This window comes from Podarcis raffonei, chromosome 3 (genome assembly GCF_027172205.1).
Source record: "Podarcis raffonei isolate rPodRaf1 chromosome 3, rPodRaf1.pri, whole genome shotgun sequence".
Lineage (NCBI taxonomy): Eukaryota > Metazoa > Chordata > Lepidosauria > Squamata > Lacertidae > Podarcis > Podarcis raffonei.
The window spans coordinates 76126805-76247929 of record NC_070604.1 but is presented as its reverse complement, the minus strand read 5'-3'; the positions used below and the strand labels follow the sequence as shown (position 1 = coordinate 76247929).

At 42.2% G+C, this 121125-nt stretch overlaps 5 protein-coding genes across 12 annotated transcripts; 3 read left to right on the top strand and 2 right to left on the bottom strand.

The window, feature by feature from the left end:
* Positions 1-13072: 13072 nt before the first annotated feature.
* On the bottom strand, positions 13073-23916 carry C3H1orf131 (chromosome 3 C1orf131 homolog). Of its 3 annotated transcripts, none has more exons than XM_053382469.1 (7): positions 23696-23916; positions 21963-22321; positions 16918-16974; positions 16034-16129; positions 15088-15174; positions 14759-14811; positions 13073-13418 (listed from the first exon to the last, which is right to left on the bottom strand). In XM_053382469.1, the coding sequence occupies exons 1-7, from the start codon at positions 23814-23816 to the stop codon at positions 13289-13291; spliced, it is 903 nt and encodes a 300-aa protein (XP_053238444.1). In that variant the 5' UTR covers positions 23817-23916; the 3' UTR covers positions 13073-13288. The 3 variants fall into 3 exon arrangements, with proteins under 3 accessions (XP_053238444.1, XP_053238445.1, XP_053238446.1); XM_053382470.1 differs by having other exon boundaries at positions 13073-13415; XM_053382471.1 differs by lacking the exon at positions 16034-16129.
* Positions 23917-23998: 82 nt separating this feature from the next.
* Positions 23999-46718, top strand: GNPAT (glyceronephosphate O-acyltransferase). Of its 4 annotated transcripts, none has more exons than XM_053382463.1 (17): positions 24061-24171; positions 26890-27034; positions 27849-28037; positions 29674-29850; positions 31147-31276; positions 32695-32822; positions 33056-33131; positions 33320-33471; positions 34263-34393; positions 39093-39316; positions 41124-41369; positions 41910-41989; positions 43916-44056; positions 44882-44981; positions 45074-45167; positions 45368-45429; positions 46150-46718. In XM_053382463.1, exons 2-17 carry the CDS (start codon positions 26972-26974, stop codon positions 46191-46193), a joined length of 2037 nt encoding a protein of 678 aa, XP_053238438.1. In that variant the 5' UTR covers positions 24061-24171; positions 26890-26971; the 3' UTR covers positions 46194-46718. The 4 variants fall into 4 exon arrangements, with proteins under 4 accessions (XP_053238440.1, XP_053238439.1, XP_053238438.1 ...); XM_053382462.1 differs by having other exon boundaries at positions 27846-28037; XM_053382465.1 differs by lacking the exon at positions 26890-27034 and having other exon boundaries at positions 23999-24171.
* Positions 46719-48667: 1949 nt separating this feature from the next.
* PDCD2 (programmed cell death 2) lies at positions 48668-57558 on the top strand. Of its 2 annotated transcripts, XM_053382467.1 has the most exons (6): positions 48671-49033; positions 51209-51451; positions 53493-53642; positions 54116-54231; positions 56594-56710; positions 57333-57558. In XM_053382467.1, the coding sequence occupies exons 1-6, from the start codon at positions 48739-48741 to the stop codon at positions 57489-57491; spliced, it is 1080 nt and encodes a 359-aa protein (XP_053238442.1). In that variant the 5' UTR covers positions 48671-48738; the 3' UTR covers positions 57492-57558. The 2 variants fall into 2 exon arrangements, with proteins under 2 accessions (XP_053238443.1, XP_053238442.1); XM_053382468.1 differs by lacking the exon at positions 56594-56710 and having other exon boundaries at positions 48668-49033.
* Positions 57559-61252: 3694 nt separating this feature from the next.
* Positions 61253-76612, bottom strand: TBP (TATA-box binding protein). Of its 2 annotated transcripts, none has more exons than XM_053382459.1 (8): positions 76450-76612; positions 70599-70831; positions 66280-66605; positions 65178-65265; positions 63811-63902; positions 63450-63617; positions 62383-62477; positions 61253-62019 (listed from the first exon to the last, which is right to left on the bottom strand). In XM_053382459.1, exons 2-8 carry the CDS (start codon positions 70650-70652, stop codon positions 61940-61942), a joined length of 903 nt encoding a protein of 300 aa, XP_053238434.1. In that variant the 5' UTR covers positions 70653-70831; positions 76450-76612; the 3' UTR covers positions 61253-61939. The 2 variants fall into 2 exon arrangements, with proteins under 2 accessions (XP_053238434.1, XP_053238435.1); XM_053382460.1 differs by lacking the exon at positions 76450-76612 and adding an exon at positions 76012-76180.
* Positions 76613-77280: 668 nt separating this feature from the next.
* PSMB1 (proteasome 20S subunit beta 1) lies at positions 77281-84104 on the top strand. The gene is made up of 6 exons (XM_053382461.1): positions 77281-77472; positions 78834-78941; positions 80749-80830; positions 81262-81391; positions 82556-82662; positions 83816-84104. Exons 1-6 carry the CDS (start codon positions 77366-77368, stop codon positions 83999-84001), a joined length of 720 nt encoding a protein of 239 aa, XP_053238436.1. The 5' UTR covers positions 77281-77365; the 3' UTR covers positions 84002-84104.
* The last annotated feature ends 37021 nt before the right edge of the window (positions 84105-121125 follow it).

Here is a 121125-nt window from a genome sequence, read left to right as displayed (position 1 = left end):
AAGCCTTTTTGAAGTTGTTTCATGGCTTTCTGAGATGCCAACTGAGTCAATCTCTCAGCACGTAGCAACAACTTCGTTTTTAGGGCCAAACTAGATGTGACATTAACTGTCTCTGTGCATTTAGCACACTTAAAAAATAATAAAATTAGCTGATGTGGTGCTATTCACTGGTAGCCAGGGTGGATGGGTTGCTCCCAGCTCAAAGAGCAGCTTCAAAGGAATGATTTTAGTAAGGATGAATCTCTCCAGGCTGCTTCTGTGATCCCAATAGTTACCTATCCCTGATGTACTTTAAATGCAAATATGTATTTAGTATGAGGTCTAGTGGCCAGGTTCAGACAAATTTTCTTGGCTTCATAAACGATGGTCAAAGTGGACTACTCCTTCTTTCTTTACCCCTCCTCTCCTTATGCCAGCTTCAGCACTTAATTATTGGTTTGACATTAAGCCAGAGTTCCCAATTACGTCTGAACCAGGGAGATCTGGGTTAATCGGAATTAATTAACTAGGATACTAAACCTGGTTAGTTTATGAGATTAAGGCTAGATCTAGACACATCAAAAAAACCGTTTCTGGAAAATGTGTTGTAAAGCTCATAATGGGAAATCACATTGCCAAAGAATCAAACTCTACAGCACCATCTGGTGTCTCAGTGTTATAACACATTTATAATGCTTTTTTTTTACTTATGTAGCTGAGTCCTAAGTCACAGTGCCTCTGATCAGACATAATAGAGGACTCTGGTTTAATACCAAGCCAGGAACTAAGTACTGAAGCCAGATTTCAAGAGGTGGAGGAAGGAGCACTCAGTCCTTGTTCCATGTTTCATGAACCATGATCTATGATGCAAGGAAATATTGTTCAAATCCTGCCATAGGGTAGCAAATGTTCCAGTCTGTAATGAGATGGTTAGTATTATCAACATCATGCAGCCATTACTTTAGTTTGGATGAAGATGAGGCCTTGATCAATCAAGTTCTTACGTAACTTCACCATATGTTCTTTCAGAGTATTGTTTTGCGAATTATTTACCTTTCTAATGATGCTATCACTCTTTGTACATTTAGATGTGCATCTAGGCTAATACGCATGCTCTCCTCCTGTTAAAAAGCAACACATGCCAACAGAAGTCCCAGGTGATGCAGGTGGTGTTGCAGGAGTTGGGGAGGAATGCTGAAATGGTCTTCCACAGAAAGAGCCAGGTAAAACTCTAGCCTAGAACAGGCTGTAACCTTCTAAATGCTGTTGGACTCCCATTAGCCTTATCTACTATGGCCAATGGTCAGGGGTGATGGGAGATGTAGTTGAGCAATATATGATGAACTACCCCTTCCTCACCTCTTACCTAAAACCATCTCCCTGATATGCTAGTTTTATATGCATAGGGAATATGTTTTGCCGGGAAGCAGGAAAGACACCCAGTCCCTGACCGGCAGTCTGAAATTAAGGACATCAGAAATGGATATATCACAAGAATATTCTGTTCATCTGCTATAACACTGATATAATTATGTGCCCTTAGTTGTACCTTGGAAATCGAACAGCTCAGTTCCCGAACGTTTTGGCTCCCGAACATTGCAAACCTGTTCTGGTTTGTGAACTAATTTTGGAAGCTGAATGTCCGACGGGGCTTCCACAGCTTCCGAGCAGCCAATCAGAAGCCGCGCTTTGGTTTTCAAATGTTTTGGAAGTCGAAAGGACTTCTGGAATGGATTCCGTTCGACTTCCAAGGTACGACTGTATAAGAATTTTATACATTCCAAATCCAGCTTTCTGCCTTGAATGACACCTCAGATATGGGACATACTGATATGTAGCATGTGGTTTATTTGTTTATTTTTTATTTTTTAAGAAAACCTTGGCTAGTTCAGATGTTAAATTGGGCCAGGAGTCATCCCAGCATCTGCATCTGCAGTATGTGAGTCCATGGGTATAATAATTAGCAAAACACATTATCTCCAGCATACATTTCTGAACATCAGAGATAATGGGAGTTGCCTATGGCATTCTAGCTCATACATTGCATTGTAAAAATACATTGCTGTGACACTTCTGCTGAAATCAAATGTGGCCCTGAAAAGCAGCACCTCAGAACCATGGAGACTAGGCATGCCATCGCATGCAGACATTTACTGTTCAGAACCTCATGGTAGGCATCCTCCACTCATCGTACATGTGGAGTTCTAGTCATTATTTATTATTCATACAGGTATATTACATGGAAATCTGTGGTGCACAGGGGTGTGCATTTGACATGGAAACTGAATTTAATGCATCAACTGAATTTGTGATTATCATGCTTATACTGCTGCAAGGATTCAGTGATTGGGCTTCACACAATTCCTAGAACTACTACACAAAAGCATTTCATGTGCATTGATCCAAATGCATCCCTATCATAGTTTCTGTGATTCAATGTGGAACTTCATATGCAACTCAAATGAGCTTTCCATGCAGATATGCAGAGAGTACTATAACAGTGGAGAGTTATTGGGGAAGGATTAAGAAGTGGGAGAATTAGGAATCTCATGGTGAAGAAATGGAGGGAACCGCCAGTTAAACATTTCCATGCAATTCCAACTTTTTCTTTCAATCCCTGTTTCCTCCAGTCTTGCAAGTAGCAAACAGACACTGAGACTGGCAAGGAAGAATACCAGTGGGTTGGACAGAAAGGTTCCCTTTCTCTGACAGAATGGTCTGGAAAGATTCCTTCCACTGATGGGGGGAAAACTCATGCCATTACAGGAAGTTCTTTCCATTGGAGGAAGGAAGCATTTGGATCCAACCAACCCCGTGAAAATGTGTAATTTCCCCTCTTAAGCCTGCAAGCAAAGGTGGTTTCTGTTAAGATGTAGCTCTTTTTATTATACTACTTTAATTTTCAGATACTTCTATATGACTGTGATATACTGAAAGTAGCGACAAATGCTGTTCTATTTATTGAATTTCTTGTTTAAAAGTTATCAAATTTTGTCCAGGGTTGTGTTGTTGTTTTTAATTTAGCAGGGTCAGCATCAAGCCTACCTCACCTAACATCTTATGGACCCAGCTCACTGTGACCTAAGCCTTGTCTGAATTTAGAACTTGTACAGATAATAATGCTTATTATTCAGTACTTCTTTGGAAATACATCATATGGCCATGATTCCCAAATGGCTGGGTAGCCATTTTGCTCCTGTGAATCACAACAGCTTTATGGGCCACAGGTGAGCGTTGGGTGGGAATAAGGTGATGCAAAAGTCTAAGAGGGTTCTGTTTCTGATCCAGCCTAAAGCCAACAGATAGGCCCAAGAAACCCAGTAATCCCATTGGTGTTAGTCACATTTAGTAAAATATTTTGGAATCACAGTTGAATGTTAGTGCCACATTTCAGTTATATATTCCTTGTTATACAACCTTGATACCGAAAACATTGGGCTTTTCTTATTAGCAGTAAAGCAGCACTGCTTGTTAGTGTTAGAATGAGCTTCTATCTTCACTTTCAATCATCCCTTGCAATTTAAATTCTTGCAATCCAATTTTTTAAGGGATTTGAAATCATTTTTATACACCTGTTGCAGAGTTCTTTTTTATAATTTCTCTCTGTGTATATATAGATATGGCACCATATATTGGTGTGGTGCACTTGCACTAGACTTTTCTTGTAGATTGTGGCTTTAAAAAAAAAGGTGTAACACAAGCTTAGAAGACTGAAGGCAATGCATGCAATTGGAGGGGGGATTCTTCCTTGCTGTGGAGAAGTGAATAGTCCTCTCCATTTCTGTTCTTTCTCAGACTCTTAGGGAAGAATAAACTAGACAGAATCTCCACCTCCCTTTTATCAAAACTAACGGCCATTTCATAGGAATGATTTTGCAGCTTTTGCATTTTTAGGTGTACACTTCAAATATCTCTGGTGCATACAAAAAGCATGTAACATAGGAAGTACTAAAAAGAGCTGTTAAAAATATGTTAGGCTGGATTCACCTAAGAAGCACTGTCAGCGGAAGCCATGTGCAAGGACTTCTGCTTGCACAATTGGGCTTCCCTCAATTCCCAGCTAGGCAGCTGTGGGAGCAAGAACAACAGGAGGACAAAAAAAGCCAATAATAATCATATAAGCTAGAATGAATTGCAACAGAGGGTCCCTGCAGGAAAACATACACTAATAACAGAGCCCAGCTATCTGATTATTAATCATAGAGTCATAGAATCATAGAGTTGGAAGAGACCACAAGGGCCATCGAGTCCAACCCCCTGCCAAGCAGGAAACACCATCAGAGCACTCCTGACATATGGTTGTCAAGCCTCTGCTTAAAGACCTCCAAAGAAGGAGACTCCACCACACTCCTTGGCAGCAAATTCCACTTGGCAGCAAACTCTTACTGTCAGGAAGTTCTTCCTAATGTTTAGGTGGAATCTTCTTTCCTGCAGTTTGGATCCCTTGCTCCGTGTCCGCTTCTCTGGAGCAGCAGAAAACAACCTTTCTCCCTCCTCTATGTGACATCCTTTTATATATTTGAACATGGCTATCATATCACCCCTTAACCTCCTTTTCTCCAGGCTAAACATGCCCAGCTCCCTTAGCCGTTCCTCATAAGGCATCGTTTCCAGGCCTTTGACCATTTTGGTTGCCCTCCTCTGGACACGTTCCAGTTTGTCAGTGTCCTTCTTGAACTGTGGCGCCCAGAACTGGACACAGTACTCCAGGTGAGGTCTGACCAGAGCAGAATACAGTGGCACTATTACTTCCCTTGATCTAGATGCTATACTCCTATTGATGCAGCCCAGAATTGCATTGGCTTTTTTAGCTGCCGCGTCACACTGTTGGCTCATGTCAAGTTTGTGGTCAACCAAGACTCCTAGGTCCTTTTCACATGTACTGCTCTCAAGCCAGGTGTCACCCATCTTGTATTTGTGCCTCTCATTTTTTTTGCCCAAGTGCAATACTTTACATTTTTCCCTGTTAAAATTCATCTTGTTTGTTTTGGCCCAGTTCTTCAATCTGTCAAGGTCGTTAGTATGCAAGCATGGACTACACAATTCGTGCATTTACACTAAAGGAAAATGCTGTTGCTGACTTTTATTCATATAATTATTTCAGACAACTGCTACAAAGCTTTTGCTACTGGCTACAATATTTTCCCCCAAAAATTAGCAACCCTGCTTTATGACATTGCGGACCCACCATTAGCTTCCCGCTTCTCTAGCTGTTTCTTTTTATTTAATAACTTTGAATCTTTGAAGGAGTGGCCCCCCAAATTTTCCTCCATCCCCTTTGAAGACCTCAACTGATGAATCCACATTACTCAGTTGTCTTTATCAATTGTGGGGGTGAGGAGGAAGAGAGAGAGATGTTTTAGGAATGATGAAAAGCCTTTTACTTACTGTGCAGTGTAGAGAACTATCCATTGTCATTCTTCCGCCTTCATAACTTTCCCTGACAAAATGGCCCCATTTTATACTGCTGCAATTAATTAGAAGAAAAAATGATATGCAGTTGCTCAATGGTTTCCTTCCTACTGACAGATTTTTAAAATAGAAAACCCTACTTTTGCTGATTTCATTCTATACGTCATTCATTCCATCTCCCCGCCTTGCGGGAAACTGTTTTCTCTTTAGGAAAAAGAAATCTTTGTCTGAAGGGCCTTAGCTCAGTGGTAGAGCATCTGCTTTGCATGCAGAAGGTCCCAGGTTCAAATGCTGGCATCTCCAGGTAGGGCTGGGAATAATTCCCCATCTCCTCTGGAAAGTCACTGTCACTTGGTGTAGACAATACTAAGCTGGAGAATGGACTCAGTTTAAGGCAGCTTCCCATGTACTGCAGAAAGGACAGTGGTGTTTACTCAGAAGTAAGTTCAGTGGGGCTTCTTCCAGGTAAGAGGGTAGAGTTACTGCCTGAGTTGACCTATCCAGGTCTGACTTGCAAACTGGATTTTTTTCAGATTTAGAAGGCAGGCCAGAGAGCATGTTCCTCCTGAGTCCTGACTGTATTAATGAAAAAACGAAGTATAAAGAGAAAGGCCACAGTTCAACAGTATACCTAAAGCCACCATGGGCTTAAAAGTGTCTAATTTACGTTGGATTATAGCCAAAATATATTGGACTGAGGGGAGGGGGGAAGGTGAAATAAGCTATATCAGAGTTTTAAGAGGAGATATTAATATGTAATGTAATGTATTATGTATACATACCAATCCATCTTAGTGTATATAATGCATTGTAATGTACTGGCGTAGTCAGTTATTGATTCGTGGTCACATTCCATTGTAGTGCTGTAGATTTTTTTAAAGACTTGTTCCGCAAAACGAAAAGGGGGGGGGGGACGCACTTGGTTTCCAAGTTTTTTAGGTGTTTTAGAGAAAGACAAAGTGTGTTGTTTTGACTTTTATCCTCCTCTTTTAATATGGACAATAAGTTTTAAGAGATTATGGCTCCGCCACCCACCACAATGCAAGGCACTGCAGTTTGCTATCCGGTGCAATCCATATTCTAGATGTACACAACCCCAGCTCTGCTTTGCCTGCAGCTCGAGCCTGATCCATACATCTACCAGATCGGCAATCCTCTCTGTGCGGTGGAGGAGGAACTGAAATATGTCTCGCTCCTCCACCACACTCAGAGCATAATATATGAGGTAGGTGTTCCAGACTGAGTCACATGTGCATGGAAGCCTGTTTCACACCCACTCACCCACACCTCTTTTTTAGGTGGCTGAAATCACAAAACTTGAGCCTTCAAAAGGCTTGTGGGATTCTTAGGTTATGGGTGTGTTTCAGGGGAGAGGTGTACATTGAAACTGGGGGCCACACTATATATTGCATGAATGTAATCAGTGTGTGCGTTGTTTGTTGTGCAACTAGCAGCCCAGGGAGGGCTGGGAAGCCTGTGTGGCCTTGGGTTCATGTGAGCTCGGGAGAATGTATATGGTATGTATATGGTCTTTCCACATACATACAGACAGACATAGAAACTGCTATTTGCATCTTAGTTGAACCCTTTATTGGTGTACATGGAAGCTTCCCTTGAAACGCAAACAGCAGCTTTGGAAAGACAATGTTTGATGAACTCTCCCTTCCCAACTCCTGCAATACTGAAGCTGCTCAGGCTTCCCTGCAGCTGCTATTTACATAGCAGACACAAATGTTAATTGCATTCACACAATGAATGTCAGCTCTAGCCTGGCCCTTAGACTTCAAGAGGCACTGGGCAGAAATGCACAAGAAATCTCAGTTGGATTCTTCTGTATTTTTTCCCCTACCCACAGCTTGCATGCAAGGATGATAAGGCAGAGTTATGGTACAGTTCTGTAAAGTCTAACCCTGGGTTTTGACCTACCTTTACAGCATCCTTGAATAGAAAAATTGAAACATTAATTGTAGGAAGTGCAGTAGAGTGTAGTCATAAAGTCACGTCATAACCTCGGTGAGTCCTTCCACAGTTTAAATTACCAAACCAAATCAATGCAAGAATATAGTGGAGGTGGCTTGTTATTGCTAATGTTTAACCTCTTTCTTTCTTTCTTTTTTAATGAGCAGTTACCTATTTTTATTGACAATATTTATTTCAGAATCAAACAGGGCAGCAAAACCAAGCACAAATTGATTTAAAATGAAATACGCATAGCCAGGCTTCTCTAGAATTCCACATACACCATGATATCTACATCCTCACACAGTCTAATTTAATTATTTCAGTGGGTTTGTAACCTAAAGTAAAGGTAAAGGTACCCCTGCCCGTTTGGGCCAGTCTTACCAGACTCTAGGGTTGTGCGCTCATCTCACTCTATAGGCCGGGAGCCAGCGCTGTCCGCAGACACTTCCAGGTCACGTGGCCAGCATGACAAGCTGCATCTGGCGAGCCAGCGCAGCACACGGGTTTGTAACCTAGGGCTGGATAAATCTACCGTATTCAGGAGATTTTTCGAAAAGCCACAACCCCACCCACCCCCAGTAGTTCCTTTCACACACCCTTGCCAGGAAAGAGTGGCAATTTGATGAGAAAAAACCCAACATGATCAGACCCATCAATCTACATGTATGGCTCAAATTGTTCATTCCAGCACGCTAAGTACTCTGGCACAGAGGCTTTCTGCACAAGGCAAGCCATCCATGTGGCAACTGCTGCATAGAGATCCAAAGAAGGTACTTTTGTTGGTCTCCATCTGCATGGGTAACACTTGAATGAACACTCTCAGCCAGACTGTGGTGTAGTAATCTAAGGACTATGGGGCAGCTTCCATTCCATATACAGTACTGGACTCCTTTTGGGGGAAAAACCCCATAGACCATGACACCTATGCTCGCAGCACATATTCCCTGTTGTGGTAAATTGTGAGTACCATATTTTTCGCTCTATAAGATGCACCAGACCACAAGACGCACCTAGTTTTTGGAGGAGGAAAACGGGGGGAAAAAAGATTCTGAATCTCAGAAGCAAGACAGCAAGACGGATCGCTGCGCAGTGAAAGCAGCAATCCCTCTTGCTGTTCTGGCTTCTGTGATAGCTGTGCAGCCTGCATTCACTCCATAAGATGCACACACATTTCCCCTTACTTTTTAGGAGGGGAAAAGTGAGTCTTATAAAGCAAAAAATACGGTACTTGAAAATCTGCCCTGCCCTGCGGGGTTGGGGAGAGAATCTTATTTTGCATATAGCAAGTGGCAACAGATTTTAAATGTGGCACTAGCTTTATTTATTTAATTTAGATCTTGCCCTGGCTCCCAAAAGAGCCCAGAATAACAAACACAGCCATACTTTTCCTTAAAGAAAGGATTATAGAACAGTTACAATCAGAGCTTTATTTGGGCCGGAATTCACCGAAACTCAGTTCCAGCACCTCTCAGGTGGGCACCATTGCCATTGTAAGAGAACAAGGGAAGTATTCATGGTGAGATCCAGCACCTCTTTTTCTAGAAAAATAGCACCAGTTAAAACATTATAAAAACGGTTACAATTGAAAACATTGTTTTGTCCAGTGATACAAGGAGTGCCAGGAACAGCGTTCTTCAGCCTCCGAATGCCCGGGTATGCAGGCATGTTTTCAAATTCCTCCAGAAATAATGCTGGGGATAGACCTACCACACTAGGAAGTGCATTCCACATATGGGGGACCACTACTGAAAAGGCCCTGTCACATGTCAACACCAATGAGGAAGCCCCCGCTGATGGCATGATCAAGGCTTTGCCTTGTTATCACTCTCTTAGATGTTGTCATGCAAATGGCTATGTTCTACCTCCAGTGCTATGTCTCTGAATATCACTTGCTGGGAATCACGCGTGGGGACAGTGCTGCTGCACTCAAATCCTGCTTATGAACTTCCCACAGGCATCTGGCCACTTTGAGAACAGGCTGGAGGGATAGATGAGCTTTTGGCCTGATGTAGCAGGGCTCTTCCACTGTCCTTAAACTCTAATGTATGCACTTCCATGCTCTTCTGTGAGTGCAGGCAAAGAGACTGTAATAAACATGTCAGAAGTGTGACTTCACTGGATGCAACATTTAATTTCAAATTGGGAGGTGTTGTAATAGCTATTATAAACAGATCAGTGACCTTGAAACCAATCACATGATCACTTCCAGAAAGTCTTTGCACAGGAACTTCATGTACCTGTGTTATTGTCATGCGGAAGGGCTTTTAAGCACCATTGTTGTGAAAAGTCTATTGACGTGACACAGAGCATTCTATTAGAAATGGCCAAGAGCATGCAAAGATTAAAAATTCTTCCCACATGGAAGATTTCACATTTCAATAATCTTTTAAAATTGCACAACCGTATTCATCACCATACATTTACATTGTCCTTTGAGAGTACTTATCTTCTTAAAACAATAAGCTTGTTTACTTGTGAATTTCCAAAGTGAAACCTCAAACTGGTGCAAGCTTTTCTGTCCCCACCCTGTGACACCCACTCTGTTACAGGAACAAATGAGAGGAGATGATTGGGTGCCCAGAAACACACCATGTTCCCAAAAGACAAAGTGCAGCCTGGCGTTCTCCTTTCTTTCCTTTCACAATGAACAGGAGAAGGCAAGGAACATCCATGCTCCTCAGACTTCATACCAGCTTGATCTTTCTCCTTGGAAAGTAATAGTAAACAGTCCGAAGGCTTGCCAAGAGTTGGCATTCAAAGCTGATTCTTTGCCATTGATACCTGCATGACAGAAAAAAGTCAATAGGTACAGATACTTTTCACTGCATCCCTCTCACAAGGAAGGGCCAATCAGCAGAATTCCTTTTTTGCTATGCAATATTAAAGGACCCAGAAGCCCTTCTCAGTTTCATGGGAGTTGACAACCCTGTGTTAGGTAAATGCTGTCAATAAAAATACCAAGCTGTTAAAAAATAGTGAATGGAAGCACAGCCTGAAGACACGGTATGATGAAAATGTTATAGAATTAATGCATGAGGTAGAACTGCTGTTTTTTCTCAAGTTGTTATAAAAAAGCATGGAAGACGTTAATTTAAATGTTGGCAAAAACAATTGGAAAGAAAGTCACATGTTATGTTCATGTTTGCTTAAGTAAAGAATACATTTATTTACTCTTGTTTTCTTCCCTAATCATGACCTTTTTGTTTCTGTCGTGTAGCCTAGTTAATATCCTTAGATCTGGTGGAATGTACATATGTCACCAGATCATGTAAGGGGAAAAAATTAACTTTTTCTAATTTTTCTACCTGTAGCAAAGTTTGTATTTTTTCAATTGGAAACAAAACAATTTTTGTCTTATTGTCTCCAAGTCAAAACTTTTGTGTATTTGCCCCTTTTGGAAAACATAAAGTATGAGTTTATGCTGTTTTACAAATTTTAAATAAATTCTTATTACACTGCCAACAAATCCATTGACACCGTCTCCTTTATTTTCTGCTAAAATACAATTGCATCCATGTGATCTCCCAGCAAGGTTTAGTTAGCAACAAAGCACTGTCATGGGTGAAGGGGTGTAGCTCAGTGGTGGAGCAGAAGGTCCCCTGTTCTATTCCCAGGTAGGGTTGGGAGAGACCTGTCTGAAACCCTGGTGAGCAGCTGCCTGTAGCCAATAAAATTGTCGCATTTCCCTCACTTGCTGAAACTCTTTTTAAAAAAACCTAATAAAAACAACAACTCTGATATTGGAAACTTGACCTCATTTGTATCCCAGCTTTTCTTAGAGAAGCTGAAAGCAGCATATACAGCAAGGGTGGGGAACCTCTTCCAAGACTGAGTGCCACATTCCCTCATGGACAACCTTCCAGATGCCAGAAGTGGATGGGACCAGGGGGGGAAATTGGACTAAGCGACTCTTACCTCTGTTGACCGACATAGAAAGCCAGACGTTTCTACATCACTCCATCCAGGTAAACAAGGATTTTTCTTAGCACAGAATTTGTATTGGCTGGGCGTTAAGTTTCAATAACTTCCTCAGTTTCCTTCCTTTGCAGATAGCAAGTGTGAGCCCCTCCTCAGGCCATACTCCCAGTCTGTCTCAGCCTCTGCACTATTTTTTCACAGGCATTCGGTTGGCCATTGTGAGAAGAGGATGCTGCACTCGATGGGCCATTGGCCTGTCTAAACCACTGAGCCTCTTGGGCATGCTGATTGGAAGGTCGGCAGTTCGAATCCCCACAACCGAGTGAGCTCCTGTTGCTCTGTCCCAGCTCCTGCCAACCTAGCAGTTTGTAAGCATGCCAGTGCAAGTAGATAGTTAGCATTGTGGCAGGAAGGTAAACAGTGTTTCCGTGCGCTCTGGTTTCCGTCACTGTATTCCGTTGCGCCATAAGCTGTTTAGTCATGCTGCCCACATGAGCCAAAAAGCTGTCTGTGGACAAACGCCGGCTCCCTTGGCCAGAAAGCGAGCATTGCAACCCCATAGTCGCCTTTGACTGGACTTAACCGTCCAGGGGCCTTTACCTTTACCTTACCTTATGTTCTTTTCGGCTATTTATTAAGCAAAGAACACGTTCAGTGGCAAACTATGCAGGTCCCTTCTAGTTTGGCCCTCAGACTGGCTTCTTTCTATACCTGTTACTGTCAGTTTCTGCTAGTGAATCCACTGGCTTTCTTGATTTGCTTTTTAATGGAGTCAGGCCCATTGTTCATAGCTCCCCACTACCACTTTTCTCCTCCATAGGAAAGAGATGAGGCATACTTGAGGGAAAAGTCTGAAACAGGACAACCGGGGAAGAGGGGAAATGTTTGAACCTGGCAGAGTTCCACTGAAAACAGAGCTGCTTTGCAGACAGCTGGGGAAAGGTTGTGGTTTTATTGTTGGTTGCTGTTGATCTTGGCTTGGAAAGTAAAGCATAATTGTAGGCTAAGTGTTTCTGATTGGCTTAGGCAGGCAAGAAATGCAAACAATTATGTAGGTTTAAGAAGCAGACGAGCTCCCTAAAAGCTCATCAAATTGCAGGTGAGTCTGAAATCATGGGCTCTTTATGACTTAAACACAGATAGCTATTCAAGCTGTGAAATTGTGTTCACTGAAGCCCAGTATGGAACTTGGTTCCATACCCAGTATGGAACTTTGGTTGCGACTTTGCCATTGTGAGAGACAATAGCAGCACTGGCTAACACTTCAGAAATACTGATCCAGAAATCCTTGAATAGATTCAGACTGGAATCTTTTCTGCAGGGAGTCAACACCCTTTACTATTCAGAAAACAGATTACACTGGTGCCCAGTCTTTGTACGCCAATACCAGGAAGTGGAGTGGTCACAGGCACAGCTTGCTAGAACCCTTAATTTCTAACCTCCTATGAAAGAGGTGCAAGAAACATTCATACAACATGTTCACACAACTCCTCTGATCCTCCAGAGGAGCATCAACATCTACTGTGGTGAGAGATTAACTCTGGACAACACAGGACATTCATTGTGAGTGCATTTCTTTCTGCTACCCAATACACAAATATAGAGGATGACATAGCTCTGAGTTATTGGCAGTTAGGCTGTAAAATTTACTCTCTTCTTAATTACAGATTTCTAAATTAGTTTGTTAAACTGTATAACAATTTCCTCAACAATCCTTACAGCAACATATCCTTTCCATTTTAATATTGCAAAACAGTAGACAATGGTGCTGTTGTTTTTTTTAAGTTCACTGGGACTCCAATCAAAATTTATCAAATTTGTTTATCAAAATTTCAGAATAAGAACATTTTTATTTATTTTTTACAAAGATTTTAAACTACCCTTCTTCAATGCGACATCAGAGTGGTAAGCAATAAGAGATCATAAAAAAATTAAAGAAAAGTTTCTTTTAAAAAAAAGTTTATTTTGCTACAAAGTTTATCCATTTCATTTTCCATTTGAACATGGTGCAGTGATGTTACTTAATGACTTTAGAAGACTTTATTTTCTTTATGTCAGAACTTCGAAGTATGAGAGTGCCGTTTTTAAAAGTTCCAACCTGCCCCGTTGGTAACATACTCTGCTTTTTCTTCTTTTTCGATTTTCTGCTTTTAAAAGAAAAGTATCATCAGATGCTAACGAAAATACTAACCATTTTTAGGTTTCAGAATAAATGTTTTAAGATAGGTATACTTTAAATCCAAATACAACAATGTAGCTAAAATTACTACCTGTTTAGGATGTGAAAAGATTGGCAAAAAACACACTATCAGAGTTTTATAGTGAAGAGATCACAGTAGTGTGTTCAAAACAAAACCAAACCTGTTTTGTATTCTTCTCTTCTTAAAGAAAAAAATTGAGTTCAGGATCCAAAGATTCCTGTAATTAGTTCTACATGTCCCATGTTACAGCTCTCTATGTAACATGGAAATTCACTTTTGAAACTAAAAGGACTAAAAGCAGATTGTGAAATGGCATAGAAGGCTGCAGTTCCAAGAAACAGTCAATGACCCATTTTGCACACAATATTAATCCATAGTTCAGGGCATGGTGCATAAGAAGCAAAGAGCACCAGGCTTACATGCTCCCCCTCTCCTAAAGTTGCCAAGCGGAGGACAGTGGAAGTATGTTGTTCCACTTGTTATCTAACTACAGTTTCCTGTTATGTCCAGACTTGTGAAACGCTGGTTAGCTTAAACTGTGGTTTATTAGCAAGGATCATAAACAATGGTTTGAGCCTGGTCTGACAGAACCAATTTTCATTTAAACCAGGGTTTGGGGGCCTCTAGCCAGGGGCTGAATGTGGCCCTTGAAGCCTCTCTGTATGGCCCTCAGGACCATCCTCAGGTCATGTTCCCTCCCCAGCCACACTCCCGCTTGTTCCTAAACACCCTCCTTGAGTATTTTTGCCTGCTTAGAACGTGTCCTTGAACTTGGGCAATGCCCATTGCCTCCCTGGATTGAGGACAGAGAGGGATGAGTTGAGTGCATATAGAAATTACTCTAGTGTACAAAGGTGAATTGACACTCTTTGTTTCATCTACTTTTACTTCTGGGCCCACTCGCCACTGATATGTGGTCCCCAGCAAGCTGCCCAGAAGGGTATGCAACCCTGAGGCATGAAAAGGCATAATGAAGAACACCGGTTAATTTAAAAGCATATCTTTCTTATGACCTTGCAGCTACAGGGGGCAGAGCAAAAGAGGGGCAGGGATATATGTGAATCCAAGATTCACCAGGGTGCATTTCCTTAGCATTTAGTTATGAATTAGCATTATGTGCAAAAGAAGTCATTCCTCCGGGGCAAGCCTAGGCCCTTGCACACGCCTTGAGCATTTTTATGGTTCCTAGCCTGACATTTGGTTACTGTGTCTTCATTAGCAAAGCTGTAAACAGATCCAGGTTTTTTTTACTACTCATTGATGTAGATCCGTAAATACCGTCTCACCTTTCTTCGGGCCCTTTTTTCTTCTGCCTCTTGAGAGAATTAGGTTTATTTTCCTGTTAATGAAAAGCAGTAAGTATACATTAGCAGCTAGCCAATAGTCTCTGGAGTCAATCAAACATGGCTCCCAAATGCAACGAGTGTTGATTAGAACAGCCACTATGCCAGGGACATGACATTGTTATTATCCAACTGTGGGCACTGGTGTGGCTTCATCAGAAACCCCCACACTAGATTTTCCAGTGTTCATCCTTGCGGAAACCTGAACTTTTATCCAGCAAGTGGCTGGTGGACTTTGCATTTTGTTTTCATAGGAAACATTTGACACAAACCGTCATGTTTTCTTCCTTCTTTGCTGCTTTCAGTTCTTTGATTTTCTGCTGCAGAATCTTGTAGTTCAAATACTGCTTTTTAGGAGGCTGCAACAATTTCAAAAACGACTCATTTCACTAACATGCAAATAAATACAAAAGGTAAAGGCAGTCTGAAGCAGAAACTTAACAGACGGTGCAACCTTCTCCAAAGGAGGATTCTTGGCTTCTTTAAATATTAAAAACATCTGAATTTGATTATTTACTTTGGGAGTGCCATTAAAACAGGCCCCCTAGACTAACACAAGTATGACTTTTTGGGATGTGCGGATTGGCTTGGGTTCCAGCCTTCTGACTCGTATCACTTAAACTTTTTAAAAAAATGAACTGGGGACTGTTTTGCCAGAAATGCAACCAAGAACCCCCACCCACTATTTTCCCAGTCAGAAGCAAATGCATTGCCGGTATTGCAAGCTCAACACAACCAGAGCTGAGTTTTAACCAGGGACTGTAAAGGACTGAACTCTAGAATAAAAACTGATTCTAGAGTTCAGCCCTTTACAACCCTGGTTCAAACTCAGCTCTGGGTGTGTTGAGCTTGCAATACCGGAATAATTTTTTATTCTAGAGTTCTTGCCTAACAGCAGTAGAGGTGATGTGAGGAGTGGTTTCCAGCAGAAAACAGAGAGCCCTACCATTTCCCCCTTGCCTGCAGGCTCAGTGACTGGAAGGAAAACTGGAGCAGGGGTGGCAGGTAATGGCTGAAGGTAGTGGCAGGCAGAGGAAAAGTTCAATACTCACTCTCCTGCTCTCGCCTCCTCTGGAAAATCCCTAATGCTACTACTTTCCAGCTGTTTGGCAGTGATCTCTTGGGTGTGCAACTGCCATGCCAAGTTCTATCCAGAGTCTTGTGGTGGGAAGAATTATGTCCTCTTTTTATAGCTCAGCAGAGAAGGAAACACAATACCTTTGCTCCCAACATGATTGCACGTTCTTGTTCCATAACTCGCTGCTCTTTTTTCTCAAATCCGGTGATTCCAAACCGGTGCACTTCCAAACGGGCCTAGCACATTACAAAATTGGTTAACAGCATCTTCAAAAGAACTAAAAGTGCATGATTAGCGTGATGGAATCGTGTTTTCAGAGGAACAGTATAGGATACCAACATGTGGCAAAACCAAAACACAGTATGAGGAGAATGAGGCATTTGATGGAATTATCCACCATCCGCTTCTATGGGCATTTCTCCCTCTGGGGTCTGCAAGAGCAATTTTTCATCACAAACATCTCTTGATCTCAAGTATAACCAAAGATGGAAGACAACTTGCTACCAGTATCAAATAAATTGCATTTGGCTGCAAATCTATGCCCACTTATTTGGGAATGGGCCTACTGAACATAGCTCAGCCTAATTCTGTATCCCCCACTCCCAGAGCACATTTTCATGGATTTTCTTTTTCAGAGTTCTGTGCATGCCCTTTCCAAATCCCACACAAATCCCCTAGAATCCTAAAAGAAAATTGCAAGATTAGTTTGGGCAACACAGGGAACCTTATTACCTGTAGAAGGAACTCCCATTTATGTGTGCCCTGTTTCATTTTGGAGGGTCAATAGATTTTCTTTTTGACATAGAGACTGTCACTATAGCATTCTGACAACCCAGGATCCCTACAGGTATACAACCACCTTTTTCTAGCAACCATCAAAATACTGTGCACGTTGAACACTGGTAGAGCAATCATTTAGGGATAAAGCATTTCATAATTCAATACCCAATACAGATTTATCTGCAGTCTCTTTGAGACATCAGCCATCTGCATGCATTGAAACAGAAAAACAATAAAGACTTACTTTTTCCAAGTTAAATTCTTGGTCAGCTGCATGGTTTTCTTGAACAGTCAATTCTGCCTATTAAAGAAAAATACAAAACAGCATTTTGAAACAAAGTGCATTTTGCCACACAACTAGATTATGGCAGCGGTTGCAGTCACATGATTCCAGGGTTATGGCATAAAAGCGGAAACTTTTATTTTGGACAGCTTTTGATTAAGAGCTATAATACAGCTCTTACTAAAAGAGAACAACTGATTCTTTATTTAAGCAAACATATTAAGTCTTTAATCCTACAGATAATTTCTTGGAACTAAACTGAGTTGAGCTCAGTGGGACTTACTTTTGAGAAGACATGTAGGATTGTGCTGCAGATCTAAAATAGCATATGCATTTCCAGCACATTGTTTTGCATGCTGCTGGCACAGCTCCAACAAAAGAAAAAGAAAATCTATAACTTTTACTTCACCCAATATATAAAGTTTAACACAAAATGTCACTTAAAATTTGCTTGAATTACGTCCTTTGTTTGATATCTGTAACCTTGACAAACAAGTGAGATTTTAAAAAGTTAACTTAGTATACTGAAACATGAAGACTCTGAAAAGTGCCTCTCTGCCCACTGTACTCTAAATATCCCTTGATCACGCCTACAAAAGCTTACATATTTTGCATATGGCATTTTTAAGATGAGGGCCAAAAAGGTTAACATGTTAACAGAAATTCAGTTTGAACAGTACAGTGAGAATAAAGGAAAACAACTAAAAGGAGAACATACATGAAAGTAAAACATGAAGTGTATATTGAGGGTGGAAGAACAACACCACTATTACCACACGATGTTTAGTCATCAAAGACATTGTACAAGGCTCAATCCAGATGCCAACCATTCCATATTAATCATGTCAGTGCCTAAAGAGAATCTAAAGTTCCCTGTAGTGCAAGAATTGTGGTCAGACCTTTTATCACCCCTTATCAAAAAGTAGAACAGTGCCATGGAGGGCATGGCTGTTAACTAAGATGTATAAGCAGGAAAGGAATACAGATATTTGCCTGGTTTGGACATAAAATAATGGGACAACTCGCTTCCTGGTTCCTCCGAGAAGATCAAAAGTTTCCACTTCCAATTTAAGTTAAATACCATTTGGCATGTTGTTCAAACTAAAGGACTGTGTAATTCAGAGCCACCATCATTATTTCCTACTCTGTGGGTCTCATTTTCCGGGCTACAAACAGCAAAATGTTTGCCCTCCCAGGATGTTCTGTTTGTATGCCTTACACTGGAAGAAATCTAGTCTCTGTTCGTTGTGGGTGGAAGTATTTAACCTTATCAACAAGATAGACCAAACACACCCACACATCCCCAAAAGGAATGAAAAGATCACATAGCACCTTTGTAATAGTCTTGGGCTCCATGATCACTGCAGATGGTGACAGCAGTCATGAAATTAAAAGACGCCTACTTCTTGGGAGAAGGGCAATGACAGGCCTAGACAGCATCTTGAGAAGTAGAGACGTCACCTTGCCAATAAAGGTCTGTATAGTTAAAGCTATGGTTTTCCCAGTGGTGATGTATGGAAGTGAGAGCTGGACCATAAAGAAGGCTGATCGCTGAAGAATTGTGCTGGAGGAGACTCTTGAGAGTCTGCAAGAAGATCAAACCTCTCCATTCTGAAGGAAATCAGCCCTGAGTGCTCACTGGAAGGACAGATCGTGAAGCTGAGGCTCCAATACTTTGGCCACCTCATGTGAAGAGAAGACTCCCTGGAAAAGACCCTGATGTTGGGAAAGATGGAGGGCACAAGGAGAAGGGGGCGACAGAGGATGAGATGGTTGGATAGTGTTCTCGCAGCTACCAGCATGAGTTTGACCAAAGTGCGGGAGGCAGTGGAAGGCAGGAGTGCCTAGCGTGCTCTGGTCCATGGGGTCACGAAGAGTCGTACACGACTAAATGACTAAACAACAACAACAATAGTCTTCCGCAATTCCATGTCTCAACCAGTGCCATGTGGTTTCAGGGAAGCCCTCTGCCCATTTTTTACTCACATTGCATTGGGAGTCAGTTCTATTCAAAAATGCTGTTGTTATGTCTACAGATATGTTCTGTCTGTTTCATGCAAGAAAGGAGAGCAGAAGGTGTTTTGCCTTTTCTCATAATAGTCACTTCACTCAATTCCCTCAATGTCTCCACAAACAGCATCAGTGGTTACAGTTTACAAACTTTAACTGTTTAAGCATTTTCCCCCAGTCAAAACCTGACCTGAGATCTTTTTTTTTACCATGGCTATTATTTTCGACAAAACATAAAAGCCTGGTTGCTGGGGTTGCTAAGATCTCAACTGCATCTGCAAATGTTTTCAAATAACCTGCACCCTCACATCAGGAGGTGGCCAGACATAATGGCAACTCTTGTTAAAAGACCTTTGGATGCTCATCAAATAGGACTTGTAACCACTGCAAAGTGTTACAGCCCTATATTTTTTAGGTCAGAGAACACCTTGCTTCATTTGCTTTGGTTAGAGTACCTTCACTGCAAGATCAGCAGGGGATGAATCAATTTTATGTAACATATTTCCAGCGGATGTCTACCTGAGCCCAGGTTTACAGCTGCTAGAAAGCAATTAAGAGGCATTCTGGTGGGATATTGGTAGACATTTCATTCACTCTGTTCGGAATTTGAGGGTAGTATTTACTGTGTAAAATCTATTTTTAATAAATTGCAAAAATAAATAGATTGCAAAAATAAGAATTCTTGCTGCAATTTCCCATCACATTTTTTGAACCTAGAATTTGTTCAGATTAAGGGAGAGATAAATTAAAAACCCCTAACCCAATAACCAGAGTCCTAATCAATTTCTTCTGTCAAATGAGCACACTTTTATGAATTCAGTCTAGTTTAGAGATTATATGTGCTTGTGGGAGGTGCATGAATGCTGTTTGCCCAGAGACAGAGAAGTGAAGTTACAACTTGAACGACAGCCATGTAATGATAACTTGAATGATAGCTTGTTTATTTATGCACCAGATCAATACAATACAGCATTTTGGCCTAGGGTCTAATTTAAATATCTGCCGTGCCTCAGACTGCTGGCAAGTCATGGTCTCATGGCCTCAGTAGGTCATCTGTAAAATGGGAATAAAGGTAATATATCTTTCAAGGCTTTTATGATATTAAATAAAACATGCTACCTTCTCATAGCCTTAGGAAGTAGACAGACAATGAATGAATATAATGAAAGCATCACTGGGCTCTCTCATCAATATGCCCTGTTAGCAATGACGTGGGTCAGGATACATGGTTCACAGATAGAGACATTACCAAATATATACTCTATTAATTTTCAAACATGTAAAGAGATTCTGCAAAACTGTGTCAAAACTGGCACAATTATTTTTCTTTTTAGAAGACAATAGTCATCATGCACACAGATGCTTTCAGGAGTTCATCTGCTGTTCTAATTTAATTACAATGCTCATTCTATCTTTTACAAAGCTCCTTGCAACATTCACATGACGTAAACCAGTACTGCAAGAGCCCTAAGCACTTGTCTATAGAATCTGTCTATACACCCAAAAACTGATGATAAAATTCTGGGAATGAAACCATGCAGCTTAGACTTAATTACTACACAATGCTTGTGTTTGGCAATCCAGCACCCATCATGACATCTTGTTGAACCACCAATCAGAAGCCAGTTTCAGTAGGAGGCTACTGTACCAGCAGCGTGAGATACAAGAAAGAAGTGGAGTGGAACTGGAATGTCGAATGCAAACATTGCTAAAAATGGGTCAGAATCTAGCATAGGACCACAGAAGTCTTGAGTGTGGGTAACACTGTAAAATAAGATAGTACTTTATTGCATGAAGAATTAGCACAGAAGTAGATAAACCAAAATCCTGACACAGCAAAAAAAAACCCCAAAACCTTTACAGCTGATATAAACCTAAAAATTCCACTGTAGCAAGGAAATAAATTATCTGACTTTTAGAAGACATCTGTTTGATGTCGTATTGTGTTTTAATTTGTTGGAAGCTGCCCAAAGTGGCTGGAGGAACCCAGTCAGATGGACAGCATATACAATTGTAAATTGTTATTATCCTCTTAAAAAAAAGAAAAGACCTGGGGAGTGTCTTATATTACCATTAAACATATAATTCCAGAACATTATATAAAGGCTACTGTTATACCAACCGAGTTTTTTAACCCAGATTTCATACTTTTAAAAGCCATCCTTCTAAAGAAATAAGATTAGGAGCAGAATATCATTTCAGAGGCCATAAAGAGATTCATAACCGATTCCACTATCTTATTTATCCACAGGATTTTACAAATATACTAATAAAACATACACGAGTTCTGCCAGTACTTATACCTGTTATTTCGCCTTTATTCTATAAAACAAGTACCCTTGAGGTTTCAAATTTTGTCACAATTCCAAAATATACACATAAAAGCAAACCATGTAGATTTACAGTCTTATCTACAGCTTATGCTAGAGTACTTTCAGTTCTGTTTGGCTGCAATCCTGAGCCCATTTATTATGAAATGTGTCCCACTAAACACAGTGGCCTTGCTCCTTTTCAGAGACTTATGCCTGCTCATACAGCTGCTTTGCCCCTCCCTTCACAGTGCAAGCAGTCAAACCAGGAGGCGTCTGATTAACCAAAGGTTCTCAGGGAACCAATAGTTACTGTATTGGCTTCGGAACAAGCCAGATGATAAAACTATGGTTTACAGTTGTCTTAATATCTTTGATTGTTCCAAAGCTGCAAAACACAGCTCCCTGGTTCAGACAAAACAGAACAATGTGGTTAATTAGAGGCTTCTTGGTTTGACTAGTTGTATGAACGAGAAACAATGGAACTGCATGCATGGGCAAAAGGTTTAAGCTGAGATATGTTTGTCCAAATGTTTCCAGTAAGTCTTATTTACTAAGTGAACATGCTTAGAGCAACTTGTTTAGAGTTCTGTAGACGGAAACAGGCTTGTAAACAGCCACTCATTTAGTAAACTGGAGTGAATAAGAACCTGTAGCTGGTCTGATCTGAAATCTGGTTAACTTTACCTTAGAACCACCATCTTCAGCAATTTCAGGTTTAGCTTTCTTCTTTCTAGGTCGACCATGAAATGTCACAACTTCAATCTCTGATGTGTTTCCCAACCGAGCAGATTTAAATGTATCAGCATCAGGGGAACTGGATTTGGGGATAGTGCTTTTCTGATGAATACAGTCATAAGCCAGTTCATCTTTCAGACTCTCAAAGAAACTGGAAGCACTGTTCTTCTTACCAAAAGGTACTGCACCAGATTCAGGAATCATGCTTTTATTTTCCACTTGAGTTTTGCTGACCGCCAATGTTAACTTCTCATTTGAATTTCTCTTTTTGCTCTTTTTCTTTCCACCCCCATCCGGTAATGATTCACCTGTGGTTTAAAAGTGAACAATGGTTAGCAGAGGCATTGGAACGATTTTGGATACCACATCATTTTTTAAATATAAAATGAATGTTTACTATTTAGAGAGATCACATCCACAAACCATGTAGGAAACACACACAAAATCTCTCCCGCTTTAATTTAAAAAAAGTTTTAGTTTTAAGTGCAGGGAATCTATAAGTGGATGGGGCCCTGGAGGAAAATATGAAAAGACCATTTATTTTGGAACCTATAAAATCAGGGAGTGACCTGTAACCATAGGACAACAATGAATATAGATTGTGGTTAAGGAAGAGAGACCTTCACCACCACCCTGTGTTCTGACATTGTGACACTGAACTAAAAAGCCTCAGAGAGGTTCCTGAGGTGGCAATTTTGATTACTTTCCTGCACCAGTTTTGATCCACTCTGGCCTGCTGGATTTGGAGTTGCAAACATCTTTGCTGAACTAGTTTCTGCTTTACTACTTTATTGTTTTAACAATTCTAGTAGCAACCAATTAGTTTAAGCCGTATCATAAGCTGCCTGCTTTCTAAAAGAAGTTCTAACGTTCCATTGAAGCAGCATGCCTTTGCAAAAGTGCTGAAGAAGACTCAGCTGTTTTCCAAAAGTAAAACCAAAGAGCATAAGAATGACTCTGCTGGATCTGGCCAATGGCCCAAATAGTCCAGCATTCTGTTCTCACAGTGGCCAACCAGATTCTCATGGGAAGCACACAAACAACTCCTATTTAGAAGCATACCGCCTTTCACAGTGGAGATTAAAAGCTAATCCTCCATGAATTTGCCTAATAGCAGGGATGGCAAAATGGAACAAACCCCAGCCAAGCACCGCACGTGATTCCCTAGACTGGGTCCACAATTACACCATACGCTTAAAGCACCATGCATGAGACCACTTTCAAGTCATTGCTTCCCCTCAACAATCCTGGGAGGTGTAGTTTGTGAAGGGTGCTGAGAAGGGTCAGGAAGCCCCAGAGGTACAATTCTCATAGTAGTTTAACACTTAGTCCCTCGTCTTCCTAGGGAGCTCGGAGAGAGGGGAGTAGGGAGCTCGGAGAGAGGTGAGTAGGGGGCTCGGAGAGAGGGGAGTCCTAACAACTCTCAGCACCCTTAAAACTACAGCTCCCAAAATCCTTGCGGGTGGGAAGCCAGGACCACTGCTCCAAAGGCATGGTGAGCATGTGGCCCGGGAACCGCTGCACGGGAATTTTGTAACGTCTGAAAGCAGCATGTGCCGAAGAAACGAGAGCAGCCAGAGTCTAAGAGAGACGCTTGCAATAAATTTCCGGGGGTGAGAAGGGCAGGTGAGCCTGGAGCAACTTGCAAAGCGCCAACTCCCCGCACGCGGCCATTCACGCACCGAAGTCGTACAAGGAGGTCAAGACGGCGTCGAGCAGGCAGCTGGCCGAGGCGGAGCCCTTCTCCTCCACGTCGTCCTCCCCCGGATTCAGCTCGCACCCAGCCGCCGGGGTCGCCGCCATGCTCGAGTCCTCCTCCTCCTCCTCGCCGGCTCACTTAATCCATCCGCAACGCGCCGTAGGAGTAGGTTTGTCCTCGCTCGGCCACCACCCCAGCAAGATGGCGGCGCCCACAGAGCACTTCCGCCCATCCCCTCTCTCCTTACTCCCTCCTCCTGAAGTCCGCGCTGGAAGAGCCGCCGGGCAGGGAGGCGAGGAGGACGGGCGCAGGGGCGGGTTCATGGGCTCTGCCGGCCCCCGGAGGAGGGAGCCAGCTGGGAAGGAGAGGGCTTAGCCAGGCAACGGCTGCCGGCAAGAGAAGCTGGCCATGGCGGCTGCAGTCGGTGGCGCCGTCCGGCGAGGGACCCCCATGTACTCGGTAAGTGCCTCCTGTCCCCTCAGCTCCTCCGTGGCTGCTGCTCCGTGGCTGGGGAGGGTGGGGCGGCATTGTGTGCTGGGAAGCCCCATGGGAAAAGGAGAGCGGCCGGGCCCTGCTTCCTCGTCAGGGCTGGGAGGGAGGCGCGGCCGCCCCTCGCTGACCTCTCCGCGTGAGTCTCTTGGTTGTGGGCAGAAGGTCCGCGCGATGACAGGCAGGTTGCAGTTCGTCAGGGTGCGTGCTCTTTCAGTGCTGGGACACGGGGAAAGGAAGACGGGGAACTGCACCTGCTGCATTGCTGCCTACCTGACAGCTGTTCGGGGGCCACCGCTCCACGCCATAAACAGCAGGCAGCTCTCACGTGGAGCCCGCCTGCTCATGTGCCAGACATGCTTACTGGGCTGTCACAACACAGAAGTGCAGGGTCTTTTGTGCATGGGCGCTGATATCCCGAAAGAAAGAATCGTTGTCCGTTTAGACAAGAGACATTAATATGTTGAAGCCTTTTTGGCATGGTCGCTTGAAGATAGGCTCTGTGTGTGGCAGGGCTGTGAGTATGGTTACTAGGGTAAATAAGGGTTTTTAACTTGGGAGGAAGCTCCACTGAACTGTCACTTTGGCTGTCGCCCCACCGCCTTCCCTCATCTACTGTAAAGCCTGTAAGCCTCTTTTCCTTCGCCAAGAGCAGGGAATAAACCTGAGCTATGTGGACACAACTGATTTGAGCAATCTCAGGCAGCAGGGATTGCACAGGAATGGGGATCTAGGCTGCTTCTTTAATCATAAGGGTTTTTTTACTGCGTCAAAAGAAGGTGGACAGTACTGTCTTGAAAGGGAAGTGTGTGCATTTTCTTCCTACAGTCCCTATCCTGCTGCAGAACATAAACCAGTGCTGCAGGTATTGCTGAATTTTGCGGTAGTATGTTTCACTCAGTTTTGTTACACTTGAACTTGTATGTACTCTTGCAACAGTCCTTCAAATAGCTGGCTTATCAAGATGCTAAAAATTCCCCTTCCCTTGAAATGTAGGAGGAGATACCTGTACAGACCAGTGCTTATAATTGGTAGAAATCCTAACATGTAATGTAGTACTGCCAACCACATCTCAGAAGCAGTGTTTGAAACTCCCATTGTTCTAGGTGCCTTTTGTGACAGGGAATTTCATTTACGTGAGCAGTTTCTGAGCTCTGGGCGCAGTACTACACCTACGATTTCAGATTAAAACTGCAGAGTGGACGGAAAGGAGGGCTTTTTTCTGCCTCCCCACTTCCAGCTACTGTATGAAGACTGGGAAAGAGACCCTCTTAAGAATATTGGGGGGGGGGAGGCAGGGGAAGGACTAGACCATGTGAAAATATTTTAGCTGCAGTTTATTCATTTTCAGCTTTGTATTTTTGTTATAAAAAAGTGCACCTAGACATTCTGTTGTTGCGCCCATAACCTAGGTTTAAGGTGCCATTTAGCTCCTAGCTTTCATATCTGAGTTTCAAACACTGCTCAGAACCAATTGAGAATAGGGAAGGATGCATTCTCATGAGAATAGTTTGTCCGTTTGGTAACAGATAAATCTGTAGTAACCAAAGAAACTTGCACTCCTTACAGCTAGTTCTGTATCTTTGGATTTTTTAATTGCAAACTCCACTTATTTATAATTCCTTGTTCTCAGTGCTCTGTCAAAGAAAATTCCCACAAAAAAGAAGCTGAGTGGGGTGGTATTTGTGACTACTGCCATCCTGGAATAGGGAGCTTAATGTCAAAGGCTTAAACTACAGCAAGCCAGGAAAGTTGTTAATGTAGTACCTCTGTACTGCCTTGCCTTAGTCCTGTCTTTATGTTAATGGCAGTATGGTGGTGCTTTAATGGATCCAGTCATCTAGGCTGGCTTTTCGCAAATCCATTTCTTTCAGATTGGATTGGGATGTGCGCACAAATTTATTTATTCCTGCATTGCAGTGGTTTGGACTAGATGACCCAACTCTACAATTCTATGATTCTATGCTGGAGCCTTTTTTCATCGAATAAGCAAATCAGTAGGGATTTTCTATAGCAGTAGCAAGTTTTGCCTCCAGTATGTCTCTTGTGCAGTGTTGTTCTTGTCTGAAACAGGAAGACTGACAGAGCAATCCTATTTAGGTCTACTCAGACTGAGTTCAGTAGGACTTGTTCCCATGGAAGCTTGTAGAAGATTGCAATCTTAGTCCTCTGCCACGCCTTCCTAACCATGTGCCCCAAGTGCTAGTGTAAGAATTCCTACAGATGCAGAACAGAGCCATACACCTATGTTGGGTATACTTCAGTTCATCAACACAGAACTGAAGATACTGGGGGCTCAACAATGTGAGCAGCACTTGTGAGTACGTATGCATCTCATGCTGGGTTGAAGAAGCCACTATTGGATAATGTATATATGGACACATTTGAAGCATCCTTATATAGTCACACCACTGATGCATCTAGCCTGGTACTATCGATTCTGCCTGGTTGTCCAAGGTTTTAGGCAAGGATCTTCTCCCAGCTCTGCTGTCTGGGACCCTCTTAACTGGGAATGCCACTGTTTGCACTTAGGGATCTTCTCTATCCAGTATGTGCACTCTCCCACTGAGCTACTGTGCCTTCCCAAGGGATGCAGGTTAATCTGTAAATCTTCTTTCATTGACACACACAACAATTTCAAATGCACAGTTCTCCTGTTTGTAGAAATTACTGCATTTGTTTTTTTAGTACACTTGTGGCAGTGAGGTCACTGGCAGTTATTGGCTGAATTGGTGTGGACATTCCAACTTGTGAATGTTCCAAACTGCCCATGGGACAATGCTGCCTCAACGCTTTCAGGGTGGAGAAAAACTCTGAAGAAACTCCACTTAAGGTCAGTAAGGGCTGTATGCTATGGTGGGGAGGGAGACGGAATACCAAATGAACATGGAACAAAACTGATGGACAGATAAAGAGGTACTCAAGGAAACAATTGACAATGGAGAGATGGAATTGAGGGAGAAAATAGGACAGAGGCAATGCATAACATTGAGGGAGCTAGAAGCCAAAAGATTTGTGTATGCTATTGACAAGAAGGAAGTGGATATGCAAAGGATGATTTGGAGAGCTTGGGGACTGTGGGTAGCACTGGGGTGCTAAGACTATAGTTAGATTCTGATGCTCTTTTAATATTTGTATAAAAGGGGAGTGTTGCCAATTGTTCCTTCTATTTTCATGGCGGCATTTGTTACCAGATGACAACCCTTATGGACAATAAAGACCATGTGAAGAACTGAATTTGCCAAACTAATTTAAACCAGCCAGCCAGCTCCTTGATTGTAAAACTCAGCTATTAAGTCTTGTGGCTCATTTGTGTAGGTTGAACTCTAATTAAATAAAAGCAAATATTACAAAATGGTTTCATGATAGCAGAGATAAGGGATTTCATGAAAGTAAAGTTACTGGATTTCATAACAGCAGAGATAAAGGATTTCATGATAGCAGAGATGTTGCTAATTGTACATTTTACTGTCATGACACCATTTTCTCTGACAAACCTCAGAAAGCTATTTAGTCCTATACACAGTTATGAGGGAATAAGTCCTATTGACTTTATAAGGACTTAACTTCAGAGTAGATATGCATGAGATTGCACTGTGCATGGATTAAGTTACTGTCTGATTCTTCATTCATTATGTTCCCAGCAGAAAAACCTCACATCAAAGAAAAAAGATGATTTTGAAGATATCTTGGAAGAGAGGCGGCAATCCAGTGACCTCAGATACGCAATGAAATGCTACACACCTGTAGTTTATAAAGAACTTTCTCCCTGTAAGCCAAGTGCCATTAAAACTATTGTTCTGCAATCTGAACAAGTTCAATATGTCATCAAACACGTGAGTAAAAAATTGTTCTTACTTCAGAAGTTAATGTACCGTATTTTTCGCACCATAGGACGCACTTTTTCCCCTCCAAAAATGAAGGGGAAATGTGTGTGCGTCCTATGGTGCGAATGCAGGCTTTCGCTGAAGCCTGGAGAGCGAGAGGCATCGGTGCGCACCGACCCCTCTCGCTCTCCAGGCTTCAGGAAGCTATCCGCAAGCCTTGCAAGCCCGGCGGGAGTTCCCGCGGGCTCACAAGGCTTGCGGGCAGCAGCCTGCAGCCCTGGCGAGTGTCCGCAAGCCTTGTGCGCCCGGCGGGAGCGCGCGAGGCTTGGCGCGGCAACCTGTCACCAGAAGCACGGGGAGCCCTCCGGAGGGCTCTCCGTGCTTCGGGCGAGTGTCTGCAAGCCTTGCGCGCCCGGCGGGAGGTCCCGACGGGCGCGCGAGGCTTGGGGCGGCAGCCTGCAGCCCGAAGCACGGGGAGCCCTCCGGAGGGCTCTCCGTGCTTCGGGCGAGTGTTCGCAAGCCTTGCGCGCCCGGCGGGAGGTCCCGCCGAGCGTGTGAGGCTTGGGGCGGCAGCCTGTCACCCGAAGCACGGGGAGCCCCCCGGAGGGCTCCCCGTGCTTCGGGCGAGTGTCTGCAAGCCTTGCGCGCCCGGCGGGAGGTCCCGCCAAGCGTGTGAGGCTTGGGGCGGCAGCCTGTCGCCCGAAGCACGGGGAACCCTCCGGAGGGCTCTCCGTGCTTCGGGCGAGTGTCTGCAAGCCTTGCGCGCCCGGCGGGAGGTCCCGACGGGCGCGCGAGGCTTGGGGCGGCAGCCTGTCACCTGAAGCACGGGGAGCCCTCCGGAAGGCTCTCCGTGCTTCGGGCGAGTGTTTGCAAGCCTTGCGCGCCCGGCGGGAGCTCCCGCCGGGCGCGCAAGGCTTGGGGCGGCAGCCTGCAGCCCGAAGCATGCGGAGCCCTCCGGAGGGTGCCCCGTGCTTCGGGCAGGTGTGCGCAAGGCTTGGGGCGGCAGCCGCGGCTGGGGGGGGAATAATTTTTTTTATTCATTTCCCCCCCCAAAAAAAGAGGTGCGTCCTATGGGCCGGTGCGCCCTATAGAACGAAAAATACGGTATTTGTAGGTCTTCTTTGAGCAGCACCCTTGTTTACTGCCAGGTTTTTTTCTACTCATGAGGCTATTGCTTTGATTTTCTCAGGGTAGAATTTTGTTTCTTTTCTTTCCCTTGTAGTAGAAATTCCTCAAATTGCATAATCATCTATACTGTTTTCTGTGTCTTGCTCAGGTGGAGGTGGTCTTTTCAGCTGAGAGAGTTTTATTGGATCGGCCTTTGCATGATTTGTGTAATTCATATGTGCTTTGAAATGGAGTGTTTCAGGGATTTATAACTTTATCAACAGGTGGGGCTTTCCCCATAACTGTATCTCCATAAAAGAAAAGGATTACCCTATTTTATTTGTGCTAGTCACACAGCTGTTAAATCCCCAAGGCATAATTTCCTTTGCACCTGCACTTGTAGTTCTTGCTGCAAGAGAGTAAACCTCTTCAACAATTCTTACTTGCCACATACAAAGCAACTATAGGCCACAAACAATCTTCAAAATGTCAGAGACATTTGGTTTTTATTGACTACTGCTCTTCATCTTTCGCATAGCTATCGAAAGAGACAGGTGAATCACCTGACATCATACAAGAAGAAGCAGCAGAAATTCTGGACGAGATGGCGCATAGCATGCATATGGGTGCTATACGGTTTTTTGCTTTCACACTGAGCAAAATATTTAAATCCCTTTTCAAGAGCATCTGTGTGAATGAAGATGGCATGCAGAAAGTAAGTATGTGTATGAAGGCATATGGAAACACCATCACAATCAGAATGAATCTGTGGCCATGTTGACTGTAGTAACCACATTATAGTGTGACAGTTTGACATACTGATTGTCCCTGAGGTGGCCTTTTCAGAACCCTTGGGTTGTACCCATAACTAAAGAATTACCATGTTCATGGCCTTGTGTAAGTGGACCAAAAAGCCTATCAAGGCCAGCTTCCTGTTCTCACAGTGGTCAACCAGATGCCTATGAAAAGCCCACACTAGGGACATGTCTGCTGCAATGCTCCCCAGCAGCTGGTGGTATTCAGAAGCTTACTGCCTCCAACCCTAGAGGTGGCACATAGCTATCCGAGCTAATAGCCACTGGGAACCTTGTTCTCCTTGGATCCAAACTCTTTACCTTAAGATGTATAAAAAATGACTAAGGAAAATTGTTCTTTATTTGTAGAAGCGCCTTTTCATTTTTTCTCTCGTATCAGCTTTTGATATGCAACTATCAACAAGCATGAGTTTGTACGAATTTTCATGCCAATGTTAATGTGGGGTTGGAATCAATGGCCCAATAACTCTACAAGTCAACAGGTTGTTTTTCGAATCTGCGCAGCGAAGTGAGCTCCCGTTGCTCTGTCCCAGCTCCTGCCAACCTAGCAGTTCGAAAGCATACCAGCGCAAGTAGATAAATAGATACTGCTGCAGCAGGAAGGTGAACGGCGTTTCCATGTGCTCTGGCACTTGTCACGGTGTTCCATGCGCCAGAAGCAGTTTAGGCATGCTGCTCACATGATCCGGAAAGCTGTCTGTGGACAAACACTGGCTCCCTTGGACTGAAAAGCGAGATGAGTGCTGCACCCCATAGTCGAATTTGACTGGGCTTAACCATCCAGGGGTCCTTTACCTTCTTTTTTTAACTTTTTAATATAAAAAGATTGTGCTACTGCAGGCATGCCATCTTTTTATGCAATCCCAAGTGATCTGTGGGAGATACTTAGGACAGCAGCCTTACATAGAAGTAATTAGGTGAACCTTGTGTGGGCCAAGCTTATTTCATTCACACAACGACTGCATGCAACCCAGAGTAATTAAAATGCTGAAGTAGAACTTCTGAGGTCTGACTTCCCTGCTTCTGTTATGTTTAAGTCATCATAAAAGTTGATGCTTTAGTTTATTATTCAATCATCTTCTCTAAGGAAAAATCTGAAAGAGTTGCAGAGAATATTGTGGCCCTGTGCTGAAATTAAAGAAAAAGACAACTCAAGATTCCTTCATAGTGATAAATGGCATTTTGTTCTTCGTTAGTTACAACAGGCAATACAAGAGCATCCCGTTGTTCTGCTGCCCAGTCATCGCAGCTACATCGATTTTCTCTTACTATCTTATGTGCTGTACACCTATGACTTGGCTTTGCCTGTCATTGCTGCAGGAATAGGCAAGTATTTCCTTTTAAGCAAAACATTCTTAAAATAGCCAGAATTTTGTAATGGCGCAATCTGGATCGCCCAACGTGAGCTTGGATCAGACTGCTATAAATGTGTGTGTTGGTCGTCTTACTGTGCTTGCAATCTCCCATGGATTTGTACAGCAAGGAGGCTGCACAAGGTCAGGCCAAAAGGGAACTGATGAATGCAGGGATTCCTTGATCCCCCGGTAGGAGGGAAAATAGCCCGTCCCGAGGGAAATCGTAGTGGATTTTGTTCTTGAAAACCTGTGAATAATAATAATAATAATAATAATAATTTATTATTTGTACCCCGCCCATCTGGCTGGGTTTCCCCAGCCACTCTGGGCGGCTTCCACAAAGACCAAAAATACACTAAGATGTCACACATTAAAAACTTCCCTGAACAGGGCTGCCTTAAGATGTCTTCTGAATGTCAGGTAGTTGTTTATCTCTTTGACATCTGATGGGAAGGCATTCCACAGGGAGGGTGCCACTACCAAGAAGGCCCTCTGCCTGGTTCCCTGTAGCTTTGCTTCTCACAATGAGGGAACCGCCAGAAGGCCCTCAGCGCTGGACCTCAGCGTCCGGGCAGAACAATGGGGGTGGAGACGCTCCTTCAGGTATACTGGGCCGAGGCCATTTACGGCTTTAAAGGTCAACACCAACACTTTGAATTGTGCTCGGAAACGTACTGGGAGCCAATGAGATCACCAGTGTGAAGATAACCCTTTTGGATCTTCAAGATAGCTCTCTATTACAAGTAGGAGTGTTAATACACTTGAAGCTTAATTATAAGCATTTAAAACATAAGATGCAATTATGCATGTCATTTATCAAAGGCTTGTGTACATTGACACAACCAGCAGAAAACCAGGGTAGAATACCAAGGCTTCCATAACACAAACCCCTTACAAAGCAAGCCCATTGAATTCATTGGGTCATAGCCAGAGGAGTGCCAGCAGACCTGCAGTGGTGCAAAGGATGTGCACTGGCAGAACTTTTCTCTCCTCTGCTCCACCCACACCCAAACCCACCAACTCCAAAGCATCTTCCAATCCTCTGCAGCTGATTTTGGGGGCCCATAGGGGGCTACAGGCGAAGAGAGACGGGAAAGTTCCATTCCACTAGTGTATGTCCTTTGTACTAGCAGGGAGCCTTGGATATAGCCTAAGGTGTTTATTCTTATTCTATGACTTATTCTTATTCTATGACTTATCACCCTATGAACGTTATGTAATTTGCTGCCAAATTATATCCTCTAAATATATTTTTGAAATTTTGTTTCTGATACACTACCCACATAAGTGGTTGACTGAATCTCTGTGTGTTTTGCATTCTGCTTTCTGAATGGAGTACCACTTTGAAACACCAAATGATTTCGCTACTCTGTTTTGTGCCTCTGCTAGATTTCTTGGGAATGAAACTGGTTGGTGAGCTGCTACGAAAATCAGGTGCCTTTTTTATGCGACGTACATTTGGTGGTAACAAACTCTACTGGGCTGTGTTTGCTGAATATGTGAAAACTATGTTAAAGGTAAATAACTGCAATTTTATGTTGAGTTTTAATACTTGCTCAGGTTTACTTTATTTCTTTATTTGTGGTTGATGCCACATTTGGTTATACTTTGTTTGACCCAAGTAGCTTCTAAAATATTCATTTTTTAAAATAAAAAAAATAAACACCACTTAGATTACTTACTTAAAAATGAGTTAATAGATTTCCTTGTGTTTGCTAATGGTTACGTTTTTGTCGTTTTTGTCCTAAAGAATGGATATGCTCCCGTTGAATTTTATCTTGAGGGGACAAGAAGCCGCACAGCAAAGACTTTGACTCCAAAGTTTGGTATGTTGGTCATAGAATTCCAGCCTTTGTCACAGAACTAGACAATTTATGTTCAGAATTGAGCCATGTGTTCAGCACAAATGACATGCTATAACTTATCATGCTCTCTGTAAACAATCTTGATTTAATTTTTACATGAATATTATGCATTTATTTTCATACTAAATAACATAATTTTCTTCTTACAGGTCTCCTCAATATTGTGATGGATCCTTTCCTTAAAAGGGAAGTGTTTGACATTTACCTTGTCCCAATCAGTATCAGCTACGAGAGGGTATTGGAAGAATCCCTTTATGCCCGTGAACTTTTAGGAGTCCCTAAACCAAAGGAATCTACATCGGTAAGAAAGCAGGTTCAAATTATTGTAGCCCAATGGATGGAATCTTGGGCATTTATTCTGGGTTCATATCTTGCTTGGCCTTAAATTCACTGTGGCCTTGTTTGGTCATAATGCTACACAATGGTTGACAATTACAAGAACTGGTCTTGGGCTCATTTGTTACTCTCTCCGCCTTCAATGTGGCTACAAGAAGAAATTTGGAAACTTTTGCTTCTGTTTTAAACTAAACTTAGCCTGCCATGACATCCAGACCTGGACAAACAATGGTTAAGTATGGTTTGTTGAAACAAGCTAACTGCAAGCCATATGGTTACATCCATCATTCGTCATAATTGAAGTAAACCCATTTAAATCAATGAGATTGGTTGACTTAAAGCCCATTAATTTTAATGGGTCAACTCTGAGTTGGCTGCAACCTATATTTTATGAAGTTGCTTTATTTTAACAAACAATAGTTAAAATCTGGTAACTGTAAAAGAAGCAGCAACTTCTGGTGCTCTTTTTGCACCTGTGCTTGTAAGAGGTGGATGCATGCAAACCATGACTTAGTGTTGCATTTAAACATTGCCTGGCTGTCAAGGGCAATTTCCTACCTCAATCACAGTTTCCTTCCTATAGAAGAGAAAAAAATAGTCATGTGCCTCAAGGTTGTGAGGATGAATAGGCTAAGAATCCTAAGGTAATCATAAAAATTGCAAACTGATGCTGTAGAAGCTATGATAAAATAATAAATGTAGTATATCTGCATGTATCTTTGCTGTTGCACATGTCTCAAGTTTTATCCTTTGTAGGGACTCTTGAAAGCCAGGAAAATCCTGAGTGAAGATTTTGGAAGCATACACATATTCTTTGGACAGCCTGTATCACTCAGATCATTGGCAGCTGGGAGAATCGATACCTGTTCATTTAACTTGGTTCCAAGGTATTACAATGTATGATATATATATTTTAATAGCTTGTGGGGAAATTAGCATGAGTCTGTTTTTCACTGCAAAATTTAAAAGTGCTCATTAGCTGGGTAGTGACGCTACCCCTTTTATCACAATATTTAGTCATAATTTTACTGTATCAGACAAGTCTATTAGATCATTCATTGGTCCTACCTTCAGCATTGGTCAGATCTCAATATTTGAGGGGCATTACAGTGCGAATGCATCATGGGGATGCTGATCCCAAAATAAAGCATTCCTGAACTCATTTATTACTTCCTGTTGATGTAAATACTGTTTATTTTATTTTATTTTATTTATAAATTTTTATTCATATTTGCACATATATACAGGAAAAACATAAACAAAAAATCCACCACATACCTTATACAAATTATATCCACTTCACAAATCATAAATAAAATGCATAACTGAGTTAGTCTCAACTGAGCCTTGGACTTCCCTCCACTCCTTTGGTAAGTATTGAATAAATTATATAGTCACGTACTTTTTAACTCTTTTACATAGGCCTTTCCCGCTGTTAGAGTTATTTCAACCCCGCCAGTGTCACCTGAGATTTAGATTCCATATACATTAAATATTTCTTCCAATTATCATGAAATTTCTGTTCGTCTTGGTCCCTTAATCTTCCTGATATTCTATCAAGCTCAGCATAATTTATCATTTTAACCTGCCAATCACTTATGTTGGGTATTACTTCTAATTTCCAATTTTGTGCTAACATAATTCTTGCAGCTGTCGTAGCATATAGAAACAAGATCTTCTTTTTTAATTTCTTTACCGACCATTCCTAACAAAAAAGCTTCTGGCTTTTTGGGAAATGTATATTTCAAGATTTTTTAAAGTTCATTATACACCAATTCCCAAAAGCCTCTCACTTTGCAACACAACCACCACATATGGTAGAGGTCACCTTCTACCTCTCTACATTTCCAGCATCTTTTATCCTTCAACTTATAAATCTTCGCTAATTTCACTGGTGTGTGATACCACCTGTAGATAATTTTCCACAGGTTTTCCTTTAGTGCCGTGCATGTCGTAAATCTCATATTCTTGTTCCATAGTTCCAACCACCTCTCAAGGTCGATGTTATATCCAATGTCTATCGCCCACTTAGTCATGGCCTCCTTCACCTTCTCATCTTTTGTATACCACTCCAGCAAAATATCATACATCATTGACAGTGTTTTGTTCTTACCTTCTATAACTTCTACATTAAATTTGGATTTTTTATCTTCAAATCCTACTTTCTTTTTGTCTTCTTTTAGCAGGTCATTTACTTGGTGGTATTGCAACCACCCTGTAAATAAATTTTTGATCTCTTCATATGGTCTAAGTTTAATCCCTTGATCTGTCTTCCAAGTTAGTTCTTCATAGGTGGCATTCTTCCCTTCCATGTTTATTTTTTTTATAGTTAACACCTCTATTGGTGAAATCCACCAAGGTGTCTTCCTTTCCAATATATTTTTATTTCTTTCCCATACTTGGAATAGTGGTCCCCTAAAAATATGATTTAGAAAGCCTCTATGAACTTTCACCTTTTCGTACCACAGGTACGAGTGCCACCCGTACCTGTTATCGAAACCTTCCAATTCCAAGATGTCCCTATTTTCCAATCTTATCCAATCCTTCAGCCACAATAAACACGCCGCTTCATAATATAAACTTAGATCCGGTAGAGAGAATCCTCCTCTTTCTCTTTGGTCCACCAATATTTTCATTTTTATTCGTGGTCTTTTGCCTTGCCAGATGTATCTCGCTAAGGCTCTTTGCCACTCTTTACACTGCTTTAGACCTTTTAGTACCGGAATGGTTTGGAACAAAAATAACATTCTGGGGAGAACGTTCATTTTGATAACCGCTATCCTCCCCAGAAAAGATAACCTCAATCTCTCCCAGATTTCAAGATCTTTCTTAATATTCTTCCAAGTGACTTCATAATTATCCTTATATAGGTTAATATTTTTCGCTGATATCCACACTCCAAGGTATTTCACTTTCTTTGCTGTCATAATTCCCGTCTTTTGTTCTAGTTCTACAATATCTTCCTTAGTTAGATTTTTAGTCAACATTTTAGTCTTATTTTTATTAATCTTGAGGCCTGACACCGCTCCAAACTCTTCAAATTTTTGCAAGGCTTCTTTCATACTATTTTTCGGGTCTTCTAGAGTTAATACAATATCATCCGCGAAAGCTTTTATCTTATGTTCTTTAGTCCCTACCTTAATCCCTTTCACTTCCGCTGCCTCTCTCAGTCTCTTAGTAAGTACTTCAAGTACTGTTATAAATAACAGAGGAGACAGGGGGCAGCCTTGTCTAGTCCCTTTAGATATGTCAAAAAATTCTGATGTCGAGTTATTTATTATTAGCTTAGCTTTTTGTTCATTATAGATAGCTTCTATACCTTTTCTAAATCTTTCACCCAGCCCCATCGTTTTTAGATTTTCTGTCAGGAAGCACCAAGAAACGTTATCGAAGGCCTTTTCGGCATCAATGAAAATCAAAGCGGCTTGTTTGTCTATTCTGGTTTCCAAATATTCAATGATATCTATCACATTTCTTACGTTGTCCTTCAATTGTCTCCCTGGAAGGAAGCCCGTTTGATCTTTATGGATTCTGTTATTTAATACTTTTTTTAATCTTTCTGCCATTACATCCGCAAACAGTTTATAGTCGTTATTTAATAACGAAATCGGCCTATAGTTTTTCACCTCTAAGGCATCCACATCTTTTTTAGGAATTAATGTAATATAGGCTTCCTTCCAGGTGTTCGGGGTCTTCCCTTCTTTTAAAGTATTGTTCATCACTTCACATAGGGTTGGGCTTATTTGATCACTTAATACTTTATAATATTTGGCTGACAGACCATCTGGCCCCGGCGCTTTACCAATTTTCATCTTTGATATTGCCTTCTCTCCTCCTCTGTAATCAACTGATTTAGTAATTCTTTTTCTTCGGTTGATATCTGTTGTAAATGATGTTCTTTCAGATAGCGTTCTATATCATAGCCTGTCTCCTTACCTCTTTTATATAAATCCTTATAGTATTTCTGAAACAACCTTTTTATTTCATTTGGGTCTTCCACTATCTTGTCTCCATCCCTTATCCTACAGATCATATTTTGCTTTTTCCTTTCTCTTAGTTGCCAGGCCAAATATTTCCCTATTTTATTAGCAGATTCAAAACTCTTCTGTTTCAACATTTTAACTTTCCACTCAATCTCCTGGTTTACTATCATAGAAAATTGGGCTTGTAATAACTTTATATTTTGTTTTATAGTCTCATCACCTGGCTTAATAGTTAATTGTCTTTCATTCTCCATTAACTGTACTAAAATCTCCTCCTTCTTTTTCTCTTTTTCTTTTCTTTGATGGCTGTTTTTCTGAATTAGAAAGCCCCTCATGACGGCTTTCCCTGCGTCCCAAACCGTTTCTAAAGCTGTCCCTTTATTTAAATTCTACTTGAAGTACTCTTCAATTGTTTCTTTTGCCTTAATCACTATCTTTTGATCATTAAATAGAGATTGTAAATACTGTTTAATGAGCATACTTCACTTTGTTGATATGAACTTTAAAATATTGTTACTTGAATTTTAGATATGAAAGTAAGCACCCCCAGGTGGTGTTGCTGCTGCTGCTGTTATTATTATTATTCACCCACCATTTGGGACCCGTAGGCACATTTGGAGTTTTGAGAGAGTGGCATATGGGCACTACCCTTTTGAGTTGTTTCTCTTCTTCCAAACCCCAGGTTACTTCCTTTCTAGAGGAAGTGTGCATTTATGTGTGTGTGGGGGGGGTGCATGTGGGTGCGTGTGGGTGCGTGTACACACACACACACGCTCTCACACACACATGCTCTCACTGTGTTTTTTTCTATGAGGTTCAGGTACAAGTTGGGTCTAGTTGAATGAATACAGGTCCTCTTGAATAAAATAAAAATAAAAATGTGTAGACTTCACTATCAAAAACACAGATCCAGTTTTTCCCAGTATCAGGAAAACAAGGCAGAGATACTCAGGAACCTTCATTACTTTTGCATTACAGTGGTACCTCAGGTTAACTACTTAATTCGTTCCGGAGGTCCGTTCTTAACCTGAAACACCACTTTAGCTAATGGGGCCTCCTGCTGCCGCCGTGCCGCCAGAGCACGATTTCTGTTCTCATCCTGAAGCAAAGTTCTTAACCCGAGGTACTATTTCTGGGTTAGCGGAGTCTGTAACCTGAAGCGTATGTAACCTGAAGCGTATGTAACCCGAGGTACCACTGTACTTTTGCATAGGATGACAACAACACTGTGGATGCAGTTGTGACCTATGATTTGATAGTGTTTTTGAGGAAATCCCTTATAAAATTACATGGAGCCATAAGGATCCATGCCTTGCATCCATGTTTTTGCACTATGACAACACTGAAAAAAAGCACTGGACTTTTAAATTGTATGGTTCAGTCAATGGCAGACAGGTGTGATCAGTAATATTGCTTGCTGGTGGGGGCGGGGATTCCATGCAAAAATAAATGCAATTTCACAGGTCCCTCACTCAGTGGCACTCAGAGGTCCTGTGGGATGGATGGAATATCCTTTGCAAAAAGAAATTTCGCAAAAGCAAACTGAATCTATATGGGAATACAAGACTTTGAATGCCTTTGCTCACTACACTTTTCCTTTTAGGCATATTCCACAAAAGCCATCTGAGGAAATCCAGGAATTTGCCTGTGATGTAGCCTACAAAATGGAACTCCTACAAATAGAAAACATGGTTCTGAGCCCATGGATATTAGTTGCTGCTGTCCTACTCCAGAATTTACCAGCTGTAGATTTTCAGCTTCTTGTTGAAAAGACACTTTGGCTAAAAGGTTTAACTCAGACATTTGGAGGATTCCTTGATTGGCCCGGTATGCAATGAACATTGTACACACATTTCCTTTTCTGAGAACAATGTAGCTTATGTTACTTTTTATGTGTTTGGGAACAGTGGGAGACTAGAATTTTCCTTTTAGGACTTTAAAACCAGTCTGATTCCCGCACCCCCCACCCCTAAATACATGAATGTTACTACAGCATATGATTACTGTCCTTCCTCATTATAAAAAAGATTTAAAAATTGCAGGAAAGGTTACTTATATTTGCGGTCACCATCTCAATTATAAAAGAGAACAAGACATGCTAGAAAGCAAGGTTTTTAAAAACAAAACAAAACCATCAACACAAAATGCACACACAACAACTATGAGGCAAGGTTAAGCAAGAGCCCTCCCACTAGGGCCCCACCCGACTGTGCTGATTTTGTGTTGTTTGAGCCTTGAGGCTGGCATGGGATGCAATCTAACTGAGTTTTGTATGGCAGACATACAATACCAGTGTCTTGCCATGACTGCTCAAGGAGCCACGTGGTTCAGGGCAGGAGAGATGATTCCACAAGGAAATGCAAATATGAAAAATACCTGAGCTTTGAAGCCAGCATAATTTTGAGCTGGAATACGAGGTTCTTGTAGTTTGCCTGCCTCCATAAGTCATTTATTAATTGGTCGCTATAAATAAGGTTCACAAAGGCTGAAAGTATACAATTGATGCTCTTACCTTGTGGTAACAGGGGTCTTCTCTTTCTCCCACTTTCACATTTCCATCTTTCACCTGATCATAAGTCTGTGGTTCTCTTAATTTTGAAGAAGCTCTGGTTGCTTTTACTACTTTGCAGTGCAGTGGAATATGAAGGGTACTTAACTTTGTGTCATCTGAAAATAGGATAATTTTCCACTTTCCTGTTCGAGGAAGGCAGATAATAATTGCATGCCTTTTTAAAGTTGCCAGTTTAGAAATCTCTTTGTCCTTACCAGCTTCCACCCTCTTCCAAATTCTGCCTCCAGTCAGAATGGTTACCTGCTGGCTCTCTCATCTGCCTGTTTTCCCAACCTTTCTCAAACTTACCAAGTTGTAGGGTGAGGTTGCGGAAGGGGAACAATAGCCAAAGACCACTTCACAGCTGTTCCATCATTACCAGTGTGAATTCTGTGGACTGCAGTTGTTTGTTCTTCCTAAGTCATTGAACAGAGTCCCCATTGGCAATGGAGGATCTAAAGATGTTCTGAAGCCTTCACCTTAGAGAACTGGAAACTTAGGAAATTTTTTGGCAAGACACTCCAGATGCTTGTTTTTTCTCCTTCTCCACCTCCCCATCCCAGCAACTTAGTAAAATTGCGAGTGCGTGGGAAGTAGGGCTAGTGATAGTGGGACCTAGGAAGGTAGGAACATAAGGAAGTGTTGTGGTTCAGTGGCAAGGCATCTGCTTTTCATGCAAAAGGTGTCAGGTTCAACCCCTGAAATCTCCAGGTAAGAGTGGGAATGTCACCTGTCTGGAAATGCTGGATAGCTGCTGCCATTCACTGTAAGTCATGCTGAGCTCAATGGACCAGTGACCTGGCTCAGCTTCCTATGTTGCTCAGTGGAGGAACTCCCCTAGACCAGCTCTTCTGAGCCTTTGGGAAGAATTGTCAGAAAATGCTTGGGCAACTGCTTCTGAGGATTCTCCAAAAAAAAAGGCTAAGATAGGCACAGCCTGCTCTGAATGAGACAGGCGCATTTTGCCCACCACTAGCTGAAACAATTCAGTTTTCCTGCCTCTTTCCTTGGTATTTTTCTTGAAAAATTCAAAGCTAAAATGGTGTCAGTTTTGGCATTTATTCCCAATTTGTCTTTTCCTAGATAATCTGTGTGCTAACAAAGCGGTGCGATCCAGTCTTGCTCTACACTCCAACATTGTGAGCCTTGTCAACGGGCAAGTGGTTCTCAATGACAAAGATATGGAAGCTGGCGCTATGGAAGAACTTGTCTTTAAGCAAGCGCTCGCCGTCCTCATGTGCGGGTCCTACAGGAATCAGCTGCTCAATGTCTTTGTGCGACCAGCCCTTGTAGCACTCGCGTTGCAAATGACACACTGTTCTAGAAAAGGTAAATTCATTGTCTAATATAGCAAATCTGTAAAGCCACAAATCTCTTCCTATAATGCAGTTATGTCATTTGCTAAACAGGCTTGTGGTGAGATTTTTGTTATAGCAGCTTCACTTCCTGTGACCTGACTAACTTGGTCATGCTTCAGATCATCCTTAATTTAACAGCTATGACGTGTGCCAGTGAACTGTCATTATCTGGTGAGCTAATTCTCCAGTAGCTGTTGATTGAAGGGGATGGTGCATGCCCTGACAACTTCCATTGCATAATTTAGTGTTAAGGTTAACCGCAATCCATCAACAATTCTGGGTTGTGAAATCCCCTGTCATTTCAGTAGACTTTGCGCAGAAGTAGCTTCTGATGATGGCACCTACCATTTCCAAGTGACTCTGCCATTCTTGTGTACATGTTCAGTTTTTATGCCATCGTTTAACATACATTATTATCTTAAAAAATGAGCACCTTGCAGACATCCTCTTTTAATAGTGAAACACTTTGAAAAAAGGGTTTATTCATGGGCAGTTGCATTTTGTTTTCCAGAGGAAGTCTATAGCAATTTTGCTTTCTGGCGTGATGTCTTCTCTGACGAGTTTATATTCTTTCCTGGAATACCCCTGAAGGTAAAGTATTGTGTGCGGTCCTGGTAGCTTAATATCTACAGGAGTTTCTCATGACTTCACTAAATAGTGAAGCCTAATGTGAATAGAGAGAGGGATCTTGAAGCTGTTATGATCTGCTGTTGGTAGTATTTCTGGCTGTAATTTTGAGTGAGTTTTCAATATGCTAGTCCCTCTTTTCCTTGAAGCAACATGGCTAAAACCCACTCCCATCAGTCCCATCTAGCATCACCAGTAGGCCAGGGATGATGCGAGTTGGAGTCTAACATCATTTGGAGGACCACAGGTTCCTCATCCCTGTTCTATTCCTTCTCATAAAATGACATCTATAATGTTTTAAGATGTTATGACTTCCTTTGCTGTAAAACCAAAGCTATGTAATGTCATCTTGTAGCCTCATTCTAGATGTCGCAACCTAATTTTTACACATACACCTGAAAGAGCTTGACAACTAACAGTCTGAAACTTTAACGGTCTGAAACTTAAAATAGCCCTAGCCAGTACAACAAGTAGGCATGGATGATGAGAGATGTAGTCCAATCTGGAGGATCACAGGTTCCCCATCCCTGCCATACAGATGTGTCTTATTCCTTACTTGGGGTGGTTTTCCCTCTCCCACCCCTTGTTTTCGGCTGCTTTTATCTTTACATTTATGTTCTGTCCCAACCATTCTGGTTATGCTAGAAGTGCATGCACAATTATTTTCTTCCTTCTTTTTAGTTTTTAACAGGGAAGTCTGTTCCGCCCAAACTTTCTCTGATCTATCTTCCATGTGCCGTTCTTAATACGGCCATAATTACATACTAGTCTGTTGTTCAGTTTGCTCTTGTGTAATCCCAATAATGAATTGTTTTCCCTGCCTCTTGAAAGGTCAGGTCTTCAACTGCACTTCATGCACTCTCACTACAAAAACTCAGGAATGCTTGGCCATCTAAGAGTACAGAGTGTTCGGTTCTAAGATGTTCAAGGAGCATCTCTTTGAATTACAAATCCCAGCCTCTTAATCTTGATGTAGTGTGCAAAGTGCTCAAACAAGCAGGAGTATTTGCAGTTGTTGCGCAATGCAAACTGAGAATTAGCTTCTGCTGCTGGCTGGGAACAGCTGTTCCGTTGGGACTAACTTGGTGCTAAAAAATCCAGGGTTATAATACAGGCAACATGGATTGCCTGATTATAATTACTGTTAAGCAGATTGAATTGTTTAAATTAAAGCAGTTTGGAGCAAAGATTTAAATGAAATTTCCCATTCTGAAATTCATACATATATATTTAACAAGCATGCACTCTAACTAATTTCTCCAACAGTTAAAGTTTGGTTTGTGATTAGTGTTATTATGTAACCTAGAGGCATAATTCAAAACTTTTGGTTGTGCATCCCATGTGCTGTTGTTTGCAGAATTTTGTCTGCTTACAGACAAGACAGTGACAAAATATGTGGCCTCAGCTTTTGTACGCCAGAGTACAGTACACAGATATTATTTTCTTCAGATAGCAGGTTGTACAATACATGCATATGCTTGCTCTACTGGAGGGCCTGCAGGAAATTTTATAGGCCCAGTTACAGAGTGTGTATGCCTTGGCTGTCTTGTCTTGAAAAACTGGTTTTGATTTGTGTAACCAGACTCCACTGTATGCAATTAACTTTATCACGCATCAGATTATTTTTATAGAATAAAACTATATTACTGTTTTGATATCGCAAAGGAGTCAGCTGCCATAAAATGTTAAAAACCATCTGTCTTTGCTGTGACCATAGTAACTGAAATACCTTTTCATTGAGATACCATTTAGGTATAATTTGAAAGTTAGAAACAGACTTGAGATACGTTAGACCTGTTTACTGGAGAAATACAGGTGTTGAATATCTGTAACTGTCTGCATGGCATTAAACCCATTGAAAAAACATAACCAATTTTGTTTAATCCCCAGGATTTTGAAGAAGGTTGTTTCTTGCTTACAAAATGTGACGCAGTTCAAGTCACGTCCCAGCAAGTTTTCATTACTGAGAAAGGAAACAATATAATCTCTTTCTTGACAGCAATGTTCAAGCCTTTTGTGGAAGGTTACCAGGTACAAAATCAACTGCAATGTTATTTTCACCAGTCTGTCTTCTATTCCTTTTGTGGGGAGTGACTTATTTATTAATATTTTGATGCTGGGGCCCACAGAGAAGGGCCTTTGGTAGGATAAAAAAGATAAATATATAAAGCAGAAAATGAGAAGGGCCTATGGTGAAAATCTTAACATGTGGGTGTTTATATAGAAGCAAGTGGCCTACACGCACCCTAAGCATTCTAAGAAAACAGGTTAAAACCTGTAGCACAGATTTTACTAGAAGTCAAACAAACACATGTCCTCTCCCACTTAGGTTTGTATCTCTTTATCAAGCTGACATTTAAAATTTAACTGGGTGGTGTCATTTATTAAAGGAAACAAAAATTGAATAAGCAAGTTGAAACTGGTATTACCTGCGGAATGAAGCCCTGCTGTACAGCGCTTACAGCTCTGCTCCCCCTGCCCTCGTGTGGGTTCCCATATATTTATTTCACAAGAACTATTGTGGTGTTCTGACAGCATCATCTCCCCCCCACCCAAATGCCATATGACAAAATTGCTTTGAAACCCAAAGTGGCTTTCAAAAACAGAGCTATGGCATGAGGAACTTAGCATTCAATGGGGGGGGGGGCGGCGGGGGGAAATCCAGTCCGGCTGCCCCTTGGAAGTAGCTCTTTAGAAAGCAGATCAACTCTTTAAAATGCTATGAAGTATTTTTCAACTCAGAATGTTACATTTTTATTACAAGTTTAGTTTTCCAATGACTATTCATGCAAGAGTGATGATCCTTTTGTTAATGTGCTTCTTAACCAAAGACGTTAATGGGTTTCTCTCCACTAGATAATCTGCAAGTACCTTTTAAAGGAATCGAATGAGACCTTTATGGAGAAGCAGTTTATATTTGGAGTCCGAAGCTTTGCTTCTGAGCTTCTCGAGGCAGGTGTGTGTTTTGTCTTTGGATGATGCAATTCTTTACTTAGCACTTGGGGTAAAAGAACTGAAGCTTTAATTGTTCCCCTTTCTCCTGTTTAGGAAGCACACAGTGTTACGATGTCCTGTCCTCAGACATGCAGAAAAATGCTTTGGCAGCTCTCGTGCGACAAGGCGTTGCATCAAAAACGAAAACGTGAGTACAAATTTTCTGAGAAGAAAGTTGGGGTATAAAGTCTCTTGCAAATTATACAGAGATTGCACAACTAAGCAGTGCCAGAAATTCAGCAAGGAGGGTTGCCAGTCTAATCTCAGTCAGGAGGGGCTTCTGTAGGCTTGGACTCACAACAGTGAATGTATTAATTATACGGCTCAGTTCTTTCCTTTTCTCCCCAGGAGTGATGGATTCTCTTACATTGTAAGGAAAGAAGCTCTAAGTAAAACTGCAGGAATGTTTGGTAAGTGTCCATTGGTAATGGAGAGTACTATGAAATCTGACGGAGATTTTTTGCCAAAGACTTTGCATGTGTCTTCTCCTCTTTTTGTTATTTCCCAAGTCAACAGTAGCTGAACAGTTTGTAAACTTCATGCAAGAGTAGGAGCTGTTTTTCAAATGTAAAATGTAGCATGCTGAAAACTGGGCCCTTGCAATATTGTCTTGACAGAGTCTCACTTTGTCAAGATCATCTCTGACCCGCAATAGTTCATCAGAAATACAGACTGAGTGAATCATGTATGGTCTCCAAAATGTTAACACTCTCCATGGCAGCTTTTACAGCCAAATAGGAGGTTTTTTATTATATTTCAGCTGATTGCCTCCTGGCTTAACCTTTTCAGGAGTATATGTCTGATATTCTTTAGTTTACCTTTACATTTTAAAAGTGATGGAAGTAATGATGGCAAAGACTTAGCATTACATTAGTGGATTTAGCATGAGGTGTAGCAGCTGACTGCAAGTAGTTTTTGCTTGAACATGCCCTGCCTGCCCAGTTCAATAATGGAGGCTCCTTTGCTTTTCCCAGTCCAAAACAGAGCTTCCTTCTAAGCTCCGATTCTGAGAGGTAGTTTTGTAACAAGTATTTTCCCTGCATAACTTTTTGTTTTCTTTAACAGCTTTTGTAAAGGAATGGTAGAGTGTTTCTCTCTCAGAACTAATGCACTCTGTATTCCTGTTACAGAATCTAGGATACCTGTAAGCAAACCGATGGCTGCAAGACTTTAATTTGAGCTGCTTGAGTGGCTTGCCTTATGCACACTAAAACTGTGAACGGCTGGAAGTAAGGCAGATTATGAACAGGATGCTAACTGAAGACTTAGGATACACTTCCCACCTTGAAATGTTACTACTGCTACATAATTGTGGGAGAAAACTCCTGACGTCCAGAATATTTCCATTGCCACTCAGAGAACTTTGTCAGCATTGATGATTAACATTCTTTTTTAATAAACGTGACTCCTTCCTTCACCCAGTTAGCATTTAACAGAATCACACTGTTAACGTCTGAAATGTTTGCCATAAGGAAATTGTTGCTTTTATATAATTATTTTGTTGTTGTGAAGAAATGTGATTGAACAACTAAGGACATAGCATTAAAAGCAATATTTAAGGAAAAGCATCATTGGCTGTTGTTGTACATAGGAAGAGATTATTTCATTCCTTTCAAGGATGTAATTCTCACAAAATGTCAATGCTGTAACTGTTTTTTCAGGTTTTGCAACTTTTAAGCATTAAAAACTAAGAACAGAATACTTTGCTGCTTTCAACTGTTGCACATTTGATGACTTCAGTGTAATGTGCATTGCGCTGTTTTTCTTCTCTTGCTGTAAGGTTTTATAAAAGCATATTGTCACTTACGCTTTTATTCATGTATGAATGGTATATACATCTATATATCTGAGTATGTGCCTGTGTGTTACCAAATATAACAGGGTTTCCTACTGCAGCCTTTGCAACCTGGTGCCTTCCAGATGTTCTGGGCTACAGTTGTGTTGGCTGAGACTACTGGGGGTTGGTGTATGGATGTAACTTCTCCACTGGAAAGCTTAAATAAGGGAAGGACCTGAACTTTGTCTGGTTGTGGGGAGAAGACATGAGTATGCAGTCCTATACATACTAGGTATATTTCATAAATTGGGCAAACTCATTGTGTGCTTATTGGAAATAATGTGAGTTGCTGATAATGGCTGATTTTTAGCCTTTGCTCTCATCAACAATACTATCTGTTTATACAGTGTATGCTTGTCAGGAGTGGGAGGGAGCAATATAAAAGAAAGCGAACATTTTGTCCCATTACCAAAATAATTTCTGATTTTAAAAATGGGGATGGGGAGAGAAGATAAAAGGGACTTGTCTTTGTGCTGGTTTGGATGGCTATATGTTGAAAAGAATTGAAAATAAAATTGGAAACAGTGCCAGTCCCACAAGAGAAGTAAGTGGAAGGTATTCATAGTTACTGAATTTCATGCTCTTGTGATAATGCAAACTGTTCCTTAATGTACAATGACCATAAGTATTAACCTAGTATCCAGTGCATCAGTACGAACTTGAAACACCATTCTGTTCTTGCAGGGAAGTGATCAGTACACCCCCCCCCCAAGGTGATCAATCCCCCTTCTCTAAGAAGCATGACCCAGCTGCAGTATAATATGTGATACTGCATGAGTTAAGACTAGCATTTGCCCCAGTATCTCTATTTATCTTTCTCTTTAATGCAGCTAATTCATATGACCAAAAACGAATCCTCACCTCCCAAATCTAATAGACACAACAGTGACTGTAACTGGCACCTTAATAATGTGGTCATCTGAACATACTTTGGGTTGGTCATATCTAGAAGAAGACATAGTTCCTGTACCTGGATAACTATGGAAAAGGAGATTCTATTAATTGCAGCTTTTCTTCATTACAAGCTCCACTTGCCCATATCCTCTCTTCACAATTATTTAAAGGTACCTGCCTCTGCTTGTTAGGCAAATTTGCTTTTGCATAAAGCTGGTGAAAAGGAAGCTGTGTAAAACCTGGTGGCCCACTTGTCCCTATCCAGTTCTAGGGTTTATCCCAGGTCTCACCCCTACCCGGCTAGGTCACACTGCCCATGCTCTGCACCCTCCTTGAAAGCTTTTATCTGGCTGAAGTGTGTCTTTGACCAACGGCAATGCTTCTTGCTTTCCCGGATGGAGTATGCTGTGTGTATCATCTGCAACACAACCCACCCGACAAACTTGCGTCCATAGCTTCATGTTGGCTCAGGCTGCCCACACGCCTTGCTTTTTGCCTTGCCCACAACTGGCATGTGGCTCTCAGAAAGTTGCCCATGAGGCCCTTGAGGTTGGGGGTTGGGAGAGTTCCCTGACATTAAAAAACACAACCCGATTCAGTATTAGGATTCGGAGTAAAAATCAGGCCAGCCCAGAGCCAGCTCGTGTTTGTTCTGGATCTGGAAGGGGGCAGGAATTCGGTTCGATTATACTCCAGCTAGGATTCTGACCCCTTTAATTCCAGCCGGTGGGGATTGAAGCCACCTCACTTCTTTGTCACCACCAGAGGGTCTTGTGAATCTGGTCCAATTGGGAAGAAAACCACCCCGCTGCCCGCCACTTTAAACAAGGACTGTCCTGCGGGGAGGGAGGCGCCGTTTTGGAAAGAACCGTCTCCAGCCCAACCCCCGCAGGTGCCTCTGCTCTCCAAAGGAGGCGCTGTTGTTTCCCCTCGCCAGGCGGACTCCATTGCCGCTGGCTTCCACCGCCTCGGCCGGGAAGGAGACATCATGGCCTCGCGGCGAGTCAAGCTGGGCTTCGCGGAGGAGGCGGCGGCCTGGCGGCTGCGCAGCGAGCAGTTCCCTTGCAAAGTGGGCGGCAGGCCGGCGTGGCTGGGCGAGGCGGGCTTGCCGGGCCCTGCCGAGCTGCAGTGCGGCGCGTGCGGGGAGCCGCGTGCCTTCCTGCTGCAGCTCTACGCGCCTCGGCCAGGCCGGCCCGACGCCTTCCACAGGAGCCTCTTCCTCTTCGGCTGCCGCCGGCCCGCCTGCTACCGCCTCGCCGGCCCCTCCCCGGGCTGCTTGAGAGGTGAGGGGCGCGGGCAGAGAAGGGCCTCGTGTCGTCTGAAGGGCCCTCGGTCGGGTCTGCTGTGGGCGTAAAGGCATGCATGAGGCAGATGCTGGAAGTCCTAAGTCCCCTCCCCTTAAACCCAGCGGTGCAAGTTAGGACTGCAGCTGAAGCCCTCAAGGCCCGACTGGGGAACCTGCGGTTGTCAGCAGCCCCGGCCAGCATGGCCAATGGTTAGGGGTGATAGGAGTTATTGGATGGACCGGCTGATTCCCTGGGCTCTTTGTTGTTTGTGCCTATTAAAATTTGGGCCCTTCCATTGAGGAAGACGGAATGTTGCCCTAGCCCAGTGGTTCCCAACCTTTTTTGGGCCATGCCTCACCTAAGCATCTCTGAAATCCTGATGCACCCGCCCCTCCGCGACATATAATTCTTATTATTCAAAACGTGAACTCCTGTTCACGTGGAGGAAGCCTAAAAGGCCATTCACTGTTAATAACTAATTCTCGAATTGCCCCCCTTAAAAATAAAATTGCCCCCCCATGGGGCGTGTGCCCCACATTGGGAACTACGGCCCTAGCCGAAGGCAAGTCACTGGCCCATCTAGCTTGTATCATATACAGGTGATGGCAGTGACTCCCCTGGGTTTCAGACAGGGGTCTTCTTCCCTACCTTTATGATGGCGATCGAACATGGGGGAAGCAGATACTGTACAGCCCATTTCAAATAAAAATGCAGCTTTCTTTGCCCAGCTCCCTGCTGCTGAGCTCCCTGTGTAGGAGTTTGCTTACATTTGCTTATTCAAGGCATCTTCAGTCCTACCACTTGTCACGATACAGATATGTGGTAACGTCTGCATTGGCTCACATCCTGTGCACCCTGATTCATATTTGTCAGGTGTATCCTTACAGGTTTGCTTCTGCCTTGCAGCACATCTGGTAAAGAGGTGGGATGTAAATATTTCCACTAAATAAACGCAAATGTATCTTAGGTACACAGCTAAAAATCTAGTTTTATTTATTTCTACTATTTATAGACTGCTATTCACCACAGATGTTCACAAGGCAGTCTACACAACAGTCAATAAAACAATCCATCGATCAAAATAAATCAGTGTTTAAAACAAAGAAAAAAGCACAGGTAAAGTTCAATAAATAGGCATAATACAACTTACTTAAATAGAATGCTGTGAAGGAGTTCTAAAACTGGAAGTCCAAAAGTAATAAACAAAGCCAGCTCATAACTTTATAATAGAATTTGAAAATGGGGGGGGGGGGAGAGACTTGTCAGTGGCTTCAATCTTGTGCTCAGGAACATGTCATGTTGGCCCCACTAAAATCCGTAGTATCTTTGTGTGAGTAACCAACTGCAAGATTACAGCATAGAAATGATGAACGGATACAGTGTATGTCATTTGGTAGAGTTTTCTTAAAAATAAAGGGAGTCAGGCAATCTTTTTTTTCACCAACAACCCATGTCAGCAGTTAAATATCATATGGGAATGTTTCTTACCTTTCCTTAAAGTGCTGCCCTTGTAGATGCATTAGAGAGCATCTCAGAGCACCATAAATCGCCATGTTTGAATTAAATGTCAAAATAAAAAAACTGGTGAAGTGGAGCTAAGGAAAGGGAGGTATTTTCTGGTACTTCTTGGCTGGCTTTGATATTGACAAGAACAGCCCTTTTAAAATGCGAGACAACCAAGCAACCTCTGAGATCCTAAACTGACAATGTTTGCCTTGCTCTTGATACTTTCATGGCATAACTGGTCTGTTGAACAGAGCAATTAAAGCATCAAAAACGGATTTAAGAAAACATTAGCAGTGTGAGTCTCACCTCAGATGGTGGCTAGAGATTTTTCAGGTACTAACTGAAATGTGTGGTACTATTCAACTAGAATTGGAGCGTGTGTAGTTTGACACTGCTGAGAAGTGAATTTTCTCTCAGATTATATACATGCCGTGCATGCTGTTATACCACACTCAAATGCTGCCAATATTACAAAATTAGTGGATCTCTCTCTCCCTTAAGGAGCTTTGGATCCTTTGGAATAAGAGGTCTCTCCTCCGGTAAAGATTAAGGAGAAGTGTAGCAACTTGTATAGTTTCTGACATAGCCAGGTCAGAGAGAGCAAACAAAAAATATATATCCATACTGTTGCTTTCAGATAGTTAATAATTTTTTTCTATTTTCAAGTTTTTAGGAATCAATTACCAAGGAAGAATGACACCTACTCTTATGATCCACCACAGGAAGAGCCACCCCATGAAGAGCCAATTTGTGCAAATCTACAGCTAAAATGTGGGACGAAGCTGTGCCGAGTCTGTGGGTGTTTAGGAAGCAAAACATGCTCCAAATGCCACAAGGCTCATTACTGTAGCAAGGACCATCAAGTTAAGGACTGGAAAGCAGGGCATAAGCTTTCATGCTTGCAGTCTGGTAAGCAATTTGAAACTCTAGAAATTTGCATTGATTTAGAGGAGGGTCTCCATTAGTTGAAGATTGGCTTTGATTACTTCAGAATTAAGCAGTCCAAGAAGAATTGTTATAATTGGGGAGAGTGGGCGGCGGGGGGGTGTGCAATCACAATGTTTCAGGGTAGGGGGAGGTGTGGTATGGGAGGTGGGGCAGGCTGGGGAAGGGGCCCACAGCCCACACAGTTAGTGTCTGTGCTGTGTGCCAGCCCGTCCTCCAACCTGAGGCTTTGCAGTCATCCTGTTAGCCAGCCCTTCGGTCCACGGCTGCTGCCCTGAATGCCAGGTTAGCTCTGAGGAAGACCTCCCTCATCTTATTCTGGATGAAGAGGCTGATCTGGTCTATATTACTGATACCTCGGTGGCTGAGCAAGGTGTGGTTGGTCTTACCCAGCTGTGTCCACCTGAGTATTTGGAGCAGCATCAGGGCAGACCTGAGGGTCAGGGAGGGGGTATTGTTGTGATCTAGCTCTTTCCAGGCTCTCTGTCCATTTGGGGGCAGGAGAACTAGAGGGCACGTTCTTGGCATTGGGCAATTGGGACAGATTTGGCATTCTGCTGGTTTACCGTCCACCTAGCTCCACAGCAGTCTGCCTGCCTAAGCTGACAGAGCTAGTCTCAGGTGGTGTTGAAGGCTTACAGACTGCTGGTTTGGGGGGATTTCAACATCCATGATGAGGTGAATGGCTCTACGGTGGCTCAGGGCTTCATAGCGGCCATGGAGCTGTTCCAGTATGTTATTGGCCCAACGCATGTGGCAGGTCACGCTCGGGACCTTGTGAAGAGGGTTAGCTGAAAGTGGAGGATATTGGCATCAGTCTCTGGTCATGGTCCAATCTTTTCCTGTTGAGATTTAGGCTTTTAGCATCTTTTTTCTCTCTGCAGAGGCAGGGTCTCTATTAGGATTGTCTGCCCTTGGCGGCTGATGAATCCAATGGATTTCTAAAACTGCTCTAGGAATTTTTATGGCTGATATAACTGGCGCTCATATCAAAGCCCTGGCCAGCCTCTGGAATATCCTAATGGCCATTGACATGATTGCCCTTCAGCACCCTCTCCCACTTTGTGGAGCCCATTTGGCTTCCTGGTACAGTGGAACCTTGGGTTTCGAATGCCCCTCGGAAGTTGAACGGCTTCCAAGGCACGTTTCTCCATTTTCTCAATGGAATTTACTGACCGCCCATTGCACCTTGGTTGTCAAACGTTTTGGAAGTCGAACGGTCTTATTACGTTTGACAACCGAGGTACCATTGTATATACTCCATAGCTTAGGATGAGGAAGCAAGCTGGGAGACAGCTCAAATGCAAGTGGAGGAAAACTCCCGTCAAATGCAATCAAACACTAGTGAGGCCTCATCATCAAGCCTACCAAATGGCAGTGAAGGCAGCAAAGAAGGTATACTTTGCTGCCTCCATTGCATCCTCATTGTGTCATCCAACACAGCTTTCCTGGGTAGTGCAAGGCCTTTTACAGTCTGGCCTGAAGGTGGTGACACAGTAGTCATTGTTGTTGTTATTCACCTACGAATTCTAAAACATCATATCCTCTATTATATTCAGAAGTTTTTGCCAAAATAGTTTTTACATATTTTCTGGCATTGCTGCAAAGTCCACTTTTGGTCTGTGACATCTCCAGCAGCACAAGTTTCTTTTTTAAGCAAAGTTGCAGTGCCTCAGTTTCTTTAAAATCCTGTTTGTCTCTGTGAGTAGAATGACATAAAAACTCTACAGTAATGCTAGAGGTGTTACTGTTGAATTTTGGGACATTTCTGCTTCTAGAGACAAGCAGGGTTTTTAAAGAAATCGAAAAATGGAGACACTGCAGCTTTGTATAAAAAAATGGTGCCTTCTGCTCTGGCTTTATTCTGCTGGCCATTTCATTCTATATTTGTCTTTGCTAGTTTTAAAGTTTGCCCCCACCCCCAAGAAATCATTTGAAAATAGACTGATATACAAAATAGAATAGGGAAGAATGATCAAAATAATTTTGGGTTATTGTTTTGAAGGTGAGCTGGATGTTGCTATTCCAGATCATAAATTTCTTTTCCCCGAGTATGAAATTGTGATAGAGCCTGAAGAAACTGACTCCTCCAATGTCAGTGAAACAGAAGAGGAAGATCAGGACAAAAAAGAATTGACACCTGTCGCCAATACAGGTAAGTAGTATGAATAAATTTCCTTGCTGCAAGACCTATTTTTAAATTATACTACAGTTGTACCTTGGAAGCCGGACGGAATCTGTTCTGGAAGTCCGTTCGACTTCCAAAGCGTTTGAAAAACAAAACGCGGCTTCTGATTGGCTGCAGGAAGCTCTAGTCATCAGGAAACGTTTGACAAACAAAGGAATGCATAGTATAAAAGTAACACAGATTAACAATAAACAAAAAGTACATAAACTTGAAAAAGATTACATGCATAATCTCCCTGGCAAGACACAGCCTTTTCTTTTAAAAACATTTCACAAAAAGGAATATTTTAAACAAGTTACACTATGAAAATCAGACTCTTCATCTTAACATACTTTGTTCTAATTTCTCATGCAAACCTTCTGAAGATTTTACTTTTGCTTATTAAAACTATAGTATTGCTGATTTTAACACTATAAAATTTTAATCTGTTTGGGTTTTAGATGAAGCACCAGATTCTCTAGATGAGACTTCATTGGAAGCAATGGCAAAACACGAAACCCAAGATGACAAGATTTTTCAGACGTTTAAAGAGAAAATTTCTTCGGAACCAGAACAGGTTTTGAAATGCATTTTTCTGTGGCTCCCTCTATTTTTTAAATATGAGTTCAATAGTAATGCCTGTTTGTCATTTGTTACTTAGCCTAGAATCCTGTCAGTATTGCTTAATTTTCTAACCACTAGGTCTTCATGCCACTAAAGTACTAAAATATGTGGTGAAGATCAGAAATCTGGCCCAAATGAAATCTTAGAAGTAATAGGGGAATTAGGTAGTGGCACCGCTTAGGGTGGCTACCTAAGAGAAATGGTAATATTGTTTTACATTAAAAAAACACACTTAAATGATAAAATTGGCAGAAGTGGAGAGCTTGCCCATGAGCTGGGCATGAGAATAGCTCTCTCCTGCTGTTATATACAGTGGAACCTTGGTTTGCATACGTTTTGGATTACAAACATGTCAAACCCAGAAGTGTGTGTCCCAGTTTACAACCTTTTTTTGGATTCCACCCATTTTTTTTGGATTATGAACAAATTTTTTTTTGGAGGCCCCATTGGCGAAAGCGCGCCTTGGGTTACAACCTGTTTTGGTTTTACAAACGGGCGTCCAGAACAGATTATGGTACCACTGTATAGCATATCCAACTAGTTCTTTTTTAGTTAAATTATGTGCTGTGTGATGAAGTACTTCTGTTTGTGTCCCACCATTCAGCTTCATTGAATGAAGTTCTAGTATCACGAGAGATGGAGAAAGATGTCTTGATCCAGTTCTTTCACACTATGCATGTTTTACACCATATCATGTTCCCTCGCCCTACTCATTTTTTTCTAATTTAAAAAGAGCCAACTCTGTAACTTTTCCTTATAGTGGAACTGCTACAGTTCTCTGACCATTTTTGGTTACTCCTACATTTATTAATAATCATCATCTTACATTTCTCCTTTTTCTTCCTGACAGAGGCATACGTGTGCCTCCCAATCTCTTTCTGAGATGCAACAAACAGAACTGTATGGTTCTCAAAATGTGGTTGCAGCCAGATTTCTATAAAGGCATTGTGATATTAGATTTGTTTTCAGAATTCTTTCCTAAGGCTCCCTACCGTGGTATTTGCCTTTTTTTAACAGCTGCCACACACATTTTTATTGAGCTACCTACCATGACGCCTTTCCTGCTCAGTCACTGTCAGCTCACAACACATCATCAGTGTAAAGTAAGGATTTTTTTGCTCTAGTGTTCATCATTGTACACCAAACCGCATTTGCCACTTTATTTCCCATTCATCTGGTTTGGAGATCCTTTTCAAGCTGTTCAATCCCTTTTTGTTTTTACCACCCGGAATAATTTGGTCAGCAAGCATAGCCACTTCACTGCCCCTGAAAAATTATGAACAGGCACAGGTTCCAACTTTGATCCTTCTGGCGGTTCCCTGACTCCAAGAAGCAAAGTTACAGGGAACCAGGCAGAGGACCTTCTTGGTAGTGGCACCCGCCCTGTGGAATGCCCTCCCATCAGATGTCAAGGAAATAAGCAACTATCTTACTTTTAAAAGACATCTGAAGGCAGCCCTGTTTTTAATGTCTGATGTTTTAATGTATTTTTAATCTTTTATTGGAAGCCGTCCAGAGTGGCTGGGGAAACCCAGCCAGTATTATTATTATTATTATTATTGGGACCTCACTTCTTACATCCCTTTATTGTGCAACCTGTTGCTTATTCCTTCTGCTACCCTTTCTTTAACTTTTTATTGATCCAGAGAAGGATCTGTCCTGTTATCCCATGGCTGCTAAGGGATGTCATTTAGAACCTTTGACTAGAAACCATTCAGACCTTGTGGTTTTTAATTTCTTGAGAAGGAAGTCTTGGAAGTTCACCTCTTGTCACTAGTTGCCTCTGTCCCAAGTCTTCCACAGTGAAGACACATTAATTAACTTTTCAGCAATCTCCTTAAAACCCTTGTTATTATTGGTTCAATTGCCTCCATAGCTGGTTGCCTGTATTTGACATATTTATACTTTAATCAGTGGTTTCAGCGGTATGCTTCCTTTTCATCTCTTACTGTTTTGTAAGGATGTTCTTATTTGAGTAAGACTTCCATTTTCTGAAGTCTCTGATTCTTAGCATCCTGAAATAAAGCAAGGATTGGTTCTAGAGGTTGTAGAGCAAACAAGCTAACATGATTGCCATGGAAGCACAAGGTTTGAGTGGGGTGACCAGCAGCACAGCATTCTTCCACAGAAGGGATGACATATATATTTCATTTTCGTTCATAACCTTTTGCCCCAGTTCAGAGAAGTTAAATTGCACTTACTGGCATTGATATTAATGGAGCTTTAATTCAGGTTTCATTAATTTTAAAGGGACTGAAGTCTTGGGGCCTTTCCATGTAATTTAAAACTCCATCTGTGATCTCTCTTAATCTCAGATTATCAGATACTGTAGAGATGGAGAAGGCCCACTCTGGATTTCCGCAGAAAACATTCCTCAGGAGACGGACATCCCCAACTGTTTATGTGGCAGTAAAAGAGTGTTTGAATTCCAGGTATGGAAATCTGGTTAAATTGTGTGTAATAAGTAAGTGTGTATTATATATATATATATATATATATATATATATATATATATATGCATATATATATATATGCATATATATATATATATGCATGCATGCATGCATGCAGCAGAGGAGAATTTTAGGAATGAATTCTTAGTTCTACTTAAATTTTCTTTCAATTCTTGCCAAGGTAACCTGAATTGTGGGAAGTCAGGAGTTTAATGATACACATTTTTGGAACTATAGTCTACTTAAATTAAAAACGGGTTGTTGACTAGAACGTAAAGGTAAAGGGACCCCTGACCATTAGGTCCAGTCGTGGCCGACTCTGGGGTTGCGGCGCTTATCTTGCTTTATTGGCAAGTGCTAAATAAACTTTTTAGGACAGGTAATTGCTGCAAATTTTCTACAGATTTTTCTGAAGTATTTGAATGGTGCTGTTTATCTCTTTCCCCCCACCCCAACTAATCCTGTTGCTTTTACGGGGGCTGGAAGCTAAGATTTGAAGACTATAAAGAATTGATCACTGTGCCTTCTAAACTATGTAGTACAGCAAAAGTACTATGTAGCTTAAAAGGTAACTTAACATTTCTGTTGTGTTTTGTTTAAGATTATGCCGCAACTTCTGAATCACCTAAAAGTTGACAGCCTTGGAGAAAGCATCGACTGGGGAACACTAGCGATTTATACGTGTGCCGACAGCTGTAATAGAGGCAACCACTATACCGAAGAATTCGTCTGGAAGCAGGATATTTCTAGCACTATTTAATATCTACAAAATTTAAATGGCAGGACATTTAACTCCGCATCATTAAAATATCTCACTTCATAACTAATCCCGTAATTGTGTTTATTACCCTTGGGACATCTACACAAAACATGGATAAAACAAAAGAAGCAAGCGCTTATCCAGTGATGAGATGATAGCAGTTGCCCTTTTGTTTTAATAAAACCATTAGCTAAGGTAGCTTTATTATATTGTAGTGAAACTTTGCCATGCCTGCAGCTAGGTAAGATTTTTCAGACAGTTGTCTTATTTTTATACCTTTAATTTTAGAGCTAGATTTCTCCAAAGCATCCCCCTATTCTCAGTAAAAGAACAAACTTCCCTCCGCCATGGAGGTAACTGGGTGCTCCATATGACCAGGTGTTTAAATGGTGCTATCCATTTGAAATTGTTCTTATCCCTATAGGGCTGCAAGCCTGCTCCACCACTACATGAATTGACCACCAGTTCCAGAAAATGTGTGAACTAAGCTATAGCTTATATGCTAAACTTTTTTTTAGCATATAAACTTTGCGTTTTGTTTTTAAGGGGCGGGATCAGGGCTGCCTGGGAGTGGGGCCCCAGCCAACACGATGGCTGGGACAAGTTCCACAGGGGGGGAAGCACTGGGACATCCGATCTCGGTGATCATGGGCAGGAGGCGGAGTTACGCTAAGACCAGATCATGTCATTACCGAGGAGGCAGGTTTAGTCGTTGTCTGAAGACTATCCCTGCCTCCGGGTCTGGCCTTGACCGGATGGATACTGGAATCAACAGGGGAAACCTACATGACCTGAAGGTGTTGCTGTGTAATGCCAGGTCAATGATGAATAAAACCACTGCCATCCACGACCTGATTGTGGATGGAGGATTTGACCTGGCATGTGTGACGGAGACCTGGTTGGAGGAAGCAGATGGGCCTGTCCTTGCCGCTGCTTGCCCACCAGGTTTCTCTTACACACAGCAACCCAGGTCATGTGGGCGGGGAGGGGGGGTTGCAGTGATTTTTAGGAAGTCACTAGCTTGCACCAGGCGTCCTACTGGGAAGATCCAGTTTTCTGAGTGCATGTTCTGGAAGTTGGGCAATAGGGGCAGTACAGGATTCCTTTTGGTGTACCGACCTCCCCGCTGCACCAAGGATTCCCTGTCTGAGCTGCTTCAGGTCGTGGCGGATTTTCTCCTGGAGACACCTAGTTTGGTTGTCCTAGGGGATTTTAACATCCATGCCGACACGACCTTACAAGGGGCCGCTCGGGACTTCGTGGAAAGCATGGCCTCCATGGGGCTGTCCCTGAATAAGTTTGGCCCAACTCATAGTCATGGACATGCCTTAGACCTGGTGTTCACCTCTAGTGACGTGGGTGATCTGACACTAAGTAAAAGTGAAACAAAAGAAGTGCCATGGTCAGATCACTTCCTGGTGCAACTGGACTTCTCCGCGACCCTTCCCCTCTGCAGGGAGGTGGGACCAATTCGGATGGTCCGCCCCCGCCACTTAATGGATCCAGATGGTTTCCAGAGAGTGGTAGGGGATGCTTTATCCCATGTTGATGGCCTTTCAGCTGATTCCCTGGTGGCCCGCTGGAATGCGGAGTTAACCAGGGCTATCGACTGTCTGGCTCCGAAGCGCCCTCTCCGATTGCATGGAGCCCGGACAGCCCCGTGGTTTTCTTCGGAGCTGAGGGCGATGAAACAATCGCTGAGACGGCTAGAGCGTCGGTGGCAAAAAACTCACTCCGAATCTGACCGGACACAGGTTAGAGCTCAACTTCGAGCCTACCAAGTGGCGATAGCGACGGCGAAGAAGACTTTCTTCACCGCCTCTATTGCATCTGCAGAAAATAGTAGCAGGAGACTCTTTCAGGTGGTTCGCAATTTAACGGAACCACCTTTACCACCGGGGCCTTGTAAAGACCCCAAGATCTCCTGCAACGATTTTGCAAAGTTTTTTGCAGATAAAATCACTCATATTCGGAAGGAGCTAGACACCACCGTGGGAGCAGGGCTGGGGCGGGAGAGTGCTAGAGCTCTGTCTGGTCAAGTTGCATGGAATCAATTTCAATCCGTTACCCCCGAGGATGTGGACAGGCTGCTTGGATGCGTGAAACCAACCACCTGTCTCCTTGATCCTTGCCCATCCTGGCTAATAAAAGCAAGCCGGGAAGGGCTGGGCGATGGGCTCTGCGGGGTGGTGAATGCTTCCCTCTGTGAGGGAACATTCCCAGATCCGCTGAAAGAAGCGGTCATTAAACCGCTTCTTAAAAAACCATCTTTAGACCCGGCCAGTATGGCCAACTATCGCCCAGTCTCAAATCTTCCATTCTTGGGCAAGGTGATTGAGCGCGTGGTTGCTGAACAACTCCAGGCACGCCTGGAGGATGCGGACCATTTGGATCCCTTCCAATCAGGATTCAGGCCTCATCATGGGACTGAAACTGCCTTGGTCGCGCTGGTTGATGATCTCCGGCGAGCTAGGGACAAAGGTGAGAGTTGTTTCCTGGTTCTGCTGGATCTCTCAGCGGCCTTTGATACAATCGACCATAACATCCTTCTGGACCGTCTAGAGGGGCTGGGAGCTGGGGGCACTGTTATGCAGTGGTTTCGCTCCTTCCTCCTGGGCCGTGTTCAGAAAGTGGTGGTGGGGGATGAGTGTTCAGACCCCTGGGCCCTCACTTGCGGGGTGCCTCAGGGTTCCGTCCTCTCCCCCATGCTTTTTAACATCTATATGAAGCCACTGGGAGAGATCATCAGGGGGTTTGGACTGGGTGTCCATCAATATGCAGATGATACCCAGCTCTACCTCTCTTTCAAATCAGAACCAGTGAAGGCGGTGAAGGTCCTGTGTGAGTGCCTGGAGGCAGTTGGAGGATGGATGGCGGCTAATGGATTGAGGTTGAATCCTGACAAGACAGAAGTACTGTTTTTGGGGGACGGGGCGGGCTGGTGTGGAGGACTCCCTGGTCCTGAATGGGGTAACTGTGCCCCTGAAGGACCAGGTGCGCAGCCTGGGAGTCATTTTGGACTCACAGCTGTCCATGGAGGCGCAGGTCAATTCTGTGTCCAGGGCAGCTGTCTACCAACTCCACCTGGTACGCAGGCTGAGACCCTACCTGCCCGCGGACTGTCTCGCCAGAGTGGTGCATGCTCTGGTTATCTCCCGCTTGGACTACTGCAATGCGCTCTACGTGGGGCTACCTTTGAAGGTGACTCGGAAACTACAACTAATCCAGAATGCGGCAGCTAGACTGGTGACTGGGGGCGGCCGCCGAGACCATATAACACCGGTCTTGAAAGACCTACATTGGCTCCCAGTACGTTTCCGAGCACAATTCAAAGTGCTGGTGTTGACCTTTAAAGCCCTAAACGGCCTCGGCCCAGTATACCTGAAGGAGCGTCTCCACCCCCATCGTTCTGCCCGGATGCTGAGGTCCAGCGCCGAGGGCCTTCTGGCGGTTCCCTCATTGCGAGAAGCAAAGCTACAGGGAACCAGGCAGAGGGCCTTCTCGGTAGTGGCGCCTGCCCTGTGGAACGCCCTCCCATCAGATGTCAAAGCGATAAATAACTACCTGACATTCAGAAGGCATCTTAAGGCAGCCCTGTTCAGGGAAGTTTTTAATCTGTGATATTTTAGTGTATTTTTGGTTTCTATGGAAGCCGCCCAGAGTGGCTGGGGAAACCCAGCCAGATGGGCGGGGTACAAATAATAAATTATTATTATTATTATTATTATTTTAAAGATACTTAAGAAACACACAGAAAGTAATTTAAAAGGCAAAACACATTGCTTTAATACTGGATTGTTAAGAAATCTTATAAAAACCAATTCAATACACTGAAAGCTACAAGCATGCATTTAGCACATTAAAACAGCAGCAGAAGCCAATCAGGTTAATCGCAGGCTTTTACTCTTCAAATTCTTTCCCCAATTTTCAAAAGCAGCATGTATTATACATTTAGAACTCAAAAAATTGCTTCCCAAATAGAGGAATATATATATACAACCATCAGTTTTCATTAGCAACTTTCTGTCCTGCTGAATACTGAAAACAGGGAATGTGAAATGTGGTCTAAAAATGTAGAATCAAAGTTTCTGATTATAAAATTCATGGTTGAAAGAATACTGTAAGAAAACTGTTAAATGTTGAGTAACACGGTTTAACCAATTTGCCAGCGTAAGGTTTCCGATTTTTTAAAAAATAGATGTTAAAACTGTTTAAAAGCTAGAAATATAAATAAGTTGAGTTGTTTTTCCAAGGAGAGCCGAGTGAAGCAACTCACGGTAACTAGACGTAACACAAACACCCTCCCCATGGAGATCTGGTAATTAGGCACTAACTGGGAAAATGTTCCAAGGCCTGATGCTGCAGTCTGTAAGTCTCCTTTTACTGCTGTGCCATAATCAGTAACTTTAAAAATGTTCCCCAACCTCTTGGATGAGCACGAGGAACTGTTACGTTGTCTTTCTGAATCCTTTTAAAATAGGATATATATTTTCAAATGCTTCGTAGATTTCAGCTCTGACTTTTGCACCTAGAAGGCAAAGCAATAGTTATACAATCACATTTTTTTTAAAAAAACTACAATGTACCCCCCCTTTTTTTTGCAGAGCATGAGGTGGGGTCTCTGGTTTATTCATTTCCTGTAATGTGGACAGGAAAAAGGAGGAAGTGCATGGCTCAAATATTTTATTTGTGCAGTTGGTCCATAGTTGTAGACTCTTAGAAGAATTCATCGACAGAAGTTGTAGCACATTTGCAATACCAAAACACCAACACTTCAAAAAATGACTAAGCCAACATTAAAATAATTTGGATTTTCATGAAATCATTACTATTAGGCACCCCTGTTGGCACTACAATTTAACTCAATGCAGAAATGTCATATGTAACTTACCTGTTAAAACTACCTTCCCAGAAACAAATATAAGCAGAACAATTCTTGGCTTGATCATTCTGTAAATTAAACCAGGAAACAATTCTGGCTCATAACTGGAAGAAAAGAATAAACAGGTAAAATCTTTAAATGAAACTTAAGCTAGTGTGGGTTGATTGAGATGTCTGTAAGTGAAAGTCATTTTGTTTCTCTTGCCACAAGTTAATTTTTGTTATTACTAAATCTTGTGGCTGATATACCAAAGCAGACATTTCCAGCAAAATATATGACATATTTTGTATAAGAATGACAAAATATGGCTTAAGCTAACTGTTGAACCATCTCCTGTTTCAAGCTCTTTATGGGGAGCTGACATTTAAAAAGGTTTTCATACAGATTTCTTTGGCTACTCAGCTAGCAATGTACACCATTAGTCCCCAAGACTTCATGAGACCAGTCTATTCCCCCCCCCTTTTTGAGAGACACTTGTCTGTAAACGACCAGCTTATTTAAAATACGGCTATATATAATAAAATCATTACATCATAAAATATTAGCAAATGGAAGAAGTCTCAAGTGTTGTAATTCTTGTCTACAAAACTTTATAGATACAGGGTTGGATCTGAGAAAAGTGTGCGGTAGGACACTGACAGAAGTTGACTCAGTGCTTCTCCCAGGGGTCAGGGGACTCTGCTGAATAGGAAATCTCCAAAAACTGGATACATGCACCTTTTGCAAATGTGAGCAGTGCTCACTGAAAGTGCCTCTGCTCGATATCTGTGGATGCCTGTCCTTCATGGAGAAGGTTTTTGGTGAGAGGTGTGGGGAAATTAACCAGCCTTCTGCTATGCACTTTTACCTGGATCCAACCCACAGAATGTCCTAAATTGGCTACAGCTTGACAAGCAATCCTTCTCATTTGCATACACCTAATTCAGGATACTATGGAAGATCCAAAGCAATGATTAAACATACTAACAAAAAAAATTAAAATGGCGGAGATAATAACAAGAGAATATGTTGCCGTATCCACTTGTATTTTGTGACAGGTTTTATTCACCACTTGGGTACAATAACCTTTTACCTACCTGCTAAACTGTTGATGCGTAAGTACCAATCCTTCGAGCCTGATGGGGAATTTCACATCACAGCTGCCCACCATATTCTGAATCTTAAAATCCAAGAATTTGGCTGGAAAGCCTAATTTCTGCACAACTCTGGCATACTTCCTGGCAGCTAACCTGGACTGCTCCTCACTGGGGAAAAAGAAGTCACTGTAATTTTACCAAGTATTATTTACCAAGTAAATAAGAACAAAATGTTGTATATGGTGCATGTGTGTGCAGTAAATGTGCTTGGGGAGCTGGACTGTCAACCCCCAAGTGAAATGAGAATAAAACTATACTGGGCATTGAGATTAATGGGCAGATACTCCATGGACTCACATACCTCTTCGCCCCTGTACACACCATTTTCCCAGAACTGAATATGAGGGCAGTGGTACGTGGCTCTCTTATTCTCATGATTACAGCAGCAAAACGCTGAAATACAAAAAAAAGGTGGTTACTACAAGAATCCCAAGAAACATTAGTAAGTAATTTTTGAAGCTGCAACAACCTCTATACTACTCATCTTTATAATTTTGCAAGCATTTTTAATCATCTACTTCAGGAATAAGAGTGTGGACCTCACATTCCAAAAGGGATTATTTATCTTGCTGTAGAAACAGCCCTCATTTCTACTTTAAGATATATAAGCCACATTTTGCAGCCCAAATTCAGGAGGCTTGTTAAAAATATTGCAAGGAGTATTTCAAGCTCACTCTGCTACAAATTGTTTTAAGTGTTTCATTATATAACATTTTTATTGTAGCAGGTTCTTTGTCCTTAGATTCAACACTAAAAAAAAGTTTTCTTCAACAAAGTATCATTTTTTACTATATAGAGACTCTAATCTCCAAATGTGAGGAACAGTTATCTAGCAGAACAGAAGTGCCAGTCTCATCCATTTGTGCCTCTCCCTCCAGTAAATAGGATGCAGAGGAAGTTGGGTTTCCCCAACAATTCTTTAGAGGTGCAGAACTCCCCTGGACAGTTGAAAGACTGCATTCTCCACTACTAATCCTTTAAAATGAACTGGTAAACACTAGGAAAAATACTCCCCATCACCATACAATACCTCACAACTTCATGGACCTTTTCCTTTTTTATTTAACCCCAGGCTCTGTTGACTTGTTTCAAACTAACCATAGTCAATATTAATGACAGCTTGTCAGTTCAGAAAGCACAAACTGAATAAGCAAAAATGGGAAGGAAAGATTCTCCACTCCTTGCAGTCATCCCAGGAGAAAGAAACGGAAGAGAATTATGTGAGCTCAAGCCTCACTTCTCACACACTAAACTGATTTCACATACCATCTGAATATGGACAACTCAAAATATTACTTTTGCCAAGGAGCTTTTGGAGAGGTGAAAACTGTCACTCCCCTTTTAGAAATACCCTTGCAAGTGATTTTTGCATCCTTTCTACCAATTCTGCTAGATTTTTTAAAGAGTAAAGATAGGAAATTGCCAAACTCGATCCAACAGGTGAATTATTTGTTCTAGTGGAACTACCTATGTCCAACTACTGACATATGATGTCAGGTGTGGGGCAGGTGGACTTAGTTTGGGGAAACAGCCCCACAGACCAATTTGGGACCTGTAGACTGGGGGCTCCCCAGCCATGAGAAAGCTAAAGGGGATTCATGCTGGACCCATGGACAATCAGCAACAAAAGCATCAGGTAATGGCTATGGACTCTCCATTATATCTTACCTTGGGGTTGTATTCAGCATTTCGAGCACGAAGGGCAATGGTTTTGAGGTCCAGTTTGCAACCAAGATTCACTGTAGACACAATATTCCTAAATACAATTCAAAGACACGTCAGGCAAGCTAGATTTTTTTCAAAATTTTGAATGTATCCCCTACCATGCAATTGCATTTAAGCAAGTAGTAACTAGAATACCAGGACACAACTCAGCCTTATAAGATTTACAACTTTGACTCGTGAGCTACTGTCTCATGCCAGTTTTCATGTAAACACACCCTACTGATTTATATGGTTACAGTTATTATGAATATATATTTTCAAGATTTGTCTGTCTGTCTGTCTCTCTCTCTCTCACACACACACACACACAAACTCAATCTCCAACAAAGGAAAGTCTACAACACCCCAATGCACTATTCCATTTTCCCACAGCTACCAGGAAGTTTTTCTTAATGTTTAAACAACATTCCTTTTCCTTTTTTCATAGGTGAACCCATTGATTTGGGTCCTACCCTCTGGAACAACAGAAAATACATTTGGTCCATCAGAGCTGTGACAAATATTTGAAGGGTGCTATCGTATTGTCCCTGAACACAACAAAGAATTAAACTATCATAAAACTACAGGAGCCCACTCAGTCCCACATTGATGTGCATTAACAGTTTATGGTCAACATATTAGGGGCACCTCCTGCCTTATAGCCTATCCTGTTGTCTAAGAACAATCAAACAATTGAGAGCGCTCATGAACTCCCCATCTGTGAACCAGTTCAGAGCACAGGCATGCAGAGGAACTCTATAGCTGTCACATTCCTAAGAAGTTCCACATTCCAAAACATGAGCTAAAGCCTGAGCATCTTTTGCAAATGTTGTGAGGCTTATCTGAGATGTCCAAATAAGGGATATGTCAACTATTCAGAGGTTTTTAGTTAAGTCGCTGCCATTAAAAGGTACTTTATTATTGCTGCTTAACACTAGTTGCTTGGCCCTAGTCAATCAAAAAAGATAGATTTGCTAGCCAAGATCAGAAGGTTACAGGAGCTTACAGTCACTATTTAAAAATATTGCAGGGTCACGGGAGGTAGAAGAGAAGACTACACACTCACTGTAGCTGTGGTACAATTCCAGAGCTTTCAGAGGCAGGTGTTGCAGGAGTTATTGGGGTCATGGGGGTCATCGGAGAGGGGTAGAGAGGTGTGGTTCCAGGTAAAGGGGCTGTAGTAAGTGTCTGTGAGTGGAAGAGCTGAGGTGTTTGACCAGATGCACCCTGTGTGGATTGTGATGTGGACTGCTGTGCTGCTGCTTGCTGCTGCTGCCTCTGTTGCTCTTCCAGAATAGATAAGCTGTTGGTGCTTTGAACAGGTTGGGGTGTGAGCCCCGTGCCATAGGGCATCATGGGACTAAATATAGGGATGCCGGGAGTCATCGCACCCTAAAAAAAGAGAAGAGAATTAGAGAATGCTACTGACCACAGATGTTTTTGAACCATCAAGAAGAGGATTAAGTATTAGTGAAGTTGCTTTAAAAACAGCCAATTCTATTTTCATACCAATGGTGCAATCCAATGCATACTAACCTGGGAGTAAGACCCACTGGACACAATGTGCTTTACCTTTGAATAAACATGCACAGGATTGCACTGAAACAGTAGCTAGGATCCTCCAGAATGAGTATATTACCATGTGTATTCTCCAAGGCATTGTTATCACCTTATTTTACTTGGACTCTTATAATAGGGCTGAAATTGACATTCAGTTACTATAATAAAGGAAAGGGGGGGGTAGATCAAAACTGGATTTCTCTCAAATATGCTTTCATTAGAAGGCTTCCGGCGATCGTGGGAGTGAAAGCAAGCGGGATTCCTCAGTGCTGAGAGAATCCAGCTTTTGAGGGGGAAAGGGAGTGCTGCAAGAGCACCGCTGCCCCCCAAACACCCTTGAAAGGATATTCAAGGGGCAGGGTCCTGGCACGGTCCATGAGCTTATCCTCCGGCTGCCAAGTAACCTCTTTTTTGGAGGCGACGAGAGCGGCAGGGTAGAGAAGCGGACAGCGGGAAGCCATTTCTATCCCTCAAGAGCGAAACTCCGAGCTTGCACACAGAAGCGATCAGCTCTCAAACATTAAGAAACCGAATTGGGACTTTTTAAAATACAAATTTATGGATTAGAGCCAACTCGAAGTGGGTAAGGTGGAAAAAAGGAGGTCAGCCTTGTCTGGAATTTAAACTACACACAAGAACCATCTTCAGAGCGGAACAAAAACGTAAGTCAATGCAAACGGATTAAACTGATAATTTATTTGACTGCCTTCTAAAGGACTATAAGGAGTATAAGGACTATAAAGATAGAGAAAAGGGGGAGAGTCGTTTGGAAAGCAAAATTAATAGTCTTATCACTGAGTCGGTGGGAAACGTCGGGGGAGAAGACTCCGAGAGCTTTCTACTTTCGTTTTTAAAAAGATCTGTGCAATTAGCAGCGACGGACTTTAAACCTACTGACTTTTTAATTCTAGCCTGTGAAGTATTGAATAATGAAGTTAAACATTTATCTATGATGTATAAATTATTATTAGAATGGCATTTGAAGGATGAAGAGGTTAAATCAGTTATGATTCAATGGGCCAAAGACTTTGGATATAACATTCAATTTGATGATTGGATAAAATTGTGGAAGGAAGGGATGAGATTTACGGCATGTATCACAATTAAAGACAATGTTATGAAAATGATATATCGATGGTATATAACACCAGTTAAATTAAGTAAGATGTATAAGGTGAGTAATAAATGTTGGAAATGTAAGGAGAAAGAAGGGACATTTTATCATATGTGGTGGGAATGTAAAAAAATGAAGTGCTTCTGGGAAATGATATATAATGAGATAAAGAAAATACTGAAATATACATTTATTAAAAAACCAGAAGCATTTCTATTGGGAATATTAGGTGGTGAAATAAAAAGAAACGATCAGAAAGTATTTCTGTATGCAGTAACAGCAGCCAGAACTCTTTTGGCCCAGAAATGGAAACAAGAAGAAATGCCTACGATTGAAGAATGGAGATCGAAATTAATGGATTGTGCGGAACTGGACAAATTGACAGAGAGGATTTGCAACCAAGGAGACCAAAGATTCACTGAGGACTGGAGTAAATTTACAGAATATATTAAAAATATTTGTGATAATGATATAACGTTTGTAAGTTTTCAAGAAGCTCTGTAAGATTTGGTAGAAATATTGTTTAAACAACATGGTAAGATAAGATATATATAGTGCAATATAAATTAAGAAATGTGAAGATTTGTGATAATTACGGAAAATTATCAGACATGTTGATGGAAGTCTAAAAGAAAAAAAGATGTGTGATGAGTTTTTGATGTTTAATAATGTTATAAATTTGTTTTTATTGGAAAATTAATAAAAATCATATAAAAAAACAAATATGCTTTCATTAGCACTAGGATACTTTTAAATCAGTGCTTCTCTTTGGCTGAGGAACTTTCCCTTAAAATTAAAGGCATGCAGTGCTCTTATATCCTTAATGGTTGATTTTCAGAACCTGTAAAAGTAATAACTACCTACTCAAAGGAGCGCTTCCCTTTCATTTCAGCATTCCTTCCCTGAGGCTGGTAGTTCTGTGTCTTTGCATCAGGGATGACGGACACTACATTCCTATGCATGTTTACCCAGAAGAAAGCCCAATTGTGTTCAGTGAGGCTTGCTCCTAAGTAAGTGTCCCAAATATTTCTGCCCGAATTATCCAAATACAATGTAGAGAGGTGTCTGAGTTGCCCACCACTAGAGAATGCCAACCAGAAAGCAAAATAAAATCAAGGGAAGAACAGAGCAGTAAAAACATGAAGCAATGAAGCCCCTGCTGGACAGCTGCTTTGGGTTCAGAACATGCAGTTGGGCAGGAGTCACCTACTCAGTGCCATCAGCAGAAGCCCTGCACAAGAACTTCTGCTTGCATCATGGCACTCCCCCGCCACCTCCCCTTGTGCCCCAACATTGGCTCTGGGGAGGTTGAGAGAGAGAGAGGTGGGATCATTCTGTCTAGCAAGCTGAAATACTTTTGCAGGTGGAACAACTGGAAGAGTGCAATGCTGAATTGCACCTATTATTTCAAAATGTATCCCTCAAGGCACACTAGTATACCCCATGCCTGGGACACAGTTTGGGAATTACTAGTTGAAGCTAATTAAAATAAATTCAGTTGTACATGTCATACTCTTTTTAAAAAGATCAGCAAATTCCAAGTATGCAGAACAGTTCTTTTTAAGCAATCCTGCAGTGTTTTGCAACTTTCCCTTCTCTCAACTTTCACCACAGGGATGTCTGAAGGACCATCTTGCCCTGAGGGGAGAAGAAGCGGTAACAGTTTTTTCTAAACAAGTTGTCCCATCCATTCTATTGCAGCTTCTTTTTTAAGAAGGGGATGCTTATTGTTGTAATAATCTTATGTGAAGTCCACCTGAAAAACGGTATATAAATACTCTAAATAAATAAACAAACTATTGTTTGCTTATTGTTCCCTTCAATCAAATTGCATTATGACAAAATTACAAAACAACAGAAGGGGGGCAGAGTTCGGAATTTCCAGAATACAAATAACCATCTAGACACTCATTGTTCACTTTAACTGAGATATTTTGAAAAAGGATTCAAGTCTAAACCATAATTATAAATTGAGACTATATTTTGAAATTAAATGAAATAAGAGTCTCCTCCCCCCCCCCTCTCTCTCTCACACACACACCTTTCAGGCCAAGGGTACATCAAAGACACAAAATGCTGGACATTGAGTTTGAGTAGTTAGGAAGTCAGTATGGAGGAGTCTGTGTCTGTAATGCTTCACCCACTTGAAAGTAAACAAGAATGAAGCAAGAAGGGAAGTGCCTCCAATATTTTCAGCTCTTGCCAAGGAACTGGCTTCCAGAGAGTCAAAAAAACAGAGAGGGTCCAAGAAAAGCATTCTTGGCTACCATTGGAGGAGGCTGTAGTAAGTTTGTGGCAGGGACTGCTCCATCAGCAAGCATGCCGCCACTTAGGGCAATGGCTGTAATAAGGGCCAGTGGTATTTCTTGCCTCCTTTGCCAACTACCCTTTCACTGAGGCCACTGAAGAGGCAGAGCAAAAGGTAGGGCCAGAGCATGTTCTGGCCTTTGGTGAGAAGGGAGAGGTAAAACCACCCTGTAATCTTGGCAGGCAGGCAGGCAGGCATAGATAGATAGATAGATAGATAGATAGATAGATAGATAAGATAGATAGATAGGATGTGATTCAAAAGAGTTTGAAGCAAGCCCACTGAGAAAAAAGATAATGAGAGGAGGAAGATCTAGTGCCTACAACATTGCATCACTTTTCACTGGGTAAATAATTTTGAAATCTGTGTTTCCTAATAAGCTGCAAAATTCGCACATCTTTACCTGAGGGGATGCTAAACCCTGGGCGTAGGGTGGTAAACTGTTGTTTTGATCCATGGCAGCAGTCCGGTGTCCAGTCAAGTGACAAGTATTTACAGAAACCCCGTCCAGAAAAGCAGTTTCACACCATCTGCCTTGAGAGTCACTTCCTAAAGCATCCCAACAAGGTATGCAGCCTGTCTTGACATATTTGAAAGGACTTCAGCTTCCAAGTGTCTAAGAGGAGGATCATAAGTCTGAAAGAGAGAAACAAGTTTAATGAAATGCATGCCTTGCAGTAAAATTAAGAAACACACAACACTGCTGTATTTTATAGTCACAAAATGTATTTCTGTTGTCCAAACAATGCTGTCAAGTGTGCTTCTTCCAGTATTATATGCATGGGCCTGCTTGCAGAATAGCTTTTGGGTGCCAGTTCTAAGAATCTGCAATGACAAATCCCTTTCAGATCTCCCACATACTGAATAAATTGGTTTTTGAAGTAAGCAAAAAGCATAAGCCAACCAGACAGATGAGATCTGTGATGACAATTACCTTTGAAGCAGGACAAAGGAGAATACACGATCAGTTTAGCTACCCAACCCAAATAGCTCAGTTTGGAAGAAAAGTAACGATACCTAAAAAGAAATCAAGTACTTACAACTTGGTTTCTTCTTTGACCCAGTAATACTGCAACTTAAAATTTCTATTCTGTTCATACCTGAACTTTTAAAGAATGTTAAGTAATAAGCAAACTGAGGTTATTATTTTATTACTTTGTATACCCCATAGACGGTGAGCTTCAGCTGAGACAGAGTGTTATTCCCAAGGTCTTTCGATGACATTCATTATCTGAGAAAAGATTTGGAGGTCCAAACTCAACATACTAGCCACTGCACCAGCCTGGCCAGGACAAGCAAAAAGCCAAAATCAGGAGTGCAACAAGTAAATAATAAGTATCAGATTACATAAACATTTTTCACACTGAAAATAGAAATAAATAGCTAACTTGAGAGGAGGGTGGGTTGATGTGACCCCTGAAGTGCCTGCATCCCCCTGCTCTGCCTTGCAGTCCCTTGATACAGGATGCTTCTCCTGAATGTTTGCCTTGGAGAGCTCAAGGTCATCCTTCAAAGAGCATTCCTCTAAAAGGAGCATGACAGTGACCTTTTACATCAAGAGATCCTTTTTGGAATAAAGCTTGAAACTGATTATTATATCCCTTGGCTGAATAGTAGGCAGCAGTTAGAAAAGGATCTGAAATGTTTTCCTTGAAACTTGAATTTGCTTTATACTGGATTGCTTTAGTTGATGCTTTAATGTGTTATCAACCTGTTTGAGATTTTTTCTTTAAAATATAAAGTGGCATAGAAATGGAATTATTATTATTAATAATAAGTCTCATTCTAAAAAAACTATGGTGCCTAGATATTCCGTGGTGGCAACCACAACATAGGTTTAAGGTGTCATTTCTAATGCTGGTTGTCTAACCAGAAAAAATATTGGGGTTGTGTTGCACAGCTCAATGAAACCAACTCAGGGCATGTCAGGAAAGAAAAAGGCAAAAATCCATGCTATGGGTTATTTGGAAATGAACATAAAATAAGACATCAAGAATTGTGAGGAAACATAATAATAAAATGTCTAGCTGTATCACTGAGTGTGAAACTATTTTGAGAAGTCACGTGCATGCACCTGTATTGAGAGAACATTATCCCTTAATAATTGTTTATTGATGACTGCTTATGGCCAAAGGCTGGCAAACTCCAAAAACGCCTACATGGAAAGAATAGATCAAAACTGCACAATAAAACTGAGTGAGTTTAAGAGAGCAAAAATGCAATTCTAAGGTTGTTTACTATGAAATAAGTCCAATGATTTCAATAAAACCTACTCCCTACTAAAGGAAAGTAGAAATATGTTGGCTTTAACATTAATTGCAAACATGCCCTGGATTATGGAGAAAGCTAGAGAGTTCCAGAAAGACATCTACTTCTGCTTCATTGACTATGCAAAAGCCTTTGACTGTGTTGACCACAGCAAACTATGGCAAGTTCTTAAAGAAATGGGAGTGCCTGATCACCTCATCTGTCTCCTGAGAAATCTCTATGTGGGACAAGAAGCTACAGTTAGAACTGGATATGGAACAACTGATTGGTTCAAAATTGGGAAAGGAGTACGACAAGGCTATATATTGTCTCCCTGCTTATTTAACTTATATGCAGAATTCATCATGCGAAAGGCTGGACTGGATGAATCCCTAGCTGGAATTAAGATTGCTGGAAGAAATATCTACAACCTCAGATATGCAGATAACACAACTTTGATGGCAGAAAGTGAGGAGGAATTAAAGAACCTTTTAATGAAGGTGAAAGAGGAGAGCGCAAAATATGGTTTGAAGCTCAACATCAAAAAAACGAAGATCATGGCCACTGGGCCCATCACCTCATGGCAAATAGAAGGGGAAGAAATGGAGACAGTGAGAGATTTTACTTTCTTGGGCTCCATGATCACTGCAGATGGTAACAGCAGCCAAGAAATTTAAAGATGCCTGCTTCTTGGGAGAAAAGCGATGGCAAACCTAGACAGCATCTTAAAAAGCAGAGACATCACCTTGCCAACAAAGGTTTGTATAGTTAAAGCTATGGTTTTCCCAGTAGTGGTGTATGGAAGTGAGAGCTGGACCATAAAGAAGGCTGGTCGCCAAAGAATTGATGCTTTTGAATTATGGTGCTGGAGGAAACTCTTGAGAGTCCCATGGACTGCAAGAAGATCAGACCTATCTATTTTTAAGGAAATCAGCCCTGAGTGCTCACTAGAAGGACAGATCGTGAAGCTGAGGCTCCAATACTTTGGCCACCTCATGAGAAGAGAAGACACCCTGGAAAAGACCCTGATGTTGGGAAAGATGGAGGGCACAAGGAGAAGGGGATGACAGAGGATGAGATGGTTGGATAGTGTTCGCGAAGCTACCAGCATGAGTTTGGCCAAACTGCGGGAGGCAGTGGAAGACAGAAGTGTCTGGCGTGCTCTGGTCCATGGGGTCACGAAGAGTCAGACACGACTAAACGACTATACAACAAATGTACTTTAAATTGAATTAAGAAATAACGTATGTTCCGTGTATGCATATTAAATGTGAGTTAAAAAACTGTCAATATTATAATTTATGGGTACAAGTATATGGCTGCATATATTCACTTGAACTACTGTGTAGGTTTCTGATTGTCCCATCTTGGGAAGAAATTGTATAACTGTAAAAGGTACAGCACAATACACGTTTATAAAGGTATGCATAGTGTGGACAAAATGAAAGAGTATTTCATTTCGTTCACCTAACACTTGGGTTTGGGACACCCTTAAAAAAACTGATTGGAAGAAGATTCAGTGAAATGAGAAACTAGTACTGTACTTCAATGAAATTCACTGCTACAACTCAGCATTAACTCAGCTTGCTTTAAAGAAGGATTCAACTACCAGTAGTTTATGAGGGACAAGTCTATCAATGGCTATCAGCCAATCATTTCTATGTGGATCATACAGGCTGAGAGGCAGCCTGCCTCCCAATAACAGTGGCCTGGAAGAAGAGACAACATGCCTACATGCCCTCCATCAGCCTTCCCAAAAGCATCTGGCTGGTGACTGGATAAAATAAGCTGCTGTACACAGATCTTTGATTCCAGCATGGCTGCTCTTAGATTATGAACACCACGAGAACATCACTATCTAGTATAGTGGTTTCCATTCCGTGCTTCCCCACCCCAGCCAATGGGCTACTTGAAAATTATTTATGGCCTTTGCAGATCACTTAATGATTTTTTTGCTTGCTGTAGCAACTGGAATGTGTGGTACTATGCATTTTGTGTGTGTGTGTTTTAATTTATTCCCCCTTGCTTGTATTTTATTGCAATTTGAACTCCACAGAATTCAAGTTGTAATACAATCTAATATAATATAAGAAATAAAGGCAGCAAAATAAAAATAAAAATCAGTATGAGTAATTAATGCAGACATGTCGTAGACCACTGGTGGTCCACTGACCGCAATCTGGAAACCCCTGGTCTAGTAGCATCATTTGTCAACATCCCAGGAAATGATTGTTTCATCCAGAAACCAACAGCTTAAAGGCCTACTAAAAAACAACCCAGAAACATTGTGAAGCACCTCCATACATCAATACTTTGAATAAGCTATTTTACAGAATGGACTATATTGCTTCAGTAATGAAGCTATACAAACCTTGCTTCCTCAAGGAGTGTTTTATAGAAGTACTCACTGAAGGCTGCCATCCAAACAGCACTATTTTTATTCCACTGACACAGAACTACACCAGGGATTAGAATACTTTTGCCAAATGCCACAAATATATCGGTGTCAAAGCAGGATAATCTTTCCAGCTGCAGATACACCTACAGTTATTGTTATACTGCTACATAATAAGTGTGGGTAGCATTTAACACGTCAAGACTGAAAGAATTAGGCGAGTGTAAAGGAGTGCAATCATTGCATATTACAGCTGTTTGCAAATTGATTTTGTCATCGTCTATTTATAACTTTCATCAAATACAAAAAACATTCAACATACATTAACAGTGCACACACACAATACTGACATCTAAGCAGAAATAAAAACATGTATAAACTCTTATAAAATGAGCATAGTCAATCACCACTCCTTGTGGTCTACAGCTCCCTCTATTCATATGTTTAGAGAAAGTTATGTTTGTATAGGAATATATGTGAAAGAGCTGGAGAAATAGTTCAAGATAGTTAAGTACCCACTGCAGGTTTCACAATTAAATATCTTTCTAAAGAGACTGACATCAACCACCCAATAGATGAGTTTCACTGATATCTATTACACACTACAACAGTTCAAATGGCACTTAACTGCCATTAAGTTTAGAATTATAACCTAAGCAACAACTGCCTAGCAATCTCTGTGGCGCAATGGATCAGTGCATCTGACTGGCACTGCAGGGAGTTGGACCAGATGATCCTCGGTGTCCCTTCCAACCCTACAATTCTATGATTCCGTGATCTTGAGCCCACGGAAATGTAACCTGTTTCAATTAAGTATGTTAAACTATGGCATTTTGGACTCATTGCTACTAGTTAAAGAGTAATGCAGCAAACTACCGTACATTTCACTGGCCCTTCCTTGCGAAACATTTTTAGGATGGCAAAGAACCAGGACAGCTTCCTAAATTGCACAGAATCATCGAGTGCTTCTCGGAATCGTGTGTGCCAAAACGACTTGCAGAAAAACGTGCAGAGAACCAGAAAGGTGATTATTCTCCTCTCTCCCTCTGAGCACCTCCTACAACGGTGCAAGAGCCCCATTCAGCGGAGTGGGACTTGCTTCCAAGCAGAGAGCATGCACAGAATCGGGAGGAGCTGCAGGAGGAGCACATGTGGCCGAGAAGAAGCAACCTACCTTAGGGCCACTAGCTAGGATCCTCCTCATTAGTTCCCATGGACTGGGAAACCGCACGGGCAGCAGAAACCGCAGCCAGCGGAGGCGGGAGACCGGCGACATGGCCATCCCGCAGCCGCCGGGAAAGAGGTGTCGAGAAGGGCGCCCCTCCCCGCCGGCCGCGTTTCCGCTGGAGGGAAAAGCGGGAGCGAGGCAGGCGGGCGGGAGGCTACCGGGCCCAACTCGCGGCCCACAGACCCGCCAAACCCTCGTCCTGACGTTACGGGTTCGAAGGGCGGGAAGGGGGAGCGGGAAGGAGAAAGCCCTGCCTGCCGCCCGTAGCGGTACGAACAGTCGTAGCGGCGCCGCCTCCTCCAACCCCCTCAGCCCAGAGACTCTGGGCTCCTTCCCAGGGCTGCCCTTCCCCTCGAGGGCGACACTGGCGGACCGGCAACTTACCGCTCCAGAAGTTCTCCCGAGCCGAGCTGTGCCCCTTCGCTCGCTTCATCGAGCGGCGCGCCTCTTTCGCGTCATCCGAAGCAGCCGCTGCGCCGCTCGGCGGTTACCTCGGGCGCCAGCTTTCTTGAGGGCGGCAGCGGCCAGGAGGCGGGGTGGGGAGAAAAATGAGCGGAAGGAATGCGCAGGCGCGTTCGAAAGAATCCGAGCGCGGCTGGCGGGCCCCAAAGAGGAAAGGGGCATAAAGGGGAGGAGGGGTGAGCATGAGCATCGGGATGCCAAGCGCAGCTCCTCTCTAGGAGGCATCGGCGCTCAAAGCCGCCTGCTACTCGCCTAGGCAAATGGATCAGAGCACCGCAGGGATAAGAAGGGATTCCAAGCAAAGCGAAGGTGCTCCTGACCCCCCTTACGCTGGCCTCCAACCCTCAGCGCAGTGCTGTGTCTGACTCCCGTGTTCCCGTTTGACTGCAAGTCTTTTTTTCTGCCTCGACCTTTACGGCAGAAGCAGACGCCCCCCCCCCCACGAAACAGGGGAAAGCGAAAACAAGATGTTGCTGCACTTTTCAACTGCCATCACTCCTGAACATTGGCCAGGCTGGCTGGCTGGCGCGGATGGGAGTCGGGCTCCCCAGCGCCGCCGCCGCCTCAGCCTCTATCTCCCCGGGAAGCGCGCTTGGGTCTGAAGCTTGAAATGAATCCCCACTCCTTCGTCTCCGTTGCCCCCTTGTGAGTCCTAGCAGCCTCCCGCCTGCAGGTGGAGCTGCGACGCGCAGGTGCCAACGCCGGAAGTCGTCGAGGATCCCGCCCAGAGAGGGCTTGGGAAACCGGTTCCCTTCCGGAGACGCCATTTTGCCGTGAGACAGCAGCAGCAGCAGCAGCAGCAGCAGTCCGGGAAGCGGCGGGGTTTCTGAAGCTAACGATGCTGTCGACAGCAGGCTACGCCGAGCCCGCGCTTGGCCTGGGTTGTGAGGCGAAGCAGGGCTCTGCCGTGCAACACCGCTTCTCCCCTTACACCTTCAATGGCGGGTGAGTATCTGGCAGCCGCTTCCTGACCTCTCCTTTTGTATTCGGCTGCTCGGTCCGGGCTGCCCAAATTACGGCGGTTTTTGCTTGGCGCACGCGATCAGCCCTACTTCCTAGTGTTTGGCTTTTATGTCTTCGAGACGTGCTTGTTTTATTACAATCCGACCCCACCTTATGGCATAGCTACGTTTCCCTTTTTTTAAGGGAAATTCCCTTATTCCGAATAGGATTCCTCGCAAGAAAAGGGAAAAGTTGACAGCTATGCCTTATGGCCGTAGAAAGTCCCCCCCCTCAAGGCGGCTTCGAAGTTTAAAACACTAGGACAGCTTTAAAGATGAATGCAATCACCAAGAGCATCAAATCGCTGCCCTCCTGTGAGAGCCCACAGTTATCACGGCCTCCATATGCTCACCTGAAGGTCTCGACAGAGTCGGTGTGCTTTTCCAGATCAAAACTTGTACAAAATAGTTTTAATCCCACCCTCCCAATCTACCCAGCCTTTTTATCATGGATTTTCAGGTTTTCCCGTTGGTGAGGGTGGCTACTCCTTGATTCCCTCAGTTGTATTTCATCTCTTAACCTTACGTATATCCGATTTTCTTTTTATTTTAATTCAGAGTGCTGTCAGTATTTTTTCAGTTGTACAAGTGCACTAAGGAAAAACAATAACCAAGGGGTGTTTTGGGGGGCGGGGAGACTCTGTTAGTCTGGCATCCTGTTTTTGAGCAAAATTGCTGAGATCTGGCTGCTATGTCAGTGAAACTCTAGTTTTGAGTGCTTACAAAGAATGCACAACCACGTATGTGCAGGCTGTTTTTGGATCCGGGCAGGAGTGTGGCGAGCTTGCACGCACTCCACTAACATGCACAAATGACCCAGAATGCAACCCCTGTTCAAATCAGGGGTTGCCTGTATCTGATTCTCTGGTATAAACGTGGATCGATAACTGAGGGTAGAATGACAAGAGTCAATAAATGACAGGATTACACTCCTGCTGAAAGAGTGGGTACCTTATTTGGGGAATTCCTGAATCCATTGCTGTCCCTTGAGGCTCAGGTAGTCTTGGTGACACAGAGTGCTTCCATCAGCTTCATCTGATGGCTCAGCTGTGCTCCTATCTGCACAGAGATAGCCTAACGTCTGTTGTGTATGCTCTGGTAATCTGCAGGTTGCATTACTGCAATGCATTATGTGATTATGTCTTCAAATACTTGTTAGATGTGATTTTTATTGGAACAATCACAACTCCAAAGCAAAATCTGTAATACTGTACTTGGAGGATTTCTAGTTTTTGTGTTGCCGAGCTGAATTGTTTGCTAAATCCCAAGTACCCAGAAACATTTGTTCCTTTTTTTGTCTTAAAGGACCATATTGGCAATTGCTGGTGAAGACTTTTCTATTGTTGCCTCAGACACCCGGCTGAGTGAAGACTATGCAATTCATAGCCGGGACAGTCCAAAATGCTACAAACTGTAAGTTTAACTTGATAGAACCTAAAATTGTAATTTTCCTTAGTCATCAAGAGCATCATATCTTCGTTGCAGCTAACTTAATTCTTTATAATTTTGCTTTTTGAAACAGGACTTCACTGAAGCCTGGTGTTTCCATAAGCTTCATTTGATTTCTTATAAACTCAAGTATTTCAAACTTTTAGCTAGAAGGATGATAACTAACTGACTAACTAACTTGGCTGTATCTTACATAATATGCCATCTGGTAAAACGGTGAAATTCTCTGGCTGTGTTCCTCCATCCTTCATGGCAAGCAGCTTTTGAAAATGAAAGAGCGGTTTAAAAGCACATTGCAGTGTGCCTGCTATTCAAGTACACAAAAAGTTGTGTTAGGTCATGCTTTTGAGTACACGTGGGCTGCAAACCTGAACACGCTCACTGTGGAGTAAGCCCCATTGAACATGGCAGTATTTACTTCTGAGTAAAATATTGTGCTGCTGTAGTAGCTCTTGGAACATTGGTAGGCCCAGCCTTTTCTAAATAAGTAGTTTTAGTTTCACTATCTAACATGTTTCACTAACATGTCAGTGTCTTCTCTTGGGTAATATTCTTTAAAGTGAAATAGGAAAAAAACCCAGTTACATGGTTATGCACGTCATGGACATTTCAGACTACAAAACAAAAATGTTTTCTATAATATTGCTTCAGAATTTTCCAGGGCAAAGGAAATAAATTTGCTAGGTATGAGTAGTACCACAAACCACTCATTTTTGCATAACTCATTTCATTTGATGCATGAAATATATAGCCTTTTAGCTTTCTTAATAGACATGTCTCATAGGTTCCAACTGGGGGTGCATTCTTAGCATATTAGGATATACTCCTAGGTAAGTGGGTATAGAATTGTAGACTTAGTTTTACTGTTTTAGACAGGCATACTGTGTATCCACTTACTTGGGAGTGAGCCCCATTGAACATAGTAGGACTTCTGCATAGGGTTGTGTTGCTAGCTTTATAGTAGAATAGTTCTTAAATGGTGGTCTAGATATAAACATTTGACTTGTAACCTTCTATTGACATCAGTTGGTCTTTTGTGATGATGGTACTTGTTAATACTGTCTCCATAGCTTTCTCTGTAAATGGCAGGGTTTGTGCAAATTACTATATGCTATATAATATGCTATGTGGAGTCTTGGGGCTGGTCCAGCTGTGCATTACTGCCACTTTTCCTTTATGTGATTCTGTGGTGTCTTTGAGAACCTGTGATCTGGTGGAGAATATATCAAGTGAACCAAAGTATACTCAGGCACCAGTACATGGAGTTAAAAACATAAGCAAAGCTTTGCAAAATCAGACCCAAAGGTTCATGTGTTCCCAGATGCTTCTGAGAAGCCAACAAGTCTCCAGCAGCTGGTATTTGGTGGCATGTGGCCTGTGAAGACGTAAGTTGTACTTTGCCTTCACAGCTAGTACATCACCATCACGTCTTACAAGAATGCATTCCATATAATTGCTCCAGTTGTGTGTAGCACTGTATTCAAATTGCATGGGCCCATGTGATAGTGAGCACAGTTGCTTATCATCATGTTGAATAGAAAAAGTATCAATGCACAACTGAATCAGTCCTGGTTCTGCATGTTAAGCAGTAAAGTTGTAATTCGTACAACACCGTTTTATGAAAATTTGAATGAGAGGAATTCTTTGATGTTTTTGTTTACAGTTAATGTGTCACAGTTGACAACTAAAGATACTTCAACAAAAAATCTTATCTGAGAGTATTCATCATGTCAAGATTACTTAAAATCATATTAATGTTGCATTTGTACAGGACAGATACAACGGTCATTGGTTGCAGTGGATTTCACGGAGACTGCCTTACACTTACTAAAATTATTGAAGCAAGGCTAAAGGTAAATTATATTTATTTATATATGTTTGTAAATGGAGGTGGTCAAACGCTAATAAAAAAATGCGAAGAAAATATTTTTAAGCCTAGAAATTCCTATGGCATAGTGGTGAATCAAATATAATTTCTCTGCACAACAGCTGTAGCATTGTGGATTAGAAAGTAAATTTGCGTTTTTGTTGTTTTTTAACCTCAGGGGTGTGTATAAAACTTAGGTGGCTGTTTCAGTGTACAGTTACAACATTGGGTGATGCCAGATGTTTTAAGGAACTCCTTTACCCTTTAATGATAACTAGTTTTTCTTGCCTGTTGGTAGAGTAGTATGTGGTAGTCTGAATCTGACCATCTTGCCTGTTTTGCAGCTCATTTCAGGGAAACATTCAGTATGAACTTCCACCTTCTTTCTGTTATAACAATTTTGCCATTTGATTCCAGATGTACAAACATTCCAATAACAAGACCATGAGTGCTGGAGCTATTGCAGCCATGCTTTCTACAATCCTGTATTCTCGAAGATTCTTCCCTTACTATGTTTACAACATAATTGGTGGATTAGATGAAGAAGGTAAAGTCTAATTTGAATTCCTAGTAAATATAAGTCTCTCTTGCAGCATTCAAAATTCGCTAGGCGCCAAATGTATTTTGTACCTGGCTATCATGCTTGTGACAAAGTGAAGATGCCTGGGTGCCAGGATGGCGCCTGATGTCTCCACCATTTGGAGGTGCATGCCTGGAGATCCTGGGATCTTGACTGTTTTCACACACTAGCAACACATCCTGTAGAATTACAGTAGTGCCTCGGGTTAAGTACTTAATTTGTTCCGGAGGTCCGTACTTAACCTGAAACTGTTCTTAACCTGAAGCACCACTTTAGCTAATGGGGCCTCCTGCTGCTGCTGCGCCGCCACCAAGGGATTTCTGTTCTCATCCTGAAGCAAAGTTCTTAACCCGAGGTACTATTTCTGGGTTAGCGGAGTCTGTAACCTGAAGCGTATGTAACCCGAGGTACCACTGTATAGCCATGAAATTTTATCTGTGCAATCAGAACAAATTTCAGGAACCATGACATTCATGTCCATGAAGCCCCAAGCCTTCTACTGCTCTGCAACAGTCTGGAGTAGCCACTCCTCCATTCAAACAGACCATACATTGGCTAAGCAGAGAACGGCTTGGCATAATGTATGAACCAGGCCATTGATTTAAAATGATTCACACAAACCATGAACTGTAAACTAAGGTTTGTTCTTGGTTTACAGTTCATGGTTTACCACAAACCATAAGCACAGCTTGAGACTTAATGCTAAGACAAATCATAGCTCAGCCCTAGGTAGCATGGTGGCAGCAGGGCCAGGGATGGAGCACTGCAACTGCAGTTTTTGTTGCAGGAACCCACACAATGTTCATTCATGGCAAGTTGTGGTTTGCCTTAGAGTTGCATGTGAAATGGGCCAATACCTGTTGGATTTTTGGAATTCATTCTTTTGGGTTGTGTTTCGAGTTCATTCTTTTGGATTGTGTGGTTAATTTTGTTATGCTTTGGTAGCTATATAATTTCTCACCCACTTTTATTTAAGGTGACAGTTCATTACTCTTTCTGTCAAATCCACATCATCTGGTTCCAAACTGAAGTGGCTGCTGTTGCCTTTTTTGTGTGTGTCTGCTCCAGCTATTAGACCTTATTCATGGTTGCTGCTTGTGATTCTAATGTCAGCTTCTTTTTCTTCTTAAGGAAAGGGTGCAGTGTACAGCTTTGATCCGGTAGGCTCCTACCAGAGAGATACTTTCAAAGCTGGTGGATCAGCTAGTGCCATGCTGCAGCCTCTGCTGGACAACCAGGTAAGATTTCAGACATGACTCTCTGGTTAGCGGTTACATTGACATAGAAGTACAGTGGAACCTTGGTTCTCGAACTTAATCCGTTCTGGAAGTCCATTTGACTCCCAAAACCATTCGAAAACCAAGGCGTGGCTTCCAATTGGCTGCAGGAGCTTCCTGCACTGAAGCAGAAGCCATGTCGAATGTTCGGCTTCCGAAAAATGTTTGAAAACCAGAACACTTACTTCCAGGTTTTCGGCGTTCAGGAGCCGATTTTTTCGCCAACTAAGCTGTTCAAGAACCAAGGTTTGATTGTAGTTGAATTGTTTCTGAAGCACTTAATGTTTCTTCTGTGCTTCTGATGGCCTCCATATTTGACATACAGTAGTTTTCATCTAATAGAAAATTAAGAGTAAGAAACAGACAAGCTTTTATCAACTAATTTTCCATACACAAGAACAAACTTGTAAATGGCTACCTTCTTGGCAGCCTGGAACAATTAGGATTTGCTTCCAGAACCCCAGACATCATAGCTTTAGACAAGTTTGGTGGTTCTTTCCTCTTAGCCTACTGATGACTAATGTAGATATTATGTGAGCAGGTGGGCTGATAAGCATCTCTGGGGACTTTGTTTGCTCGGTTGGGAGTTCCTGAAAGTGTTGTCATTCTATAAAGCAGTGCTGCTCTGGCTGACCAAGCATGGATCATGCCACAGGCATTAGAAGGTCACTTAAATAAAAAGGAAACAATTTCTACTGGTCCTTTGTGCTTGTTTCAGTTTCTTTTTTATTAATTCCAATAGGATGACTATTTTATTTGCCATAACTGCATTCAGATAATGCTTGCATCCATCACTTACCTTGAACATGTGAAACTGCTGTCATCTCATCAGTTGTCCGTAACTTTGATGTCATGGCATTTATGAATAGTTGATTTCCAGCAATTGCAGCCAAAGTGAATTTGCGAATTTGGCCTTTAATTTATTCCCTTATTCTGCCCCCGCCTCCAAATGAATGTAGTGATTATTTACCAAATGACTTCCTTACACGTTATTTTGATTTAATTTTTTTTAGTGGCCAAACCTGTAGTGGCCTGTAACAAAGTAGCCCTCATCTTAATTGTCAAATGAAAGTCAGAACAGAAAGGTTAATTAAAATGTCTTTCTTTTTGAAAGGTTGGTCTGAAGAACTTGCAGAATGTGGAGCATGTGTCTTTGTCTCTGGAGAAGGCTTTGCAGTTAGTCAAGGATGTCTTTATTTCTGCTGCAGAAAGAGATGTATACACTGGGGATGCACTAAAAATCTGCATTATCACAAAAGATGGAATTAAAGAAGAAATGACTCCATTGCGAAGAGACTAAATCAGTGCACTGTACATTTAAATAATTTTGGTGTGCAACCTTAATTTTTGTGCAGGCTATATACTGCTGGTATGATATTTGATGTAATAAAAAAGAAACCAAAGCTGTCTTTCATCATTTATATTTCATTGTTTGCAGCATAAGTGGGATTTGAGTCACATGAGGCCAGTCAAGGAAAAACATGCTCAGTTATTCAAATGTAAGTTGCAGTCTGGTAAATGGTAGAAGAGAATAACTTATGATCATTATGTCAGCGCAGTCTACTACACAACCACTTAAATTTATCTTAATTCTTTGGACTTGCACAAACACATGATACAAATTTATACCTTAAATTAAGATGGTGACAGCTGTTATTGGACAAATTCTCATTATTTTGGGTGAGTAAGGTAGCCAGCCTTCTGTCCCTTCTGTTTCTCTGAATCGTGGTGCAGAGGGCCCAATGAAGGCATGGTGTTAAATGTGTATTTGCATTTAATGTAGGGTGTTTTTTTAAAAACTGCAAAGAATATCAGGTACATGGGAAGGGGCTAATAGTTTTTGGCACTAACGGGAATTTTCTCCGAAATGCAAGTATCTTCTTTAGGGGAGAGATTTTCCTCAGGATCACAGCATGGAAGGAGAGAAAAATTCTGATAATTATTACTCCTGATGTTCTGTGGTGGTGGTGGTTGTTTTTTTAAAAACTCTTTAAAAAGTGGTTTGGCCCAGATAGTAAGTATGTTTAAGGTCTCTGCATACTTAATTATATATTTAGCTCGCTACAGATTATCCACATGCTTTACTTGAGTTTATCCTAGAGTGGAGAAGTAAATTTGGCACTAGCATTTTGGTGAAAGTACTTTGCTAGTCAGATACTCATTCCTGATTGTTGAAGCTACAGAAGTTCAGCACATGTAGTAATTCCAATTTTGCCCATCACAGAAAACCATGGTTAATGATTTGCTGTAAACAAGTCAATGATGAACACTTTGCTCCTTCCTCTCTGCTAGTGCATAAAACAAACCATGATCACTGGCTTTAGTGTATGTCTGAACTCGGGATCGTGATTAATTTTGTTCCAAATAAAACATCTGTAAAGAAGATTTGTGGCTTACTGATCAAAGTTGGTTTGAATGAAACAAACTGATCCCTGATTCAGCCTTGATGTTAAGTCAGGGATTATGCTTTGTTTTTCCTCTGTTAATTATGGGGAGCAAAGTGGGTGAGATTGGTGCATATATAGTAAACGATTTACCATGGTTTACTGTATGTGGGAACAAGGCCTATGATTCACTCCATCTTTTTTTCTACAGCACTATGCTCTAAAGTAGCAATTTGTTAAAGCAAATTTTCTTCCTTGTTTGAGAACATTATGCCTATCTTGTAAGCTATGGCAGAACGTGTGTTTATAGGACGCTATTCAACGGTGTCACTCAGATGATGATCTGTAGAATGGGAACTGAAGCGATATCCAGTGATCTCTGCAACATATTTAGGGAGATATGGAAGTTGCAAAGGGTGGGGAGGGAATTTCCAAAAATTGTCTCAGTTGTTTTGGTAAGCCAAATTTCCATTAGCCTAGTGACCCTGTTGAACACAACCTGAATATATTCTTTACAAAATGAAATGCACATCAGCTGCCTTTAATAGGTGAAAAAAGATCTGCATTTGTACCTTATTTTTTGACACTACATTCCCATCGTGCTTATTCGAAAATGTAGAAAAAGGTGCCCAAACTCATAAAGTGATTGATGCTATCATAGTAATGGAAATTGGGATAAAGTCCTGTCCTAACGTTAACAAAGATTAAATTGAAACTTGGTAGTTTTAGTCTATTTTTTAAAAAATAACTTGGGAGGTCATATTTTATGCCTCTGCAGGTTCCTTGTCCCCTCTTTTTTCACTTTGTGGCCCAGAGTAAAGTATACTCATTTCTGTGTACCAGTTGGCAAATTATTAATATAAGTAATATTGTGTATAGGCATCAAACATCCGTAGTTTGATATATTGACTGCAGATGTTCACTCTGATTACAGGTTATGAATGAGAAACTCTGACTAATATTCTTTGTGCGGGAGGGTATGAATTAATTGTAAAGTTTTTTCCTGCAGTAGAGTTGGCCACCACGAGGTGGCATTACTGTTCCTTTGAAGTGAATTAAGATTTCCCTGGTTAGGAGAAACAGCAGATCATCTGTGTTTGGATAGAACAAATGGCTGGCAAGTTAAAATACAAAATGTTACTCTTAATATGGAATTGTTCCTAACAGTTTTCGAAGCAAGACTGCTTATATAAGAATTGCTATATGAAATCATTTACCCTAAACCATCTAGGAAGTTTAACTTCATTTAATACGGAAAGCATTTGACCTTCAATTCCTGGCTTCTGCTCAGCAATTTCATCTTATAACAGAAGTTCAGAGATGGGAATGTGGCAAAGTCAAAGCATTAACCAAGATAAAATAGTTCAGTGTTGAGGAAGAGTGCAACCTTGAGCATGCAAATAAAGAATAGAACTGGAGACCTGTAGCATCCTTTACTTCACCTTAAGCTGCCTGATAAACTCAAATTACTAAGCACACACACACACACACCATCCCTAGTTCAAGTGCTTGAATTAACTTGGTTTTTCCATTGTCTGAGAAATTCCCACCTGCCCAGTATTGCTATGCAACCCAAGACTTGCATTTCTAAAGACCAAGCATCTGCAGAGGGATGAAATATAGTCTGGAGCAAAGTGTTACTGGATTTGACTAGGCTATGCTGAATTGATCAGTTTGCTGGTAAATACAGGGAAGAGGCAAAGGACTACACTGTCCCAGAAACTGTAGGGAAACTATTGCTTCCAGTTTATGCTGGACTACAGCTCTGACTTGGCCATGCTAGCTGGGGCAAGAAAGTAAAAGTTGGAAAAGCTAATATTCTTGTTTTTCACCTAGAATTCAGAGTCATGTGATTGCATCAGTCCACAAGCCAGCTTATTATTCAACCTGCAACCCCAACCACAAAGGTGTCAGAACATAATAGAGTGACAACACAAGAACTGGGGGTGGAGCTAGGAATATTATGGCACATCACATTGCAGATTTTCCACTCAAAGCTGCATTTTCAATAGAAAAAAGGCCCCTTTTCACAGCCTGCTAGCACGTTCCACAATCAACAGCCCAGAAGTATGCAATTGGCTTGTCTGCTCTGATGTCATGGAAAGCTGAGGTCTTCCTTAGAGAGCTGAGTGCTGATTGAAACTCGGTATACATTTGAGCAGATGTGGTTCTAGTGGTTCAAGTCTTATGCCAAAAGTAGAGCCATTCAGATCCTCACTTAACTATGAAACCAACCTTGGTTCTGTCACTATCAGCTGAACCTGCTTTACTGGGTTGTGAGGATAAACCAGGAAGGGAATGAATTTTTGTTAACTTGTATAAAGATTGCATAGGGAGCATGAATGTGGAATTGCTGCCTTGCAAATGCAAATCAACATCCATTTCAGAGGCTTTCAATACAAGCAGACATGATATTTGCTTCTTAAGATCTATGTAAGTCCTACAAGTTTCATCCAATATTTACATGAATATATTATTGGTCATGCTAAGGCAAAGCAGCTTATCAAATACCTTGAAGCAATTACAAAGTAATTGTGCCTGATTTTGTTTTACCAGTGCAACAGACTATGTCCCATGTCCCATACGATATAGCAAGAAGATCGAAAGCAGTCGTGCTGCTGTCATAACACCTTGTACAGAAATAGCTCCAGCACCTTGGCAATACTGCTCCTCAAACAAACCTAGGTCATTATGATTGTCAAACAGACCTAATAGCGTCCGTATAGCTTACAGTTAATCATTCAGCCCATTCTGTGTAAACACCAAGGCCAACTCATCACAGTTATAAAACAAGGGACTGAAAATCCTGCTTTTTAATGGGATAATGAGTTTATTCTGAGTTAATGGATCATCTTCCTAAGTGGGCCATCTGGTACATCAGTCAAGCCATTCTCTTCCTTGATCATATCATCCCAATCCCCAATGTCCCCAATACTGGGAAGAGTCCCATTTATTAAATTCAGCGTGTATTTTAGTATGCAGAAGTTCCACTGAAAGCTATGAGACTTGCAGGCATTGTTAAACCGTGTCCTGATTGTCTGTTTTTAATCAATATTTTGCATTCAATGCAAACCAGAACTTTTCAGTCTTTTTGTAGGCTTCAGCTGTAACAACCGGGATGTGACTAGGAGTGAAATATTATCTCAACAGATGATATGAGCTATGTCCTTCCTTGAGGCTCAAGCATTCCACTGACAGGGTGCCCAGAAACAGCCACCAAGGTCTTTCCACAATTTAAGCCTTTATTGGCAGTTCTGTAAGACCTCCATGTATACATGAAAAGAAGGGAGATATGAACACTATTATTTATCCCTAATTGAAAGCCCACAGTCACCACAAAAGTGGGGTTATGTAGCACTAGTAACCACCGCAGAATCTGATCTGAAAAGAATCCAGGACAATGAACGTATTAGCTTGCACCTTTCATTGTTCAGCTCACTTCAGGGTTTTGTGGTTGAGCTACTTGCACACCCCAGTGTGGTTTCCTAGTTCAGGTGAGAGGATTTCCTGTCAGCCAGAAGGTGGAGCCCTCTCCCTCTCTGTTTCAGCCCAGCTAGCTGTTGTTCTTTAACCATGCCATAATGCCTTCTAACAACACATGCACCGTTACTGGGGCAAGGAAGATGCATGGACACCATGAGCCACTTTACCCAAAAACCCTTGGGCTCTATGGATGGAAGCCAGCACAATTCTGAACTGTCCTCAACTAAGCTCAGACCCCAGCCCAACCCAAATCAACTCCCCACCCCCCGGTTGCATATAGAATAAGGTTACCAGATATTTTTTTAATGAATCCGGGGGCACTCTTCAACTTCAATGGATTTTGTATGGGGGCTGATTTGTAAATCCGGGAACTGTCCCTGGGAAATGGGGACATTTGGTAACCTTAATGTAGAAACCTTGTGCTCCATTAACTTTGGTGCAGATTTCTGTATTTTGATTTGAAAGAAAACCTAAAATTTCTACTTAAAAGCAGAGTTAAAAGTTGAGCAACTTAGCCAAAAATCCACAGGTGGTTTACAGAAGTTGTAAAACTGAAACACAATACATATAATAAAATAATATAAATTATAATCAGAATACTTATTATTGCTACTTTAATTCATTACTTGCCTTCTTTCACCTGAAGGTCCCAGGGGTTATGGAAGATCTAAGTGGATCCCCAGCCGCTGCATTTTGGACCAATTGTAGTTCCTGAGTTGTCTTCAAGGGCAGCCCCACATAGAACACATTGCAATAATCCAGTCTGGAAATTAGAATGGGATGAAGCAGCCAAGTTATTTAAAACAGCAGTTAAGCCACGGAACTGGTTAATGCTCTCAAGCATCCAAACAGTGATTTCAAAGTGTTATTTTTAGTGACGTCAGTCCACTTACATGTTTGGCTGCCCATTTTAGAGCAGAATCTGAAGTTATTTTGGACAGGAGCAAACATCAGGGGGCAGCATTGAGTTGCTATTACTGGCTTCGGGGGGGGGGGATGCTTTGGGCCGAAGACACAGAGAGATTTAACCAACCTGAGCAGCTTTTATTCAGTTTCAGTTCCTGTTCTGCTCCACACTGATATTCACCCATCCAAATAGCATGGGAAATCTTGAAAGATAATTTTGAGATCTAACGTGAAAAGGGCCTTTGCTGCTGAGGCTTCAGTTTCAACTATGGTGCTAGCCAAACTGTGGGTGAGGTCAGAATAGAGATTTATTAGATTTCAAATAAACAGTGAACATTTGTTATCAACAAAAAGGAGAGAATTGTTTCCTATTTGAAAGTAAAAATTATATTCTAATGTCAAATTACCTATTCCAGATACATTTTTCACCATATACAGGTAATATAGTCACCTGATCTAAGCTGGCTTTCAGTAAAGAATACATAATGAAACAGATCCCGTTTGAAAATGAATAATTTCAGTGGATGAATTTCCAGTTTTTACTTTGAAATCACCAGAATGAAATTTTCAGCCTGAATTATTGCACCAGTATGAATGCATATCACTGAGAAGCTGTCAACTTTCAAAATGAATGAACTTTTGTATTTAATATGAATTCATTTGGGGAAACATAATTTAGGCCTATTTATTATATGCTCAAGGAAAATAAACTAACAAGGCAGCTATTATATCCTTACTTTTCCAGCACTCTCTGGTGTTGCGACATTAGATTAACGGGTTATTGCCTACTTAATAAACTAATAGGCTATGTGCTCATTTGCTTTCTACTGGCAAACTATGCTGTGTTAATATTTGACCAGTGGTATACAGAAATAAAAGAGGTGAACTTCCAGGTTGCTGGCAGTGAGAGGGAGGTGGTGAGTTTCATATGACTTGTGACACTCGTGCGTGAAATTTTGGGGTCACCTAGTGATATTTAACTGCTCAGAACCTAGTCTTTGTGGATGTGGTGGAGAAGCACACTACACTTCCAGAAGGGCTCAAAAAGGAAATTTAGTGCTTCTTGAATCCTTGACACTGGATGAGAGAATTTCTGGATTTCATCATGAGAAATAATGAACTTCCTATGATTTACTTTAAAAGAAGTATTAAATCAGCAAAAGCATGACCACAATCAAATCATTTAAAATCATTTCTGCTTAAGATTTAACTATTGTTACAATTTAAAAAGTTTAAAAGACCCATAAAGGCACATCAGCAAGGAAAATCTAATGGAAGGAAATATGGGAACTAGGGGCAGGTGAATCACTCTGTTTCTGGTCTGTTTCATTGTCCCATAAGATCCACAAGTCTATTTAGGCCCAGTTCCTTGTTGCTCTGTGAATATTTCTTAAAATTACTTTTATTCAAATCCTTGAAAAATGCATTTCCATTTCAAAATATTTCAAGGTATTCCAACACATTTCACAAATATGTGTTGGAATTTGCAAAGCTCGAATTCCTCAAGCATCCTTTACAAAATCCATAAATGCTATTAAAATGAATGAGAACCGCACAAGAGCACAGTTGTCATTATTTTATTTGTGTAGCTTGGACTGTTTTATACTTGTTTCAAATGTTCATTTTTTGTAAGTTACTTTGAGTTTCATTATGGGGGCAGGGGTAATTCAACAAATAAATATAAGGAAGAAGAAGAAGAAATTTCAATAGGGCTTGTGCATAACTCCCCCCCCCCCAATTGTCACTTGTGTATTTAATCTATACATCAAATTTTGTTCTTTATTTGAACTGTTTTGTTGGTTTTTCACTGTATGCATCAGTCTAGTTACCTTCAGACAAACAAATCGGCCTTACAATGAAGCAGACCACTGCCCCATCTTTACCCACTAACTAACATCTACTCCATCTAACAACAGCTCTCAGGGAGAGGCTTTCCCCATCCCTCCCAACTGGAGGGATCCATTAACTGGAAGTGCCTGGAATTAAACCTGGGATGAAACCATGGCCCCTCTGCAACTCAGCCAAGATTCAACTAACAACTATCTGCTTGGGTCCTGAAATAATTTAACTTCAGGAGGTGCACAGAAGAAAAGCTTCCTGTCCCCTCTGCAAACATCTGCACCCTTTAAAAATAATACCATTTCTCTCCTACCTTCTTTCTCTACGTATTTCTCAACTTAAAGTAGTAATAGAATATGGCTGTGACCTCACTGCTGTGACCTCACTGCTGTTGTGTTGTGTTGCAATCCAGATGTGTGGATTCACCCTACAGAAACCTACACCATGATCATTGTGGGCTTTAAAGGTTACATGGAACTGCACAAACAGAATTCCACACACCCCTTTCTGCTCCCAGCCCATTAAAACCTGACCAGTTTTGCTCTATATTATCTCTGAGAATAAGCTGTCTTTCCACGTGGTGGGTTTCCCATGTAACTTGATATCATGCACATGCCAACAACCAAAGCTATTATCATACCTTTCATGCAGGGGGTATTTCTGTTCATATTAGATTTCAGGAAAGCCGGCCTTCCTCACAAATCTCATGTTTTCCCCTCCCTCTCTAAAGTTTTGCTGGAGGTAGCATTTTAACTACAGCATAATGAAGTGTGACATTAAGCAGATAGTTAATCCCATCCCTTAAGCAGATGTGGTAACAAACATGTCAGCGGCTGAAGGTGTTTATTTGCTAGCAGGACAGAAGCAGGGCCCGCAATCTCATTAGTGCCACATTTACTACCACAGCCAAATGGACACTGAGACCGTTTGACAGTTTTAACAGCTGCTCTAGATTGAAAGATGTCCCGGGTCTCTCCCTTCACACTGCACTTAGAGGCTGTTTGACTTCACCAGAATTAGGCGGAATGTATTTTTAAAGGGATATTTTTCAGGGCAGTGCCCTTCCTATTAAAAGGGACACAGTACTTGTTTGGTATTGCCACACAACATTAAAATGAGATTTGTTGCTTGTGCAACTCACATAATCTGGCTGGATAGGTCATGGGCGTATGTGTTAAAAACTGGCTTCACTCAGGGTCAAAAGGGTGAATATCCCCATAAATGATTTTTATACATCTGTTTTAGAGAATGAAATAGCAAGAGTTTTCACAAAAATGTACTGCTTGTTGGGACTTTAATAGACTTGATCACCCAGGATGGCCAATACATTCATAACAATCATGTCATCATCCCCACAGCTGTCCAATCCTGCTGCTGTGGCAAAATACTGCCCTCTACAAAATGTTGGATCATGCCGTTATGTTCATCACTTGATGACAGTAAGATCAGATGATGGCTTGCATGTATGAATCGACCATTGCAAGCCTAACATCGCAGACGGAACTTTCACATCACTCCGCATTCAATTCAAATGAAATTTCTTCTCAACAGTCTGTTCAAGCATTCTACAGAGTGTCAGTAGGTGCTGCGTAATTCAGCACTGAGGAGTATATGCATGTGTGAAGAAGCCCCGAGACATCAGGACAAATATATATTTGATGAAAGGCAGCAGCAATGGGTAATCTCTAGATCTACAAATGTTGGATTCCAGCACCCTTAAGACCTGACCATTGGCCATATTGGCTTGGGCCAATGGCAATTTGGGAATTTGGTTCATACAACATCTGCATGGGGACACTGGTTCCCCATCCATGGTCCTGAGGCTGGCAAGAAAAATTCATTCAGTAAATTAATATGCTGCCTTTCATCATAAATGGCCTCAGGTTGGTCTGCATACATAAACCTTAAAATTGTAAAACACAGTGTAACAAGTTAAGACTAGAACAAAACAGCAGAACAATATTGATTAATCTCTCCCAAATGTCTTGGTGAAGAGTTATTAGTCAGCTAGTGTCAAAACACCAACCAAATTTCTACCTCTGCGGGTGAAATATGTGGGATGTATCATCAGTGAAGCAGTCAAATACAACATTTCCTGTTGCCTAGAGTGGACACGCAGGAGAACGTTGCTCCAGACAAGGAGGACTTCCTGTCACACCTGATATAGAGCATCCTCCCCCTGTGTATGATCAGGTAGATGGGCGTGACCCTAGCAGACCCTACAAAAGGGCTAGCCATGCAGCCATATTCCTCTTTTGCCATCTTTCTCTCTTCTGGCTCTTAGGCAGCACATGGCTCATCCTTACAGAGGAAGGAAGCCACAAGGTAGAAAGTCTGAGGCCTAGCTTAGACTTCTTTTCTCTACAAATGTAACTGTAACCACAAGAAAAGCCTGTCTTCAGAGCACTGCATGTAAATAAACTTTACTCTTACTTTCAAACAAGACTGTCTTGTTATTATTATTTTTAAGAGGGAAATAAAAAGGAACAAGCCAGATTGGCCAAGCCAGACTGGATTGCTTAACTTAAATTCTAACGAATCCATCAACTTGCTTCCAGCAATCTGCTACTTGTTCACTAGCATGAGTGAGGAGGGATAATATTTAATCAATATATCCTCTCCTACTTTCCTCAACTTTCCCACAAAATGAAGCCTTCTATTGACTATCAGTTTCCATGTGGATCTTCTCCATAATCCAGTTATTATCACAAATGACTTGTTTCCTCATTGGCTCAGAAAATCTGCTTCCTCCATGCCCCAGGCCACCAGAGTGGAACCCTCTGATGAAGCAAAACCACAATAACGGAGGGAAAGCTGTATAAAAGAACCAAAACATTCACCTGAACACGAGGCTCAGTCAACTACAGAATAGAATGCGCGAGATCAGAATCACAGCTTTGTGGCGCAGCAGCACATATCTGAGTGGCAACTCTATAAAAGCCATTAGTATCAAGACAGCATATACTAGTGCAACTTGCCTGGAGTTATAGTAGCTGATAGCTGATTGGATCTAATTAATTTGATGGATACTCTGGAGCTTACATAACTTGTGTCTGATATCCTTGGAGTCTCTGATTAACTCTTCGCTTTACAGGTTCCGTAGCCAGGAGATGCTCCCATGAGCCTTGCCACTTCAACCTGTGGCCTCCATTGCCTGACAGGTTGGCTTAAACATGGGGTAAATCATTAAAAATATGAGACAAAAATTGTGTCAAAATTGAGCATAGAGTGTTAGCAAGGAAATCAGATGTGGAAAACTCAGCTGTATCTCCTGAAAACTGGAGGCTGCTTCTTTCATGTCCTTGAAACAACAGGTGTCAGCTGGGGGATTGTCCACGTTTGAGCATTATTTAGCTGTTAATCCACTTTCCCCACCATTCAGATGAGACCATAGAAGTCCACACCTGCATTTATTTGTATGAGAAACAAGTTTAGCCTTTCCCAGAAAGCATCCCCTTATGTGTTTGCTAAAGCTACGCTCCTCCACTCAGCATTGCACCAGAAATAGTTATGAACAAGGCTGGAAAAAGAAATGAAATCACCGAGGAATTAGTGGGCGTGGAAAGTGCAGTAGCAGAAAGTGACGATCACTCTACCCACCCAAAGACACTGAAGCAAGTCATCTGCAACCCTGAGTGGAGCAGTTGGCAGCCCAGTATCCCCCAATTTATTGAGATTGGCGTTGTTTGAGGGTAGACATCGTGTGGACTACGCAAGCAGCTGCAAACACACAGTAAAATCTGGTGCAGACAAGCTATAGGACAGCAAGCAACAAAATGCAGCGCTGTTTAAAGAAACAAACAAAGAAATGAATGGGATTCAGACACCACCAGCCTAGAATGTGTGCGACTGTGCTCAGAATTATACCTTTGATCCATTCATCCATCCATTATTCAGATCCAGTGAAGACAGGCTTAGAGAGGAACCGCAAGGCCTCTTCTGGCCCCAGAGCTTTCCATCCCATTTGAAATGACATGTCATGACGCATCAATACACATCATCACATCTGCCCGCTTGACAGAATTTGCTCCGCCACCGCCCGCGCCCACTGCCATTTAAAGTTGCACAGTAGGAAGACCTGCTTTCCTCTGGAGCTTCGCAACGGGAGGTCTCCCAAATTGTGTGTCAGTCTGTGTATGTCAGGGAGAGTGGGAAAACGGGGAGGGGGAAAGAGAGAGAGAGGTCTCAGGCCCAGAAGCCTGTCCTGGGCCGAGTGGTGGCAATAAGCAGCACGGGGATATTCAGAAATCAATAAGCTGACTGATCACAGGGCCTGGCGACTCTTCGGAGGAGCCGTTCCATGCACACGCTCAGGGGCCGAACATCTGTCAGGCAAACAAAAAGCAAACCAAGCAGAACAAAGGAGAGGATTATTTTCACTCAAGTTCTTCTTCAGTCTCAGCAGGCAATGTTCAAGCCGTTCTAGCATTCAAACTCTGAGGCCTTATGGAGTCCGGGCTGTCCGGGAAATGCCAAATGCTGTTACCAAAAGACAAAAGAGGGGAGTGAGGCGGGCGATGGAGGGGAGGAGGAGGAGATGCAGAATGTCTCCAAAACACAACCGCAGCACAGAAGGATCAAAACTGGCGGAGTGGAACATGGCAGCCACACGCAAATGGCGTATCTAAGTTTTGTGTTCCTAAAGGGGAAAACTTTATCGTGTTTGTATTTGTGCCTAAAAGAAAAACCGGAGGAAATTTTTAATAGTGGAGAGCTGCTTTCCATCCAAGAGTTCCACTTTGAATGGGTCATTTTCCAAGAATATGAGATTCCCCCCAGAACTGTTTTAAATTAGTGTTCACCCATTCCATTTACTGATTTAAACACATGGCTTAATAAGTTATAATTTTCCTGAGTCATTTTTTACACACACACACACACACACACACACACACGTGTCCCACCCCCCCCCAAAGAAAAACCCTGGATATTATTTTTTCCTCCATATTCCTGGTACTAAGATAAATAGAAACAAGGCTATTTTTACACAATAAGCTTCTTGTTAATACCAACATTTGAGGCTTTCAGTGCAGAAACAAGGCACAGATTATGACATCTTACTGCCCCTTTCTGTTATGTAGTACAAACTCTACTTCTTCACATCCCACCTTGGACACAGTTGGTAAGATCAGAAATTCAGGTATGTGGGGGTGCTGTGTACAAACAACCCTTTATATACTGTACAAAAACTAGAGGAAAATGGCACGCTGCAACCAGTTGCCCCCTGACGATGCATGGCGGAATAGTTGCAAAAGCGTAGTTTTTGCCAACATGAGCCCTTCCAGATGTTTTGGACATTTGTGTTGGTTGGGGCTGATTCAAGTTGTACTCCAAAACAACTTCAGGATGGAGGATGGTATAGCAGCACCCACAGACCTACACAATTCCACTGCATGCATGCAGGGAAAGTGTTAATCTGTTTTATGCGCATGCAACCCAATATAGAATCCTGCTGTTTATGGAAAACTGGAGTGGCCTCTGTGGAAGAGGAAAGCAGATCCACTTGCCTTTGGCTTCAGATGTGCATGAAGCAGCATATGCATAATCGAGCACGTTTCAAGTGCGCTGCCCATCTCTATCCTGTCATCTGCATATACATATTTGTTTCTGCACTCAAATGTGAATGATGATTTCCTTCCCTTTGTGCTTTTGATTTTTTTGCTACTGTGACACCTCGATTCTTCATTTCACAGAGTCATCACCACTGAAGTTCTTTGTCTTTATGAAGTGCCAGATACACAATTACCGCAAGCTGAGATTTCTAGTGGACCCGAACTATGGAAATGGAAATATTATCCTCCTCTGGAAAATGCTATTAGCAAAAAGATTATTCTGCCTTCTTAGTTACTTCGTCTCTTCCACAGTAGTACTCTCTTCTGCCTTGCCACTTAGTGGAAGGAAAACCATTTATAAACCACATGCATCTCTCTCTCTCTCTCTCTCTCTCTCTCTCTCTCTGTGTGTGTGTGTGTGTGTGTGTATTCCAATCCACTCTTCGTCACAATGCTCATCAAGTGACATTCCTGCACTCACCAGCTTTCAGCCTAATACTAATGAGAGAGTGACAGGCAGACTTCTGCAGCACTTCAGCTTTGGCAGTGCCTGATTTTTGAATTTTTGACAGGTTTAATTATGGCTGCACACATACCAGAAATGTAAAGTGCATTAAATCACACCCCTACACAACACCATAGCCTGGGAACTGGAGGCTGTGTACACACTCTACCAGATGTCAGGAGTTTTTGGCCCTCCAGATGTGGCTGAACTACAAACCCCATTGTCTGTGGCCATTTGTCATACTTGCTGGGGCTGATAGGAGTTGTAGTTCAGCAACATCTGGAAAGCCAAAGGTTCGTGACACCTGCACTATACATTTAAAGCACATTTGAAGCACTCTTTCCCTCAAGCACTGTAGTTTACCCCTCACAGAGTTACAATTCCCAGTAACGCTATAGCACCCAGAATTTTTCCAGAGGGAAATAATGTGCTCTCTGTGTGTTTTAAAGGTAGAGTGTGTGTAGTGTGCAGTTTGTTAGGGCTGCTGGGAATTGTAGCACTGTTAGAGGTGGACAATTCCCAAGATTATTTGGGGGTGCTTTAGATGTATAGGTTTGTACACAGCCGACAGCTGATTCCTGTGCTACGTACATTGCAAACTCACCTCAATTTCAAAAGGTGTTTGCCATGTGACATGGGATACTGCCGTTCATGAAACATAAGCCTGGCATCCTTTGAGGAACCTGGAGCTACTTCTTTGGGTCCTACTCAGGTTGTCTAATCTGTTTGTTGTTGTTTTTACTAAAATGGCAGGTGCCACTCTAGTCTCAGGATCATCCTTTAGGTTTATAGGTGTCGTGGCCCTGCAGCTGGTCATCTTGTTTATGAGTCTATGAGAGCTGGCAATTGGTTCTTGGTTATCCATTTTCTCCCAAGCTGCTTTTCTTTAGGTGTGACTGATGGAGACCCGAGTACAGTTCAAGTCTGAATTATAATCCGATTATGCCGCAAAAGCCACCAGAGCAGGAGGGGAGAGAGAAGAAAAGGATAAGTTTGTTGGCGCGCGAGAAAACCTCTGTTTCATGAATCGGTGGGAGAAACCTTTTTCAGAAAACGCCAATGCTCACTCTGTGGGCGAGGTCAGCTCACCAGCGAGAGGCGGAGGAGAGAACAAACAGTCCCAGACTGTGAGAAACACTCAAGAGATCAATCTAAATCAATTAGAAGACGACAGACGGGCAAATCTGAATTGTGCTGCGATAGCAAATATAATAACTTCCCCCTGCAAGTTAGGAAGTGGCTTTTGGGGAAGCCAGGTCTGGAAACGAGAAAGGGTTTTCGTCTTCTTTTATCATTATTATTATTAAATCAGCTCAATAGGGCAGGGGAAGCAGAGGGGCCTGCTGAAGTGGAAGCAATTTCTCTTAAGTGTATTTCATGGTAGTGTGGTGCTGAAAGGCAAAAAAGGGTGAAGGAATTGGGAACAGCTGGTAGATGGCAACCCTGTGCCAACAAAGGGGGGAAATGTGGGGGGCGGCGAGTGAGGAGGAGGCTGGTATAAAAGGAAAGTGGTAAAAACTGATGACTCCTAACAATCTCTCTCTCTCTCTCCCTCGGCAGCTATGGGGCAGTATTGTCAGACTCCAGCTTCCCAGGGATTCTCACAGCAAGGGGAACCATTGTCCTCTGTTGGGGGGTGGGGGCCACATACAAAGATGGCATGCTGGGCTGGGAATAACTGCAGTTCTTCCCTCCCCCCCCCAGCTCTTTCTCTATTAAAAGCCAATGGAATGTCGTCATTGCCGATGCACAATGTCTTGTACAGAACGCGGCCCAGACTTCAAGTGGCCGACTATGGGCTCCTGTATACATTTGCTTATTGGTATATATATATTTGCTTCCATATATATTTGCTTCCTGGAGACGCTTCCTACAAAATGTAGCCCTTAACCTTTTCAGAAAAGCATTAGAGTAGCCTGCTGGATCAGGCCAGAGGCCCACCTAGTCCAACATCCTGTTCTCACAGCGGCCAACCAGATGCCTGTGGGAAACCCGTGAGCAGGATTCAAGGACAATAACATTCCCTCCTCCTGCGGTTCCCAGTGACTGGTATTCCAACATTGAAGCAATTATCGCCTTCCAAAGCAACTACTCTATTCCGAACTTAAGAATGGAAAGCGTAATGCTGGAGGTCCACAAAAGAGGTTTAAAGACTCTCTCAAGGCAAAGCTAAAAAATGTAGTATAAACACCGACAACTGGGAAACACTGGCCTGCGAGTGCTCCAACTGGAGAACAGCGTTTGCCAAAGATGTCATGGACTTTGAAGATGCTCAAGCTCAGGACGAAAGGGAGAAACGTGCCAAGAGGAAGGCACGTTTGGCAAACCTTGATCAACTTCCGCCAAGAAATATATGTCCCCGCTGTGGAAGGATTTGTGGATCCAGAATTGACCTCGACAGTCACTTATGGACTCACTGTTAAGACTGTGTTCATGGAAGATAATCTTACTCGGCTACAAGTGATCGCCAAAGAAGAGAGAGATAGAAGAAGCCTCCAACATTGACGCAATTCCTTCAGTGGAGTGATGTCTTTGACTGAGACTTAACATCTTTCAGTTCCTTTCAATCACCCTTTCATATTTTGACTGAATGGTTCCTGTTATCCAAACATGGCAGCTTCATCAAACACGATGTAGCCAAGGCACCTTATTTCAGATTTGCCGGTTCCTTAAATGTTGTAAAGTTGGCTCCACAGCCCAAGACATCTCTCACTCACTCACTCTGTGTTTCTGACTCCGTCTCTCACATAGACACACTCCACAGTCATATTCTTTTTATGCAGGATTAATTAAACCAGAACAACAGTTGCATGCTCATTCCTTAACGCGAGGACTCAAGCCCCCTGGAAACACAGGGATAGCATAAGGTGTGTGGATATAGCCTGTGCTTTTGGAAAGAGAGAGATCAGCCAAACAAGCAGGAGCCCCCCAAATGCTTGCCTTAAGTGGTCCTGCGGACATGCTCTGGAGTAATTTTCCCCACTCACTTCACAGTGCAGTGAAAACTGATCTGTGTGATAGAACAATCAGATAACAACTTTGCTGCACAGGCAGCTGTAATGTGAACTAAGCTGTTTGATGAGGGCCAGCATTAGGTCACATGAATTGATTATATGTCTATCCTTTAAATAAACATTAAGGCTGCTATCCTAAGAGCATGTCTGTAAAAGTCTATAAAGCATCTGTGAGAAGTTTAACCTACAGCAATTGGACCTACGGCTGTAGCAGAGTGTAACAAAGCCATCCCTCCCCCTTACATGATACCTCCAAACATAGGACTGCAAAAAGCACCCTAGACCATTATGTACCATATAATGAATGGAGAAGGCGAACTACAATTCACCCAAAATACTTCTGTCACACCTTGGAATCTTAGGGCTCCTCCACACTTCCATTTTCCCCAAGGAAAACCTACCCTTTACTGCTGCATCAGAACAAACAGCAACCGGGTTTTCTGTGGGTTGCCTTTTGTTCCAATTCAGCAGTAAAAAGCAGGTTTTCTGGAGGAAAGATGTGGGGCAAATGAGAAACCTTTCAGACCCATGTGTAGGAAGCATGCGAAAAGTGGAAAACCTCTGAGACCTGTGCTTTCTAGGTATGGGCCAAGCAGGAACCCTTAAACATGCAATGTAATATTGCTACAGATAAATTTGCATGAGGTTCCATTGACTAGCCAAGATCACCAATTGAGAGTCAACTAACGTACTAAGAGATTTATATGATGCAAATACCTTCTTCTTTTGGTTTCTAACCATTTTGCGAGTGATACTATGGAGCCAAAGTGGAAAGAAATCCAACAGCATCTCCTCTGCCACCCCAACCCCCTTCAGGTAATTCAGCTCCTGGGCCATATCCATGTCCCACATGGGTGCTAAATCCCATCAGTATCTGAGTCAAAGAGGTATGAGGGGGGGGGGGTAGAGGCAGATCTTTTGATCTCCAAAGACTCTTTCATGGGTCATTTGAAAGGTGATGATTGTAGGTGAAGATTCCTAGTTCATCATCAGCAGTGTGTTGATGGCCTTCAGATAGTCTGGGAACATAATAGAGGGAAAATATTTACGAAACAAAAGCCAGCACAGCATTACCATTGCTAATGGGCTTTGGAACATCCGTTTAAACAGTATAGAAACACTATCTGTTTGGAGGGGGAATACCCTCTGTGCTCCTTAAAGAGGCAGAAGGATAGCAATATTTGCTTCTCTATAACAGTATTATTGAAACAGATTCTGGAAAGTGTTGAGCAAAACACCCTGCTTAGAAATGCATCTTCTATTTTGCTAAAGGTCCAGTCCTCTGGGAAGTTGTCTTGTACGCCTCTCATTCACTTCAAAGGGCTCACCCAGAGAGAGGTATCTATTATCATAGTAAAAATGGGCCACGCATATCAGACTTAGGAGCACAAAGCAAAAAACATCACCAAAAATCATTATATAGGTTCCCAAGAGGTAGCATTTGTTTGTTTTCTTTTTAAATGCAGGACTTGTGCTTTGGAACCAGCTCATGCTTTTACCATCACCCGACTGAACATGATGCAGGAGATCAATAATCAGGATCTCCCATGGGTTTTATTTTAACTTCAAAGCCACCATGCTGAGGAAGATTTTTTTTCTTAACCCTTCCTTCCCATGCCATGTCTCTGATCTAAATTGCCTGCTCCTTTCCAAGCGTGGGATTGAGGCACCTGAGGGACCACATAACTCTGCATGAACCTGCCTGTTTAATGAGAGGCACTTATCCAAGTGACCCCACCTGTGCAGAGATGGTGGGCAGCAAACCAAAGCAGGACCTTTTATGTTGTGGCACCCTGATGATGGATTTTTCCCCCTTCAAGAGGCTCACCTGGTGCCTCTGGTGAGGTTTTGGTGCCAATAAATGTTCTTATTTTCCAGTGCCCTTTAAGTAGGGAGGGGTTGGTTTTTTGTGGGGGGTACTTTCCTTTGCTATGGGGACGCGGGTGGCACTGTGGTCTAAACCACGGAGCCTAGGGCTTGCCAATCGGAAGGTTGGTGGTTTGAATCCCCGTGACGGAGTGAGCTCCTGTTGCTCGGTCTCTGCTCCTGCCAACCTAGCAGTTCGAAAGCACGTCAAAGTGCAAGTAGATAAATAGGTACTGCTCCAGCAGGAAGGTAAACGGCGTTTCTGTGTGCTGCTCTGGTTTCGCCAGAAGCGGCTTAGTCATGCTGGCCACATGACCCGGAAAAACTGTCTGTGGACAAATGTTGGCTCCCTCGGCTAGTAAAGCGAGATGAGCGCTGCAACCCCAGAGTCGTTCGCGACTGAACTTAACTGTCAGGGGTCCTTTACCTTTTTTTTTACTTTCCTTTGCTACTTCAGTTTTTAAAGGTTTGTTTTTATTTGTATTTTGTTACATCATGCTGAGAGGAGGCCTACTGAAATCAATAGAATAGGTTACTTAAGGCCTGTTGGTTTCAGGGAGTCTACTTTGGATTAATTTAGGATAGCACCCTAACTGTTTCATTGTGTCTCATTTAATTTAAATGGGACCTAGCAAAACACATACTGTACTGAGCTTGCCGATCAAAACAGATGTGATTTTGAAGTGTTTTAACTCTGACTGAATCACGCCTTCAATATTTAACATTCATTTTCTATAAATATAGATTACAATAATATCTTCTTTTAGTCTCTCTCTGTGGCTGTATGTGTGTGCATGTAAGCGTTGGCCAGAATTTTAAAATCTCCTAATCTTCCGATTGCCTGCTTGGTATTGCTTTCCTGCCCTCAGCCGGTAGAATGTTCCCCGCCCTTCAGCCACACATACTGCAATTCCCTGATATCCGATGAAATTATCAAAATTACACAGATTAAGCTGCTGAACAGCAGTTCTCTGGCTTTTCATTACAGTCCGCCATTTGGTATGTGGGATTTGTATATATTTAACAGTTTTATGCTTAACTGTTCTTTAAGAGGCTTATGGGAAAATTCACTGACTAATGTAGTCCTGTCATTCAAGTCAACAGAACGAAAGCAGCAGCATGTGGTCACTGTTATTGCCCCCTAAAAAGCTAAATGCCTCCAATCAGTGCTGCCCCTTAGGCTAAGGAATGAGGGAGAGAGTGATGATGGCATCATTATTTTCAGGGACTTATTACAAAGCCAACATTTTGGCTGCAGTTATTACTACTACTACTAGGTAAGGTAAAGGTAATGGACCCCTGGACGGTTAAATCCAGTCAAAGGCGATTATGGGGTGTGGTGCTCATCTCGCTTTCAGGCCGAGGGAGCCGGCATTGTCCACAGACAGCTTTCTGGGTCATGTGGCCAGCATGACTAAACCACTTCTGGTGCAACGGAACACTGTGATGGAAACCAGAGTGCACAGAAACGCCTTGTAGCTTCCCACCAGAGTGGTACCTATTTATCTACTTGCACTGGTGTGCTTTTGAACTGCTAGGTTGGCAGGAGCTGGGACAGAACAACAGCAGCTCACCCTGTCGTATTACTACTATTAGGCTCTGGCTCTCCCATGGTATGTTTGCCTGCTCCCCCCCCCCCCCAGTTGTGTTCAGAAGAGTCTAAAGACTTAGAATCACAGAACTGTAAATTTGGGAGGGACTATAAGGGCCATCTAATCTCAGGTCACATTGAAGGAATGGGTTGGGAGGGGGGTGTAATGGAGAATGGTCGCCTTACAATCTTCTCTTTCCACCACTTTCCAAGACCAATCTTAATATTGACAGTGATATTTCCTTCCTTCCACAACAAGAAACTGCCCAAACTGCACCTCCTCTCCTAAAACCCTTCAAGAAAAAAAGCTGCTCTAGAAGACAAGTGAGATGGCACTAGTCTTGCTTCCCATAATATTGCTTACTTCTCTGTTTCAAGTTATCTTTCAAGCTGAACCTTTAAGTACTATTTTCCTTCTGTTTTTTTAAATGCAATTTTCTACTTCGGCTTTTCAATCTTAGGCACCCATTTTGCTGGCTCCTTCTCTGTCAAGTGTGGGAAAAAATCCTCTTTGCCTGGGTACAACTTGCATTGTAAAAGTAATTCAATTTTACACCATAGCAATGACATGATCAAGGGAGCTCATAGCAGGCTTTGTGGCCAAAAGCATTTAACAAGGATGTGAAAAGTTCTCAGAGTACCTCCAGGAGAGGCCAACTATGACAATAGAGCAGATCCCTAAGAGAAGCAAAGGACTGGTTTATAGGCGTGGATTAAAATCATTATTTGTTGCTGCTGCTGTTGCTTATGAAGAACATGTCTAACCTGCTCTGATCTCACCAAGATTGTTAGATTGATGAATTAGCAAAACAGTGCTCCATACAGTATGCAGGGTGCAGCCTCCTGCACATCCAGTTGGGGGCAACCAAGAACAGCTACAACCCTGAGCGCAAAGTATACAAACAACTGTACAGATTACTAGGCTGTACACATCATGCTGTCAGCTGCATGCATTGACCAGAATCAGAAGCACTAAAATGGTTAAGAGGTGCCTAGACGTACTTTGGGGCTATACCATAATCTCAGTGAAATCCAAAGAAATAGAACTGGGTTTGGGGAGATGAACAGCATCATCCTAAACCTAAGCCTCAGGGTTAAGAAAACAGAAAAACAGTGGCCAATCTGTCTGGCAAGTATGCCACAAATCAACTACCAAGTGTGAAAAAGTACCATCCTAATGTGTGCAACAGTGAACACGCAGATACCTGGTTCAGAGTGATTTTACTCTAGACACTACACAGCATTGGAAAGGGCAAGCAGTGATGTAGATCTGACTTCCTGCCATAGCCAGGATCAAGTATGCTTCCTTTTTAAGTGTGTCACCTTTTCTGCTGCCTTTTCTGCTTGTGGCATATAGGTCTCCTATTGGCCATCTACAGACTTCCTTGTGTGAGCAATCTGTAGCTGTAGTGATCACTCTTTGCCCTCCAGGAGCCATATTACATTGGCCTCCCATGTGTGTTAAGGTGCATCTTGCCCTGCCCACTTTAGCTTCCCTGTCCTATGCACTTCCAGTCCCAGTGGGCACAACGGACAGGGCCGGATCTAGGTTTGATGAGGCCCTAAGCTACTGAAGGTAATGGGGCCCTTTATATGTCCAGCTGTCCTTTGTCAACAACAAATTCTCCTGTTTTTGTGTTGAATATATGCTATATGGTAATTTATGGACCTAATAAGTATCTAAAGCCATTTGCACATAACAAATAGGAGCCTACACAACACAAAACATGGTTGCTGTATGTAGGTTTTATTTGTTTTTTATCTTATATTTTGGAAACGTACATCCAGGTTTTTTCCCCTTTAATTTTTTTGGGGGCCCCCAAGAGAGTTGTTTAGCTTATATGTAAATCTGGCACTGACGATGGATTACACCTCTGCTCAGAGATCTGCACTGGCTGCTGATTTTTATACTGAGCCATTATTAAAGGTGTTACTACTACAATATAAAGTCCTTAGCAGCTTGGGACCTGTTTACCTGAGGGACTGCTTTGGTTCATACGTGTCTTCGATCTGCAGAACAAGCCCTTTCAGAGTGGCAGCACCTGCACTCTGAAATTCCGTACCCATCGACACTCCAAACTGTTTTTGGTGCCTGCTAAAACCATTTTTGTTTAGGCAAGCTTACTCACAGCCTGTGTAAAGCTAACATGTATTCTAATATGTCATTTTACTTTATAACGTATATTTATTCAGTTGTAGCCCTGGAGAGCTGGAATGCTCCTTTTTTTAAAAAATGTGCTCCACTTTGGGAACACTGATTGAAAAGCAATATTAACACATCTTAAACAAATCCTTACAACAGGGGTGAATGGACATACAGCATTCTCGCAGGGTGTAATCTTTCAGGGCAGCATTCTGGTGGTGGGCAGGGTCAGAGCCTAACATAAGAGTCAACCCTCCTTGCCACCCAGATAAAAGTAGAAGTAGACTAAGGGTTGCCTGAGGCCTCTGTTTGGCTCCAGGGACACAGGTTGCTCTCCCCTACCTTACAACAATAGTGTAAGGTGCATTGTTGTTATGCTCATCATTCAGATCTTCTCATAAGGCTGAGAGTTAATGGCTCACAAATTCAGCCTCCCATGAATGGCCATCTTGCACACACCAGCTCTGGCCAGTCTTTAATATCAGAGAAGAACGAGCAAGGAGAGAGATCAGAGGGCTCTGCCATGTGAAGTTGCTTGGGGGTCCCTTCAAACATTTCTCTCACCTTCCCCTCATTAATAAAGGGACGACAATGGAAGCTTTTAACAGGCATCTTTTGCAGTATTCTTTTCTCTGTGTGCATGACCCCCCTCCCCAATCCCCTTTGGTTTTTCCAGAGCGCTGTGAATAGTGAAGTGTCACCAGACTCTCACCTAAAGGCTTTGCAGGTGACAGGTTGCTGCTTGTTCACACTGAAGCGACAACAGCCCCACAGCAGGGAGCAGAGCCTCTTTAGAAAGTCATGATAAAGTTATAATGGGCCGGACACCTCTTCTCTGCTTGCCACCCTCCCTCTAATTTTACTCAAGGAAGGACAAATGAACCTGTGTTAGCTTTACTGCAGGCTGGGAGAGATGAAGCCGCCCTTGTAACGCCACCAAGAGGAGGGTTTTTTTTTTTACTAAATTTAGCTTTACTCTGTTTCACACTTTCATTTTCAGCAGCACCACATTATGCAGTGTTTTAGGGCCAGTTGTCTATCATTATCCTCCAAGATAAGCTCTTTCATACTCCAGTGTAGAAGACATTATGGACATTATGTACTTTGTGGTTTTATATTCTGATTTTATTCTATGAGTATATGGCGGTACATAAATTCTAATGATGTTGACGACGACGACATCACCATCTGTGAAGACCTTACCATGGAAGGCTGTAGGGCATTTGCTCTTGGCCTCAAGGCCCAGGAAAAAAAAGAGCCATTTCCCAGCTCACGGAAACACCCTTGAGGAAGAGTGTCAGGAGTGGATGGTATGATGATCACCTAACCTCAAGTCAGGTGCACCATTGATGCAGGTAGAGGGGGAAGGGCCAGGCCAGGTGGTGGTAAGGTTGGAGCTCCTACCCCTCACCACTGTCTGATGCAAACAGCACAGTAGTCAAGTTAAAAGTACCTCAATTCCATTCATATACAGTGCTACCTCAGGTTACAAACACTTTGGGTTACAGACTCCACTAACCCAGAAGTAGTACCTCGGGTTAAGAACTTTACCTCAGGATGAGAACAGAAATTGTGCGCTAGTGGCGCGGCGGCAACAGGAGGCCCCATTAGCTAAAGTGGTACCTCAGGTTAAGAACGGTTTCAGGTTAAGAACGGACCTCCAGAACGAATTAAGTTTGTAACCAGAGGTACCACTGTACCTGGTAATGAGGAGACTGAGAAGAGATGTGTTAGCCATCTTCAAATATCTAAAGGGCTGTCACATGAAAGATGAAGCAAGATTGTTTTCTCCTGCACCAGAGGGTAGGACTCTTAACAATGGATTCAAGTTATCAGAAAGGAAATGCTGACTAAACATCAGGAAGAATTTTCTGACAGTAAGAGCTGTTTGAGAGTCCACCCAAAGGTGGTGGACTCTCCTTCATTTGAGGTATTTAAGCAGAGCCTGGATGGCCATCTGAAATGGATACTTTAGCTGAGACTCCTCCACTGCAGGGCTTGGACTGGGTGACCCTCAGTGACCCCTCCAACTCTCCAATATCAATCTCCTATTATCATAATTCCAAATTCTACTTCTGGATTGTAAGGAGATTGGCGAACCATTTTCATGTGGAGAGCTACCAATCCAAATGTATCTATAATTTTCACAATCCCATTTCCCCCCCTTATAGTGCTTATAATTCTTGTAGTTTGTCTTGTAGTGGGAAGTAAGTCCCACTATGTTTGCTGGGGCTTACTTGCAGGTAGGTGTTGGCAGGATTGCAACCTTCATTACCTGTTGATAAGGCAAGGCCTCAGACGTTCAACAGAGATCTCAGTAGAGTAGATCTGAGGGAAGGTGGCCTTTAAGGTATTCAAACTTGATTTAGGGCTTTAAAACAAAACCCAGAACTTTGAACTGAGACCAGAGATGGATAGCATGTGGGCAGCCAGTGCAAATCATGCAAAATACAAATGACATGCTCTACTCATCCCGTGCAAAGCAGCAACCTGTAACCAGCATTTTATAACTGCTGGTGTTTCCAAGAGCAGTTCTAATTCCTCATGGTAAAAGTATTTCTCACTTTATCCTCTGCTTCCCACTCATTTTTTCTGTTCCACTTGCCATTTTTTAGGCCTAGGCTGTGACAAGTCTTGGCTAGGCGGCCATGCTACTATTAGATTATTTGGAAGTGTGACATCCAGAACTCCGCCCCCAATTTTGCATTTGCTCTTTCCACTTCTAATAATCTACTTGCCATGTGTGTGACAGGAGAGAGGAGAAGCATTTCAAAGCCCTGGAAGTTCCCCCCTCCATTGAAGGGATCTCGAGGAGAGAGAAAAGCCATCAGCACAAGAATGTTACCCTAACACCTTCAACAATGGTGGTCGGCACCACAGATTTTAGTTGGGGGCTGAGGACTTGCCTGCCTTTTTGTGCTTTTTATTTTAACTCCTCCAAGTGTGAAAGCAGGGCAGCAGACAACATTTACAACCTAAGTTTCATCTCCTGATTTGAACCCAGAAAGATGTACCCAAAGTAGCGGAAGAAGGCAATGAAGCTATTTATGTTGGCTGTGAGCAAGTGGCAGGGACATATTTTAACAGTGCTGGGGTCATATATTTCAAATCCTTGTGTTGATTACATTTGCACCCTATGATTCCTTAAAGGAGCTCAAAACAGCACTTTAGACTTGTCTAATCCTACCGTTAGAACTTTATAGCTTAGAACCATGGTGACTTGTACATGAGCTTCCCACATCTAACTATCATACCATCCTGGGTTTCTGCGCTCTGGCTATGCTTCAACTCATGATGGAAGTGCACTCAAATTATCTTCTAGTTGCATTCTGAAGTGCTACAGTCCCATGCTTTTTCTAAACATAGAGACTAGCCCATACTTATGGGAACAAAAACTAAAAGCCGCAATTTAAATCCTAAACTAGGTAGAACAACTCAAACAGCACAGCTGGGCAGGGAGAACCAGAGGGTGGTGTTTAAAGCAGAATCTCTTGCACACAGAACCAAAAATGAATCTAAACACACACACACACACACACACACACGTAGCAAAAGTATCTCAGAAGACAGGATAATAGTAAGATAGGCCTTGCCCAGCCTCGGTGGGCAATACTGAAGTGCTTGAACTGGGGTGTGTTGAAACTCCTGGGTTATGTACTCTTTGCTTAGCTCCGATGATATACCGGTAAACTTCAAAAGTACAGAATACAGCTGCCTGATTATTGGCAGGAGGAAGCCGCCACCACCACCTTTTTCCAGTTTTCAAATAACTTAATAGGTCAATAATTATATAAGAGGCTGGTTTTCCCCCCATGTTAACCCCCCATCCCCAATAAAAATCAGTCCAGCCTGCACCAAGCATAATTCTGCATGGATGTCCAACTGTAATAATAATAATAATTTATGATTTATACCCCGCCCATCTGGCTGGGCTTCCCCAGTCACTCTGGGTGGCTTCCAAAAAAATATTAAAATACTGTAATACTGTAATTTCTCAGGAGCATGGTCTTCACTGAGGTGGCTCTCAAAATGCTCTCCGTAGGGCTTTTCCTTTCTTTCTCTTATTTCATTTTGGAAACAACTTTAAACTTCATAATTGTCAAGCTTTGAGAGCTGGTTGTGGTTTGTTTCAGTTGTGTGCACAGGTATATGTGTTTTAAGCTGCTTTTAGGTTTTCAGTTATGTTTTTCGTTGTTTTATTCTACAAACAGCATTGATAACTCTCGTTGAAAGATGATTCACAAAGGTTGCCAATAAATATAATAACATAAATGACCCTTCCATATACCTTTTTCTAGGAGTCTCCACAGTTGTCGTCAGAAAGGACATTACCTATTCATGAAGAGGCCTGAGATTTCCATTTAAAACACGGCTTCCCCATTGCACATGCTATTAAAAATAGCAGTATGGGGCGAAGTTGAAAGAATGGCGCATTTGATGATTTCACAAAAATGACCCTCCAAAGCCAACATGGTAGACGGTTCACTCAGCTGGCTGCTTGTCAGTGTGAAGAACTCTGCAATTACATTTTCTAATGCCATGTAAATTAGGCCGTCGTGTTGCGATACATCAATTAAGCTCTTTGAATAAATTAATCAGGAAAATTCTATGAGGATGTTTCTTTGCTTTGGGATTAGGGGGGAAAAAACCCAAAACAAAGCAAAACAACCACAACCCAGCCTCTTTTTGGGAGTCTATTTTGTGGCTTGTTTTTCTCTGGAGCTAATTCGTGGGTTGAAAATCTTCCATGCATATACATTGTCACATGTAAATAAGGAATCAAAAGCTTCACCATTTTGTTTGAAAGGCCTCAAAACACTTCTCATAATTTGACTTAATAGACTTCAGCAATGTGCCAGCAAAACAAAGTGCCATGTGCATATTGGGACCAGGCAGCAGTTTGCAGCTGACTGGCTATTGCTTTCATTATTTCTACTGATTACATATTCATCCCGCCTCGCGGAGCAGCTTTGCCGCCGATTCCAGTGAAAACTATTTGCACTGTGCCAAGTAGAACGGCTCTTCTGCTGCCTTCAGATCCCAGACTTAAGCATGAATGTAGGACCATACTGAGACACAGAATAAAAATGGGCAGTCACCCCCCCTCCCACCCCAAAGTGTATCGGAGCTGAACGGGCTTAACGTATGTCATGTTATGAGATTAACTCAATAGGAGACAGGCAGATCTAGACCTGCTACCTTAACACTGAATATCAAATATGGAACCAAAAATGACAGTGGGCCACTTGCTATTAAGTCCTTTTGCTGTTTGCATTACACCCTTTCTCAATGACACGCTCTCCTTCCCTGCAAACGTCATGTCATTTTATGAATCAGAGGAATCAGTGATAGAACAATGTGCTCACTGGCTATCAAAGGATATTAATGTGCTCTATCTATGGTTATAAGTAATGTTGCCTATATGGTACCCTCAAGGATCAGAAGCAACACACCTCTGGATTCCAGTTACTGAAGCAGAACAGATGTCTCTTGCCCTCATGTCTTACTTGTTGGTCAACATGATGTTGGGCTAGACAGACCTTTGGTCTGATCCAGGAAGGTTTCTACGTTCTTAGCATATACACTTTGTATGCAGAAGATCCCAAGATGGATCCCCGACTACTCCAGTTAAAAAGATCAAGTCACAACTTTGGCGGATAAGGCATTGGGCTGGATCCTTAGTCATTCGGATACCCCATTAAAGGGGTCGAGGAGGGGGTGACTGTCTGGGAGTCCGATAGACCAAAATACCCAAGGGGTCATGGCACCTGATCCATGCCAGGGGTGACTCCCCAGCACAGGGTTGACCCGCTGGGTTCCTCTCAGCCAGCATGCGGGCTGCTTGATGCCAGATACAATCTCAATGCCTTAGCCAAACCTACTCTTTCCTGGCCTAATTCAACCCAACAAGAGTCTCCTGTGTTCATTTCCTCAGTCTTCCCCACACCAATTGCAGACATCATGGCAGCAAAGACAATTCTGCTGCTATCATCTAAAGTAGACCTTGAAGTTCTGGGAGTTGCTGACAGTCAGTGTAGAGAAGACAATACTGAGCTACATGGACAAATGGCCTGGCTTGGCCTGTGCACACTCCAGAGCATTAGTACGCATATGGGCCCAGATCCAATGTTTCCGTGTGCCCTTCTGCCCACATTTGTCCACACACGGCACTTTCAGCTTAACTCGGTCTCAATGTTCCCCATCTACACTGGTGGGTGGTGTGCCATGGAATGTATCTGTACAGTTTGTTGTCGATTCCTCTCTTCAGTTGGCTGAGGTCCACTGTGGGCAGGAATTTTTTATCTGTGCGTGCAACCATTAAAAAAAATAAAAATACAAGATATAGCAGACTTGCACAAAGCATAGGTAACTTTTTTATTTAAAAAATGTGTGTGACACACCCACCAGCAGCCCTTCAAGGAGTTCCTCTGCAATGGATACAGAGTGTGTGGTATAGTAGATTCCACCCAGCCAAACATCACAACACACCTTTTTAAAACAAATGCCTATCTACAATTGATGTGATTTGATGTTGGGTTCCCCGCCCCCTCCACATTGCTGCATTATCTGTCGATTGAGAAAATCTAAATTAAGGGAGCAAGAGTGTGAGCTGCCACTTGGGTGAAGACTACATTGAGCGGACGATGTAACCAACATGCACATGGGGCACATCAAATCCTATTTAAACCGCTTGTGTGTACACAGCCTTTGTGTAAGGCAGCTTCCTATGTTCCTAAGCAATCAATTTAATTTTGAAAAGTGTCCCTGTTAAAATATAAGTGCTTTTTTGTGATACTGGGCAAATGCGTTCAAGAAACAAAACCTGCCGATCACCGTTAGCAAAACAGGCTCACTGTATTATTCCCTGTTTATGTTGTTCCCTAATAACACACCAGACGAAATAAAAATAGCTTCATAAACTGGACAATATTGGAGCCCACTGTTTAGAGATTAAACATGGATAGCTCCAGATGAGATTTCTTGTATGCAGCTTGTGACCTTGAACATGCGCATCTTCCGACTTCCGGTCAGCGCCAGCGACGAATGGCGGATTCCCTCTGAGCTCCGGAGGGAATCGGCTCCACGGGACAGGGTCTTGCCACTCCGGCGAAGCGGGGACCTGAAGAAATCGCAGGCAGTGAAGCCTGGGAACTTGGAGGCTCAGCGGGCTCCATTTGCGCCCCCCCCCACTGCGAAGGAGCCTTTTTAAAGGCTGCGGAGCGGAACGGGGGTGAGCGGCGCGGAGCTGAGAGCCGTCTACCACTTCCGTGGAGTGAAGCCGCATGGCCATCGTCGGAGAGCGCTGATTTCTTCCTGGCAATTGGACTCTAAAGCAACTACTCGTGAGTAGGATTAAGTCAATTAATTCAAGGAAATTTTTTTTAAAAAATTCGGCACCGAAACGGGAAAGGTAAAAACAGGAAGTCTACCTTTCCGGCTTGTAAGCAGATCAAAGCAAAGAGACTCTAAAGCTGTAACTTTGAAAGACGTCTTTTTAAAGGTCTAAAATCCAGCACCAAAAAAGCGACCCCCCCTGCCTGCAGGAGCAGAGGGGAGAAATTTGAGAGGTATTTACCTGCAAGGAAGGAGGGAAGTAAAGTTACATCTGCTGCCTCTGAAATCTGGGAACGGACTGCCTATGATAGGGAAAGCCTAATTGGGAAGAATTGCCAGCACGTTAAAGGTAAAGATTTTTGATACAACTCTGTGAAAGATACAGTGTTTCTGGAACTGCTTTTGACTAAAAAGTAACTTTTAAGGACACTGAATTTGTGGCTTTTAAGGGTACTGGGGACCTATAAGGACCATATTTGTTTTAAAAGTTGCAAAGTGAAGTTGGAAGTGTGTCCCCCTAGAGGAGACTATGTTGCAACAACAACTAAGCCATTAAGTAACCAAGCTTGGAAAATTCCTCTTCAAAACAAATCTACCAGGCGTGAGACTGACCTTGGGTTTTGCATGAGAGTGTTATGGCAAATGAGAAAGGGAAGATAGAGCTGGCACAGGAAAAAACTACCAGGTCCGGTAGACAATACAAGACTGATATTACACATCAGAGAAGGGCTTCAACATCCGGAGCAGCAGGCACAGTAGGAACTGCTGCTTCGCAAGCAAAACCAAAAGCTATGTCATCTGAAGATTTATTGGCTCAGGCACTCGGCAAAATTAATGCATCTTTGGAAAACTTAGCCAAACAGGTTGCAGAGACAAATAAACAAGTAGCTGAGGCCTCAGCAAAAATTGACTTGAACACTACAAGTATTAATGAACTGGGAAAGAAGGTGAATTCTAACACACAGTCCATTGAAAAACTATTGGAGGAATCGGCCTCGACTCGAAAGATAGCAGAGGAAGCTAAGGAAATTGCAACCGCTGCTCAAGAGAAGATACCACCGGTATATAAGAAACTAGAGGATCACGACCTAACATTGTCTATGATTGAATTACAAGGAAAGGAGAGAAATTTAAGAATCAGAGCAGTACCTGAAAGCGAGAAAGACAACCTGGCAGACTTCCTTACAAAGGAATTTACACATTTTTGGCAACAGGAAGAAGGAAGGAAGAAGGGGGAAGGAAGAATTCAAGATAGTGAGTGCATGGTAAAAGACAAAGAAAGAACAAAGCAAGAGACTGTTTGATTACCTTAAGAACAAAAGAAGAAAGAGACAAAATCTTGAATTTGCACTATCAAAGAACTCTGGAAATTGAAGATTCATTTGTGGAGATCTTTAAGGATATACCCAAATATATTTTGGATGTAAGGGCCTACTACAGAGATCTTGTTGTTCTATTGAGAAGAAACAGAATACTCTTCAGGTGGGAATTCCCCCAAGGTCTATCCTTCAAATACAAAGGAAGAAAAATAAGAATAAGGACAGTGAATGATAAAGACAAGTTCTTGAAAGACCACGAGGAGGATCTACAGAAGGAAGTGGAATCTGGTGAGGAGCCAATTGCATCAGGAAAAGGAATTTTAGATATAGCAAACTTATCATTTGGACTCCTTGGCCCAGGGAAAGACACACCACCGACAGAAGAAGAACAACAACTTGGTGCAGTTGGAGGGAAAACTAAGTAACTCACCATGGCTCTGCAACTTCTAAGTTGGAATTGTAATGGACTTAACTCCCCTCGAAAGAGAAAAGGTGTTTTTCATATATTAAGGAAAGAACAATTGGACTTGATTTGTTTACAGGAAACACATGTAATGAGGCTACACAGGAAAATACTTATTAATAAGAGATTGGGACAAGAATTTATTTCGTCTGATAAGGTCAAAAAGAGAGGAGTGGTGATATATGCAAAGGAGAAATTTTCACCGAAATTAATTTTTAAAGATGAACAAGGAAGATATTTGGCAATCGAAATTCAATTTCAAGGAGAGAAATTTCTGATTGTAGGGGTGTATGCACCGAACGAGGGGAAATCTGAATTTTTTAAGAAGTTGCATGAGACTCTTTTGGACTATATGGACTATAATATAATATTGATGGGGGATATGAATGGAGTTGTATCTACAAACATGGACAAGGCACAAAAACAGGTAGTCACCAAAGATGGTAGACTACCAAAAACTTTCTTTGAATTGACTGACAATATGGACTTGATTGACATTTGGAGAACTAAGAACCCCCTGGGGAGAGAGGGAACTTTATTCTCTGAAGCTAAGATGACATGGACTAGAATTGACCAAATTTGGATTACTAGAGGAATGGCACCAAAGATAAAGAAAGTGGAAACCTGCCCTAAAACTTGCTCAGACCATAATGCTGTAAAGATGGAGATGAAGCAAACAACATCCGGCTCCTTTAGATGGAGGATGAATGACACCCTATTTAGAGATGAAGAAGTATACAAAAAGGCCCAAAAAACTTTGAGGGACTATTTTGAAATAAATATGACTACTAATGTTGAAAAAAGAGTAATCTGGGATGCAAGTAAAGCTGTGATGAGAGGGTTCTTGATACAAGAGAACGCAATAAAAAAGAGAAGTCGAAATGAGAAAAAAGATAAAATTTTGGAGAAAATAAAAGAAGGGGAGAAAAAACTGAGAGTAAAGCCAAAGTCGCAGGAGATTTTGAGAGAAATAAAATTATATCAAGTACAATATATGGAATTGATGAATCAGGAAATAGAATGGAAAATTAAACAAATGAGACAGAAGACATTTGAATCAGCGAATAAATGTGGGAAACTACTGGCTTGGCAATTGAAAAAAAGACAAAAACTAAATACCATCACAAATTTGGAAGTAGAAGGAAAAGATATACACAATCCAACTGAGATTAGAAATTGCTTCCAGAAATACTTCAAACAATTATATGCACAAGGGCCACAGAATGAAATGGACATTGAACGCTTTTTGAAAACAAATGGATTACAAAAAATTTCACAAGAAAGCAAACTAATGTTGAATTGCAAAATATCTGACCAGGAGATAGAAGGTGCCATTCAAAATATGCAATTAGGCAAGTCTCCAGGACCGGATGGGCTGACTTCCAGATATTACAGATCTTTGAAAGAGTGGTTATTACAACCTTTGAAGGAAGTCTGTAATGAAATTTTGGAAGGGAAAAGAGCACCAGAATCGTGGAAAGAGGCGTATATTACACTTATACCGAAAACGGAAACTGAAAAGACACAACTTAAGAACTACCGTCCCATATCCTTATTAAATGTGGATTACAAAATTTTTGCTGATATTTTGGCTAAGAGACTGAAAAAAGTATTGATCGAGGAGATTCATAAGGACCAAGCGGGCTTTCTACCGGGAAGACATCTATCTGATAATTTGAGGAACATAATTGACATTTTGGAAAAGCTAGAAGTGAATATAAACACTAAAGCAGTTCTGATATTTGTGGATGCGGAGAAAGCTTTTGACAATATCTCTTGGAGTTTTATGAAAAAGAACCTACAGGGTATGGGGGTCGGCCAAGGCTTTGAGAATGGTATAGGTGCAATATATTCTGAACAAAATGCTAAATTAATTGTAAATAACGTGGTTACGGAACAATTTAAGATAGAAAAAGGGACACGACAAGGGTGCCCAATTTCCCCATTGCTTTTTATATTGGTCCTGGAGGTCCTGCTGAACATGATTAGAAGGGACCGGTTGGTTAAAGGTATACAGGTCGGAGCTAAACAGTATAAACTGAGAGCATTTGCAGATGACCTAGTTTTGACGTTACAAGAGCCAGAATCTAGTACTAAAAGAGTTTTAGAACTAATTCAAGAATTTGGTCAGGTGGCAGGATTCAAATTGAACAAGTCAAAAACTAAGGTTTTAGAGAAAAATTTAACATTGACTGAAAGAGAGAAGTTTCAGAGTGAAACAGGTTTAACTGTTGTTAAGAAAGTGAAATATCTGGGGATTAACATGACAGCTAAAAATGGGAATTTGTTTAAAGACAACTATGAAAAATGTTGGATGGAAGTGAAAAAAGATTTAGAAATTTGGTCAAATCTGAAGCTTTCCTTGTTGGGTCGAATTGCAGCTATAAAGATGAATGTATTGCCTAGAATGTTGTTTTTGTTTCAAACATTGCAAATTGTGGACAAGATGGACTGTTTCAAGAAGTGGCAGAAAGACATTTCTAAATTTGTCTGGCAGGGCAAGAAGCCCAGAATAAAATTTAAGATATTAACTGATGCAAAGGAAAGGGGTGGATTTGCCCTGCCAGACTTTAAACTTTACTATGAATCAGCAGCGTTCTGCTGGTTGAAAGACTGGCTGCTTCTTGAGAACACAGACATTTTGGATTTAGAAGGTTTCAACAATATTTTTGGGTGGCATGCATATTTGTAGTATGACAAGGTTAAAGCACATAAAGCATTTAAAAACCATGTTGTTAGGAAAGCATTGTTTAATGTTTGGATTAGATATAAAGATTTATTGGAAAATAAAACCCCAAGGTGGTTGTCACCAATGGAAGCGAAAGCTCAGAAAAAGCTCAATATGGAGGCCAGATGGCCGAAGTATTGGGAAATTTTGGAACAAGAAGGAGATAGACTGAAACTGCAGAGTTTAGAGAAACTAAAAAACAAAGTGCAAGACTGGCTTCATTATTATCAGATAATGGAGGCTTACAATTCGGGGGGGTCAATTTCGTCCAGGGGGTCCGGCACACTTCCTCAGCGCAGCTCTGCTCTTCCCCCCTGGAACCTTTGACTCCAGCAGAGTAAACACAGCAGAAGCAGAAGCAGGAACGTTCTGTCGTGTGGTGGCAATAACTCAGGCTGACTCGCAGCAGTGTCCTTATCTTAAAGTCTTTATTGCTGTACAGATCAACACATCGTAAATCTTCCCGGTGAGACGCAACTCATGTTGCTCCTTTCTCCATGGAGCATAACACGCAGACTGAAAGCACACACAGAAATCCACGCCCCTTCCGTGTTCTCTGCCCGCCCTCAGAATGTGAGGCGTCATCACTCAGAACTCTTAACCCTGTAAGTTCTGAGCCCCCTCAACAAAGAAAGTTGGCTTCCAGGTGGAAAAATCTAAATTGGAAACAGAACTGTTAGAACCCAAAACTAAGATTTTGTCAAAAATGTATAACTTGCTGCTGAAATGGAACACTCAGGATGAGACTGTCAAATCAGCTATGATTAAATGGGCACAAGATGTTGGACATAACATTATGTTTGCTGGCTGGGAACAGTTGTGGACCACTGGGATGAAATTTACGGCATGTAATGCCTTAAGAGAAAATATTATGAAAATGATATATAGGTGGTACATGACCCCAGTCAAGCTTGCAAAAATTTACCATTTGCCCGATAATAAATGTTGGAAATGTAAAGAAAATGAAGGTACATTTTTTCACCTTTGGTGGACGTGCCCTAAGATTAAGGCTTTCTGGGAAATGATATATAACGAATTGAAAAAGGTATTTAAATATACCTTCTTGAAGAAACCAGAGGCCTTTCTCTTGGGTATGGTCGGCCAGTTGGTGTCAAAAAAGGATAGAACAACAGCAGCAAGAATACTTATTGCAAAGTACTGGAAGATGCAAGATTTACCCACTCTGGAAGAATGGCAGATGAAGATGATTGACTGCATGGGATTGGCAGAAATGACTGGCAGAATCCGTGACCAGGGAGAAGAGTCGGCGGAAGAAGATTGGAAGAAATTCAAGGACTATTTACAGAAATATTGTAAAATTAATGAATCTTGAATGATGTCGGATAGAAATTAAGGGTTTTTTTTAGCTGTAATGCTTTGAGATAAGGATTTGCTGAATAAATAATTTGAATTGGACTACAAGAAGGGGAGGTATGAGGAGGTCAGGGAAATATGTCATTGAAAACTAAGTATTGTGAACTATATGTGTTTTTAAACTTTTTTGCTTTTTGTTTGTATAAAAATTGGAAATTTTAATAAATATCTTAAAAAAAAAAAGAACATGCACATCTTCCTCCCTCTATATCAGACCTGTCCACCAAGGTTAGTGGGAAGCGACAGAGCACTGCAGTGCGTATTTGCATCAGCTGCGCATGTGGATCTCAACCACAGAACCAAGGTCTTTATACTTGGAGTATTGTCAGTGCACTCCGACCACAATGGAACATAGTCAATCTTTGGTGGCGAAATCACTACAAAGATTAATTGCCAAGAAACCTCTAACACATGAGACGTTTCCCCCGGTATTGTGCCTCTATACCACATTCTGGCAAAATAATAAGCATGAAGATTCAGAAACAATGCATGCTTTGGAGGAAAGGGTGGTGGCAGCAAAAGGGAGGTTGGTAAATATTGCAGACCAATTATTCAAATACCTCATTCACAGTTCCTTATTAAAGCCAGACTAAATTAGCAGGTCACCTCCCTACTCAAGTCATGTCTGTTTACTCTCAGTAATGACAAAACGTAGACAACTGTCTGCTACGGCCGTAGCAACGTTGGCACACGCATCCCAGACAAGCAGAATGTTGTGGGAAACAGAGATGGAAGCATCTTGATATACGAGAAACAATTGTCATGGGAATTGTTGTTTCTCAATGCAACAGCTATAATAAATAGTTGCCATATGCTAAGCACAGATGCCTCTTTGAAAAGCATCTCGGTGACAGCACAGCCCATGTTCTCGGGCGTTTGGGGCCTTTTATCAAGGGGTTGGCTCATTGCAATATGAGCTAGCACTCCCCCAAGGAAAGGTATCTTGCGCTCTTTAAAAAGGCTTCCGCTACAGAAGAGTCCGCAACAGCTTTGTGCTATAACATTCTGTGGGTTTTGTGAGGGAATTTGAAACCCAAATTCTTTGGCGTGGTAAGGGAGTTGAGAAAACTGTTCTCGGATTTCCAACTGTTTCTTAGGATATTCTGAGAGACTGGTAGGGGGGGCAACAGCTCTCACCTGCACACTAAAAAAAAAAGAAAGCAAACTACCTGGTGGTGCCAACACATTTCTGGAAACTTGCAGTCTCTTTGAGAACATGGAGGATAGACTATGGTAGGGGCAGCAGGGAGAGGTGGTGGTGGAGAAATAAAGTTTATCTGAGGAACACCCAATGCCACGGCATTTTTGAAGCTAAGAGGATGCAGAGGTTTGTAGCAGAGCACTTGCTTTCCACACAGAAGGGTCCAATCCCCAGCACCTCAAGTTAAATGCAAAGCTAGGACAGGCTTTGCTGCAGACCTTGGTGAGCACCTGTCAATCAGCACAGACAATACTGGGCTAGGAAACCGGCCAGCCCAATAATCTGTCTCAGTATAAATCAACGTATCTATGTCCATTTGATCCGTGAGGATATGGCAGTGAGCCCCTGAATAATACATTCTGAGTTTCCCTAAAGGAAAAGTGGGTCAGAAGCATAGTAGATAATAGTATCATAAGTAGTGATTAAAGAAATGTAGGGATGGGGAAAAATGTTTCTGGTAGCCCAGTCCTATGGGTTGTAAGAGATACAGAAGTAAATGCACTTGTACCTTGGAAGTCAAACGGAATCAATTCTGGAAGTCTATTCAACTTCCAAAGTGTTTGAAAACCAAAGCGCGGATTCTGATCAGAAGCCGTGGAAGCCCCGTTGGACGTTCGGCTTCCAAAAGAACGTTCAAAAACAGTCACTTCTGGGTTTCGATTGTTTGGAAGCCAAAACGTTTGAGAACTAGGCTGTTCGAAAACCAAGGTACAGGGCTATG

Excerpts from the sequence above, each read along its gene's own strand:
- PSMB1 (XM_053382461.1), top strand. The coding sequence starts at position 77,366 with ATGCTGTCGACAGCAGGCTACGCCGAGCCCGCGCTTGGCCTGGGTTGT. Across the intron at positions 78,942-80,748 it reads AGTCCAAAATGCTACAAACT|GACAGATACAACGGTCATTG; the intron begins GTAAGTTTAACT and ends GCATTTGTACAG. Across the intron at positions 82,663-83,815 it reads AGCCTCTGCTGGACAACCAG|GTTGGTCTGAAGAACTTGCA; the intron begins GTAAGATTTCAG and ends TCTTTTTGAAAG.
- C3H1orf131 (XM_053382469.1), bottom strand. The coding sequence starts at position 23,816 with ATGGCGGCGACCCCGGCGGCTGGGTGCGAGCTGAATCCGGGGGAGGAC. Across the intron at positions 22,322-23,695 it reads GACCTCCTTGTACGACTTCG|GTGAATCATTACCGGATGGG; the intron begins GTGCGTGAATGG and ends TTTAAACCACAG. Across the intron at positions 13,419-14,758 it reads AAAAAAGGGCCCGAAGAAAG|CAGAAAATCGAAAAAGAAGA; the intron begins GTGAGACGGTAT and ends TTCTTTTAAAAG.
- PDCD2 (XM_053382467.1), top strand. The coding sequence starts at position 48,739 with ATGGCCTCGCGGCGAGTCAAGCTGGGCTTCGCGGAGGAGGCGGCGGCC. Across the intron at positions 54,232-56,593 it reads TTTCTTCGGAACCAGAACAG|ATTATCAGATACTGTAGAGA; the intron begins GTTTTGAAATGC and ends TCTTAATCTCAG. Across the intron at positions 56,711-57,332 it reads AAAGAGTGTTTGAATTCCAG|ATTATGCCGCAACTTCTGAA; the intron begins GTATGGAAATCT and ends GTTTTGTTTAAG.
- GNPAT (XM_053382462.1), top strand. The coding sequence starts at position 26,972 with ATGGGACAATGCTGCCTCAACGCTTTCAGGGTGGAGAAAAACTCTGAA. Across the intron at positions 27,035-27,845 it reads CTGAAGAAACTCCACTTAAG|CAGAAAAACCTCACATCAAA; the intron begins GTCAGTAAGGGC and ends TTATGTTCCCAG. Across the intron at positions 28,038-29,673 it reads TTCAATATGTCATCAAACAC|CTATCGAAAGAGACAGGTGA; the intron begins GTGAGTAAAAAA and ends TCTTTCGCATAG.
- TBP (XM_053382459.1), bottom strand. The coding sequence starts at position 70,652 with ATGGATCAAAACAACAGTTTACCACCCTACGCCCAGGGTTTAGCATCC. Across the intron at positions 66,606-70,598 it reads AGGGTTTAGCATCCCCTCAG|GGTGCGATGACTCCCGGCAT; the intron begins GTAAAGATGTGC and ends CTCTTTTTTTAG. Across the intron at positions 63,903-65,177 it reads ATGCTGAATACAACCCCAAG|CGTTTTGCTGCTGTAATCAT; the intron begins GTAAGATATAAT and ends TTTGTATTTCAG.